The 144,179-nt window shown below is 40.5% G+C and overlaps 1 protein-coding gene across 3 annotated transcripts; it reads right to left on the bottom strand.

The window, feature by feature from the left end:
- Window positions 1-36,921: 36,921 nt before the first annotated feature.
- LOC148020815 (uncharacterized) lies at window positions 36,922-132,954 on the bottom strand. Of its 3 annotated transcripts, XM_087699459.1 has the most exons (10): window positions 132,618-132,952; window positions 132,317-132,434; window positions 131,653-131,756; window positions 109,750-109,879; window positions 43,198-43,307; window positions 43,053-43,103; window positions 38,262-38,336; window positions 38,088-38,177; window positions 37,578-37,712; window positions 36,929-37,488 (listed from the first exon to the last, which is right to left on the bottom strand). In XM_087699459.1, the coding sequence occupies exons 1-10, from the start codon at window positions 132,705-132,707 to the stop codon at window positions 37,405-37,407; spliced, it is 987 nt and encodes a 328-aa protein (XP_087555585.1). In that variant the 5' UTR covers window positions 132,708-132,952; the 3' UTR covers window positions 36,929-37,404. The 3 variants fall into 3 exon arrangements, with proteins under 3 accessions (XP_087555586.1, XP_087555587.1, XP_087555585.1); XM_087699460.1 differs by lacking the exon at window positions 37,578-37,712 and having other exon boundaries at window positions 36,922-37,488; window positions 132,618-132,954; XM_087699461.1 differs by lacking the exons at window positions 43,053-43,103; window positions 43,198-43,307; window positions 109,750-109,879 and having other exon boundaries at window positions 36,924-37,488; window positions 132,618-132,953.
- Between the last annotated feature and the right edge of the window lie 11,225 nt (window positions 132,955-144,179).

Raw genomic sequence — 144,179 nt, 5'->3', positions numbered from 1 at the left:
AGTTGGAATTTCTCATAATCAAAGCCACATTCCACAAAAAGTTCATCCCACAATGGCGGGAACACATCACCATCATGATGCATGCTCTATGTGGTGGACGGTTTCCTCTTCCTATTGAAGCAGCAGAAACTTGCATCTTGGTGGCAAACTGTTTGGGAACAAACTCAAGAGTAGAAACAGAGAGAATGACCATCCATGGAAGATTTGGCATTTATTGAAAAGTTTCCAGACAACATCAAGTGGGAGATTGTGAAGAAGCTTCAGGAGTCTTGGTCTGTAGAGGTTCACAAAGACAAGAATGAAAAGAGTTGGAATTTGTTCGTGGATGCTCAACAGCAAGATACATGGGATGCTTGGTGTACTAATAATCTTCTGTTTGTTCAATTAGCGACCCACTGAAAGCTGGTAGACAGAGTGTTTTTCACAAGATACACTGTTGAAACCATCAGAAGCTGGCATTACTATGATGATGGCACCACCATAATGCTCAGACGTATGCATTTTGACACCTTCAGAACCGAATATCTTCCCCTGTGCAGTGGCATGAAAGCAGAATTCAGGGACGTTGAAAAGAAAGAAGTAGAAGAAATGTTGGCAAGAGAATCCTCCAGAGACTGAAGCCTTCTGTTAACCCTCTGTGGAGCACTAACAATATAGTGGAGCCACACCCCTGATGAATGATGCAATAAAAAGGCAAGCGTTAGAACGAGTCCAGAGGTATGTGAGAAGAGAGAAAGCAAAAATCAAGGTTGAGAACGAGCTAGCAGCAGAAGCCGCCTTTGACGCCCTTGCGGAACTCTTTACAGAAGTCCCAATGGCACATCAAGCCCTTCCTCCTCCTGCTGGAGGTCCACTTCCAAGCCAGATCCGTCCTGGAAATATTGATGACAGGCCAGCGAATGTAGTCCCATTGCCAGTTTTTAAGGGAGAGTACAATGAAGACCCCGATCTTCATGTAGCAGAATTTATGGTAGCATGTGTGGCTAACAATGCCAGAACCCCTGAGCATTGGTTAGCAATATTCCACGCCACTTTCAAGGGCGCGGCGTTTCAGTGGTATGAGAGACAAGCAGCAGGAACTTTTGGCACATGGGACGACCTGAAGTTAGCCTTCCTCACTAAATTCAGGCGTGAAGGTTTTGAAGAGCGGATGCGAGAGGAATTTATGAACCTAAGTCAATCCTCTGGAGAAAGAGTAGAAGCTTATGTCTCACGAATGTAATCCATCCTGAAGAGATTGACTAACCATAATCTAGATGATGGCATTCAAAAGGGGGTGTTTCTCAGAGGATTACAACCAGAAATCCGTAAGTTTGTGGAGCTGCAAAGACCAGCCACACTGCAAGCTGCAACAGAAGGTGCAAGACTGTATGATGAAGTGGAAGCTAGATTAGCGATGAATACAGGAAGAGGAGTCCTACCTCCTCTGATGCCAGGAATGATGTATCCACCAAATGCAGTTCCAGGGACTGTTCCCTATCCCTACCAACAGATGCCCCCGGTATCACAATACAGTGCACCAAATCCATAGTGGCCACAATCCATGCCTCAAATGGTGGTTCAACCTCAACAACAATGGTCCCAACCAATTTCCTCAATGCCAAATCAGCAGCAACAGTGGAATCCTACCAACTAGAGCCAACAGCCAACAGTTCAAACATGAGCTCTGAATCAGAACCAGAACAAAGATCCCTCTGTACCAGCCCAACCCGTTTATGCAGTGATTACAGAGACTCCTCAAAACCCTCCTACCAGTGCCTCAGGAGGAGAAAGCTTGAAGGATTACTTATCTAACTCAGTTGCAAACATCAAAAAGGAGTTGATGGATGTGATTACAGAACAACTACTGATATTGAAAGTGAATATTGCGAGCATATCCAACGTTGCAGGAGCAGGAAGAGATGTGATGCGGTCAAATACTTGGTGTGGTAAGTGTCATCAAGCAGGCCATTTAGCCACCGAATGTACACAAAAACCAACTATTCCTGGGGCCTTCTGTTCCTACTATTTGCGGAAGAACCATACAGAGGACATTTGCTCTCTGAAGGAGATGCATGATAGGAGAAGGAAGGAAGAAGACGCAAGATTCAACTTGTTGGAATCCAAAATGACAACACAGGATATTGGACCCAAGCCTAGAGAGTTTGGTCCTAATTTCGGACCCAGAAGATTTCCCTCCCAAAGTTACAGAGGAAGACAGTCTGGCGGTGGTCAGAGATCAGAAGTGGAATGTTACAGATGCGGAGAAAAGGGACACATCTCACCAAATTGTCCAAATCCTCGAAGGTCAGTGGATTACAAGCCCTTATGCAGTCGATGCAAAGGAGAAGGCCACACTGCAAAAGACTGTCCAAGCCCAGCCCCAGTGAAAAACAGTGCTACTGATAGTCCGTCCAAGGCCCAAGAGCCTACCTCCAATTTAGTGGAATTGGAAGTTGCTGCCATCACTCGTGCAAAGCAAAAGGAACCACCTATCCAGAAAGAAAATAACCCTCCTGCCAGAACAGTGAAGTTCAATCTTCCATCAGAAGAACAGAATAGAACAGAGCCTAACAGTGCCGTACAGAGCACTACAGTGCCACAGAGAGTTACAGAGACAGTTACAGAGACAGGACCAGAGGTCCAGGATACAGAAGAGGAGGAAGTGCCATAGGTGGCAGAAGAAGTTCCTGTAATTCCTCTGTTGGAAGAAAGAGGGAAAATGAAAATGGGTGTTGCCCCATTCCCTAATCGGTTAGAGAAGCCAATTGATCCTATTAAGGAATACGATCTAGTCAAAGATCTAGATACCTTTAGACCAAACCTCACATTCCGACAATTATTGATGTTGTCTCCTAGTTGCCGGAAAAGGTTCAAAAGTATATTGACAAGAAGACGTGGTTTAAGGATTGCTCCTTCAACAGCAACAAAGTCCAACAAGGCTTCAGAGCCCGTACAAGAAGTGGATGTGGCTAATGCTTTCCTAGATCCCGGTACTCCAGAGACTGGCATATGGATAGAAGGTTGCTTCATCGCAAATGCACTGATTGATGGTGGTTCATCAGTAAATATTATGACGGATGTTACAATGAAGGATTTAGGCCTACAAGGTGTGCAACCCACCCAATGGCTCATCAGACTGGCGGATCAGAGTAGAATCAAGTCTTTGGGCATTCTCCCATATGTGAAGACTACAGTGGCTGGAAAAGATTATTGGCTAACCTATTTGGTGGTGAAGCCAAACTCTTATGGTACATCCTATCCTCTGTTATTGGGCAGACCATGGCTTTTTGAAGCCCGAGCAAGGACGAATTGGTTCAAGGGAACCTTGACCTTGGGTAGAGGACCCAACAAAGTGGTGCTGAAACTGTATGGTTCTCAAAAAGGACATGGATCCACCTCCTTGGAATTATCTTCTGACTCCCCTAATGAGGCTACGGATGGAACATCAGCAGACGAAGATGCTGTCAAACAGATCCTTCCCAAGAAAACAGTGGCACATTCCTTAACAGTGGATACTGTAAGCCGACTTCCAAAAGATGCAAAGCCATTATCAATGGGTGAATACTTCCTGCCTGAATCAGGAATGACTTCTGAAATCACTTCTGACAGTGAGATAAAAGCTTGGATGTACTGCTCTCCCTATTATATGGCCATAGCAGAGACAGAGACAGAGACAGGAGAGGAAACAGAGAATCTGTTCTTCTGTTACAGAGCTCCTACAGAAGCAGAAGCAGTAACAGAAGCAGAAGCAGAAGCAGAAGCAGAAACAGAGACAGAGACAGAAGAGGTTGGATATGATATGGACGAAGAAGGTTATGAAAGTGAGTCAGAAGAATCTATCCCACTTGAAGAGGATACATTTGAGGAAGAAGTTCCAGAAGCATCAGAAGCCGACGAGCTCATGCTATGGGACAGCATGGTGATGGTACCATTTGGTCTGATAAATGGATCTTCTCATATGCAAAACCTTTATAAGAAATGGATTAAGAAGAACAAGCCGTCTTTCAGCAGTGGCTCATGCCGTCTTAACCCATCTTTGCCAAGAAAAGATGATGATGATGCACCGTGCCAACAAGCACCAATCCCACAAACCCAACAGGCATCAGAGGGTCCCTGTTATGTGACGTTCTTGGTTGTGTCATCTTCAGAAGAGGAGTCTTCAAGCCAAGAGGTAATTAATCTTGAAACCAAACCCGAAACGGCTCTAATCCCATTCCAACATCTCAAGGAGCAACTAAGTCTCCACCAAAAGAAGAAGTTGGTTCTAGTGGGACATTAGAAGAGGACACCACTCCCTTGAAGGAGTCGGATCTGTATCCAGAAGCAGTTCGTGGGACCTTCATCCGTGAAGTAGAAGGTGAAAGGCAGTTAACCTTTGTGGATGCAGAAGGCACTGAACGCCACTTGAAGGTGGGTAACAGTCTCCCAGAAGAGGAGTTGTCAACCTTGTACAACTTGTTGAAAGAAAATTTGGACGTGTTTGCATGGTCCTATAAAGACCTAAAGGGGATTGATCCCACAATATGTCAACATCATATTGACTTGGAGCCTGATGCCATACCAGTATGGCAACGACAGAGGCGAATGAACCCGAATTATTCCACATTGGTGCAAGCGGAGCTGCTGAAGCTTTTGGAAGCCGAGTTCATCTATCCAGTGGCAAATAGTGAATGGGTTTCACCCATCGTGGTTGTACCCAAGAAGAATGGAAAATTGCGAATATGTGTTGATTTCCGAAAGCTTAATTCTAAAACAAAGAAGGATCATTTTCCTATCCCTTTCACTGACCAACTATTGGACACCGTGGCAGGACATGAACTTTATTCTCTTCTGGATGGATTCAGCGGATACAACCAAGTCCAAATCGCAGAAGAAGACCAATCCAAAACAACCTTCACCACAGAATGGGGGACCTACGCTTACCGAGTGATGCCATTTGGGCTCTGCAATGCCCCTGCTACTTTCCAGCGAGTCATGATGGCCGCATTTCAAAATCATCTGCACGACTTTATTGAGGTATATTTGGATGACTTCTGTGTCTATAGTTTGATCCGTGAACACTGGGAACACCTGGAACAATGCTTTGACCGATGCCGGGAGTATGGGATTTCCCTCAACCCCGAAAAATGCATCTTTGGGGTTTCTTCTGGAGTCCTGTTGGGCCACATTATCTCTGCACAAGGGATATCAACAGACCCTGCAAAGATCGAAAAGATCGCAGCTCTGCAAGCACCCACCAACCTCAAACAGTTGAGGGGATTCCTAGGCCATGTGGGTTACTACATAAGGTTTATAGCCCATTTTGCGACAAAGGCAACCTCCTTGCATAAGCTCCTGAGGAAAGATGTAGAGTTTACTTGGACAGAAGAATGTGACAAAGCCTTCCACACTCTGAAGCAGTGTTTGATAGAGGCACCCATTCTGCAACCTCCTGATTGGATGAAAGAGTTCCATGTACACACTGATGCATCAATTGAAGGCTTAGGTGCTGTCCTCTGCCAAAAGGACTCCTCGAAGTTGGATCAACCGATCTATTATGCAAGCCGAAAAGTCACTGATAGGGAACGGAACTATACAGTGACAGAGCTGGAGTGCTTGGCAATGGTGTTTGCCTTGGAAAAGTTTCGCCATTACCTCCTATCTACCCACTTTAAATTTTATGTGGATCATGAGGCCCTGTCCTTCTTGATGAACAAAGCTGATGTGAAAGGACGAATGATGAGATGGCTCCTTTTATTCCAGGAGTTCGACTTTGAGGTGATTACTAAGCCTGGTCGTTCCCATGTTCTGGCTGATCATCTATCGCGTATCCCACAAACTGCAGACGAGGAGCAAGATGATCCAGACCTCCCTGATGCTTCCCTATTCTTGGTAGAAACTGTAACTCCATGGTATGCAGACATTGCCAATCTGCTGGCAACCCAACAGTATCCTCCTGGTATCTCTAGTCGGGAAAGGAAGAAGCTCATGCTGGAATCAGCCCCCTACACCCTCCTAGGCGGTGCACTGTACAAGAAAGGCAAAGATGAAGTGCTCAGAAGATGTGTTGCAGGAGATGAGATTGGGATTGTTCTGAAGGCTTGCCATGACGAGCCATGTGGAGGTCACTTTGCAGGAGAAGCTACAGCCAGGAAGGCTCTGCTAGCAGGATATTGGTGGCCTACCATTCACAAGGATGCCTATGATTACTGTAAAAGATGTGATGCTTGTCAAAGAATGGGGAAACCCACCAAGACAAGTGCCATGCCACTGCAACCTATCCTTCCGTTGAAGCCATTTGAGAAGTGGGGCATTGACTTCGTAGGTCCGATCGATCCTCCCACCAGAAGGAAACAGAACCGATACATCCTCGTATGTACGGATTATGTCACAAAGTGGTGTGAAGCTAAAGCCTTAAAGCGGGACGATGGTAACAGTGTGGCCCTGTTCATGTACGAGAATATCATCACCCGTTTTGGCAGTCCCTTAGAGCTGGTAAGTGACAGAGGTACTCATTTCCTCAACAAAGTCATGGAAGAGTTGACAGAGTTGTATAAGATCCGCCATCGCAAGTCCACTCCCTATTACCCCAGAGCCAACGGCCAAGTCGAAGTCACCAATCGCATCCTCTGCTCAATTTTGACAAGAACAATTGCTGCACATCGTCGTGATTGGGACGATCGACTTACAGAGGCCCTCTGGGCGTACAGAACCTCCCATAAAGCAGCAACCGGACAGATACCCTTCCAGCTGGTATATGGTACAAAAGCTGTTTTTCCTGTTGAACTGGAATTACCCTCTTTGAGAGTGGCCATCAAAGAGCGTTTGGGGGATGATGATTCACTGCAACGCCGTCTCCTGCACCTGGAATGTTTGGACGAAATTCGTAGGATGGCTCTCCAGTGCATGGAAGCCACGCAAGCTCAACGCAAGGCTTACCATGATAGCTTCATCAACCACAAGGAGTTCAAAGAAGGTGATTTGGTCCTAGCCTATGTTTCACGATTTGGCAAGTTTCCTGGCAAGCTCCAGCAGCGGTGGATGGGCCCCTATAAGGTACTTGCCGTCAACCCTAATGGCTCTGTCCAAGTGCAGACCGTTGATGCCTCTGATGATCCCTTTCTGATCAATGGATATCGCCTGAAGAAGTACTTCCCTCCTTGGGGATCTTGACAATTACAGTCACTTGATCTTTTTCCTCGTTGGCGCGGCACTGTACTTCTTATGATGCTACTTTTGATAGCCGTTCTTCAGTCACTCCTGATGAAGTGGACGCAACCCTCTGTCCCCTCAACTCCACCCTCCAGCCTTGATCTCTTATCCTCTATTTTCCACCAGCGACAGTGGCGAGGTTGGTTCTGACAAATGGTAGTTCTACCATTCCCTTGCTCCATTTGAAAAAAAAGAAGAGAAGAAAAAAAATATATACATATCGGTTATGGGAGAAAAGGACTTAGGTCCCTGTCATGCCGACCTATTCTTCGAGAAAAGGTGGAAACACCCTCGGGAATAGGGGAAAACAAGAAAAAGAAAAGAAAGAAAAAAAAACAAATCTGTTATGAGAGAAAAGGAAGCAATTCCCTATCATAGCAGGCCTCGTTCCAAGAAAAGGTGGTCAACACCCTTGGGCGGGAAGTTGGCTGTGGAAAAGGTGGTAACACCCAGCAGTCCAGAAAGTGGATTCATTAATTGATATCCCCAGGATCCAATTCCGAAGCTGCCTCCCTTGGTACGCTGTGTCCTGGGTCTCTCTGCAGAGCGTCTAACTGTCCTCTAGCAGACGACATGTTCCTGTCCAATACAACGTTCGATTTGATGGCTACCTCCCTGGGTACGCCTCTTCAACACCTGATGACGCGATCTTCATCGACAAACAATCGAGTGATGTGAGCTTTCATCCTAACCGGATGGGGAAGTGAGTATGGGTTGCCCTCTGTAACTATCAACCACGAGTGAGATAGAGGGTGGGGCGAGAGACTAGTCTTTTCCCTTCAAATCAAATGAGAGGTGAGTAGTGTGAATGGAGTGTTGCACGCACGGGATGGGCCTCTCAATGCACAAAGCACAATTTGTTTCTGTGCACTGCACTATAAGGCTCCCTGGCCTTTCTTCTTACACCGTATGTCGGCACAGGGCGGGATGCACAGTTGCACCATCAAATGCGCACAAGGCATACAACCTTTGCACAAGTGGCTGTGAGGACTACATCAATGGGTTTCAAGAAAAGGCTGCCCTCCTGTATCTATCAACAGAGAGTGAGACAGAGGGTGGGTTGAGTGTGACTGGAGTTTCTTCAATCAAATATCGAGAGGTGAGATTGAGGGACGTTACGACACTTGGAGTCAGGTATGTTCCCGTTTCCCTATGCACCCACGGGATGGGTCTTTGCTATCATCACAAGACACATCACCCTGTTCTGTACACTGCACTGTAAGGCTCCCTTGCCTTCCTCCTTGTACTTATGCCAGACGGGTTGGACGCACTAATGCACCATCAACTGTGCACCCTGGCATACTCTTTCTGCACCATTTTTCCCTTGTCGATTCCTCAACCGGGTATGAGATATGGGTTTTAATCATTCTTCCTCGAGTGATATTAGTCATGGGGTGAGTGACTGTTCTTTCATTCCAATTGAGTGACTGCGAGTTGAGTGTAGTATCCCTCATCATCGACGGATTTCCTGCGATTCCTTCCATCAGCTACCTCCCTGGGTACTGCTGCGTGGTCCCTGCCATGACGTACGTGCGCCGAGAAGATGCCTTGGTACCTCCTGCAGTCAACAACAACACTGGACGTGCCATCGACACTCAACCTTGATTCTTGACGAAACGGGCCAAGTTTTTCTAACCCTACACTTTGGTTTCTTTGTGACAGTCATGTTTTAAGTGTGGGGAAGTTAGTGGATGGTCTGTGGCGTGGTCCTAGGTCCCTGTTGCTCGGTTAACCCTATCCGTTAAGGTCTTAAGTGTGGGGACGCGTCCCTGCGCGTCTACATTGCATACCCCTCTGCATATGCCATGACTTGCTTTTACCCTGCTGGGGATCCCTTCCCACCCACCCGGTTATGTTCCACCCACCCTTGGGGCTGTTCCCTTGCAGTTTTCCTTCATTCCCTGCTTTTGTGGTCTTGCCATGTGAATGCACCCTATGTTCACCGAATTCCAAATCCAACCTTATAGCCCTGTTCCTCCCATTGAACTGACCATTTTTCCTTTTTACCTACCCCTATTCCGGTGCACGGTTTCGCGTTATTAATTTTTAAAGCATTTTGCGCAAATTAGCCGGTTTCCCATGTGAACGTGCTTTTCTTGCTTCGAAACCATGTTCTGACGTCATAGCCCTGTCAACCACTTTTCCCCTGACATTTTTCCTTTTTACTCCGAGTCATTTTGCTACACGGTTTGTCCACTATTAATTTTTTGGTTTTTTAAGACTTTTTCGTGCATCTTTTTGACATTTTTCCATGTGAACCTGCCCTTTTTGCATTGGAATTCCAATTTGATTTGACAACCCTATCCCCTGTGCCTTCCCCCACCTTTTTCCTTTTTCTTCCACCCTCTTTTGCCTTTTGGATTTATTATTATTAATTTTTAAATGTGTTTTCGAGCGTATTTTTGGTGTTTTTTGCATGTGAACTCCTCCTACTTCTGCCAAAACTGCATTTTAACATGACAACCCTGTACCACCTCTTCTTGTGGACATTTTTTTTTCTTATTGTATGTCATTCCGGTGAACGGTTTGTCCAATATTAATTTTTGATCCCATTTTTGGGTTTGTTTTTTGGGTTTTTCCCACGTGAACGCGTCTTATCTCAGTCGAAACTATGTTTTGATGTGATAGGATTGTCGGGCACGTCTTTTTGCACATTTTTCCTTTTACCTGCACCTTGTTTTGATGCACAGATCTTTTGATATTAATTTTTAATTATGTTTTTTGATCCGTTTTTCGTGTTTTTTGCACGTGAACACCCTGTCTTTCCCCTGTAACTCCCATTGCACATTTTCTCTGTCTTCCCCCTGTCGTCCTGCCCACTTTTTGTTTTTATGCCATTTCGTTTTGACGTCCGAATTAGGAGATATTAATTTTTCTTTATTTTTACGTGTTTTCACGCGACTCGTCCTGCGCGTGAACACGCCCATCTTTAGTTTCACACGTCTCCACACGCCCCGGTCGCGTCCGCGTGACCCGTCCCGCCATCTCGGTGCTATTTCGATCTCGTCACTACAAATTTTTTTTACCGTGCCCCGCGCATGCGCGCGGGACGGGGGTACGCCTTTCTTTTATGGCCCTATGGGCACCCCCCTCTGCGTATCCCTGCCCATTCCCCCCCCCCCCCCCCCCCCCAACCCCTTGAACACCCCACCCCTTGGGCACCCCCTTATGGGTGCCCTTACCCCCCCACACCCTTCCCTATCCCCCCCACCCTTCTCTCTCTCCGACCCTTCCCCCCCCCCCGAACTGCCTCCCTACCTTTCTCCTTCTCCCCTCCTTGCGTTCTTCCCCTCCCTGCGTTCTTCCCCTTCCTCCATCTCCACCTCCATCTCCTTCTTCTTCACCCTTCTCCTCCTCCTCCTCTCCTTCCCCTCCTTCCCCTCCCTCTCCTCCTTGCCCTCTCCGCCCTCATCGTCATGGGCAACGCCCTCTTCCCCCCTACCTCCGCCTCCTCGTGTGGCTCCTCCACACGTGTGCGCCACACGATTCGTTGTCCGATATCATCTTGTCGCCGAGGGTAATGAAGAAGTACGACGCCGCCCATATTAGTACGGAGACAGATCGTCGTGATGATGAGGGGCTGATCAGCTCGGTGGACGCCCTGTACACGGCGGTGTCGGCGGCGACGCTGACAGGTCTGATGTGTGTGCGCATGGAGACGCTGGCGCTGTCCCAGAAGCTGGTGGTGTTGGCGCTTTCCATTTTGGGAAGCCAGGCGGTGACATCGTTGGGGCCCGTGGCAGTGGCTCGAAGGCTGCTGCGCGATGGATCATCAATCACGATGCATGATATCACGATCATGGCCATGTTGTCGGTCGTGATCAGGATCATGATCACTATGATAAGATCCTGATGACGGCACGCATCGAGTACGAGGCCCTGGGGGTCGTGATGTCGGTCGTGGCGGGATACCTCGCGGCCGGCTACGTATTGGGATATGGGGCGATCGAGGCGGGCCTCACGCTCAACCGGCCGACGCACCACCTTCTCCGTCGCAAGGGAATCCCGTGAGGCTTCTTGGCCGCCTCCGCCTTCCGCAACTCCGGGTTCAGCCTTCTCGACGACAGTCTTGTGCAGTTCCGCCTCTCCCTCCTTCTCCTCCTCTCCTCCCTCTCTCCTCCACGACGTCTCCTGCACGCTGCCGTGACATCCGCCTCTGCCCCCCTCCCTCTTCGCCCCTCTCTTCGTGTGCCTTCCCACCTAGGCGCCTATGCAGCCGTCTCCTGTCTTGCACCCTGCCGCCCTGCTCCCTGCCCGCCCTCCAGCCCCACGCCACCGTGCCGCCTGTGTGCCCGCCTCCCACGCCGCCGTTGACCCTGCCTTCGCCCTCCTCCACGTGCCTTGTCACACAAACCCACCCCCCTTACCCCCATCTTAGCCCCCTTTCCCCCTTCCCACCATCACACTAAACCCACCTACGTCTCCTCTAAGCCCCCCTTCCCCCCAAACACACACACCAACCCTCCCACCCCCATTACCCCACCCAAGCCCCCCATCACACACATCCACTCAACCTCTCTACAGGCCCCCCTTGCCCCCTACCGTTACACCCCGCAGGACACTCCATTCCTAAACCCCTGTTCCCCCCCCACAGTCACACCCACCAAACCCCTCCATAACCCCTGTTCACCCGCTGAACCCCACACCCCCAGCTAACCCACCACACCTTACCCAAGCTTCGGTTCCTCTGCAGAACAGCAGCGGCCCCACCACCGAAACCCTTCCATCAGTCATGTTCCCACCCGTAGCACCCGCAGGTCCTTTTCTCGTCCTTTGACACACGCGAGTGGGTGTGGGTGATTGTTCGTGATTGATCGTGTGATTGCTCGTGTGCGGGTGCGGGCGATTGTTCGTTGGTTGCTGACACGCAGCTGCCACGCAGCCTATTTCTGGGTATTTTCCCAGATTTTTAATTCACAACCCGCAAACCTTAAAATAAATCATTGAACAATTACAAAAAAACAATTATTAACAAACACTTAAAATTCTGAAAAAATATCACAAAATCTAGAAACATTCCTACTATTTATGCAGCAAATTGCCATATTTTTCTAACTTGCAAATTTCAGAGAAAAATTTTTAGACCATTTTAAAATTAAAAAATCTTTTAAAAATACTCAAAAATTGCAAAAATTTCATTAAAAATGCTAAAAATTTTCAAATTAATTTTTGAAAAATTCCTAAAAATTTCGTTAACATTTTTATTTCTTTTTGGCATGTTTTCTAAGCTGAAAAAATACTTCATTACACACCTAAATTCATCAAAATAAAAAATTAAAAAAAACATACACAAACAACAATCTAATACAAAATCCTTTTTCCTCCATATACCCACTAACCCTCCAGCGAAAAAATCCAGATATTTTTGGATTGCGGAGAGCACATTCTTTGCATTTCCATACATCCACTACCAGGTATTTTCCCTTTTATTTGATATTTTTTTTTCAGCTACCCCAAAACCCACGGTTATTCTAAAATTAAAAAACAAACAAGAAAAAAAAACCAAACAAACAAACAAACAAATAATAAAAAAATGAAACCTAAATACCACCATGGCACGCGCATTCGCGCTAAACACACCATTTTTTTAAAAAATAAAAATAAACCCGCCGTTCACTTAGCACGCACTACGTGCGCTACAGAGGCACTTTAATTTTTATTTAAAATGAACCAGCCGTCACATGAGCACGCGCTGGCAAAAAAGTGCTCCACATCACCTTAATTTGTAATCAATGAACTTGCATTTAGAGACCCAGTCGGGTATCGAAGTCGGGATTCGAATAAAAGCACCGCTTCACCTAATAATTGGTAATTTAATTTATAAAAAGAAACCACCGTTTTCTTGCTAAGGTTTATCACCTAATTAAACTTCACCCATTCTTAATCATTTATTAAAATAAACCCTTCCTTAAATTAATTCCCCCTCACTGCACTTAATTCCCATTTTTAATGAACCGTTTCGTGGGATGGGTATGCGCAGTCATTAGCGTTATTTTCCATGGTCCAATCTTGGTTTATCAACGATGTAGTCTTGATATGTGTCAGATGTGGTATTGTTTTGGTTTACTGTCTTTGTTACAGTTACGGGTACGGTATGCAGTTTTTTCTTTTATTGCCTGATACGAGGTTCTGGGTGTTTGTCTGATGCATCGCATGAAGCTTTTGGTCGCATTTGTCTCACGGTCATGTCAAATTTTTTCTAGGATGTGGTTTGCTTGGGGTTAGTTGGTTGTGTCACGTTTTATTGGTTATTCTCTTATCCTTGGTTTTTTGTTTGTTGCTTTGCAGGCATTCTCCTTGATTGTCTGTGTTTGTGGTGTGTGTGTAACTATCTGAATGGCGCCTTCTCATGCTCCTCCCCCTATCCAGTACGTCCCATTAGTTAGTAGGGATTACTCTTCCCTACTTACTTTTGAGCCTCTTACGAAGGCGGGACTCGCTGCTTTTGTGGCCACTCCTTTTCCCCTGCTTCCAGCGGATCCGTCGTTATGTGATGAATTTCTGGCCTCTTACAGCAAGAAGACAGGTGTAGTCCATGGACTTTCTATGACTTTGACACCTCGAGGCCTCGGGAAGGCTCTGTCTCTTCCCTTCAAAGTTTCTCCAGGACAGGTTTATGCCTGCCAAAACGCCATCCCAGCACTTGTCCAAAGAGCTTTTTACAGCTTCCAGGATGGTGTTGAAAGGAGTTGCTATTGATTGGAGCACTTACCTCCTCACTAAAATGGATCAGCATTTTGTTAAAGTCACCAGGGGTAATGTTACCAATGTCACATATGGATCATATTTGTCTGCCTTCTTGACCTATTCAGGTTTACAGAAGACTGTGCCTCCAACTCCTCCATCAGATCCATTAACTCCTCCTCCACCTTCAGATGAGTCAGCACCCATTGACGTAGAGGATGATGATTCTCCGCCTCCCCTGGTCATACAGCGCAAACGCTTGAAGAGGGTAGCGGATAAAGCTCCTTCCGTACTTCCTTCAGTGCCTATTCCTACTACTTTTGGCAGTGAACTCCCTGGGTATCTCACTTGTAATAACCTGTTCAGAGCACATCGCGAAGGATCATTGGACATATCGGTTTCCTCCCTGAACAATCTAGTCTCAGGAGATGCCATTCCTTTCCTCTGTAAGGATATTCAAAGTTCCATTGAGTTGTCAGTGACAGCCTGTGTTCAATAGCTGTACGCGTCTTTTTATGAAGAGCTCATGCAGTCTAAGGACCAGTTGCATAAGGCAACATCTGAGTTAGCTTCTGCTAAGGATACCCTAGCAAATTTATTTAAGCAAATGAAACAGCAAACCCAACTGGTTGCCACCCAAAGCGATGAGATTTCTTCTTTGAAGACCCAGTTACTCGAGGCTCAATCACAGGTTACTAGCCTTTCAGCAGAGAAGGAGAAAATGTCCAGAGAAGCGAAGAAGTTCCAAGCTATCTTAGATGACAAACTTTCAGCTTTACAGACTGCTAATGACACAGTGGCGAACCAAGCCTCCCAAATCCAGCAATTGCAAGATCAACTTGCAAAGTCCCGCTCTGTTCCTCCAAGCCCTAATGTTCCATTGATTCCTTCTCTTTCACAGCAGGACTTGGCTGCTCTTCAGAGACATGCTACTTTGTGCCCTCTATTCCAAGATAAAGTGGAAAGATTGCAGTCCAGAATGGACTTGTTATGGTCTACCTTTGAGCAGTTTCAGGAATATGTTTTACCAGACCATTCTTTCTTTGTCCACTACCACTTACAGAAGCTGGTCTTCTATATGAAGCTTTCCACGATGGATTTACATTTTCCAGAGGATGGCTGGAGTGGGGCTTAGTCTGCTGAGTTGTTGACAGAGGTAGTCAGAATGGTCTTTGAAGATTCTGTCACGCCAGATACCATGTTGATGTCGTACATGTATCTACGAGGAGACTTGTTAATTCCAGATGAGGTGGATATGGCGTGGTATGTAGGGGATGTGGTCTTACAGGCTGTTTTGTATGTCAATCATTTGGAGTTGTGCATAGCTGACATGTTTCAAAGTTATTCCTCCAAAGTAGCTGACTGTCATGATAATTCGTGGCATCCCATGATTGATTCGGTGGTCCTCAATCAAAGACAAAACACAGCTCCTACCTTTGCCCAGAGTACTAATCAACTGAGGATGGATCTCTTAACCTATCTTTCAAAACATAATCCGTTTGATGCTCCCTTCTTTGATGCCTATCATAGACGATCTCTCTTAGGACCTTCTATTCCTACCCTCCTCTATTACCAACAAATGGCTCACCGCTATGCTATATATCTTTCCCTTTGTCAATCTAATTCCACCATTATTTTACCCCTTCTTTTCCAACCTTCATCTTTCCCTCAAATTTCCATTTTCACTTATTGTTCCTTTATTGAGGATAGGATATTTTCCCCTTCTCCACCCTGTCCTTCTCCCTCCATTAATGTACCCTCTACATTTCCTATTTATCAGTTAACACCGTTCCTTAGTGATTCCCTCCAAATTTCTGCCACTCCTTCTTTAACCTTTTCTTCTTTTTATGATTTTTCCTATCCTTCCCTTCATCCACTTTTCCTTATTCCATTACCCTCTCCTAACACTTCCATATCTCAACCACCTCAGTTGGTTAGTGACTGTTACGGGTTTGATAATCAGATTTCCAGAAGAAGGGGATGGAGTTCGGATGATTGCCTTACAGGACCGCAGATCAATTGGCAGTAATTCCAGGAGAATGGACAGCTTCCAGTCAAGCTTATTAGAACTATGTTCATTTTGCCCAGCAGTATTCACAGTCTGCCGATCCCTCATCAGTGAGATTAACTGCTCACTTTGCTTGGTACCTGGCGTATATGCATAGACACTCTCATAATGATTCCAAGCCTATTCCAAAGTTGTGCATGAATGTCAATGTAAGCATTGATTCCCAGCAGCTGGATATATTGTATTTTCATGCCCTTTGTTTACCTAGCAGATACCTGGTCCTGTTGGAAAGGATGTGCTGTCTCCAATTTTTTCAAAATCCTCCTAAAAACTTTGTAGATGAATCCTTATCTATGGATCGTTTCCGACAACATCAATCTTTTAAGAGGCATCATCTTCATTGATATCTTTCCAATGTATGGTGAAAGCTTTTTAATGAAAAACTCTCTTTTTGAAGGAGTCATTCAGATGGTTATGTTGTGTATTAGTGTTTGTGTTGTGAGTTTATTTATGTCATACGAACGTGGTGGTTTTCTATTGGATTTCGTGTACGAGCTACGTTTTGGAGAATTGTGGTGATGGGTTCGTGGTTGGAGAGTTGAAGCAGATGCAGATGAATAAGAAGCAAACTTTTATATCCTTTACAGATTTGTTGTGATTTTTAGTTTGATAAGAGGTGTTAATGTATAAAGGGTTTTCCTTTCTTTGTATTTTTATATTAGAAACAGGTTATAAGTTGGGGTCGTGGTGGATGGATTCTTTTTTAGGAGATATTGAAGATCAAAGTTGAGCTTTTCAATGAACTTGTATTCCCTTTTTCCTGGGTCGCGAGGACGCTTCCTTATTAAGTGTGGGGATATGTTGAGTGTTGAAATGACTTGTTTTTTTGGCTGATTTTTGTTGTTTTTGAGAGCTGAATGATTGATTTTATGAGATGATTGATTGATTTAGAAGTGGTTTGAGAGTGTTTTGGATGATAATGATGGTGTTTTGGAAGATCATGATGTTTATTAATGGTTCTGTGATGTTCTGATAGGTTCTGTATACCTTCTGTTTTGTTCTGTTTTGGTTTGTTTTGTTCTGATTGTCTTCTGCAAAGAGGGATGGAGTATTGATTGATGAAGATTGAGATCTTGTGAAAGTTTATTGAGTGGTTTGTGAGAGTTTGGAATGATTTGAGAATGAGTTATGTGGTTTTGATGACCTTCTGTAACCTTCTGTAGGTCTTCTGTAGAGCTTCTATTTCTGTTTTGTTCTGTTCTGTACTGTAGCTCTTCTGGTACTGTTCTGTAGACTGTTCTGTATGCTTCTGTATATGTTCTGATGGATGAGAGTGTAGCTTGGGAAAGTTTTCTAGCCTTGGAAAGAGGTGAATACAAGTGCAAAAGAGCTGAAATAAGTGGAAGAAGTAGCTGCTAAAGACTCAAGTAAAGACTAGAGTGAAGTGACAGTAGTGAGCTATGAAAGGACACTGTAGTGGCTCTGGTGACTCTTCATATCAGACATACCTCTTGGGAGGGGTATCCACGACCTAAGAGGGATTATTGAGAGTGATTTTAGAGAGATTGTAGTGAGGATATGATGTATTATTGATGGAGAGAGAGAGAGAAAGTTAGAGATAGCCAATTCTACTCAAACAGAGTGATTGTATATGAGAGATTGAGAGAGAAGACTATGAAGATATTGAAGATGAATACTATGTGATGTATTTCCATTCAAAGATGGTGTATTCCTTTGCTTTCTTTGTTCTATTGATGGATTTTGTGAAGATATTGAAGAATATGGTTGATTCTATTAAAAACCGTGGGAGATCTACATGATGCTGTATGAAGATTTGTTGTGCCTGGTGTTCTTTTCTTTATTATGATCATATGAAACATGATAAACAAGCTTGTTGGTGTTACAAGATAGATTTTCTTGCAAGAGAATTCCCTTTTCCTTGGTGTTCCTCTTGGGGCTCCATATAACCCATAGGTATATCAATACATAAACCATGTAGGTGTTTTAACTTTGTCTCATGCAACCTTACTGTCAAAGTACATACATGCTGTCTAAAATCTGTAAATTCTTAGTGAGACCAGCAACTTATTCATAGCTAAAAAATATATGTATGCATTCCATACATGCTCCAAAACTTCATAGACATCTGCTACTACATATAGTAGTCCAAATATGACCATACGGGCACAAATCAGTGCATAACTAATAAGTACAAGTGTCAAAACTCTTGTTCACATATTGCAGTCAACAAATATTCAGCAAAGCAAGGTTTATCTAGCTCCAAAATGTCTTCAAATCAATTCATACATTTGCTTCAGTGTGTCGGGGTCAATACATGACCATACATACAACCATAGACACTCTATCTTCAAGAAGCAATGTCATGGACTGCATTCCCTACTTGTAATCGGCCAAGACACTTTAAATGCATTTTTTTTTATCTCCAGAATTCAATTTTCAGTAGCAATCAATGCTTGTCCTAATGCTTCAAACATTCCTAAACATATCCCAAATCATACATTTGATAGGGACCAATCAATGTCATGTAGTGCTTCAGGCAAAGACCATGTTTGCTATCCACATTTTTATGACAGTTTTCATCCTATAATTTCTAGATATGTAAATGCATTCAAAAACTGAATTTTTAATCTTGTTAATCATGTCCAAGTGTACATGGGTATTGCCCAGGCATTCACCCAGCATTCTAGCTAGTCATAACCATCATTCCAAGGCATGTATGGATCAAACGGTGCCCTGTATTAGTGCTGGAAATTCCAGAACAGATTTCAGCTTGTCATATACTTCCAGATCTGAGTATTTTTGTCAACAAACTTCAGCTCCAAGACTTAAGAGTCAATGAATATTTCCTTCTTGCATATACCTATGCTTCAATGATGCTTTTTGAGCATGACATATAGCTCCAAGATCATGTCAAGGTAGCATACATGATGTGTATTCTTTGTTACTAGTAGTTTAGGACTAAATTTCAAATGTGTACATTCATGTCTCAGCTCTCATATTTGAGCCCTCTCCAGAGTATTTGGATACAACAATCTTCAAGCACCTTCCAAAGGGTATGGCCCAACATTTAACCACTTAGTATCCACTTTATGTGATGCCTTTGCAATCAATGGAATTCAGACTATAGCAACGCAGTTCACGCAACCTGACAGGCTGTGTTTGTAGCAGACTAGTAGCACATGATGCTCATTGACAACTTTTGCATGCTCAATGGAGCCTTGGTGCACTCCCAAACAAGCCACCACAGACAATGCTTTGAGCAATGTCAAACTCAATTTCTCAATACATACCTTTCAAGAAACCATGGTAGCCTTCTTGCCTTCAAAGAATCCTGGATGCTCACTCTCTTTAGACCTTCTTCACTTGTTCAGTTGTAGAGAGCCCATCCAGCATGGCTTTGGTACCATGTTAGAAGAGAGAGAGAGAGAGAGAAGGGTTGGAGCAACTGAGAGGAGTCATATGCTCACTACACATTTTTCTCTTATTCCATAATCCATATATCCAAAAGTGAATACAACACTCTAAGGTCTTTAAGACCATTCACACATAGCCTTAATCCAATAACTTATTTAATGTCCCACACTTGCTGATGCAGCTGGACATAGCTAAGACTCTGTTGATCACACACGCGAGCTTGAAGTCTCAACAAAAAATGCATGGCCATAATGACTACAAAGAAGGCATCGTATGTTGCATCCACTAAGGCTTGCAAGGAGGCCCTCTGGTCATTGCATTCGGATTCTATGATTGATATTCTTGATAAGTATGTTGCATCCACTAAGGCTTATAAGGAGTCCCTCTAGTTAGGCCATCTAGTGGCAAGCCTTGGCATTCTTGATGAGGTCCCTACACTGCAGTCGGATTCTATGAGTGTTACTTAGTTGGCCAAGAATTTGGTCTTCCATGTGAAGACAAAGCACATTGAGATGCATTACCACTTTATTAGAGAGGTCATTGAGGACAAATCAAGATCTCAATTGACCAAATCTTGCAAATTTTCTCACAAAAAGTCTCTCAGCAGAGTGTTTTTCCTTCCTTAGGAAATTGATGGGCATTGGATGAGATGACATCTTTCCTCATCCTATTGTACTTATGTACATTTGTACTTTGTTACCTTTTTTCTTGTTCTCTCCTCACTAGGGACATATTCACCTTTAAGTGGGAGGTTGATGGGGGGTAAAGGTGCCTATGCATAGTCTCCCATATATTAGTTACACTAATATTACCCACACCATGTATTAGTTACCCACACACATGTACATTACAAGTGGTGGGTGTCCATCATTGTCACTTCATAATTTATTCTTTCAATGACATTTGAATAAAGGGAAGGTTGGTCACACATTATGATTGTTAGAGTTTCCACATTCTCTCTCTCTCTCTCTCTCTCTCTCTCTCTCTCTCTCTCTCTCTCTCTCTCTCTCTCTCTCTCTCTCTCTCTCTCCACCATAGCTCTTGCTTCCACTTCAAGGCTCACTCCCTTGACATTGAGGGCTAAAGAATAAGTTCTAGGGGTTTGGTTGAAGTTTTGGCTTATGAGAGGTAAAGCGTTGGTAGGAAGATGAGAGAAAATATGAATGAATTTTCCTAGAAGCATAAGCTCAAAGGAAGTATAAGGTTGGGTTGGGTAGAGAGAAGTTTTTAGCTTATGAGAATCAGCCCATCAAAAACATGAGATGAAATATACAAGACCTTCATGGAGAAGGTGGGTATAAGAGTTAAGTTGATCTTGAAGTAGGTGGATGGAGCAAGATGTGGTAAGGGAGAATGCAAAGATAAGATGTGGTTAAGTTCTTTGAACGATGAAATATACAAGACCTTCATGGAGAAGGTGGGTATAAGAGTTAAGTTGATCTTGAAGTAGGTGGATGGAGCAAGATGTGGTAAGCAACCCTCAATCTCTCATGCTCTCTCCTCTCTATACCTTCTCACTCTCACCATATATTTACTTCCTCGCTATATATATATATATATATATATATATTGTTGAGTATCTTATAATCCATTAGAATTAATAATGTGAAGTCAATGTTTAGGTTTAGGATTTTATGGCCTTTTTCTTATCCCCCTTATTCAGCATACTTAACGTGCTCATACTTTTCTCTTTCTCTAGTAGTCAATCTATTATGTTCGGCTTTTAAGGAATTTCCATTTAGCAAGGCACAGAGCATTGGATGATAACAATGTAGATAATGACATTCATGATTATGATAATGGTGATTATGTGCAATCGATAATAGATAAAACAAAATATTTCAACCTTTCATTTTTATTTTTTTTAATTGTTGAATTATAAAGATCATCACGTCCTCTCCCCGTTAGAGAAATTGAGATATCCTCATCTCAAAAGAAACTGGGGATATTGTTTACGTAGAACTTTCTTATCAATCCAAGTGGCATTCCCTTCAGGATAATCCTTTCACTAGATGAGGTATTGCCTTAAATTTCTACTCCTAAGGACTCTCCTTTACAAGTATTCTCTCAAGCTAGAGTTCAAGGACTCTTTGATTATAATACCCTTGGTTCATCACTATAATCTATTAATCATCTAGTACATGATCAAGATTCAATACATAAGCATTTAATAGGCTAACATGAAAAAATTGTGAATCTTTAAGTATTTGGGAAGTTGCAACTTGCATAGATTGGTCCTTAGGTACTCAAGGAACTTGTAAGGTCCACAACATCTCACGCCTAGTTTCTGGGATTCACCTAATGATAACAATCTCTTCTTTGAATAAACACAAAGAAAACTTATGTCTCCTTCCTTGAAGTTTTGGTTTGTCTTCCAAAATCTACATAAGCTTTTTGGTAATACTTTGCCACTTGGATATCTTAGCTTATAGCTTTACCTTGCTCATCCATCTCCTCTAGCATCTTCTTGAGGATTTTGCCTTTAATGTTGGAATAGAAAAGCTATTAGTGGAAATTTGGACTCACTTTTAGGACTTGTGAGACTTTCCATGTCACCCTCCTACTTTAAAAGGGGGGCCATGGATACTATATCCATTGTACATCAAAACTATATCATGTAACATATCAAGGTCTTGATGAGAGTATTATAACACACCAACCTTTAGCAAATTTGGAGTTTACGTACTGACCTTATGGCCTCCCAACCAAAAAGTAAACTCAAAAGTTCCATAATAGTAATCTCACCCTCATTTGTCCTTATGGAATATTCTTTAGAATCCAAAGAGCTTAAAAGGCCCAAAAGTGAGTCCAAATATCCCCTAATGTGAACGGAGTGAGAATCTCATCCATACAAGGCATGGAATGGAGTCATCTTGCTGCTTTGGTAATAAGAGGCATTGTAAGAAAATTCCACTCAAGAAAGAGAAGAAGATGATGATGAAGTTTTTGTGGATACTAACATTATCCTTATTCTTTATTATCTTCACTTACTTATGACTATACAAAATGTACTTGTACACAAGGGGTGCTCCCACAAACTTTGGCTATTGGCCTTTATCCAAAAGTTATGGAATTGAGAAAGAAATTGATTGAAGACATAGCTTTGATATCACTTATAAGGAATACATATTATGTGAATGAAGAAGAGGAGAGACAATAGAAGAAGAGAAGAGAGTAGACATGGAAGCCATGGAGGAAGGTAGGCGATTGGGAAAAAATTGATGAAGAGACTTGTCAATGTTTTTATGTGCTAAATGAACATAATTATTTGCATGCATTTATATTTATGCCATGGTCGCACCAAAGTATTCACCAAATATATGCAAAAATGCATGTATGTGCTTATTAAGCACTTCATTACAAAATATGTATGCACATGCCCATGAAATATATTTAGATCATGCTATCTAATTAGTCCATTTTTAAAAGAATATATTATATTAACATAAATACAATTTGAATATAGTCCTTTTCAAGTCAGCCCTTTATTGCAAATAATAGGGAGTACATATTATTATTGGCTATCGACCATAGCCATATCTTGCTCAATACACTTAGCATTTACCCTTCCGTCCCTTAACTAATATAGGGATCTTTTAGTATAGCCTCACACTGACCCCTTTAGAGACATTGTGGTAGTATCCCTAGAGTCATATTAGTCACCATGACTCTTAGGAAATTATTTGCATCTACAAAGAGACCTCTCATCCATTAAAGAATTTTAGTGGTAAAAAGGAGGCCCTCTAAGAAAATACAACCTTGAAATTTCTCTCTCTAGAAAAATAGCACATTTCCTAATTTTTGGGCCAAAAAGTGTCCTCATCTGTAGTAAAGGGTCGAGATACTGAATCAACTTCTTCTTTGAGGTGAAATAAAAATCATTAAATGCCTCAAATTTAAACTTTTGAAAAGTGACAGTTTCTTCTAAAGCCTTTCCCGCTTCTATAGCAATGGTGCAAAATCCACCACACATAGGTGTAATGGCAAATAAAAACTCACAGAATCCACCACAAATAGGTGCAATGGCAGACACAAACATGTAGCAACCTCCTCTCAACACCAATTCCAAGTATCACCTCCACATAGATGTAGAGAATGCTTATGCCCCATTACAAAAAAGGAGGGGAGGAAATTACATCTCAGAAATAGTGAAGACGCAACTACATGAGGGAGGAGCAAGGCATGTACACCTTTGGTGTGATAGTTCTCTTTATCCCAAATATCTTCACAGTATTAGCACCCCACCCTTTTCAAACCTGACTACCCTTCTTAGGTTTGTCGAAGATGGCAAGAATGGCCTTCTTGGCTATTGTAAAGCTATCTCTACAACACCTGAAATGGAGAGTGCGATGATACACATCAAGAGGAGAACCATCAATAAGTTGAAGGCAAAATGCAACCTCCAAGAAGAAAATATCAAAGCCCAAAAATAGGAGATAGAAAGGCTAAACAAGCAACTGCAAATTTTGAGACAGAATCAAACATTACTTAGCCCTCGACAAAGGAAACGAGAACTAAAGAACATAGAGGATTTGAAGGTGGGCTCTAGAGGTATGAAGAAACAAATAAGGGCTATCAGGTTAGGAATCTCTTATCTTACTATTCTATGATTTTTTGTCATTATCTCTCCTTGCTTTACATTGTCCCTCTTGTTTAGGGATGTGCTATAGCCAAACAAGGAAAATTGTAACCCCAATGTCAACCTTGCAAAGTGACTTAAGCCACTTGTTAGCTCGAAGATTGTAGAAGAACTCATATAGGAGAAGAAATTTAAGGTAGTGTAGAGGCAACTTGTTGAGCAATTTGTGAGCCAAAACATGGTTTCTATGGAGAGTATACAAAGTGCCATGGATGAGAGTGGTATAAGTTGCAATGGCTATGCTTCCTTACAAAAAGAGGTTACAAGTTCATTTAAATCACAGGGTATTAAGCCAAAACTCCTGCCCACAACTGCAGTAATCTAGAGACTTCAAAAATATCTTAACTTAAAGCAGGAAGAGTATGTTGGAAAGCCCTATCACATCAATGGAGAGTTTCAAGTAAAATAAGGTCTAGTTGTCTATGACGAATACAGCATATCTTCATGGATTTGGAGATACTACATGTCTAAATGGTTGAGTTTTACAACATCTCGCATGCAAAGACAAATGGCATACTGAAAAATACATTAAATATGGATGAGTGTCAAATTCTGAAAGATGTTAAGATGGAGAGAGTAGCCATTACATTGATGGACACAAGGGCAATGGCAAACATGCCAAGGGATGATCCATGTTACTTCAATGTACATTCCGAAATGAATTTATGGTGGCTTGGGACATTTCTAGTAGTGTCAGAGAATTATGAAGCATTGGAATGGGTCTTTCAAAAGACTCCACTACCAGATGTTATTAATGCTCAAATGAAAAGATAGAAGACACTACTGGTTCCAAAGAAGGGCAACTTTCAAGTTACTTGGCAACTTGCATCAGACTTGAAGACTATAAAGTGCTTATATAATTGTAACAAAGGCCTAGTCACCCTTCCTTGCATGTATTGCATGGAGGATGCAAAAGCACTTGATCAAAAGTGGTGGAAGAAGGCACCTAATCATCCCTAGTTTGACAAAGATTTCAAACCAATCTTTGATATACCTCTATCAAATGTACATATATGTACAATGCATGCACTTTTTCGGGTGATTGAGAAGCTTGTCAACCTGTACATTGGATTTTCTTAAAAGATCAGGAACCACATAGAACGAAAGAAGGGGATTGCCACTCTTGAGATGTCATTGGCTGACATGAAGCTTCATGGAGGAGAGATACAAATCGTGCAGGATAAAAAAAAGTCAAACAACGAAATAGACATACCAAGAAAAGTTTCTCTTGGAGGTGTGAAGTCAAGATGATTCCTCTCGAGACCCATCGACAATGAGCGACAAAATCTTACCAAAAGTGGAAAGTACTACAAAAGGACGCATGTAAGTAGGATTGAATTTGAGCAATGGAGAAGGCTGCACAACACAGTAAAGGATCACAAACCTCTTTCAAGGCATGCAAAGGCAGAAGTGTGGCATGCTATGGATATCATATTCCAAATGCTTGATAAGGAGACATGGACAAATACAGACAAGAAGTTGTTTCAGACTACCCTAGATCTATTCAAGAAAGAGTTGCTAAAAGCATGGGAAGACATTAATTTCACACACTACATGGTAAGACAAGTCTTTGGTTTCATACATGTTAGTATAAAATTGTCTGTGTCTACTAAACACTGTTCAAAGACTACCCATTTATCTACAGCACATCATATACAATCATATGCCATATTTCATTGAAAAGTATGGAGATTCAAGTATTTGGAGCACACAAAGCACAGAAAAGTCTCATTACATGGCACACAATGTGTATTTCACGCATACCCAACATGGTGGTGGTAGTAGAAAAGCCAATAGTCTTTGCAAGCTATTCCAATGGTTTTACAAAAGGATATTTTAGATACTACTGACAAAATAGGAATTAAAATCATCAGCCATTGCATAAGCCGTGCGAGATGCTAGGATAAAGAAAGACAAGAAGATTGAAGTATTCAAAAATTCAAATGCACTTGAAGGACTCGCAAAATGGAAGTAAGGTTGACACTATCACAATTGTCATTGGGTTAGAATACAAGAGGAGACCTCTCAAATTGATGATACACTATAAAATTGATACTATGATCACCCCAATGCATAATACATGCTTTTTAATGATAATACATTTGATGTTCTGGAGTCACTATCTACTACTTTTATTATCAATGAGTTGATTCTCTCCCCCTCCCACTCCACCTCCTCCTCTGTTGACTCCCTTGGCACCGTTGAGGGGATCATGTTTGGCACTCCTTTTGGTCAATCTCCAGTGTGCATGTCATCCCATGCTACATGCAGGTGTTCTCTCTACTCTCTCTCGGCTACCCTTCTTGCACGTACAAACTCCTCCACCTCTGCTTAGTCTATTTCAAATTGCCCCATAGCCTCTACATGCCTTATAGCAATGTCATGATTTAGTTCTTCTTGTTATACAAGGCGCTCCAATTTTCTGACACTCATTAACTTCTCGTAGCACTACTTCCTCAACCCATGCCAGTCAGTACACCTTGTTGAGCGACCAGGGTATACCAGGTGACAGCCAAGTCACTATAATAGTGCAATGGAACATCCTAAAAACAAAGCAACACGTGCACCTTACCTATCAATGCACATTGGATACATATAAATAAACATGAATAAGTCACTCTATTTACGTTAGGAATATCAAGAATTTTCTTGCATAAAAGTGAGGCATTCAGAGCAGTTCTCCATCCACAAGAGAACTTGTCTAACTATACGGGCACCAGGACCCACTGCATTTGCATCGCGTCCACCCAGACCCCCTCCAACAGTAGATGCTTATACATCATTACAATTTTTTTTGCACAACTACAAAGACACCTTGATGTTACAACAAGTGCGTTGAACTTGAATAGAATGAAATAATTGAATATAGTATTGAGGTTACTCACTGTCTAACTCAACCATGGAATCCACTAGATCTCCCCAAATTTGCTAAAAATATTGTATTCATCTCGACCGAATATAACAACAAGCTCCAATGCTCACTAAGTTAATAAGGAAAAAACAATTATTGGCAACATGCTCGCATGAGGCCTCTTCAAGATATTCTTTAATAGTCACAACATACCTTTGATTATAGGCCATACAAATGATTTTAGCATCATCCAAAGCCTAACAAGCCTTAACCAATCAAGCTACCAGATGAATGCTTCTGCATCGTCACGCAATGTAATGGAGAATAGAGGGTCAAGATCAAAAACTTGTCTTTGATGTTCCTCTCCTAGAGACACCAAATTGAACCTATACGTAATAACAATTGGGCAAGTAAGACTCAAGCATTTGATCAAATACTTATTAAACAGAAGACAATTGAATAGACTACTTGCAGTATTGCCACATGCACTACTGTGTTCATGGTCATCCATCTTTCAAAATGTCGCATGCACTGCACATCGTGCAGGTCCATCGATAAAACCTCTCTAGCCCCCAAAATGGTAAAGCCAAAATTTATAGAAGAAGAAGAAGTGGAGGTTAGCATATTCTCGTAATCTTGGAGGCCTCTACCTCGGCCATGGGTTGGGGCTGGGGCTCCGGCGTGGCCATGGGCTAAGGCTCTTGAGGCTAGGACTCCTAAGACCAGGCCTGCTCTTGCAAAACTTCCTCAACAAAAATTGGTGATTCATGCCCTCTATGCGACCTTGTATTGAGAGGGTGGGATGCTTGATATGCTTCTATGTTATGGCGCCCTGGATGGACAAGAGGGATCACAAAGATGTCATGCATGCGAGGGTCACGGATGGAGAGGCTAAAGCAGCTGATCATATCTATAGCGAAGCCTCTTGTTAGTGTCAAAGTCTCTTGCCATCACAGTAACCTTGTGTGCATGTGCAGCAAGTGTATAGGAATCCTCCATGAATTCAATCAAGAAATCTTCACAAATCTCTTTGAGGGAAAGGAGGGCAAAAGTGGTCCACCACACCCCTATTCTATGACACTCACAGATCTCTCTAACAACCCTCTAGAAAGGGAGCCTTGGGATTGTAGGTTGCATGTGGCACGAAATATGCCTAAGCTCGTCAAGAACTCCCCTACGTGCATTGTATCTTCATCTCCTGAACTAAACCTCTAACGTAGCATCACCTTGGTCTGACACAAGGCTTTGTTGTGGTTGGCCTTTTTGTCATGGCATCTACAAGCATATGACAGTAAGTCCTTGGGCCTTGCATCAGACCAAGAAGGTCCTAGGGCCTTGCATCACGTTGTGATGGCCCAAGAAGGGGAGGTCATCACCAGGCGAGGGGGGCACGGTCGATGGATTGAGGGGCCCCTCTCACACCATGATGGCCCAGGAGGGGAGGTCATCACGAGGTGAGGGGGGCATGGTTAATGAATTGAGGGGCCTCTCTCTCATTGTGATGGCCTAGGAGGGGAGGTCATCATGGGGCGGGGGGCAGTCGATGGATTGAGGGGCCTCTCTCGCACCGTGATGGCCTAGGAAGGGAGGTCATCACGGGGTGGGGGGCGGAGTCGACGGATTTAGGGGCCTCTCTTGCACCGTGATGACCCAATAAGGGAGATCATCACGAGGCTAGGGGGCGATGTCAATGGATTGAGGGGCCTCTCTCACATTGTGATGGCCCAAGAAGAGAGGAAGTGAGACAGAGAGTAATAGAACCCTACTGCAAAGAAGACAACCATGCTTGAAAGATGAGAGGCTTAATATACCTTGAGATGAGAAGCTTTGCATTCAAACAGTAAGCAACTCGAAGAAGGAACAGGCGGCAATACAAAGAAGTAACTTACCTTGTGCCTACTTTTTTTTAAAATAAAAATAAAAAAATCCAAAACCACATCAAACAACAAGCCCAAAACAAATCTTTCTAAATTTCTTGTACTTGCAATGAAAAAATAATAATAAGGAATGATTTTCTGCCTTCAACGGAAAAAAAAAATCTTCTACAACAATCTTGGGATAGACTTTGCTAGCACTAGAGTTCCTTGATTCTATTTAGAAGGGGAAAGGGAAAGTCTGTCCATCATGGCACATCCTCATCTTCAAGCTGATTAGCAAATTTAGTGTCCATTTCTTGTGTTTTGTCTACAAACTCGTCCTATTATATGCTTGGTTCTGAGCCTATTATGTACATTCCATATTGGGTTTGATTCCTATTATGTGCTTGGTTCTGAGCCTGTGTGCATGGTTAGTATGTGTTGCTACTAAGAGTCGCACCATCATGGACCTTCCTCATGGCACTTTGTAATTTATTTTTTCCTTTTAATCAAATTATATTTCTCTCAAAATAATAATAATAATAAGGAATGAGCTTCCGCCGGGACCATGGGCCGTAACAAACTTGATGCGGGTCACTTCAAGTGTGGCGTTGAATGTAAATAGTACAGACACACTTCCCAGCAAATCAGTCTCGTAAGTTGTGTTCCTCCGTCCTCAGTGCTCACATAAAACCGTCCTTTAATGTATTGGTTGAAAGTGAAGCTCGTCTTGATGAAAACTAGCTATTTTTTTAGCATTTTAGTTATAAAACCAGCTACTTCCCTCCCAAAACCGGTTAGGGTTAAGCCTCCTCCTTTTTTCCATTGGATGGGACCAAAGTTTTTCGTGAGCACTAATCTACGATTGGCTCTAACAAACCTCACATCTTCTTCCTACAGTTGGCTTTGACGAACCTCACATCTTCTCCCTAATTTCTTTCCTCTTGGACCTCCTACTTTCCTTTCCATCTCGTACAAGGTATGCTTAATCTTCCCTTAATGGTCACAACGGTGTACAACAATTTTCCCTCTCGCTACCTCTCATCTTCTCCTATCACAAACCAAAAGCAATCCCTATTGCACCTCTCGTCTTCTCCCTGCTTTCCTCTGCCCGTCTTTAGGTCATTTGGGGAGATCTTTGCCTTTAGTTCAACACATTTACACCGCCGGACCAAGAGAACTCTCCCGTGCAATAAGGGGACCAATTGGTAGTCTTTGGGCCTTGCAATAATTAGTCCTTAGGCCTCACTCGCGCTGTTCTAGCCCATTGGCCTTCAACACATCCAGCGCGATCAACATGGGTCACAACGGTGTGATAGAGATCCCCCATAGGAAGGTCCTTAGGCCTCACTCGCGCCATTCTGGCCCATTGGCCCGAAGTTCCTTTTTTTCTATTTTCTTGATTTTTTTAATTTGGTTCCTATTTTCCTTATTCTTTTACTAATCTTTGGTTCCTATTTTTTTAGCCCCTTTTTAGGAGTTGTGATCAAGTGATGGCCCGAAGTTCGCTGTTCAATGTCCTTCTTGTTGCGGATGACGAGATTACCTAAAGGCTTCTAAAGGACAAGATTTTTTATTTATTTTTAACAAATCAAGTGCTATGCTTAGAGTACACAAGCTCTCTTGTATGTTTACTGCAGATTTTTCATTAGAGTAGGTGTTAGCATTTGATGCCTTTAAGGACTATGAACGTGAGTTCAAAAGTCTGTGCGGCCAAATTTGTTGTGCTAGATGAAGTGACTTATGTCCATCTAGGGCTTTGTTCATCAAATAGAACAAGTGCAAGAAAGCTTATAAGGGATTTGGAGAAGATCCCCTCATGTGGCATAGTGTGCCTAGAGAGTTGTCCCCTACATTCAAGGAAATGTCGACTTGTTCAATACAAGTATGGGTTTTTGTGTTTTTTACACCTTTAGCTTCGAGATGACGTGGAAGCACAAGCTCTTTCCACCTCTAAGGGCACTCAGCTGTGGAAAAGGATGAGGATTATGATGAAGAGATACCCATCAACTTAGAGGAAGAGCGAGCCTTGGCAGGTACTAACCCTATGGTGCCAGGATTCGATGTGGATGCCCTAGGGAAGGGTAAAGAGATGGACGACAAGCCTCAAGGTCTTCCTTTATCATGCCTTCAGAAGCTTCAATATGGGCTCGAAAAATAAAGAGTTTATTCTTTTAGTGGACATTATGCAACAACTAAATATGCATGAGGACTACTGTCTTGCGGCATTAGCTGAATTTAGTGATACTGATATTGGTTTCGTTGCGAATGAAGAAGATAAATATTTCTTGGCCGACTAAGAAGTCAAGGAGGGGGATTACATGACAGGAAAACAACTACTCACAGAGTTTTTGAGGAGGCTTAAGTCACAAGAGAGCCAGTTTCCCCCCCCAGATAGAGTCTACTCAAGCTACAGAGCATTTAGGAGTGTTGGACATGGGCAGGATCCAAGAGAGAGAAGCAATGCCAAACATTGGGGGGACAATCCTGCTATGATAAAAAAGAATGCTAGAAAACAATGAGAATCAACTAGTAGTGTGTGTTCCTTTTGTTCTTAGTGTTAAGTGGTTGCTATTGCTATGGCATTTTTCAATTTTGATATGTTTGATTTCTAGCTTCTTGTTTGCCAAGATGAGTTCATTAAAAGAGCTAGAAGAAGCAGGTCCGTAGGCAGTGCATCCTCATCTTCCTCCAATTTAAAAGAGACTAGAAATGATTCCGAGGTTGGCCCACTATGTGGGACGTTTCAATCATAAAAAGGTAACAAGTCGTATGTACACATGTACATATACACAATTGAGAGACAAATATCTATATACATATTATTTGTCAATGTTTCCTTACAAGCATCTTTTCTTTTCTTGTTTCTTGATAGATCATAATATTTCACAAGGATTTCTCTCCAGACAATGTGGTGCTACCTCTTTTTGCACTAAAGGTAGTTTCGAGGTATTTGGGTGGCCATCGTGTGGCAACCAATGCCGAGAAGGTGATATTGGTAGCAAAGTAATTCACTTTGTGAGTTTCTGGTATAGGATATGGATGCCATGTGCTTCGAATGCCATATTATTTTTCATATGCGGGTCAAGCTATTGCAGTGGGGATGACACAAGTTGAGGACCTGCATCCATATGGGAAGAGAAGATTCATCATGGAAAAGAAAACAAGGCTATGAAGGGGTGCATTGCCACAATCTAATGAAGGCCCCTCCCACAGTGATGCTGATGCCAAAGGTGGAAGATGAGAATGACCGAGAGCGCTCCCCAAAGATGATGAAGCCATCATCAAGTCTACCTTCTCCCGACTCTTGACACCATAGCTATAATATGTATCGGTTTCTAGGATGTACTACTGAATATGTATGGTCGAATGATATAATGTAAAAACACATTATTCTTTGATTGTTAAAGACATTTGGACAATGTATTGTGATGTATCTTCTTTGATATTTTGTGAATTTAAGAAAATGTATGAATTACATCCTCTTTGTATTCCTTAGAGGCAAGCGTTGTTAAACACACCAAAACAATAGCATTACCAACAGTAAAAGAAACATGACACAAAGAACCAATTCATAACACAAGGGTTGTGTGTTATAAAAGACTCATCCCTTAAGAAGGGTTGTGTGTTACAAGGTATAGCTTGTTGTGTCAATTACATCATGTTGATTATACCATCTTTGCACTCAAAAATACACCAAAACAATAATGCAACTAATTGTAGAGAGGAAATTGATAGGAATGATCCATGAATTATCAAAGGCTTTGTGTGTTACAAAAGATCCATTCTATAACAAAATGTGTGCTACAAAATATCCCTTAACAAAAGGGTTGTGTGTTACAAGGTACATCTTGCAAGAGAAGCTTAGGTTACAAGGTTGTGTGTTACAAGAGCAGCTCAGGTTGGTAGCACTAAGCTTTGGCCTAAACTCTGCCTTGAAGGTCCTTGCACATCATCTATGATTCCCTTCTTTTCAGTACACGTTTTCTATTGTGTACGAAGTAGAAGCCTTCTGGTAGCATATTGGGAGCCTCATCGTTGATGTCTTTGTGAAGCTCAACCAAAGCACATTCCTCTCTTATGCTTATAATGGTCAATAGATATGAGGCCTCATCTACCACCTCAATGTCTATAACCTGGTTGGCTTGCAAGCTTGCAACCTCTGGTCCATTGGCACAAGCACTCCATTGATATAGTGCTCCTGACAATACCAAAACGATAGTGTAAAAGTCTGGGTTGTGATCATGTACTTTGCCACAATTGTATCAAGGACAATGCAACAATGTACATGTCCCACCTATTTCATGAACCGTTGGCTCCGCAGTACCTTTGCCAATAATTCGTTGTCCATTCATGTGCAAACTAGCATTTTCTTGGTAACTTTAACAACAAACTCCTGAAATAGTTCCACAAAAATGTTGATAGGCATAGATAGAATGATCTTCACTAATGTCATTGGAATGGTAGCTCGTAATGATCGTTGCACATCTCTGTATATCTTGCTTCATGTGGACTCTACTCCAAAGCAATTAGGCACTGGCCATGCCAATATGTTCTTGTCTGCATCTAAAGGGAGTGCTTGGAGGTAACATTTCGTGTGAGACTGGTCTTGAAGTTGGTAAAAATGATGATAAAAGAAGAGGCCATCATCTGTAAGGCTCCCCCTAGTCCTTCCCTCATATTGTAATTGTTCCAACATGTCTATGAAGCACATGGATGACTCCTACAATGCACTCAATGGGCTGCCACTCCTCATAGGATGAAGGATGAATGTCTGAAGCAGTGACACATGATATTCTCACACAGAATACAATAAATCATTGAAGCAATGACAATAACCATACATAAAAACCAAAAGGATAATCCAAACCTATAGTTTGTCCTATGAGATGGAAGCCTTGTCTCATATCCAAGTGCCATTACAATCTGATGGTGCATGTAGATGTGTTGTACAAGCATCTCCTTCACAATTGTTTTGCCCTGGTGAATTGTAAAGTCCACCACACGTCCCTTCCATGCCCATTTATAGACTCTTCCCTCATGCTTGCGCTTTCCTTGTCATGGCTGCATGAGCACCCAAGGTCCCTTAGAGATGCGAACTTATGTCCATGTATTCCCATCAAGGGTAATGGGAACCAAGATAGAGAAGGCAGAAGTTGAATGTCTGTGAGGCAAGGGAGTAGCATTGTTTGTGACCACTACAGAACATCCAGAACTTAGATGATGAGGGTGGGAAGCTATTAGAGATTGACAACAAAGAAAGAGTGTGGAGAGCTCTAGAAGGAGGAGAAGGTTTTGATAGCTAGGAGAAGGTGGGGAGTTTTTGAAAACCCTCCCTCCCAAAAGCTCCCTCCAGAATCTTTCCAAATCTTCTTCTTGTCCATAGATAGTGACATTTAGAGGGTATTCTCCTTAAACAAAAAAGTTTTTAGTATTTTTCACTATTTTGTGAGTAATTTTTGAGAAAATCCAACGTAATGTTGGCCTCCATCCTATTGGACGTGCTACTCCTTCTCTCTCCTCTTATTTGCCCTCCTTTTTACCATTGAATTTGTTTAATGTATGGTGCTAGTCTTAGCAATACAAGATAAAAAATAGTTTCTCATGGAGAAACTCAATGGTATACTTGGAGTTAGTCGTTATAACTTGACCAATCAATCTTTTCTTACAAAAACCAAATAAATTACATATTGTAGTACTTTTAAAAAATCTATGCTTATGGTAAACAATCATTTGTTACAAACAATGTTTTTTATGTTGCATCTATTTTAGCAATAATTCTAGCAATAAATCCATATTCCATACAACTAATCCATTTGGTCTTGAGGATTCATGATAATAACATTCTACATACCCTTTTTAAGGAATCTATGTTGTGTTTAGACTTTATCTCCATTCATCACTATGCTCTTTATGTATAATTTTAGACTTCTAGGACCTTTTAATGAGTTATCCCTAGCTACTCTTATTTAACAATAGGAATTCCATTACATAGAGTTCACTCAACTATATCAAGCTAGAGCATCTATGACAATGTTATTTTTTCTTCTCTAAGATTCCATGTATTGCTTGGATAATGTGCCTCTCTTAGATGCAACTACTCTAAATATTTTAATTTTGTAGCTTTAAGCCTTTGAGAATATAGTTTCAACTCATAGATATAAGATAATATGACGAGGATGTATTTTAATTTAACCATCATATAGAATCTTCTACCTTTTTTAAAAAAGATCACTGATTGAGAATATACTAATTTCTTGGGTGTAGTTAAATAAAATAGACTTTTAGCTTTTCACTTTGTAAAGTACACTTTGTCACATAATAATCATTGCAATTTAATGGAAATTTATCGTTATATTTTGGGAAATTTTTAAATTCAAAAGAAATTGATATACTTACAAAATAGCAAAATTTACTATTAATTAGGTCCATAATTAAACCTTAATTTTTTAATTATTTAAATTTAATATTTTCATTAATCCTTAATTAATCATATATATTGGAATGAGATTATTTACTATTATTCATTCTACAATTAAAGCCATAGCATCATTGTTGCACTCAATCAATTATATGCTATTACTTTGTGCACCTGTTATACTTGTAGTTGTAATCATTTTCTTTGCTCCAATGGAGGCTATGATAGGCTTTACTATAGTTGCAAAATGCTTGGATTCCATTATTGAATACAAAATCTTACTAATCATGTTTTCATGCATTGTCTAGTTTTCATACAATGCCTTCATGATCTTGTTGATCTGGTGGCTTTGCGTATGGGACACCCATCAATCCACAAATTTTGGAGCATATATTAAAGAAATTTAGTGGATTATGAAAATCATATTCCTTGAAAAATACCTCTAAATCCCCCTTTAAAATAGGTTGGTAAAGTAGTGGATAAGAGTTAGTAGGTGGGAGAGTCTAGTACTTGCCAATAGTAGTATGATAAGGACTATTTTGGGATTATTAGAGAGGTATTTATAGTGATAGTATCTACTATAAACTAAGCCAAATTATAACTTAGAGAATGCCAAATTTGGGGCTAATCACTTCTCTATATCTCTAGGTAGGATAGGTATCAAACTAGATATATCTCCCGATAGGATAGGTATCAAACTAGCTATATCTCCTAGTAAGATAGGTATCAAACTAGCTCAATAGGCTGCGAATTTCAAGTGAAAAGAGCAACATAGAGCTTATTTTCACATCATGTGAGATTTTTCCAAAGCTTGTTAGAAGCCATGGGAGCTTCCATCTTCTTATATAGAGGTGGCTAGCTCGATCTTTAGTCCTTTAAAGTTTAGAGTTAGTAGAATTGATTGAAATTGGTCTCTTTGTGTGGTAGATGGTCATGATGATTGGTTGAATCTCTTGATTTTCTACTCTAATCCTAAGATTTAGCAAGCTTTACACTCTTTTATTGGCAGAAATTAGTCCATAGAGATCCCATGGGTATTTTTATCACTAGATAGCCAAAAGAATGCTTTTATCAATGTAGACATAGTTAGATCACTTAGAGAGAGAGAGAGAGAGAGAGAGAGAGAGAGAGAGAGAATCAAATTGACTGCTACAACGCATTCTCAAGGCCTTAATGTTGTAGGTCATGATGATTCTGGCCTATCTTAGCTCTACTAAGATTTAGTTTTCTTTTTTATGCTTTTTCTCTACTATTTTTTCTAGTTTTTATATATTTCCATTAGAAATTGGCCACTTGAGTGCTTTTTCTACCTTGGCTAAGGTATAAACTATTAAAAAATATTTTCCTATGATCTAGCACTAACACTTAATGTCAAGAATGTTTGCAACCCCATTATTTTAGGTTGGAAACACTAAATTACAAGCATTTTCTATTGGTCACATTATAAAATTATCATAAATGTTAAAATAAACTATTTTAGAAAAGTTGTTTGATTGTTATAATAAAATTTATAGGAAATGTTAAATTTTGAGATGGGCTGAATTATGCAAAAATAATGTATTAATAAAGTTTTTAGTTGGGTACATGACATGCAGATAGCTGGAAAGTGAAAGGCTAGCATTGAAGAGATCTAGGTATATTGATGTGGTTGATTTGTGAGCCTTGGGTGGAGATCTAGGTATATTGATGTGGGTGAAGAAAAAGAAGGCCTTTGAATCACATGAAGAGATGAAGGGACACCCGATGTGTGTGTGTGTGTGTGTGTGTGTGTGTGTGTGTGTGTGTGTGTGTGTGTGTGTGTGCGTGCGTGCGTGCGTGCGTGCGTGCGTGCGTGCGTGCGTGCACGTGCCCGTGCGCGTGTGCGTGTGCGTGTGTAAGAAAAATGTTATTTGAGGTTAGCTTCTCTTGTTATTTGAGGTTAGCTTCTCTTGTAACAACTTTTCAAAGTATCATAACTCACTTCCTTTTAAATTTTTCTAAAGTGGCATATGTCCCTTCTCTTGTAACAACCTATCAATGTGTCATAACTCACTTCTCTTGTAATAACTCGTCAAAGTGTCATAACTTACTTCTCTTGTAACAAGTCGTCAAAGTGTCATAACTCACTTCATTTTAGACTTTTCTATAGTACTTGTGATTTGTAGCCATGTCCTCCTTGACATGATTTGTTAAGCCCCTTTACCATGCTTTTATTCAAAGATACACAAATACACATCCACACATGCACATATGGAAATTTACATAGACATTCTAAAATATATTTTCTTGAAGTTTTGTCACATTTGAGAGATATAGCTTCACATCTTTCCAAATTTGGATGCCTTTAGATATGCCCATGAGTTAACTATCAAAATTATCATTGAGTTTGAGGTCCCTTAAGTCCATTTTGTTTGTAGGCTCGAATGTGATGGGGCATGATTTATTCTGCACAATATGAAAGATGTAAGTTATTTTCCTTACCTATATATGCATCACACTAAAGGAGATGTTGGCATGAGGATATGGAATCTCACTTTTTCAATATGATCATGTATGCATGCATGGCAAAATGTAAATCCACATGGGACACAAAGTGTGGGATCTCTTTTTTTCCCTTTGCACAAAGGACATAGATTGCTCAATCTTTTTCCTTGGGCAAACATACTTACCTGTGAACAACAAACATCATCATGTGTATCGTATGCTTTGGACAAGTAATTCATATGAAGGGAAGTTTATGTATTTAGGAACTAAATTTTGTTTATTATAATAGCTAAAATCATACTTTATAGATAATCAAAATTTGTTAATTGATGTAACATATGCTTTCACTACTAGAACATGCCTTTTTTATAGCATAGAATTATGGATATTAAGTTTGTTTCTAGTATATTGAAGCTTTCTTACCTACTAGCTTCATTAATGATGATGTCTTGTAGTTTGAAAATAAAACAACACACTATCCAAGATACTTAGTTATACTCTTTGTGTCAAGATCATCTAAGATCATTGCCACATTGATGTATTGATGCACTAAAAATCACCTGGGGTGGAGGTGGTGTAAGTAAAGCTTGAGGCCTCTTTTTCCTTAAATCTTTTAGATATCTATATTTTGCATGCCACCAATCCTTTATCTATCAAATAAGAAAACATTTATGTCAATCATTTTTTAATGCAAGTAATAAATAAATATCACTAATTGAATAATTTTAACTTACATTGTCAAAAAGCATCAAGAGCATAAGGCTACTTTGTGTCCAAGATACAAGTCGAAGTAGGACACTTGAGAGGCACTATACACATGGAGACAACATGAAAGCCTTATTGTACCCAACTATTAACAAATTAAAATTTTTCATGTTTTTAAATGCAAAATAGAAGTGCTATAAACAGAATATTTTTCACATTTTGAGAGATATATCATGCATAATCAATAGAATCAAAGCCTATCAAACTCTGGTTAGCTTAATGCTCGCTTTTTGGACTTAAATTTCTTTAAAAGCCCAATTGTTTTCGTCTGAACTTGGTTGGCCAACATAGCCAAGACGTATTCATTGGTTTTTTTCTATGCAACAAGTTATACTAGTAATGAAGCCCTGTTGGGACAAGATAGCCCAAGGTGATGAGAATGATTCAAATAGCAGAACACGCCTTTATCAATGCTTGGTTCTTGGGCGATGAATAAACTTACATATCTATTAGATTACAAATGAAATTTCAAGCCTCATAATATATACATAAATCAAGCATTCAATAGTCTACAAATAGAGAAATATATTAATATTGTCTCTAGCATCATAAAGGAAAAACTTCAAACCTAACTTCATGAGAGTAGGAATAGGCTTGTAAATCCTCAATATCAAATCCATGTAATAATGTCTCAATATACTTTCTTTGGCATAAAGCAATACCTCCATCACACTTGTTGAATTGAATGCACTAGTAATATACTAGGACTAAATCTGATATGTCAAAAGATGATTTCAATTTAGCCCACAATATCTTGGGCTTAGCTTCTTGAATTCCCCCAAGGATAAAGAACTTCTCTTTAGGTGTACATGGATGAAAACCTTGATATTGTGGGGGACTAAGTGTGTGGAATTCTACAAAGAATCAGTGATCATTCTTGTCACATTCTATCATGTTTTTTTCCATTGTTCTTCTATTCTTTGTTATTTATGGTTCAAATTTACGGGTTTGCGGTCCTTGAGTATGTGATGTATTTGTTTTTGAGCAACGATATGTCTTTGTCCAACATTTGTTGTGTGTTAGAGTAAACAATTACACCTAGCAACCCTGTAAGCTTATTGTGGGATAACCATGTGATTAAGAAAGTTCCTCTAATTTTTGGGTGAGAGAAAGGTGATCTTCTCCATGTATGCATAGGAGATATGGTTATTTTCAGCATGAGAAAGCCTCAATATGTTTCAAGAATTCAATGTGTTTTTGAATCTTCAAGCATTTTGTGACTTTCTTTCATGGAGAATGTTAAGGTCCTTGCATTAAAATGCCTATTTTTGGGCATTTTGTGGGGAAAATAGGAATTCTAGAAGTTAAGCATTCGAGCATTTTAGGCATTCAAGTAGTGCAACCGGTTTCAGTTTTAGCTAGTGTACACAATTATAGGCATTCATGCACAATACTAGCAGTTCCAAGTAGTTTCAAACATTCAAAAAGTGTAGGAAATTCTAGATAGTCTCAACATTTTAGGCAATTCAAGATGTTTTCTACAATACATAATGTCACGTAGTTTCCTATAGTATAGAGTTCAAATCATGTATCACATAACTTTCAAGCAATTCATTTATTCATGGAATTTCCAAGCAATTTATGCATAGAGTTTTAATGTTGGATTTTCATGCTTTAATATTTCTTGATGGCTAAGAAGAAGAAGAAAATGTGTGATATATGCTATCAAGATGGATATCATACAAAAAAATATTTATATGTGCATCAATCTTGGGCCAAAGAAAAACCATGCAAGTTCTTGTAATGAGTTTTTGGGTCTCTATAAAAGGTTTATTTCAATATCAAAGCATAGGTCAAGCTCAAAGATAGAAAAATCATAGGACAAGTTAGATTCCTTTGAAAGTTTTCTTGAAGAAGCTTATAAATGGCATGAGGATCAAAAAGGTGAAAAAGGTATGCCTTTGCCGAATTTAAAGTGCATCAAAAGATTGGAAAGAGAGGTTGCAAAGGTTAAAGTGAAGTATGAAGATATTTTAGATTCATATTTTTATTCAAGTTCCAGTGAGGATGATCATGATTGGTGCCTTCCACCCATGGACTTGCTAAAATTTGAGGTAAAGGGAGTGCGAGAGGACAAGAGAAAAAGAAGCCAAGGATTCTTGAGTGCCTCATATCTTTGGGTTTCTAATGATACAAGAAGGAATTATTGTAGATCTTTCCATGTTAAGGATGTACAAGAATGGTTGCCCCCAACATTAGTCAAAGAAGTGCATTGTTCTTAGAATTGATTGGTTGGTACGAAGTCTTTATTATGAACTATGCCTTGATCACCACACCTCTCACTAAATTTTACTGAAGAAGCAAACTTGCATTTTATGGACTCCAATTGAGCAATCTAGCTTTGATCGTCTCAATCAAAGCTTAGTGGCTGCTCACATTCTGAAGCTTTCTAGCCAAAATCAAGAACTTGAGCAAGCTCTCTCGCATTGGGTTATGTCCTTATGTAAGAGGGACATCCATTTATTTATTTCTCAAGGAAGCTGGAGACTAAAAAGTAAATTATGCTACTCATGACTTAGAGTTGTTGGCTGTGATCCACACTCTCAATTTAACATAAGACCAAGGTAGGTTGAAGTCTTACAAGAGGTGGATTGAAGTCCTACACAAGCACAACTTCAAGATTAAATGCATGCAATCTAAGAAGAATGTAATTGGGGATGCTTTAAGATGCAAGGCATTCCTCAATGCTCTCATTATAGAAGAAGCCTCAAGGGAAAAATCAATAGTTGCCACATCAATGCCAAGTAAATCCATCATCCTCCAAATAACAAAAGAAGATGCTATAAAGACCTTAATAGGTAAAACCTTAAGACCATGCATGAATATTTCCAAATAAATCTTCATATAGGCTTTGTCAAAGTGAAACCCACCAAATCACATTATAGACGTTGGTATACTCGTAAAGGAGATAGTGCCAATAATAATCATAGGCACTTCATTGAAGAGGTGGATTCATAGACATCCAAGCTAGAAAGTAGAGTGAGAAACAAGGGACCTCTCATATGAATCTATGAATGGAGATTCTCCTTTGTGTTTCATCATAATGAAAATGCAAAAGGGATTTGCTAAGTGTTGAAAAGACAAAATAGGTTTTATCTTATGAGTTTTGAGAAGGCCATGAACTAAGATTCTTGAATAAAGCTTTGTGTGAGGCATTCTCAAATTGAAAACACACCAAATTAACATTAGACTACTCTGAGACTCAAAACTCCAAAGCCAAGCCTTATGCCAAGGGGTCTCCTTAAGTTTACTTTTTTTTTACTTTTATGTACAAAGAACCTAGTAGAAAAGAGTTGGTAATTTTTTGGAAATTGAAAGAAAATGATAGATTTAGCCTCATAATATATTATGTTAGCTAATCAAAATCTGCTTGTGTCATAATAGCACACCATCAAACATATACCATATATGTATTACACAAATTTTACACTCAATTTGACAAATAGATTTGTATTGCATTATATTTCTTCATCTTTCTCTTTGGCATTTCTAGACTAGTGTATGAATGAGGTATGAATGCAAGAGTTCTATAGTAGTAGCATGATACTTGTGGTCGAAGGGACTATCATTATTACTATACTTCACCAAATGTAAAGAAGCCTCCAAGTTTTTGCTATTTTGGCTATCAACATTGATTAGCATAGCTAATGTTGACATAATTTTATTTGGATTGAGTAAGCGTATACACATCTTCCATGTAATTGTGCATGAAATACTCTCTTGAGGGGAAATGCCTCACAATACATGTACATACATGCAATATACATGCGTGTACAACATTTCTAGTTAAATATGCAATATTCTCTTGAGTGCAAATAACAAAAATAAATAAAGGCTTCATTAAGCTTCCTTGTGTCAAAGTGGTTCTAGACAATCTAAATAAATTAGCACTAATGTGATGAAGAATACTCATGGAAGGCAATGACAAAAAGGCAAAGAGTATGAGAGAAAAAGAGAGAAGTAATAGCACTCAACCACATTCAAGTAGGGGAATTCCTAAGAGAGACCTATGAAGGATGGGCCAAATAAAAAGCCCAAATTTTCTAAGAGAGACCCTAAGACCAATGGACTTTGATATCCCTAAGACTATTGGCTCACGATTAGAGGTGCTTGGGTATCATCCAAGATTGGAATGACTAACTATGATACTTTTTTAGGATGTTAAGAAAGAGGATTGACTATTTATTGTACATAATATCTCCTTTTCCAAGGAATGTTACATCATATTTCATGACTCCTAATAGGTCTTGGTCATTGTAAAGTTCCCAACAACAAGAAGATTATTACTTGCCTATTCTCTCAAGTAGAGTTTCAAATTCCCATCAATAGATCTGTGGGAGTTTTTAATTTTGAATTTGTACTTCATGGTGAGATTTAATAACCATTTTGGATTTTTTCCCAAAAATAATATAGATATTTACAAAAGAGATGCAAATAAAGTAATATATATTATTATAGAAATGATGTTTGCATCCAAACATGTTTGTGTGCATTTGTGTGTTTTATGTGCATATATGCATTTGGGTGTGTTCTTTCCATGAAAAACATTATGATTTCTTAAATATTTGCTTTCTTGATTTGCTTTTGTTCAATTTTGTGTCTTGTTTTTCCTTGGGTTCCACAAGTTAGGGATAGTGGAAAGAAGAAAGAAAAACAAGACACAAAATATAAATGTTCAAAATCAATATCTTAATATTATATAAAACAAACTCTAGAGCCACATATAAATGGAATCTACTAGTGAATTTAGATAGGCAAACCTTTTTTCCATATTGTGATACTAGATAGTATCTTTGAATAGGTAAGCTAATCTGTTATATATCATTGAAAAGTCTTTTTAGTCTCTCACCAAGTGATCAAAGGCATAAATCTTAAAGAAAAGAAAAAATTCATTGGCTAATATACCATCTCATGAGAAGTCCTATGCGACAATTGTACTTGTAAAATGCGATTTTGTGATGGTAGTATTTTAGTTACTTTGAGTTTTTGCAAAAGTTGATCAACAAAAGTTGCACCTGCATAGATATATAGTATTAAGAAAGACCTACAACTTTGTAGCCAATCTCTTTTTAATATTATATTTTGTACAGATGATAGTTATAAGTACAAGAGCTAATATGTATGATTGTATGCTCATTATGCATCATGAACTAGAAACAACTTGAACTAATATTATACCCATTGAAATACTTGAAACTCCTAGAGAAGTAAAACACGCAGCGGAATAATGAAAGATACAAGATCAATGAAAGAGACAATGCACAAGATGTAACCGAGAATAGGAATCCACTATGACAAGAGTACAATGGTTGAGTGTCATCCCACACACAAAACAAGCTCCCTCTCTCCACACTAAGAATCTGCAAGTACATGAATGAATATGTGGCCACACTCCCTCCTTTTATAAACAAAAATAAAGGATCTATCCTACTGGCCAATTACTAAATTAAAAATAAAGAGAGTGCCCATAAATAAGGTCATGGGTGCCTATGATCTTGTGATATGACCATTTCTAATACCCTCTCTCAAAGTACAGGTGAATAAGCAACGAACAAGAACACAAGGATGCACCATGGATATTCCAATAGTGTGCACTCTGTTTGATGTGCTTCACTAAGAAAACACCTTGAAGAAGAAGTCCAAATGTATAATCCCTCTCTAAAAGCAAAGTAGTTGAGCTAGCCACCTTGGACCTCCTATAGTCACACAAGCTCCATTGATAGCTCACCATGACACCAAGATTCCTCCATTAGAGCATCAACATGCCCTTTAAGTCCCCTCATGCTAGATCACATGAACACATCATGTCACTTGTCCCAACATTTGAACTTAGTACTCGACACACCAGTCCAAGTTTTGGATCACCAAAAGATGTAAACTTGACAACACACATCAAATCCACCAACAATGAAAGAGCATCAACTTGCCCTCTCTCCACCCTTGCACTTGCCCCTTTTGGCTAGGATAATGTCAAGGCATATAATATTACTTAAGCCAACAACAATTGTCCACTTGACCCATCGATAGGCCTGGAGTAAACCAAGATCATGCAGACATGTACATGGTCATGTGCTTCACCAAGCACGATCATGATATCCACTACATGAAGTAGCAACATGTCTTTTGTATCTTCCTTCTCTTCAAATGTGACATTATATCACACCATTCCTTCTCTTTGCCTTCATATGCATGATCACCACTCCACTGTATCATGATGAAAGGAGAGATCCTCAAGAGGCTAGAGAAATTGAGCACCCTCTCTAAAAAGCATTGGTTAGTATAGGAACACTCAACTAGAGCTCCATGAGGTGGATTAGAATATTGAATCTTTTGATCACAAAGGGCACTAGGATGATCATAATGAAGTGAAATGAGAATGAAAAATTTACTAGCATGTACCTCAGTAGGGAGAGATTAGCAAAGGGAGTCTGAATAAACAATGCTCAAATGGATAAATGCACTAAGGACTCCATAGATAAACAAATGCATGAAGGTTGAAACAAGGATAAAGGTCCACTATTGGCATGATCAAACTAGTCAATGATACCACATAAGAAATTCATCACATGAAAGATTCTATCAGAATCAAAACAATGATGCAATGCAAGTTAGCCCAACAATAAGGATAGTAGGTCATGACCAATGCTTGTGTCAAGCTTGCCCCTATGTCAAGGCTTCCCATGCCATGTAGCTCATAGACCAACAAAATGTCAATGGCAATGAAATGTAGAGACCAACTTTAATACACATAGATAACTCATAGATGACATATCCAGCAAAGTCAATGCTCATAACTATAGCCAATGCAACTTAACCTTAAGCTACAAGGATTAAAAGTAAATTGAGCACATGTATGTAGGCTGCCACAACATGAGGCACTCTAATCAAACACAAGATTGAAATGTGAAGATAGGGTGATCGATGTAACATCAAAAGTCAAATGCAATCACACCGGCTAGTGGACACATCAAAAGGCATGCTATCAAATCAAATCAACACTAGCGTGGATAGTGCAAATAAGTCGAGCGATAAACATCAATCAACATTGAGTCAAAAGGCACACATTCAAATAATAGCAACCAAACGCACACATAGATTAGTCAATGCAAGAAGATTGGCAAGACCAATAATGTGATTGGATCATGACACCATCGATATACACAAAAGATATCATATGTCCAAATTGCAATGCATGGCAAGCCAAATAGTGAAATGAAGAAAAAAGAACATATCTCAATTGTCAAACCATAATGTCTGATACCATGTTAGGAGAGCAAAGCACTCGGCAAAACAATGAAAGACACAAGATCAACAATGCACAAGATGTAGCTAGGAATAGAAATCCACTGTGACAAGAGTACAATGGTTGAGCATCGACTCACACGCTCCACAAGCTTCTTCTCTCCACACCAAGAATCTACAAGTACATGAATGGGTACACCACAAACTGTGGCTACACTCTTTCCTTTTATAAACAAAAATAAATGAGTTTTCCTACCATAAAATAGACTAGCCCATTACTAAATAAAGAATAAAGAGAGTGCTCATAAATAAGGCCATGGACACCTATGAATCTGTGTGATATGACCACTTCTAAAAAACACATCCACGACCTAAAGGTTTATCATAAATTAGAATAAATCATATAATATCTATACTAAATCAAGCCATGTATTTTTATCTTAACATGCCCACCTTTCTACTTAGAGACTATGTAATGCTGAACACTTATCTTAATAAGATGTATTAATGATTATGCATGTTTTATTACATATGAGCAAGATTCTATAGTAACAACATTTAGGGAGCTTGAAGATCTTGGTTTAATGGATTTTTAAAAAGATCTTGGTTGGAATTCTTAATGGAAAAACCTAAAGATTAAATTTCAAAAACTCAAAATTATTAGAGTACTCAAGATGAAATGATAGAAACATAGAGCTTGTCACCATGATTGCAATGCTTTGGAAGGATTTAACTTCTAGGTTTTGTCTCAAAAGTTATGGCCATTTGAAGTTATCTCCTATGTGTAGGAGTTTTTGTGGTGTGTTGTGCACGAGCGTGGAAGTATTACATTTTCACTTTTTCTTTTTCTAACCACATTTTGGGTAAAAAGGTATCTAATTAGTAATATAAGCTAAATCTCTCAAAAAACCATCCTAAATCCCCGCTCATAAAAATACTACAACTAAGCTCTATACTCAACTTGCGTAGTTGCTCTCCATGTTAGATTGGCAAGTGTTTCTTCCAAGTCTATTGTATCCTTTAGTTTCTTTCATAATCTTAGCCATCAAGACCATATTGTCTATGTGACTAGAAGCCTTTCTTTGCTTCTCTATTCTCCAAGATTTTCTTAGTTCATTTGTCTTTTTCTTACTAGTTGTAGGCATAGGATTATTCTTATCATAGAGCTACTTCACCCATTTCCAAAATGGCTTTTCTAATGGCATGATTACAAGTTGGTAAACTTTCTTCTCATCATCTGAAGATGATGCTTCTTCCTCTTTGAGGATAGGGATAGCTCTTGGAACAATTTCATAGTGGATTGCTTCTTCACTTGATGATAAAGTAGAAGAACTTGCATTCTCTTCTCCATTATATATGGCTACTCCTTAAAAACCACATCATGTCTTCATATGATCTTATTTGTCTCTTGGTCATAAAACTTGTAAGCCTTTTGCTCATCACTATAACCCAAGAAGATACTTTGGTGCTTTTTGGTTTTAACTTGTTACTCTTATTTTTTGTAACATGTACATAACATTTACATCCAAAAGCTCTTAAGTGCGAGACAAATGGTTTCTTACCAGCATAGGCCTCATGAATAGATTTTTTATTAAGATCCTTTGTGTAGCTCTAATTGAGAATATAGAACATGATATTAATAGCTTCGCCCAAAATTGACTAGGCAATCCCTTGCTCTTAAGCATGCACCTTGCCATTTCCACAATGATGCTATTTCAATGTTGCACAATGTCATTCTATTGAGATGTATGAGGTATCATTAATAACACTTAATCCCTTTGGTATTTTCTCTTGCAAAGGACTTCAAACTCCTTTGAGTTGAACTCACCACTACAATCTATTCTAAAATTCAAACTTTGTCATGTTTCATTCTCAACAAGTTTTAGCCATTCTTTAAACTTAACAAAATTTGAGTCTTATTTATAAAGGACATACATCTGTATCTTCCTATTATAGTCATCAACCATCAATATAAAATAAGAAGATCCTACCAAGGCTTGTATATACATTTTATTGCACAAGTTAGCATGCACCAACTCTAGTGGGTCCATCTCTCTATTTCTAGGCTTTCTTATGAAATTGTATTTCTTTATTAATTATCATTTTACAAGATTTATGTGGTTCCTTTGTTTCCATTACTACAGGTAGGTGAGCAACTACACCTTACTTATGCATCTCCTTTAACGCCCATGTGATCATATATTTCATGCCAAATTTTACTTATACCAACCACCACCACACCATTGGTGGTTATACAAATTTTCCAGTACTATCAATAATTTATATAGCTATCTTGGTGAACCTTAGTTTATGAGCAAGTTCACTTATGGAATCAATTGATAATAAATTTCTCTTAATTTGTAGAACATACAATACATTTGAAAGAATTTTTTCACCATTAATAGCAATAAAGAAAATAGTGTGTATATTCTTAGCACAACATTTTGCATCACTCCCAACTATCACAATGATGGATTCTTACAAAGATTGCATAGAATTGTATAGACCTTTCTTGTTAGTTATGTGACAGCATGTGCCACTATCCAATACCCATGAGTGAGTGGTAGATACTTATTGCATCAAGGAACACATTTACTCAATGGTCGCTATGAATAACTCCACTCATATTGATTGTCCCATTTCCTTTAGTTTTCAAGGTGCCATTCTTTTCATCTACTCTCTTGGTATGACAATCTGAATTGCATATCCTTTCTTCTTATAGTAGAAGCACTCCCGTACAGACTTTTTCTTACCTTCCTTGTTCTTTTTGTCAATGTTGTACTACTACTTTCTCGAGCTTTATAAGCTGCAACTCCCCCTCCATTAGTAGTGCAGAAAATTCCTCAAACCTCAAGGCTTGGGGTCTCATCTAAATGTTTAGGATAGTTATCAATCCATCAAACTTTAGTAGACAAATCTGAAGTCACCTCTAATCTAGCTAGTGATTAGTCTTTTGTATATAAATGACATTCATCTAATCACACAAATCCTTGATTCAAGCTATGAATGCTTGAGCTATCACTCCTTCATATTAGTTGATTCTCTAAGTTATGAATCCTTGTTTGATTTCATGTTTCATCCTGGCTTCTCTTAGTAAATTTTAAGCTCTAATGCCTTGGTTGCATGCTAAATCAAGGTCACAACACTATTAAAACAACTTATAAATAGATATACAATATAACTACATTTCTTCATTTTTCAAGCTCGTAGAAAATTTGCATTTAGAGAAATCATAACACTCAAATTTGATGGATCAGGGGTGGGTTGTGGTTCTAGGTTACTCCTCAGCACCATCTCCAAAATCTCATAAGAATCAATTATAGTTGTAATTTTGAACTTTCACATAATTTATTTTGTATCATCTAACTTGCCTTCACTAAAGGTTGGTGGATAAATCATCAGTGTTTGAATTGCCAATACCATTGCGCCACTCCCTAATGTGCCAAACAACATTACACCTCTTTTCTTTTGAAGCCCTTGCCTCTCACATACTCTTCACTCCTTAGAGTCCCTTAGGCTTTGATACCATGTAAAAATTGCATGGCATAGCAAGAAAATTTTGAGAAAGGAGTAGAGAATATATAGAAAATATGAGAAAAACATTAAATTCTTTAATTTCAAACAAACTGCTATAAAGATAGCATTGTTACCTTCTGCTTCCACTATGAAGCTTAGGTAGCAATCCAAATAGATGATAGGTAAAGAGCTTAAGACTAGCTATGAGAACTCTGACTCGGTGAAAGACAGATTAATGTTGACTTGGAAGGGGTATTCATTTTATAGCTTGATAATGTAGTCTAGTCAACCTATACAGGAGAATTTGTTTGGATATATGATGGATTCTAGAGCATGAGGTTTAGCCTTAGTCTACACCCATTTATGTGTTAAAGTACCCAATTTAGGAGGTGTTTCTATGGGAGAGATTGCGTATAACATTGAAAAATGCTCCACATAATGAATAAATGTCAAGTAAGGTTGAAATGCTAAGATTTTTCCATGAAAAAAAATCAATGATTGTGCATTGAAGTGCAACATTTAAGTTGTCATTCGTGAATACCTAAATGAGAGGAGGTACAAGTTAGCTCGATTCTATCTTCTCAACACCACATTGCATTAGGAAAAAGCATGAAAAGAATGACTTCACACAACACATGGTTATAGTTATTTAAAATTTGTTTGAGCATGCTAGGACATTCCACATTGCATGTGCATTAGACACGGTATCAATGATAAATTCCTAGATGCACAGCACATATCTACTGAAGTATTGATCTACGATTGAGAAAAAGAGGTTTTTCTTACTATAGGCTTGATTAGTTATCTTGGGGACAGTTGCCTTACGATAATAAATATATCTCTTGGATCATGTAATATCAAAAGAGTGGACCATGTTTCATTGTTCTTTATGTGTGAGACAACACATCTTGGGGCCAATCCCTGGGGTGTAGGAGAGTCGTAGGGGCCACATCATCTAGTTGGGGTTGGTTGGATATGTGTAAATTGAGGTAAAGTAGTCACCTATGTATGGAAAGCTCCCTATGCTTGGAATCAGGATGGGTAAATTGTTGGACTATAGTTTGTTTGACACCCATGTCCACAAACGTAGTATTAAGATAGATCAATTCTTATTATCCAAACGCTCTTGGTCATGAGGCCATGTAGGTTGTTTGGTGTATGTAGGAGCCCAACTAGAGCCTTAGAGCTAGTGTTGGGACCCCTATTTGTGTGAAGCATTCACCAACAAGTTGCACCTTTTAGTAGTCCATGAGGAGATTTTCCAAAATGACACCGCCCGATGCTCCCTTGGAGTATCACGGGGTTTGTCACTTAGGCCCTACTAAGTCTACATCGTAACGGAAGAGTTACGGCCAAACCCACTAGGATCGACCTAAATTTTTGAGTTCCTAAATTCAAACGCCAACTAGCATCAAAAATTTCGAGTTCCCACTTCCTACAAGATTACTTGAACTGAAGCAGACTTGCCATTGTACGTGGTCTCAAGAGAATGGGAGATGGAGGGGAGTGTGGTACATCAATCATCATGCCCATAAGGCAAAATCCCATTCTCGCCCCCTAAAACAGTGCGAGTCAGTTCTACCTAATGACTAGTTGGTCAATTTATCATCTTCCTATTTCTATCACAGATTTAGAAAAGACCCGTTGGGGGTCATGCCCACCCACTTTCCTTTTATGACGATATCATCTTTAGTTTTTTAATTACCTATAGCACATTTATTGAAACATATACAACCAGCTTCCTTAATTATGAAAGGTAAGAAGGATTGAAGCTTGCACGAGAGAGCTATGGTGGGAGAGTAAGAGTGAGCGAGAGAGAGAGAGAGAGAGAGAGAGAGAGAGAGAGAGAGAGAGAGAGAGAGAGAGAGAGAGAGAGAGAGAGAGAGAGAGAGAGAAAGCGCAAGAGAGAGAGAGACTCACAATGTGGGAACTCCAACAGTCACAAAGTATGACCGGCCTTCCCTTTATTCATCAATCACTAAAATAATAAAGAATAAAGTGACAGTGACAGGCGCCCACTATCCGCAATGTGCAGGTGTGGGTATTGTCAGTGTAGTAATACACGGGCGGCTAGGCGGAGATGCCTTTACCCCCAACAACCTCCCACTTAAAGGTGAATCTGCCCCAATGAGAAGTGAAAAAGAAAAAGAAAAGATAGCATAACATGTACACATGTACAACAGGATAAGGAAAGACGTCATCTCATCCCACGCCCATCAATCTCTTGAGGAAGGCAAAGCACTCCATAGAGAGGCTTTTGATGAGTAGATCTGTAGGATTTTGGTCAGTCGAGATCTTGACAAGGTCAACAAACTTGTCAATGACCCCACATATGAAGTGATACCTCACCTCAATGTATTTCGTCTTCGCATGAAAGATTGGATTCTTGGCTGGATTCTTGGCTAACTGAATAGCACTTATAGAGTTCGAATGCACTGTAGGGATAGCATCAATACCAAGATAATGAACCAAACGGCCTAACTATATGGCCTCCTTGCAAGCCTCAGTGGGGCTGCAACATACTCGGCCTCAATGGTGAAAAGAGATGTACAATTTTGCACCTTTTGAACATCCAAGAGATAGCACCTCTGGTGCATAGGTGAACACATAGCCAGAAGTGAACTTCCTACTATCTGCATGTCCTGCATAATCAGAGTCAATGTACCCCACGACTCCTATATCCTGGCTACCATAGTATATGCACATATCTACAGTGCCCTTCAGGTACCTCATGATACCCTTCATGGCATCCCAATACTTCTTGCCAGGTTTAGCCATATAGCATGCCACAACACCAACTACAAAGGCAATATCTCGATGATTGGCTATCATGGCATACATAAGATTTCCGATTGTGGATGCATAGGAAATCTTAGCCATCTCGGCCCTCTACTCATCTGTCTGTGAACTATTGTATGCATACAATCGGTCTGTGATACCTTCACATAAGAAGGCAATGGACAATCAATAGGTTTCACATCCTGAATTCGGAAGCGCTCAAGGACTTTATGAATGTACTCCCTCTATGACAAGTAGAGGAGTCCCTGATGCATGTCATGTCTTATGCGCATACTAAGTATGTGAGAGGCATGTCCTAAATCCTTGATCTCAAAGCTCTTCTCTTGAGCTGAACCTTAAGAGCATCCAACTCATCATGAGCTTTCCCTGCTAATAGCATGTCATCCACATAGAGAACCAAAATAAGCAAAGATCCATCATGAACTTTCTTTATCTAGTTGACCTGGTGTCAATCCCAAAGAAGAGGAATAAATGCCCTCCTTATAGGGATCTCCTAGTTTTTTATGTGATGTTAGGTGAGAATTTGATGTATTTGAAAGAATACGATCTAACTTACCTTGCGAGTGGGTTTGATTATATGCATTGAATGCTTGTGTTTTTAAGTGCCTTGAAGGGAGAGGCCAAGAAATGGTATTGGAGCCTCCCAAGAGGGTCAATAAGAACCTTTGAGGAACTATGTGATAAATTCCTAGATGAGTATGAGAACCTGGTCTTGGGATAACTTGCATAGATTCAACAAGAGTCATATATCTCTGTCAAAAAGTATGCTAGAGTCTTTGATAATATTCTTAGGCTTTGGCCAAGAAGAGCCATTGTGTTTCCAAATGATGTATTGTGTGAGCTCTTTATGAGTGGCTTCATGATTAATATACAAATCCAAGTGAGGATGCGAGATCCTAAGTCATTAAGTGAGGCTAAGATACATGCAATTCACTATGAGCATTATATTCAAAGATGTTGGAAAAACTTTTGGAGCTTTCCCTACTCATTGCAAGTGTATCCAAGTATCCAATTTTTTTGACAAGGAGATAATTCACTTGCTAATACCAAGACAACTTGTGTGGGAGACCTTGGTAGTTAAAACCTCTAGGCAAGCAATGTGAATTCTATGTGTAGTGATAGTATGCCTCTTGGTGGAAAGATTCCAAGCCAAGCAAGTCCTAGTAAGGCTTTTACAATACTTCCATGAGAGATGGATATGAAGGAAAAATCGATGAAACCATTGGGACTACAAGTGTGGATGACCATCCTATGAGTGGTTCTCGTTTTGCTCTTGGAAAGGCTCTCAAGATACATTTTCCATTTATAAGTGAATCGTGCTTTCGGGTGGATTTTTTTCCTCTTAGTAAGAGTATGATGCATATGAGTGAGAAGTCATAATATGGACAGAGGCAAGTAAAGTGTGGGAGCCTTCGCTCAACCGCCAAGACCCACGGACCGCTTATTGTTTCAAGCGTTCCAAGTCGAGCACTAATGGCTACCTCTCACATAGCCGACGCACCATCCATATCTACGGGTGTAGTGAGCTTAGCTCCATGCCGTTCAAGTTACCTCCTCTCTCGTGCACTCCGGTAGCTCCACGATCCAAGTGCAAGCTTCAAGCACGCTCCATCCTCAAGCTCCACGCTCCAAGCTCCATTCCCACAAGCAAGACAAGAGAAGAGAATGTTGAGATATCAAGCTCCACTCATGATATGCCAGGGTGACCGTTGTGCATTTATGTCACCGACTTGTTAGCTGCAGATGCGGTTGGTACACCGCCCATGAATAATAGCAAGGTGACAGCTATCCTTATCTACTCTAGTTCGTGGCTCGGTTAATATGCCACCTTAGTTAGTTGAGTTTGGTTTGAGACACATATATAGGGTTATTCTATTTCTTTGTACTAGAGTTCTTTTGGCTTACACAACTAAGATGAGGAAAATTGTTTTCAGCCTCCACCTTTGTGTGTATTCCCCCATTGTGTAAGTGAGAAAGCTACAAGTGAGACTCCTTCCTTCTCTCCCACAATCTTGACATGGTATCAGAGTCTGGTTCGTGGTAAGGAGCTCAAGAAAGCAAACCAAGTTCGCGGTGTTCTGGTAAGAGGACCAATGTTGCTTTCATTTTTTGAGTTTGGGAGCAAGTCTCTGCAACAGGTAGCACAGCCGGAAAATGCAAGAGTGCATTGTCTCAGATTGAGAGACCCTTCGCGGTGTTGCCCTGTTTTTTTGATTCAAGGCCATTTTGGTGCCTGTTTTGGAGGCGGAAATTTTTCGCACGCACTCAGGAAAAGGCCCTGTTTTTTGCTGTGCAACCACTGTTCTACAGGTCGGTGAAAAGCTACTGTAGAAATTGCATCGTATGCCTATGCGCAGAGACATTGGGAGTTACAGAATCATCCTTGTTGCCTGTTGATGCAAAATCGTCACTAGAAAGTGACTGTGTGGTCAGATACCACTTTCGTCAATTTTGCAGATTTGCCCTTGTGAGGCTGAAGTTGTGTTTTTTGCAGTGACAGAATTTTTTGTAGTGTTCTGTAATGGCATCTAATTCTCTTTCACAGATTGTCACTGAAAATCTTGACAAGAACAACTTCCAAGCATGGAAGTTTAGAATGACGAATTTCCTTATGGGAAAATGATATTGGGAATTCGTTGCAGGAAATGAAGAAGAATCAGTTCTTCCTGATGTTCCCAATCAACAGCAAATGCAGGCATTTAAAGCATGGCATGAGAGAGCCAGAAAAGTTATGTACTGGTTGTCTATCAGCATTTCAGACTCTATGATTGTGCATATTTAGGATGCAAGTACACCAAAGGAGGCATGGGATACTTTGTCAAAAATGTATAGCACAAATACGCAAGCCAGAAAAATGCAGCTCAAGCAAGAGTTGCACAATGTGCAAAGAGAAAGTATGAGCATCAATGACTACCACATGAAGGTGAAGAAGATTGTAGATACACTTGCTTCCATTGGGTCGCCAGTGGAAGATGATGATTTAGTTTCTGTGACCTTGAATGGTCTAGGAAAGGATTATGCATAGTTCCGAACATCGATTTCCATCCGTGAAAGATTTCCTAATTTTGAGGAGCTGATTGCTCTTCTAATTTCTGAGGAGCAAAGAAATGGTGGTGCATCTTCTTCAGGAGGAACTTCAAAAGAAGCTGTCTTCTACTCAAATGCTGGAAGAGGTAGAGGCAGAGGTAGAGGAGGCCGATCTAGAGGCCGTGGTAGAAATCAGAATATGCAGCAAACTCAAGAAAACCAGTCCTATGGAGGAGGATGTGGTAACTCTAGAGGCAAGGGGAGCCAAAGAGGTCGTGGTGGATGGCAAAGAGGCCAAAATGCAAACAGCAATGTTGAATGCTACTACTATGGTAAAATGGGTCATATGGCTAAAGACTGCTATAAAAAGCAGAATGATATCATGAATGGAAAATTACAACAAGGAAATTATGCATCTTCTAGTAGACAGGGTGATGACAGAAATGAGCATTTGTTTATGGTGCAGCACATGACCAATTCTGTGACAAGTGCAGAAGAAAGCAATGATGTGTGGTATGTTGACTCAGGTGCATCAAACCACATGACAGGTCATGCAGAATGGATGCAGGATGCAAGGAAAATGGAAAAACCAGGATTTGTGGAGACTGGTGATGATACTGCACATCCTATTATGCAGATTGGAAAATTTCATTTGTCTATGCAGGATGGGAAAAAGAAATACCTGTCAGATGTATTTCATGTCCCGAATATCACCAAGAACATGGTTTCTGTTGGTCAAATGGTTGAGCAGGGCTTGCAGGTCAGATTTAATTCTCATGGATGCTTGGTTGAGGATATGAAAAATAAAGGTCGCTTGATAGCAAAAGGAAAGAAGAAGGGCAGAATGTTTACGTTGGATGCAGACATGCCTGAATTGAGTGTAGCAATGTTTGCACATGGGACCGGTGTAGTTACAGATATTGATATCTGGCATAAACGCATTGGTCATGTTAATGTACAGCAACTTAAATCAATGCAAGCCCAAAATATTGTTGCAGGATTGCCTAAATTCAAGGTTGCAGAAATGCATAAGGTATGTGAAGCCTGTCAATTTGGAAAACGGGCAAGGAAACCATTTCCTAGACATGTTCAAGAGAGTAAGAAGCTATTAGAATTAATCCACTCTGATGTGTGGACTACTAAAGCTGCATCTATTGGAGGCTGTCATTATTTTGTCACTTTTATTGATGACTATAGCAAAAAAGGTTGGGTGTACTTTATGAAAAAGAAAAGTGAAGTTTTTGGGCATTTCAAAACTCTTAAAGCTATGGTTGAAAAAGAAAAGGCTTGCAAATAAAATGCCTAAGGTCAGATGGAGGGGGAGAGTACCTCTAAAAATAGGTTTGCAAGGTTCTTGTAGGAGCATGGCATAAAGCAGCAATATTCATGTAGTTATACCCCACAGTAAAATGGAATTGCAGAAAGAAAAAACGGGCATATTTGTGAGGTATCTCGTGCCATGCTCAATGAAAAAGACCTGCCAGATTTTTACTAGACTGAGGCAATTGCTACAGCAGTCTACATAATGAACAGGACTCCCACTGCAGCAATACATGGCATGAGGAGAGGTATACTGGTAGGAAACCCGATATTTCTCATTTGAAAATTTTTGGTTGCATTGCCTATGTTCATGTGTCAGATGAGTTGAGATCCAAGCTGGATCCAAAAGCTGAGAAGTGCATCTTTATTGGTTACTCTGTGCAACAAAAAAAGTATAGATGCTATAACCCTTCTACTCGTAAGTTTACAGTGAGCAGAGATGTTGTTTTTGATGAGATGAGTAGCTGGTATAAACTAGTAAATGTGATTGATAATGTAGATACACAAAATGGTAATGCTGCATAGAATTCACAGCAGCAGTCACAAGATATTAGTGGACCTAGAGCGTCCTCTAGCAGTGGTTCACATTCTTCGCCATGGACAGGCAGATTGAGATCAGGAGAATCTTCTCAAAGCAATGTAGATAGTGATATGCAGGTATTACGAAAAGGAAAAGAGAAGGTAGATCAGCCCATGTTTGATGTGAATGCAGGTCACTCTTATGTGGATGGTGAATCTAGTGGCTCAGAACAGAGCATTGATGATGAGTTGGGTATTCCTTCTATTGTTACACCTAGAGTAAGGAAGACCAGGGATGTTTTAAGAGCACCTAGGAGTGAACCTACTTTGCGCAGGTCTACCAGAGCTAGGTATCTTGTGGATAGGTTGAAATATGATAGATTTACAGCCATTCACTATACCTATATGGTCAAAGTAATACAGGAACCAAAACCCACTTCTTTTGAGCAAGCCATGGGAAAAGAAAAATGGGAGAAAGCCATGGATGAAGAAATGGATGCCTTGGAAGCAAATGCTACATGGGAATTGGTACCTTTGCCTAAAGATAAGAATGCAATTAGTTGTAAGTGGTTTTATAAGGTGAAACACAATGCAAATGGTTCTGTGAATAGATACAAGGCAAGATTAGTAGTCAAGAGGTATGCACAAATTTATGGCATTGATTATGAAGAAACATTCAGTTTGGTTGCAAGGATGGCAATCGTAAGAGCAATCATTGCTATGGCTGCATCAAAGGGATGGTCTTTACATCAGATGGATGTAAAGAATGCCTTCTTGCATGGTGATTTGCAAGAAGAGGTCTATATGGAGTAGCCAACAGGTTATGTGCATGCTGTTCATCCTGAGTTTGTTTGCAGGTTGAAGAAAGACTTGTATGGCTTGAAGCAAGCACCTAGAGCATGGTCTGACAAGATAGGACAGTATCTTGTCACTATTGGCTTTCAGATTTCCAAGGCAGATTTCTCACTTTATGTGAGAAAAACAGAGAAAGGTATTATGCTACTTGTCATTTATGTTGATGATTTGATTATGTTAGGTGACAGTGATGAAGATATCCTTCATGTGAAAATGCTATTGAAGCAGAAGTTTGAGATGAAGGATTTGGGAGAGCTGCGTTATTTCTTGGGCATTAAGGTGATTAGATCACCAAGTGGGATATGGCTCTTGCAAAGGCAGTATGGATTGGACATGCTGTTCAAATATGGGATGATAGGCTATAAGCCTATTTCAGTTCCTTTGGAGCAGAATGTGAAGTTGAGCGCAAATGCAGATGAGCTTCTGGAAGACCCTACTATGTCCAGACGCATAGTAGGAAGTTTGATTTATGACTATTACCAGGCCAGATTTGAGCTATGCCGTTGGATTGGTAAGTCAGTTTATGCAGGCTCCAAGGAAACTGCATTTGGATGCGGCTAGACGCATACTCAGGTATGTGAAGTCCACATTGCAGTATGGACTACTTTATGAGACTGGGGTTCGGATACAGTTGCATGGATACACTGATGCTGATTGGGTTGGTAGTATTTCTAATAGACGATCTACCAGTGGATATGTGTTCTCTTTTGGGAGTGCTGTAGTCACTTGGAGCAACAAGAAACAGCCTACAGTTGCCTTGTCGAGTACAGAGGCTGAGTACAGGAGCACAGCAATGGCTGCATGTGAGGTAGCTTGGTTGCATAAGCTACTTTATGATATGCATCAGCCTACAGATGGGCCAGTTGTCATTTATTGTGACAACATGAGTAGTATACACTTGGCAAATAACCCAGTCTATCATGCTAGAACAAAACACATTGAGGTGCATTATCACTATGTGCGAGAGAGGGTTTTACTAGGTCTTATTGATCTAGTTTATGTCAGCACAGAGGATCAGGTAGCTGACATATTTACGAAGGCATTGGGCACAGAGAAGCTACGCAAGTTCAAAGACCTGCTTGGTGTGCAGGAATTGGGATTGAGCTCGAGGGGGAGTGTTAAGATATCGAGCTCCACTCATGATATCCCAGGGTGACCATTGTGCATTTATGTCACCGACTTGTTAGCTGTAGATGTGGTTGGTACACCGCCCATGAATAATAGCTAGATGAGAGCTATCCTTATCTACTCTAGTTCGTGGCTCAGTTAGTATACCACCTTAGTTAGTTGAGTTTGGTTTGAGACCCATATATAGGGTTCTTCTATTTCTTTGTACTAGAGTTCTTTTGGCTTACACAACTAAGAAGAGAAAAACTGTTTTCAGCCTCCACCTTTGTGTGTATTTCCCCATTGTGTAAGTGAGAAAGCTACAAGTGAGACTCCTTCCTTCTCTCCCACAATCTTGACAGAGAAGAGAAGAGAAGAAGAGAGGAAAAGATGGGGAGCTTCTCCTCCCCGGGTCCCTCACCCTCACACACTCACTCCCTCACACTCTCACACTCCCTCTCTCAAGCACAAGCTCAAGCAAGCAAGAAGAAGAAGAAGAAGAAGAAGAAGAAGAAGAAGAAGAAGAAGAAGAAGAAGAAGAGGAGAGCCAATGTTGGCCACACACAAGAATGAGCTTCTCATTCACTTTTCAACTTTATATACAAAACCCTAAATCCCTTTTGGGTGGTCATCCCCTCTTCCCTTTTTTACATGGCCGGCCCTTTTTCCCATTGTCCTTCTATCTTCATAGCTTCCTTTCCGCCGCCCATCTATATTTACAAATTGCACGGGTGAGAGCCCCGGCGCTCCTTGAATTAAACCGCGGTGCGCTTGCGCTCTTTTACACAAGTTTTGTCTTGCGCTTTTCCTAGTGCGCCTTTGCCTTCCATTTCTCTTGCCTTGGCCTTTGTCTTTGTCTTTGTCTTTTATTTTAGCTTTCCGGATTTTCCACTGCCTGGCACTCTTTTACAAGATTTCAGGGTGTGCCTTTGTATTTTAAAATGCACCTTTCCCCTTTTGCAGCTGCCTTGGACTTTTAAGGTTGTCCTTGCGTTTTTGGCCTTTTCTCCTCTTCTTTCTTCAGTCGAGCTACCTTTTCTCCGCCTTTGCCCTGCATCTTTTTTATTTCATTTTGCTTTCTTTGCGTTGGGGTTAACATTACCCCCCGCCTAGATGAGTGCCAATCCCATGGCACTCACCATCGTAGGTAGCAGGCGGTAGCATGCACCGAAGACGTGGGTGGCAAGGACGGTTGTGGTTTGCCTTGGGGGAGTTCTGAGGTTGGTGCAGATGAAGGTTGTTGGGGGCACTGGCTATTCCTATTGGCTTGGTGATATGATTGTTGTAGGTGGCGATAGGGTGACTCTTTGTTGGAAATGGCTCTCATAGATAGCTGGCATGGGGGTTGATGTGTGTGGGATGCTTCTGGTGGAGTTTGCGCATAATGATTGTCTGGTGATTGTGATGATGGAGTGAAGGACAAGAGTTTAGAGTTGAGCGTTGATGGAGAGTTGACGGCGCTGCCGTTGGAGTCTTGAATACCTGCAAGTCGACAACCTCTCAGGTGATCTCTCCCTAAGGGGTAGTGCTAGTCGTCTTAGCGTGCACAATACATATTTTGATGAGTTTGGGAGACAGGTCGAACTCTAAGCAAGCTTGGAGTATTGTCCTGCACTTGAGGACCCAAATTGTGTATAGGCTTTCGTGCAGATATTATGTGAGTGCCCGTGCATACTTAGATATTATGTAGGTAGAAGACCGCGGCCTGGTGGCTCATAACGTCATGTGGATGAAGCAGAGTGGTCCATGATGGAAAGAAGTACATGTGAATGTGGGTGCAACATCCTATGCATTGTGATTGTAGACGTAGCAGGATAGGGCACAGGGATAGTGTATGAGTCGTAGGTGGGAGACATTGGGCCTATGGATGGGGACGGTGTATTGTTCATGGCCATTCATGCAGGGCGTGCCCCAAGTGATTGCCATGGGTTTAAGGCAGAGTGGAAGCGGGAATTGTGTGAATGGTTCAGGGTAACAGGTCTAACCATAGGAGAGACAAGCTCCCTAGGGCTATTTTGCCCTTGATGTGCCCTGAACTATTGTGGGTGATGCTAGGGGCTAGGGGACTAGGGACGGAGCCAGCTGACCAATATCACTGGACGCACCTAATTCGAGGACCTGTAGGTGTAGTTGCTTTTTTTTTGTTACAGTACAACTATTGCAATACACGAGCCTTTTAATGGGTCGAAACATGTCAAGCCTCGGAGGCTCAGGAAATGGATATGACAGTGATGATTTGGCCCTAGTCTCATTGTTAGGGGAGCCGTTGTTGTGATATCGGTACGATTGCAGTGTTCCCCGTCGTGAGTGTAGAGCTTGACCCAAGAGAGTGTAGCCCATGACTACACGTTGGTTCGTGCGATGTGGACACTCGCAAGGGTGATTTTTCACATTCAGTAGTGTGACTTTGTTGCGATTAGTGCACGGTCGTGGTTTTGCGGTGACCCAGGCATTGAACATGTTTGCACGAAGACCTGTGTTATCCTGCATCCACTTGTCACATCGTGAGAGCACATGCTTGATTTCGTTAAGTAATTCAACAGATGTGGTTATGTTAAAACATGACTTTTTGAAATGTTATGATGTTAATTGCAATGCCCATGCAATCGCTTGTCAAAGATGTGGCATACATTAGCGATACACAGAAGAAGTTGTACAAGTGGGGGGTTGCCCTTTCGCAAAAGAATTTGCCATCATCTGTGAAGAGCGTCTCTGCATGCCAGCTGCTCGTGGTTCTCCATGTTTTCCTTCTAGGGGCCTGCAAGATGCCATCCAAGGGTTAGGCCTTATATGGAATAAGATTGTTTGCATAGGAGGGATTTCAGTGTGGGTTGTCAAACGCATATGACTAGAAGAGAAGGTGCGGAACATGTTGTACTCCTTGTAGGGGGATGGCCCCCGTAATGGTGTCCATTTAGCCTCTAGCTACTAGCAGATCTTGACTCACGCCAAGTTACATCGGTTGGTGGTCCTGCATTTGGGAGGGCTCATTCTCGGAAGGATAGGCCGGAAAGGGAAAGGTGTATAGAGAGGGACTGTGCCCTGCTTTCATCATCAAAGATGTTGGTCAGGGCCTTCCATGGTGGCAATGCGGGGTGCATGCCCCTTTCCCAGAGGCGGACATGATCATGTGAAAGGGGGACCGGACTAGCCTAGTCTGTTGGCCCCAATTCTTCTGTCTGCGCTTGACTTTGTATTGCTTTTGTGTGATGATAATGTCTATACAGGGTGACACAAAAATCATTGTTTATATATATATATTTTTTCGAATCCCTGTCACTTCACGAGGATAGAAACCAATTGTAGAACTCGGGATTGTACTAAAGCGTGGCACACGCATCTAGTACATGTGGCAGCTTACTCAATATTGATAGATATTTTGCCACATCGAGTAGCATGGAACCTTGTCTGAGTCTATTGGCGACATGTAACTCCTCCTCAGTGAGAACCTTATCAAGCAGAGGGTTTTCTTGGCTTGGTTCAGCCAAGTCCGTGCCTCGAATGGCAATCAGCACTCGAAGAGAAGTTGGTGCCACATAGGTTGGGTCTCTTTGGGATCGCCATTTGGCCAATCGCTCCTCAGAGACTGTCATGATCTGAGCTCCTAGTTCGGCCATTGCAACGCGGTTTTCACACCAACACTGTTCAAATTGACTTCGGCCTTCTGACAGTCGCTTTAGTTGCTCTATCTCTAAGAGATTTGGTTGGCAGAGTGCCTCATTGAATGTGACAGTTAAGCGCAGTTCATCGGCTTCCTTGCCCGAGATGAGTAGCAAGCGTTCGTGCAGGAGCCTGCTATAGTGCTCGTCAAGATGTTCTTGCTCTTCCCAAGATAAAGGAAAGGGCAAGTATTCTCCAAGTTGCTCTTTAGGGAATGCGCGCATGTCTGCCAGGACATAGACACGTGCGAACACCTTGAGCTTGGCATCCAACTCAGCTAGGCATTCTATGACAGTTCTATGTTCAACGAGGGCTTGCTCGGTTGCCATGTCACGCACGGTTCTAGAAGTTTTCCTGGGCTTTAACGTAGTTGGGGGTTCAGGCCTAGAAGAGCTAGATTGGTCAATGCTAGGAGTGCTCATGCACTTGGGGTAAGGCTTCGTCATTGCATCATGGTTCTCCTTGGACGTGACTAGTATGAATTTGTCACCCTTTTGTGACAGTGTTATCTCCACTCTTGATTGGTCGATGAGAGTTCTATTGTCAGTGGATTGAGTGTTGAAAGCAACTGTTGATGGCAATGGCTGCTTTAACTTTTCAGAGCATACGGATGTGTCTAAGGTTTCACCGCTATTAGGAGAGACATCAATGGGTTCATTGGTGGATGGACTTGATGCTTTATTCCCCAGCTCTCCAGCGCTCTTGGTTTCAATGCTCTTGGGGTCCACGACCACCTGTAGCTGTTGTTGTTTGCGTTGTTTTCTCCTCTTTCTCTTGGTCAGTGAAGGCATATCTCTCAATGGTTCAGGACCTTGAACTAGGTCAACTGTTGTTGTGCCTAGTTGGGCTTTAGCATTTCCTTTCTCTAGTGTGTCCTCATGGAACATGGCCGCGGCCCGCTAAATAGCCTTGCTAGGTTGAGTGGTTTGATGCGTCATCTCCTTGGCCACATCTTCGAGGGGTTTCTCCTTGAGGCTAGGCTTTAGGTGCTTGGGACGGATTGGAGTTGTCAAGGATACTGGTGTCAAGATTGTGGGAGAGAAGGAAGGAGTCTCACTTGTAGCTTTCTTGCTTGCACAATGGGGGAATACACACAGAGGTGGAGGCTGAAAACAGTTTTCCTCTTCTTAGTTGTGTAAGCCAAAAGAACTCAAGTACAAAGAAATAGAAGAACCCTATATATGGGTCTCAAAGCAAACTCAACTAACTAAGGTGGCATACTAACTGAGCCACGAACTAGAGTAGATAAGGATAGCTATCATGTAGCTATTATTCATGGGCGGTGTACCAACCGCGTCTGCAACTGACAAGTCGGTGACATAAATACACAACGGTCACCCTGGCGTATCACGAGTGGAGCTCGATATCTCAACAACTGGTTGCGGCACCTCCTCCGCAGATGAATTGTGAGGGACACGTTCTGCAAGGGGTGTAGTCATGGCTGAGGGCTGTGACTACTGCGATCCCTGATTGGAAGCAGTGGCGTTTAGTCCACTGGGCTGGTTACTCTTGGTGGATCGTAGTGTCGAGTCCCTGGTGCGATCAAACGTGGTTGTGTCTTTTGTTGTCCTCTGAGCATTCACCTGTGTAGATCGATCCTGAGTTGATCCAGTCACATTGGGTCGCATGGGCATATCCTTGGGCCGAGAGCTACGGCTAGTGTCATGTTTCCCCCACTTGGGTGTTTGGAAGCTTTGATGGAGACAGAGATTGGGAGTGAGCCCCTGCCATTGACAACTGTCGTTGTGCTTCCTGGGTCCATTTGGGAAGAGAGGACGTAGGAGACCTAGGACTCTTAGGCAGACCTGACACTGGCTGAATGATTTGCTCGCGATTGTTGGAGGATTCCATCATTAGCTTTGTTGAGCAATCAGCCCTATCATGAGTGACGTTGTGCCTGTGGTACTCATTATCCTCTTGGGACGTCAAAGGCTCCTTGGGCACTAGTGAACCTCGTGCACACTCGACGGATCCCTCTGATATCTGCTTGCTAAGCACGCTAGGCTGAGGATCTAGTTTTTGATGGGTCATGTTCGGTTTCTTGATTTCAATCGTGAGGGGTGCAATCACTCCAATATTTTTGGTCCAAGACTCGAATTTTTGTTTAGGGTTCCTCCCATGCCTCATTTCTTTTGACCTAATTTGGGCTCCTGACCGAGGTGGTTTAGCAGGGTGTTTCGGTACCCAAATCCATCGGTTGCCTGCATAATATCCTTGAGCACGAAGCAACACCTTGGATATCCATCGTGGCGTCGTGCTAGCTCTCCATGGATGCCTTCGTCTATAAGGCTTGGGCTTCTTTTGTGATCTTCTACGATATTTGTAAGTCCAAGCCCCATCCTTGGGCTTGTCTCCTAACCTCTTTGTTTCAAGTATGGCCTCACTCACTGGTTCTCTCCGTTCAACCTGTACTTGTATCAACTATTTTAACAACTCCTTGCTCTCATTACTAGGCTTGCTTGGTATGTCAGAATGCTCCTTGCCCTTCCCTCGAGGTTTGGTGAGGTCACCCTTGCTAAAAGTCGTGATTATCCTCACACCTAGTAGTGCTAGGTGTATCCTCTGTGCTATATAGTCAGCTTCACACTTCGTTGCCTTTTTGAAGGGCCTTCCTAGGAGGATTTCCTTTCCACAATTCTCGCTATTTGGAGGAACATAGAACAGGACTGGCAAGCTTTCTGTTTCAATAGTTACAAGAATTTTGCACTTCCCTAGAAGTGCTTGTGGGTGTTCCGTGTAAGGATTAAGAGTTGCATCAGTCGGTTTGAGCTCTGGTTGACCTAGTAGAGTCCGTGCTTTGTAAGTCAAGATATTGAAATATACTCTTTCATCAATGAAAGCATCAACGCTATGCTCTCTTTTTGCTGTGAATTTGACCCTAAGATAAGCAGGTGGTGCTATGTCTTCATCGTCCGAGTCTTGGTTTACAGCTTCAAGCCTTCTGATACATGCCCTTGAGTCCCTAGCTGCATAGTCGGACATGGATTCTCTACGGAGATCTTGGGTTGTCTATGCAGCGCTGCTCAGGGTACATCTATCGTCAGGACTATCATGTCTAGTCATCCCCGCATTGGTAGCTTGATGATGTTGCACTCTGTTTTAACTAGACGCAGTCCGAACACAATGTACATGTGTCCTCGTAGTGTGACATTTTTGCCCTTGATGGCTAGATTGGCCCGTTGAGGTTCTAGGGTCTCTGTTTTCCTCTATTCGGGTGCGAGCTTCTGGTTGCTCCTTTTCAAGTGAGAATCCATGCTCATGTAGAGCCAATGCTGCCCGAGGGTCTAAGTTGGAGGGCCTGTCACGGCGCGTGTTTTCTCTCCAACCTACTTGGGGAAGCTGCAAAGGGGGCAGAGTCCCCCTCTGCGGCGAGGGTCTGGGGGGCAGTCCCCTCCCCAACCCACAGGGCCGTTACGGTAAACACCATGCGCAATTTGGAGGATCGTTCAGCCAAATCTTGAACCACTTGCTCGCTCTATGTAGCCTGTGGGGTCAATTTCACGGTTCAGAGTTTTTCTAAATTTGTGGCCTCGTTCGTTTATGGGTCCAATCAGGCTTTTTCACTCAGCAGTTTGCGTCTAAGTCCCTTGTCTCGCAACTGCCTACTCCTAGCAACTGCGCCCTACAATCTTGCCTATTCCGTGTGCCAGAATCAAGTTCTGAGCTTCCTAAGGACTTCTGATAGTTCGCAGTGCTAGGTTCTAGCGGGGTCAGGTCAAGGTCTCTGAAAATTTGGTGAAACTGTTTACTCGGCCCAACTGGTCCGAATTGCAGGGTCCGAGTGCCCGGTTCGGCACGTTCGAGGGCCGAGTGGGAAGGGCCGTATGTAACTGTCCAAATGCCAAATATGGCCGCGGTCCGAACCCGGATGTCCAAGGGCCGAGTGGACCGAGGCTGGGTCAGATGGCCGAGTGGGTCGACGATGAACTCTAAGGTAGTCCGCATGCTCGATTTGGATGGGCCGAGTGGGCCGAGTGTGGGCGTCCGAGTGGTAGTGGCCGAGTGGGTTGAGTCGAGCAGTCTAAGGGCCGATTCTGGGCCTCAGACCAGAGTAGTCGTCACTCGGACGCACCAGGCGTCGCGCGTCTTTTCGCCGAACCTCACAAAATTCGTCGTGCCGAGTGCTGGAAGCCTTCCCCCTTGTCGAGCAGCTCCAGATCCATCCTACTCATGTAGGGGAAGGTGTAGAATTACCTGGGCTGGCCAAATATCTCTCTGATGCCAAGATTGAAGCGGATCCCCTCACCAAGATTTCCTCTTCTCTCCTGCTCTCTGAAACCTTGCAGTGCACAATGTGGCCTTTCTTGCCACTTTTGGCCCTTATACCCCTTTCCGGGTATGGTATTGATGCCCCCAATAGCTCACTTGCCGATCTTAGGCATCATAAGCGAGTTTTTTACCACTTTTGCACGATTCTTGCCATGTTTTTGCCCTGTTTTGCAACAGTAAACCCTAGTGTTTATTTTCTTTGTTTTTCTTTGTTTTCTCCTACTCTAATGCATCCAAATCACAAAGTAAATACCTACACTACTCCATCTCACAACATCAATCTCAAAAAGCAAAAATCCTATTTCCCAAGGAGATCGAATACCATCTTCAACCCCCTCACTTCCTACCTATCTCAAGCACCGGTTTGGGGGAAAACCCTTACTTCGATGCTTGATTCGAAGCAGGCAAGCACTAAATGCTTGAATTCTTTGGTCCCAGCAACGGAACCAAAATGTGGGAGCCTTCGCTCAACTTTGCTAAGACCCACGGACCGCTTATTGTTTCAAGCGTTCCAAGTCGAACACTAATGGCTACCTCTCACATAGCTGACGCGCCATCCATATCTATGGGTATAGTGAGCTTACCTCCATGCCATTCGAGTTATCTCCTCTCTCACGCACTCTGGTAGCTCCACGCTCCAAGCTCCATTGCCACAAGCAAGATAAGAGAAGAGAAAAGAAGAGAAGAAGAGAGGAGAAGATGGGGAGGTTCTCCTCCCCGGGTCCCTCACCCTCACACACTCACTCCCTCACACTCTCACACTCCCTCTCTCAAGCACAAGCTCAAGCAAGCAAGAAGAAGAAGAAGAAGAGGAGAACCACTTTTGGCCACACACAAGAATGAGCTTCTCATTCACTTTTCAACTTTATATACAAAACCCTAAATCCCTTTTGGGCGGTCATCCCCTCTTCCCTTTTTTACATGGCCGGCCCTTTTTCCCATTGTCCTTCTATCTTCCTAGCTTCCTTTCCACCGCCCATCTATATTTACAAATTGCACAGGTGAGAGCCCGGCGCTCCTTGAATTAAATCGTGGTGCGCTTGCGCTCTTTTACACAAGTTTTGTCTTGCGCTTTTCCTGGTGCGCCTTTGCCTTCCATTTCTCTTGCCTTGGCCTTTGTCTCTGTCTTTGTCTTTTATTTTAGCTTTCCGGATTTTCCACTGCCTGGCACTCTTTTACAAGATTTCTGGGTGCGCCTTTGCATTTTAAAATGCACCTTTCCCCTTTTGCAGCTGCCTTGGACTTTTAAGGTTGCCCTTGCGCTTTTGGCCTTTTCTCCTCTTCTTTCTTCAGTCGAGCTACCTTTTTTTCGCCTTTGCCATGCATCTTTTTTATTTCCTTTTGCTTTCTTTGCGTTGGGTTAACATAAAGGCATCCCATGTGAAGAAGATGTAGAATGTTAAAGGTCCACCTATGCTGGATAGAAGTCATCACAGTGTGTGAGGTTATTTGGCCATAGTAGTAAGTCCACATTTAGTCCATTAGAATAATGTGGCGAATTGTGATAGTATAAGCATATAAAGAGGAATGTCAGATGGGTTTAGACATCCAAAATCTTTAAAAGTGTGGTTGTTTTGTTACATAAAATGCCAAGAATTCTAAGTGGACATACCATGGTCAATTCCCAAGTGGATGAGACCAAAGGCCACAATGATACATCTAACAATATGCATCACTCTAGGATGCATCTATATGATGAGCCTAGGATTGAAACTCTACCTAGTTTGGGTTGTAACATGAACCTATGCAATAATCCAAATAGGGAAGGTCTAAATGAGCACAAATCTGTGACTCTCTCTGTAGGAGGGGCCACTGGGAAGCTCAGACGACCAATCTATTTAAGTGAAAATCAAGGCGAGACACATGAGTCCAATGAGGTCATTCAAAAAAATCAAAAGAGCATGTGTTCATTGCCTTGCGAAGGCCTAGTAGGTTCCTAGGGACAAGTCACCCGGGGCTGATGCCTTGCCCTTCTTAGGGGTAACCTCTAGCTAAAAGAAAATACATATGGTTTGAGTGAAAATAAAAGTGAGTGAAAAAAAGGATTTAGTGTCACCTTATGAGAGCTTGGTAGGTTCTTGGGTGCTGAGACTAGACATGAGGTCGATACCATATTCTCCTTGGGTTTGAATATGCTCAGCTCCCTCCTTTTTACATATTCGAGTAGTAAGTACTAGAAGAATAAAAAATATGGAAACAAGAAAAATACATGAATTCAAGTAGACCAAGCTATAGGAGTCATGAGTCATTTCCTAGTAGGAGTTCCTGGTTCAATTGTCCTAGGTCAGGTAGGCAGGTCAAGCCACCACTTTGAATTACTTCTTTGATAGTTCTTTTAGCTGATCTATGTTGGAGCAGTTGGTTTGCATGTAGCTCTTGATCTCTTTGTTAGATTGTGCTTAGTCTATCCCTCATGGAATTCATGCCTTGATTTTGTCAAGGGGTAGAATGAGGGGGGCTATGTTTTGTGTTGTATTTTATTTGAGGCACGTCGATGCTCTCTATGTTTTCTTTCTATGTAGATACATTCATGGGTTTGACGGGCAGCATCACTTATCCCTTGGTTGCCAATGAGAGATGTAATTAGGAGCTAGAAATGAAGTAGAAAATAGAGCATTTGCGAGTAAAATGAAATGGCACCAGAGTTTTCAAAGCAAAAGAAGGTGGTCTAGAATGCATTGGAAGCATCCATTTTCCAATTAGAGTTCATTAAATGGCCCATTTAAAGAGGTGCAACTTTTGCATTAAAAAGCAATTATTTGATCCAAAAGCAAAAAATAGCATCCAAGAGGCCAAGGCAATAGAAAATGATGCCAAGAACATGGTCATGTTTTCATATCTTGAATCCGAGTTTATTAGGGCCTTCAATTTTAGCCCAAGCACTTGTTGTTGACAATGCAAACGCAAAAGGGCTGAACTAGTTATTTGACCTATTAATCTTAAGAAGTTAAATAACTCAAACTCTCACAATTAGAAGGGAGAGAGGGGTGCATTTTTTGACACATCCCCTCATTTCTTCAAAAAATGCCATTTTGGAACTAGCAAAGATGCAAGAAGTAGCCTTGCGCATGAGTTGCTAACTTTTTTCGCTCAAAATTGTCGCAGAAATCATGCAAAATCATGCAAAACAATGCATTCTATTGAAAGTTCAATTTTCAGTCTTTCTCTTTCCTCTTTCTCTCTCACCATAATTGTTGTTCATGTGGGCTAAGAGGATGAGGAGAATGGGTGTCGAATCATGACAAGATGCAACAAATGGAGCAATGGAGCATGAAGGTGGTTGGTAGAGATTGTGTGGAGCCTCAGTGGGGGTAGTCTACGTGTCTCCGGAATCATGAAAAATTAAGCAGTTTTCTTCTAGTAAGTCTCGACTTTAAAGAAAAATCGATTCTAGCATTGCTTTTGTTATGAAATTGAGATGCATATGGGCTGAAATTCAGTATGGAAGTGATATGTGCTATGTTTAAGGGCTACAAGCTCGGAATTTTAGAACATCTAGCTCTCATAATGCATAAAGTAATATCTAGTAACACGCAAAACATGTAAAATTGAGAAACATGATGGTGATTGATAGAATTAGTGAAAATAGTGGTGCAGGTGGAAAAAAAAATGATGCATGCTAGTTGTCATGGCTATGTTTTTTTTAAATGATAAAATTGTGCATAATTATTAGTGTTTATGCCAAATAAAAAATTAGACAAATAGATTTTAAATCTTTAAAAATAGAGAATTTTATGAGATCGTATTCGAATGTATGGTGGACTATAGGGTATGAGGTTTAGCCTCAAGCTACACCCATTTATATATTAAAATACTCAATTTAGGGGGTGTTTATCTCGGGGGATTGTATATAACATAAAGAATACTCCACATAATGAATAAATGTCAAATAAAGTTGAAATACCAAGTTTTTTTCATGAAAAAAAAAATCAATGATCGTGCATTGAAGTGTAGCATTTAAGTTTTGGTGTGAATGCCTAAAGGAGCAGAGGTACGGGTTAGCCTAGTTTTTGTCTTCTCAATGCTGCATTGCGTTAAGGAAAAGCATGAAAAAAATTTCTTCACATAGCACATGGTTGGTTGTTATTTGAAAATTGTTTGAGCATGCTAGGGCATGACACACTGCATGTGCATTAAACATGTTATCAATGATCAACTCCTGGAAGAATAGCACTTGTCTTTCGAAATATTGACCTACAATTGAGTGAAAGAGGTTTCCCTTGTTGTAAGCTATATCAGTTATCTTGGGGAACACTTATGTGAAAATAATGAATCTCCTAGATCAAAAAAACAAAGAGAGAGGACTATGTTTTGTTGTTCTTTATGTGTTAAGAGACAGTGCATCTCAGGGCCAATTCCTGGGGTGTAGGAGAGCCATAGGGGCCACATCATTCAACTGGGGGGTGCCCTCTTTATGTGTAAATTGAGGTTAGGTATTCACCTATGTATAGGAAGCTCCTTGTGCTTGAAGTCGGGATAGGCAAAACGTTGGACTATAGTTTGAAACTCATGTCTGTAAACACATTAGTTAGATAAACCATTTCATATTATGTAGATGCTGCTAGCCACGAGACCATGAGGGTTGTTTGGTATGTATAGGAGCCTGACTAGAGGCTTACAGCCAGTATCGGCCCTGTTTTTAGTCCCGACACAGACTTTTAAGTGCATGTGCTCTGAGGAGGCCATGTGACACTTCCTCTTTTAAAGTCAATTGTACATCCTCTAGTATGATACATTCATTCTTGCTGGGTCTATTTGTATAAGTAGCAATAGTATTGAGTATTGTGCCTAAAAAGGGTTTGTACTTACACATTGTCAAAATGTTATAAAAATATGAACATATAAAATTTTTAATAGTTTTATATTTAATCATAAAATATTGACTTTAAGGACTTAAACTCTTAGCTAATATTATAAATGACCAATATCTCTTCTTATAAAAAAATTAATTGCAAAATTAGGCATCGGTTGATTTATACCTACTTTGAATAAATTATCTTATTGCCATAAGCTATAATGCATTGCTCTTCAAAATTTGCAAGAGCATATATCAAAAAGCAATACAAAAACAAACATGCATAGACTCAAAAAGTGAAAAGACATCTAATAGAAAACACAAATATAATTTTAAGTTTTCCTTAAGGGCATATTTTGCCCAATATAGGGACCCTATCCAAAAGTGAACTTAACAAAACACAAATACACGTAAGACAAATTGGATCCATTAGGTTAACTTTGCCCAACAAACTATAGAAAGACAACTAACCCAAGATTTATCCACTGATCACAAATCCCTTCCAACCAAATGTAGGGACTACTCTAAGACTAATATCTAAGTCCATGCTACACAAAAATCACATAATACTAATTACATGTAACGTGTGTATCTAGATATTGGGACTCAAACTAGGGCACTAAACATAGATTTCACACCATATCGAGTGTTGAAGTTCAATAAAATATTATGTATAAGTACTACTTTTGCCTAATATTGAAGGACAAATATACCAATCCACATAATAGGGATAGTGAAAAACTAGGTGCTAGCAAGGATATGCTACCCAAAGAAAAGCTCCACTAAAGTACCACTAGATTTGAAAGGGCACCTATTATTTGATAAAAAGTAACTACATCAAGTAGTGGTAGGTATACCACAACCTAAGTTTTAGATCCGAATGCATTATAGTGTTTTTATATATTTTGTAGTTTGTATCAATCAATACTATGTTGTTATTGAGAAATCTCCCATACCAATCCTATAGACCATGAAATATTTCCATTCCAAGACTCTCAAAACATTCACAAATTTTTAATACTTATTACAATTTGTAATTAATGTGGCTAATTTTGAGCTACTTTTTATGTCATATGTAGGAAATTGATGGTTGATGCACACCAACAATACCCCACTGTAGTATTGTTGATGCACACCAACAATACCCCACTGTAGTATTTCATAACACATCGACCCCAACAAGATATGAAAATAGCCTCATAAGCAATGTTAACATCAATGGTACCCCATTCTACTCTTTTATAACACATCGAGCGCCCCAACACGATATGGAAAGAGCCTCATAAGTAATGTTAACATCAAGGGTCAATAAGTTAATTTTTTACATTTAAGATTAATATTGACTAAACTCGATGCTATTAATTTGAATCCCCAAAGTAACAGCATTATTGGCATGCCACTAGTTACATGTTTTTATTAACATAAATTTCTATTCTACCACTCAATCCCAATAATGTTTATCAAGAAAGGGATATAAATCAATGCTGAACATAAGAGCTTTAATACCAATGGTCATATACTAAAATAGCATAGAGGAGGGTCCAAAATTGTGAAAATGCATGTAGTGGTGGTTATAATGGTCATTTCATTCCAAAAGACATAGAGGGACATACTAGAAAACTCACCCTCCAATACAAGGGGAGGGGATGGTAGCCTTATAGAAATCCACCCTAAAGTAGGTTGTAAAGTTTTATGTAGTCCACTTCTATAATAGGGATGATAAGTGGACAAGCCCTCTAGGGGTAAGTTGGGCTTTTGAAAATATCTATCTTAAGTAGAAAGAAGGAAGTTGCCAATAGAACTCCCTACAAATGGCATCCAACAAGTAGAGACACACTCTAAGCTCAAGGAAGTCACAATTGTCGAAAAATCATGAATGCCTATGGAAGACTTAAGAATTCCCATAATGGGGGAATTATCAAAAGTATCCATTCCATCAAAAACAGTTTTAATACCAAATATTGCAAACAAGTTAGTGAATAGCAATACTAAAAAGGGAAGTGAATCCAATGTAATGGTAGAAAGGAAGGACTACTGAAGTTACATAAATGAAATTACTATTAGAGATAGACCCATGAAAAAAGAAATCTCATCCTTTGAAGGGTAGAAAGGAAGGTCAACAAAGTAAATTAGTATTATCAATTATCTTAAACTACATTGAAGCATAGACGTCCTAGGGATATATTGAATAAAATGAGTATGTCAAGTACTAGAAAAGAATAAAAGGAAGGTGTGTCACTTAGCTCTAATGAAGATGTGAAAAATGAGGCCAAGCTAACCCATCAATACCATGAAAGTGAGAGGTTGTGTAGTTGCAAAGACAAGAGTATTTGGTTTGAAGACGAGTCTCAAGAAGGCATAAGGGAACAGAAAATTGGTGCAACGCATGCAAAAGTTAAGAAATGCTAATTAAAACCTTTGAAGACCACAAGAGAACTAGTTCTCTTAGAGGTGGAGCTTTGGTTTTAATGGCTTCTATTGAAGCCTAATGCGAGATGACTTCTAGAGTAAACATCTAAAAATGACTTTGGTACACTTGCTAAATTGTTCCTAAATGGAAAGGAAAATTAGTATGGCTATTACAATGAGGGGAAGCTATTGCTCCTAACCACAAATGAGCACGGAACAATTGGAAAGGAAAATTAGTATGGCTATTACAATGAGGGGAAGCTATTGCTCCTAACCACAAATGAGCACACTTTAGGAAATCCTCTATAATTGGTCATGAACAGTCGTAGCAAATTGGTAGGTCCATTACTTAGAGGGTAAATTGCGTATAACGACCTTAGGGTAGAGGGGTTGATAGGATGCCATTAGACTTATGCCCTCTCAGAAAATGTCCTTGCTTGATCTTCTTGCTTTCTACTACTACAACAATGATGAGAGAGACAAAGGCAAGGTGTAAAATTGTTCTTGCCTAAATCTATCAAGGGAAGCACAAACATGCCTAGTAAAAGAAAGGAGTGACGATGTGAAGTTCCTTGCAACCAATCACAAGCTTGCTTTCAAATTTTCCTACAATCCATTGCCAAGAAAACGGTCCATCTATCGGGGGTGACACAGCCGCTACTCATTTGGCCCCGGTCGGCGGTGACTAATAAATTAACAGCTTTTGGTTTTTTCGAAAAAATAAATAAGCGGTCGTCATCTCCCGCGTCGACGTCATCAGCTAACCGTCGTCGTTGTCGTCAGCATGATCATCCGTCGTGCCAATATCGCCGTCGCCGTCGCCGTCGCCGTCGTGCCGATATCGCCGTCGTCCGCGCTCCTCCGAAAAGCACCCCAAAAGCATTGCTATTCACAATCATCGACGCGATCACGATCAGCTGATCACACGTCGAAAAGCCAGATTAACGGCGCGGCCGAGCAAAGTTGGCAATCATCACTGAATTGCAGATCAGTCCGGCAACGAAAAAGCATGTGGAACATGGACGTCGTCCCTCAAAGCAGCGCTCGATGATCCTTAAAAGGCCGTCGCGTTCTCACAAAGAAAAGATGCGACTCAGTAAACAACGCTGAGTGACGAGTTGAGGTAAAGGCTATATAAGCCTTAGCCTTACGCTGGCCCCAGAGAGAGAGAAAGAGAGAGAGGGGGGGGGGGGGGAGCGGCGGCGGGGGGCAGGAGAAGATGATGATGATGATAGGGAGAGAGTGAGAATGATGATGATAGGGAGAGAGTGAGAAGGACTGGAGAGATATATGTAGGGAGGGTGACAGTTAGAAAATATAAAGAGGAAGAGAGTAATATAGAGAGACTCTGTGTGTGTGACGTATATATAAAGGGAGAGAGTGTGAAAGAGATAGAGGGAGAGCGTGAAATAAAATACGGAGGGAGAGAGTGAGAAATAGAGAGAGACATATAGAGGGAGATATTCAACGAAAGAGTGAGAAAAGAGATTGTAAGGGGAAGAGGAAAGGAGAGAGAGGGTTGTGCTCATGAAGCCTCCGTTGCATTTCTCCTTTGACAAGATCCCCTTGCCATATCTTGCTTTACCCACTCCAAGATTAAACTCCACTCTTATACCCTCTCTTTTCCATAACTAGATTGATATATTCAGCTAAGTAAAGGAGTATGAAGTTTCATATGAAGTTCCATATGCAATTCTTGCATATTTGTTATGTAGCAATTTTACTAATGGTGTTTAGACATGTGATATGTTTTAAAGTGAAGTACGTTTGTAGATAAGATTTAGCATGGTTTAAATACATGGAGAATCTCAAAGTAGAATATGTATATTTATATAATTCGAGTCAATGATTGTGAGTTTCAAGGTCTATTGTTGGTTTTGAATCATCACGTGAGGCATACGGAAATCCATACTTGCATTTACCACGACCATTACTTTTGCCTATGTATAGCAGGCATGACAACACTTACGAATTTTCTTTGCCATGACAAGGGCTCTTAGTTTTCTTGTCAAACTGTACCGATCATCATTGGATGGAATGTATACACATATATCATTTGTCATATTTGCAATGTCTGCCTCATGTAACCATAGAATCACATGTGCATGTAAGGAGCCCCTATGTTGGATCTCATACCCAATGATATGGTGTTCGACACATCCAACACAAGTAGCTCTACCAAGAATGTATTAGTTAAAGAAAAGGTGAAACCTGATGTGGAAAAGGATGGTGCACTTGAGGGGGTAGTCTTTTCATGAGAATTCAAGATTGAACTCCTTTGCAATGCATTCCCACTTGTTGATCTCAACCCACCTTGTAGTACAGGTGACCTTATTTGCAGTGATGAACATAAGGAAGAAATGAGGCATGCCCCATATGTCAACCATTGTGATAAGGTTCTTCAAGTTACGTCGGTGCCAAGATGGGGATCCTGGTATTGAAGTGAGAACACTATAGCAGAGGATGTGCCTAACGACCTCCTCATTGGAACTGTTCTTGTTTGCACGCATGTAGTTGTCGATGTTCCTTTTTGTAGGCAAGTTGTGCTTGTGTTATTCGTGATCAAGAGAGCATGTTTTAGATGGTATAGAATTAGGATGTAAGGCTTATGTAAGGTGTACACGGAGAACAGGGTAGTTGCCCACATCTTGATGTATTCACTAAAATAGATATTGCCATTGTAGGTGCCATAGCCAAGTGGAAATAGGAATGGAAACATTGCATTTTTCAAGGTGATATCAAGGCAAGCAGGGTGAGCTTCTTGTAGACATCCCATTTTTCCTAAACGTTGTTGTTCTTTGTATGAGATGGTTATTATTCCATAGTATGATGCATGTAAACTCGTGTTGATCGACTCTTTGAATACCTATCGTTGGCTTGCCTCGACTATATTATTGAGGAAACTTTAACCTCTTTTATTCTTGTGTTTTGCTTCTTGAAGGATTGGGTCAAATGGAAAGCTTTCATGATGGAGCTCTACAATCCTTTCGATGGATTCTCAATGGATTGTCTGATGAGGATATAAAGCCCTATCCTTGAATGTGGATGTTCTACTATAGCCATGTACTTTTGGATCAGTATAGCATGTAACTTGTTGAAAGTAAGTACATCCGCAATATCAGATGTAGTCAAGTCAATTCTAGTAGATGCTTGCAAAAGCGATGCATCATTTCAAGAGACTAGAGGGTTATCGAGAATTGATTGACGATCCAAGGTTTCATTCGTAATCAATATTGTCATTTTGGAGACCGCGATGGATGTATCAATGATACTCAAGTGTTGAAGTTGTATCGGCTTTACATTGAGAATTCGTTTTGTGTAGTCTGGTAATAGTAATAAGATGATTCTACAAGGTAGAGTGATTGGTAAACTCATTAGACAAAGCATGTATTAATTATGTTTAAAGCTAGCCAAACTATATATTTATTTATGTCTTTATTTGCAAGAGATGGTTGGCATTTCATTATATCATCATCTTGACTCTGTAGTATTGTTGGCATGCAAGGATGAGAATAGTGCTTGACTAAGTCGTTATTAATTGTATTTCTTCTCTAGATGCATCATTTTTTTGCTAAATGAGAGCATGATGTTGCATTGTGAATATACCACAGGATGCACACATTGTCAGTTTTCTAATGATGCTTTCACATTCTATTGCCCAAGATGGTTTGAATTTGTCTATGTTATACCGAGTTGCTAGCAAAGGGTTTTAATGATATTGTTTTTCTAGAAGCCATAGTTTTCATTTTTCTAGAAGTCCTAAAAGATACCTTGTGACTTTGTTTTTGCGTAATGTCCATAATGATGCTAATGTGAGAACAATACATCTTTATTTTTCAACTACACTACACTTGTTCATGAAAACAGTATGTTATACTTCGTAATTATATATTTTTTAAAAAATAAAAAAGCTAGTTTATCTCTTTTATGTGTAAAAATAATGATTTTTAATTCTTTTCCGTAATAGTAATTCAAATAAATAAATAAAATAAAAATAAAAACTAATAATAATTCAAAATAAATAAAATAAAAAAATAAAAATTACTATATGGTATGTCGAAAAGTTGGCACAAGTCTCTTCATATTTAAATAATTATGGAAAAATGTGTCATTTTTCTATCCATTGAAAATATATTGTTTGTTCAAAAGAAATGCGGTTTCATTTTTTTCAATACGTTTGAAAGATTGTTATGCTTTCTTTTTTTTTTCAATATGTTTAAAATTTTATTTTCTCTTTTGTTTCACTACTATTTAACTATTAACTACTACAAATTCTATTGATACTACATAAGTATAAGTAATTAACTAATAATACTACAACTACTAATATTACTAATAAGTCTAACTACTAATACTACTACTAATACTACATTAGTCTCACTACAAGGATATAGGGGAATAGCGACGGCCATTTCTGACGCAAATTAGTGGCGCTGCTATTTGCATCATAAATGCAATGCAAATAGTGACGGTACTCAGACAAAAAAAAGTGGGCCAAAACCCGAGCACGTCATTTTGTGCAAAAAAGCGAAAGAGTGAGCAAAAGAGAGAGTGAACTACATCGTGTATTTGGGAGGAAAAGGAAGAGAAAGAGAGAAAGAGGGAGAAGGTGAGCTTCTCACCGCCGCCGCCACCATTTGTGAAGAAGAGGAGGAAGTGCATGAAGGGCGAAGAGGAGCCACCAAATCTATCCTCGGGCCTTTACGGTGAGTGCATTGCTCCCTCTTGGTTTGTTTTTTTTTCTCTCCTTTTCTTTTGTTTGTTTTTGTTAAAAATGATGTGTACTAAGGAAGAAAGAGAGGAAATGAGAGAGGGAAAGGAAGAGAGAAAGAAAGAATGAGAGAGAGAGAGAGAGAGGGAATAAGCATGAAATATAATAAAGAAAGAGAGAAAGAGAGAGAGAGGAAGGGAGAGAGGAGAAGGAATGGATAAAAAACAAAGAAAGAGATGTTTTGTTAAATGTGCACCTTGGGTGTATTCGATGCTTCGGGAAGGCGAGTAGTAGTAGTAGTGGTGGTGGTGGTGGTGGTGGTGGTAGAGAGAGAGAGAGAGAGAGAGAGAGAGAGAGAGGTTTTGTTAACTAAGGTGCACCTTTGGTGTGTTCGACGCTTCAGGAAGGCGAATACTAGTAGTAGTAGTATATGTTCAATGCTTCGAGAAGGTGAGTACTAGTAGTAGTAGTGGTAGTAGTAGTAGTAGTAGTAGAGAGAGAGAGAGAGAGAGAGAGAGAGAGAGAGAATGGTTTTGTTAAAGGTGCACCTTGGGTGTGTTTGACGCTTCGGAAAGGCAAGTAGTAGTAGTAGTAGTAATAGTAGTAGTAGTGGTGGTGGTGGTGGTGGTGGTGGTGGTGGTGGTGGTGGTGTTGGTGGTGGTGGTGGTGGTAGTAGTAATAGTAATAGTAGTAGAGAGAGAGAGAGACGTGGTGGTTGTAATAGTAGTAGATATATATATATATATATATCACCTTCGGTGTGTTTGACGCTTCGGGAAGGCGTGGAAGGCATGTGTCTCTAGACCCGGTAAAGCGAAAGAGAGATTGGACTTGGAGGTGAACGGATGTTTTATTGACATGCTTTGCGCTACCTCCTCCTACACTCTGCATATTGAGTCACACACAAAGAAAAGAAGGTGGCGAGGTCCGGTGTAATACCACAAGATGGGAAACACTCTGACATAGGGTAGCTAGTCCCTTGCCCCCATGCATAGCATATTAGACTTTACATATTGTAGGCACATTCGTAGGTAGGTGGAGACTTTACATACGTTAATTTTGTTGAGTTACAAGAGAAGAAATCCCTTCTCAAACAATTTAAGAAAGAAAAAAAGAATGATAACAAAAACAAATTGTTTGTCGTAACGTAGACTAAATGGAAAAGGATGAAGGTCGTGATGTGCAAGATTGCGAGGCATATCTTAATCAGTGTGTCCCATGTGTTGGGGTAAAAGGCCTCTGGGCCTACCCGTGTACACTACGACCACCCATTCTTTATTCATATATAATGTGATAGTGCAATAAGGTTGTCAGTCCAGTTGAACAGCACCTACATTGTGTGTGCTCTTCTCTCCCGCATCTTCCTCTTCTCCTTCTCCACTACCATTGCATCCCCTTCAACTGGTATCAGAGCTTTGGATCACAGCTTGATCATGGAGCTTGGCTTGGCATTACTTCAGCCCGAATTGAAGACCCTGAGCTTGGAGCTTCAATGCTAGCCATGGCTTCTTTCCTGCGATGTAAGATTTCATCTCCCGCCTCTCCCCGGCCCTCATAGGCTCTTTGCAGGTGTTCCTTGGCTTCATTGGGCACCTTGTATGCCCCCATTTTCCCCCTTATCCTCAACATAATCAATAGGCCCCACAATAGCAGCTCATGTTTTTTTTGCACATGTTTTAAAATCTGGCTCAAAATTCTCATTTTTTCTCATATATTAGGCATACGGAACCCAATTTAGGCAAGGTAAGAGTCTAACTTGAAGTTTTGGCATGCTCCGGATGCAATGGTGATGTCAGATCTACCAAATTTTGATCACAAAATTTTCTGTAACAAATCTGAGTTAATTTACAGCAAGAAAATCTCATGCTCTTAGCTTATGTGATGCTCCCGAGGCTTGGTATTTGATGCCCAAATGCTTTGGGGATGTTTGCCCAATGTTTTGAAATACTTTGGGACTTGGTTTGAGCTTCCATAGCTCGATTTATGCAGGGATTTACTACTGTATATTGTTTAGGGAGCAAGGTTTTATCAGGGATGGCTTATGATTAATGTTATTTATTGACATTCGGGTGTCCTATTGGATGTATTGATGCTTGGTCATCATGGTTTATGCTTGGATATGCTATTTGAGAGCTATTGAGCCTTGATTTGGATGCGGACACTTCATTGTTGATTGGGATTTATGCTACCTTCATTGACATGTTATTTTACCTCCAGTTGGTTATGCTTATGGTCTACGGGTGCTTCTGACTACTCGGGATGATATGTTGATGTATTTAGATGATGTCACTTTGATGTTTATACTCTCGGATGCTTCTTGAGCAAATAGTAGAGCTCAATTCTTGGTTCATTGTCACTTTTTTTGCAGTTGGCATTTCACTTGACAAGGTTTATGCCCTGTGCTATCCATTATGGGACTGATGTCTGATGTGGATGCTTTTGGGTTCTGGGCTGCAGTATGGCAATTGTTTGGGCTTGAATTGACTTGCATTTGAGAATTTTTTGGAGCAGTTTGCATTTAGTTGGCTTATCACTTATGCAGCTTGGATGCTATTTGGCCCTTAATGCCCCGATTATGAATCTTGGATTTACTTGGATGCAGATACATGTTTTGAGCAATGCTTGCTCCATTGTCTTGGTAGTTGGTTATTGAGATTTCATTGTTCATTGATGCTTGGTTCTTTGCGGATTACTCTTTGATCACTAGACTTCTTGACAGTGCTTGGGTTTAGCAGTTATGGCTTTGTTGCTTCTGGTGTTGCCTAGCTTCTATGCTAGTTCGGTTGCTTTTGCCCATACAAGTCAGAGAGCAGTTGCTCCAGCTATGCACTTTGTCTACTATCATGTACTTTACAGAGCCACTTATTTGGGTGTTTTTGTACAGATACTTAGGGTTCTCCTGGAGCTTGACCATTGCAGGATCTTATGCCACTTACCGATCTTGCATTGACTTAGATACTACTATGTGGTTTGATGTACTACAGAGTCATGTTTGCCATTATGGTTATGGATTGATTTCATGGCTGAGTACCGTATTCTCTTTTGATAGATGTCATGGCCTTTACACTATTGTGGTTGGTTATGTCATGCACTTAGCTATGGGTCTTTTTCATGTGGGATCTTTTGCATCCCTAGTTGATGCTTCTGTGCTTCCCTCTCTAGTGAGGATGGAAGAGTACTTGCAACAGCATGCTTTTACCACTTGTGCTTCTACTAATAGTTGTCTTGATGAGTAGGTTCCCTATGTTGGGATAGTCCTCGACTCCTTAAGCTCCGTGTATGCTATGGATAGCCCTATTCATGATGACTTGGATTCCTTGTCATCTTATATAGGTTCTTCTACTTCATATGTTGTTTGCTTCCATTGTGGGAAGCTTGGGCATGTTCAAAGAAAATGCTTTAGACAGATTAGAGAGTAGCAGAGACAGAGACGAACTCGATATGAGTAGAGAGTCAGAGATACAGCAAATGCAGCAGGTGTTACCACTCTTACTAGTGGTGAGGTACATGCAGTTGAGCATGTACTCTTGTCATCTTGTTTCCCTACAGCTTACTTGCTTAGTGATCAAGCCTATGCATTTGATTGGCTTTTGGAATCGATGGAATCTTGTCATGTTACCCCTTATAGAGCATGGTTCTCTTCTTATATGAAGGTGGATAGATGTATTGATTTGGGTCTTGAGTAGTCTTATGCTATTGTTGGTACAGGAGATATACATCTAGCTTTGCCTAATGGGACTTCTCTTATACTTAGGGATGTTTTACATGTTCCCATGCTCAGTAAGAGCTTGATTTCTGTCAAACATTTGCATAATGCAGGATATACTATTTCTCTTTAGGATAGGTCATGGAAGATCTGTCATGATTGCTTGGTTTTGGCCAGAGGTTCTAGAGTTGGTTCTCATTACCCAGTGCATGTCTCTCATGTGGGAGATTCTATGGTTGCAGTTATCTGGATACCACATGCATTGTTATGGCATTATCGCCTAGACCATATGCACCACAGAGAGAGGGAAATCTTGTCTTGTTTAGACTCATTGTTGCCTCCTATGTCACTTACAGATCTTGATGCTTGCCTTGATTGTACTCTTGGTCCTTGTGTAGAGCCCCCTTGGCTTGTGGCAATCGTATGAGGCATGCTCCTCTAGATCTTGTCCATTGTGCAGTATATGGATCTATGCCTTCCCAGTCACTTGGTGGAGCATCTACTTTGTGACATTTGTTGATCATGCTACCCACCATGTTTGGGCTTTTCCGTTAGTGCAGATTGAGGATGTTGCAGTTATGCTTGATGTGTTTATGGATTCTGTTGGTAGCAAGCCTAGGTGCTTGTAGATGGATTATGAGAGTCATGCTCTCTCCCAGCTTTTGCACCTCTTGTCAGTAGTATGGTATTGATTTCTTATACCCACGATATTATGGGATTGCTCATGGCATGTGCCTAACCTTACATGCAAAGGTTGCTTCTATGCTGACCATAGGTGGGTTGTCTTATGGCTTTTGGGCTAAGGCCCTTATGACAGCAGCCTATTTGGTTAATAGGATGTTGTGCTTAACCTTGGATGGTATTATACCCCATGAGGCATGGAGTGGCATGCAGCTCTCCTATGATTACTTGAGGATGTTTGGCTACCAAGCATCTGTACATATGCCACATGAGCCTATGTCACGTAGATGTATCCTCCTTGGTTATGGAGATGGTGACTTTAAGGCCCACATATTATGGGATTTGGATGGCCAGCAAGTCATACGCAGCTCTCATGCTGTCTTCTATGAGACGTAGACACCTCTCAGGCCTCTTAATGAGCGTTTAGTATGCTTTATGGCTGATTTTACAACAACTATAGTGCCATTACAGCAAGTTGTTTATGTTGAAAATGAGGTACTTATTGGCCCAAATGACATAGCTATGCATAGCAGCCAGGGTCAGATGTTGGTCATTAGTTGCTAGACCCCTTGTAGGCTCATGAGAGTCATTTTCTTATAGTTTTGCAGGCTGGATAGCCAGCCATATATCAGTCTTCCGCTTTGCTAAGGCCACATGTAGTCTTGAGACCCCATTGGGACGAGTGTTCGGGATGTTGGCTCTCTTTCAGTGATTGACTCTGGAGAGTTTGACTGCTCTCCATTGTCTTGTATGCGCCATGGTGATACTATGCATGACTCTAATGCTTTACAGCCATGCACTGATGAGTTGTGCTTGCTTCATGAGAAGCATTCTTGGATTGCTCCATTGTATGGAGCTGCGGGATCGCTTATCTCGTGGATGTCATGGACTCAGGGATGCTTGACTCTTCTTCTCTGCAAAGGTTCTCGACACTTCTTACACACCTCACTTTCCGATTGGGTGTTGGGTGAGATATCATGATTCCTCACCTTGTCTTTTCTTTGTTTTCACTCCCCAGCCACATTGGCCTTTTAGTGAGAGGTTGTTGGGGTAAAAGGCCTCTGGGCTTGCTCCTATACACTGTGACCGCCCATTCTTTATTCATATATAATATGATAGTACAATAACGCTGTCAATTCTGTTGGACAGCACCTACATTGTGTGTGCTCTTCTTTCCCGTATCTTCCTCTTCCTTCTCCACTGCCATTGCATCCCCTTCACCATGTCCTTGCTCTCAATGTAAGCTGGCAATTAGACAAAAACATGGATTGTCTATAAAACACATACGACGCTTTGGCGAGTTTCAATCTGAGATCATTGATTAGGTAATCTCAGATTTTGAGCAAACAGTAAGAAAAGTATATATCAATTATGCATTGTATTTTCAAGCTAATTGAATATCATATACAAAAACATTGGATGTGACCGTAAAATTTATTACAAGGAGGTGACGTCTCATCCCAAGGAGTGCATCCTTTGCGGCCAGTCAAAAGAGTTCATGGGTGTGCGATGGATGGAGTGCCTGAGCCAATCCACCACTTGTAAGGCACTACCCAATCTATACTATCAATACCAGAGGAGATAGGCAACCTTCTAGACTTTCCTACAATCTTGGAGCCTGAGATGGAGGTAATGATCGATGCATTGATATCCATCGATGTCGAGACATATGATCCGCTTAGAGAGGAAGCATCCATATCATTATATGATGGGTGCCGAGTATCTTGCCTGAAGACACTGCTTGCACTCCTAAGTGTGCAAGCAAAATACGGGTAGAGCGATGCAAGTGTGACCGAGTTATTTAGGTACCTTCTATGGATGCTTCATTGATTTCTTTTCAGCACCATTATAAAAAACAATTGTTCTTTTTCAATGTGTTTTATTATTTCTTTTCAGGTTACTAAAGTATCATATATTACTACTTACAAATATCATGTTTGAGTCTCTGATGATGTGCAACATGTCTTACGAAAGCTTAGCATGGACTACAATAGCATCCATGCATGTATCAACAATTGCGTATTGTTTCAAGGAGAATATGAGACTATGAAGACATGTCCAAAGTGTGGTGCTCGCAGGTATCGATAGGACTTGCAAGGGCAAACCATCCCTCAAAAAGTTCTTAGACACTTTTTGCTTATTCCCCGTATACATCACATGTTTTGTACATCCGGCATGGCGAGCTTGACAATGTGGCATGCGCAGAATAGGTCCACAGATGGAGTCCAATGAATATCAGTGGATTCATGCACATGGAGCCACATTGACTCTACCTTTACAGGCTTTTCCCGAGAGCCAATGAATTTTTGGCTCGGTCTTGCTTTGGATGGCATGAACCCATTCGGCATGTGCTCAACTTCTTACAGTGTGTGGCATATAGTCCTTGTTAACTACAATATCCCTCCATGACTTTCTACGAAGAAAGAACACCTCATCCTTAGCTTGCTCATTCCTGGTCGCTACAAAGTCAAGAATATGGACATGTATCTTCTTCCATTAGTCGATGAGCTTAAGATTTTGTGGGAGGAGGGAGTTATGTGGAAGATATGAGCACGAGCCATTCTCATATGGACCATGCATGACTTTCTGGGATTCGGGGAGTGCTCATGTAAGTAAGCTTCTGTTCTCATTGGTAATATCTATTGGGGGTAAAGGCGCCTCTGCCTAGCCGCCCGTGTATTACTACACTGACAGTCACCACCACAACACACTGCAGGTGGCGGGCGCCCGTCACCGTTACTTTATTCTTTATTCTTTTAGTGACAGTTTGAATAAAAGAAGGCCCGATCACACATTGTGACTGTTGGAGTTCCCACTTCTAGTATCTCCCTTTCTTGCTCTTGCTCTCCCGCCATAGCTCTCGAGTCCAACCTTCAATGCATCACTCCCTTTCAACTGGTATCAGAGCTTTGCTTTCCCACTCTTGATCTTGGTTCATGGCATTCTCAGTATCCCATCGACTCCCTACTTGCATTGGGTCTCCTTCCCGGCAGCCATATCCGACTCCTTCGAGCTCCCATCACTCCTCAGCTTCCCAAGCACCTTCCTGGCATTGTTGGGCCCCTTTAGGGCATTACATTAGAGGTATTTAATCATTTTCTTCAAGTTTTACTTCAGTTCTCAGGTCTCACACTTGAGACTTTAGGACTTCTTACCTTTTGGGATGATACATCATATGTCTTGGTTCACTGTATGCTTATGAGATAAGTCTCAATTTTGGATCCGTATCTTTGTGAACTGACACCTACTTGTATCAAGTTTTGGAAGTGGCAGGAACACTTTGCCCCGTTGCTTGGGAGATGTGCCTACTCACTGGCAAATGTTTGTATGACATACTTGGGTGTTAGATTCATGCTTATCGATTGTCATATGCTTATGCTATGCCCGCATGATGCCGGATTTGGTCTTGGCAGTATCTGATTGCCTTGGGATCCGATTTTGGCATTGTTAGCTCTCTTTTACTGAAATTTGAAATTTATTACAGCAAGCATATATGTATGGACTGACATGGATTTTTCATGCTGAAACACTCTAAAATGATGTACTTTCACTAGTACTTGGTGGGCAGTAGCTTTGGTTCCACTTTCTTTGCCATTTTTCCTTGATTTTGGTGATTTTTTTGTCATTTTCTGCAGTAAACAGCAAGCAGTTTTGAACTGTCTACAGTCTTCCAGCCTGCATTATGGTGAGTTCGTCCACTGATCATGCTATTTTCAACATTACTAAGCTTGATGGTACGAATTACTCTTATTGGAAGAGCCAAATTTGGTAGGTGTTGGTGCAGAAATCGCAGATCAAACCTTTGAGGTTAAGCGAGCATTCATCTGCAACTATGCCAGATGAGGAATGGCTTGAGCTTGATGAGTTATGCATGTCCACTATTGTATTGTCTCTCACAGATTAAGTTCACTATAATGTCTTTGAGGAAGAACAGAGTGCATGGAAGTTGTGGAAAAAGATTAAAAATCTCTATGACAAGAAAAGTCTAGCGAGTCAGATGTATTGGCTGAAGCAGCTAATGGATCTGCTTATGAAGGAGAATGTGACTATGTCTGCTCACTTAAGCCAGTTCCATGCTATACTCAAGAACTTGACTTCACAGGATATCACTTTTGCAGAGGATGTCACTCCTCTTTTCTTGCTTGGTACTCTTAATGAGTCATGGGATGTATTTCGCACTGCATTATGTGCCTCTACTGCTACCTTGAAATTATCTGATGTTGACAGTGCTCTTTTGCACAGGAAGAGGTTAACCGTAAGAATTTGGATGCCTCTCGTGTGTCTCATGCTATGACAGTTAGAGGCAAGAATGATGGATATGGAAAGCATGGCAGTGGTAGTGGCCGTGGACGGGATTCTCAGAAATCTCGGTCCAAGTCCCGTGGGAAGTCACGTAGCAAATCCCGTGGTGGCAGGAATGCAGATGTTGCTTGTCACCATTATGGGACAAAGAGCCATATTAGGCCACAATGCCATGAATTGTGCAATGAAAGACGCAAAGATAAGGGGAAAGACAAAGTGCAAGATAAGTCTTCTGATCGCAGTATAATACCTGCAAAATCTAGTGTTTAAATTGAAGAGATCAATGTTATGCAGCCTGAGAATGTTGATGATGATGATTATATCCTAGCAGCTTCTTCTAGTGCTTCACAAATGATAGAGATACACTCTATGTATGCACAGTGTTGGCTCTTGGACTCAAGTGCGTCCTTTCATGTGACACCTTGCCGAGAGTGGTTTCATTCATACCGTACTGTTTCGGGTTCTTTGTGCTTGGGTGATGACAGCTATCTTGATATTGTGGGCATTGGTGATGTTAGGCTGCAGTTTCCTTCTGCTAGCAATTTTGTTATGCAGGATGTACGTCATGTACCTACTTTGACACGCAATCTCATGTCAGCTAGACAGCTTCATGACGCTGGATATCATGTATGTTTTGGAGACTCTGCATGAAAGATCACTCATGGCAGACTTGTGATTGCGAGAGGTGCCAAGGCTGGCAATCTCTACCCCTTGATTGTATCAGCTTCTTCCCTTGATCATGTTTTGTCTGTGGGTTCTATCCCACATGTATCTCTTTGGCATGCCTGTTTGGGCCATATGTCTTTTAAGGGAATGAAAATGCTTTCTGGTTTGCAATACTTACCGCCCCTTGATTATGCATGTTTTGATTCATGTGAGCATTGTCTTTATGGCAGGCAGACTAGGTCTATGCATAAGAAGTCTGGTAGGCCACGCATGAGTGAGCCCTTGGCATTGGTACATTCGGATGTGTGTGGGCCCATGCCTTGTCAGTCTATGGGAGGTGCAAAGTATTTTGTTACGTTCATAGATGATTTTTCACAGAACATTTGGGCTTATCCCATTAAGCTGAAATCCGATGTCTTGGCTGTGTTTCAGAGATGGCTTGCATTGGTTGAGAACCAATCTGGGTATAGGCTAAAATGCCTAAGGACAGATAATGGAGGAGAGTATGTCTCAGGTGCTTTTGAGCAGTTATGTGATGAGAGGGGTATTAAGCATCAATTGACCACCCCCTACACCACCCCAAAATGGTTTGGCTGAGTGGATGAATAGAACCATCTAGGAGCGTGTACACAGTATGCTTAGCCATGCATGCCTACCATAGAGCTTTTGGGCTGAGGCAGTTAGTACAGCTGTGCATGTCATAAACAGATCACCCTCTAGTGGTTTGGATTTCCAGGTTGCAGAGGAGGTATGGACTAGAAAACCTCCCTCTTATGCTCATCTCCGTGTCTTTGGATGTGATGAATTTTGCCATGTGCCCAGGAACAAGAGAAGTAAGCTAGATCCCAAGAGTGTCAAATGCATTTTCCTTGGTTATGGGGATGCAGGCGAGATGGGTTATAGTCTCTGGGATCCTCAGGCGCGCGAAAAGTCATCCGCAGTCATGATGTAGTCTTCCATGTAGACAAAATGCATAGGCATCCTGAGAGAGTTGTTGAGATCTGCAAGATCATATTTCAAGAGGAGCCGAGAGCTCCCGCACAGCCAGTTGGACAGCCTACAGTTGTAGCAGATGCTCATGGTCAGGGTGTTGGATAGGCAGTTGGGCAGGCAGCAGAGCCTGGGTCTACTAGAGACAGACATCCACCTGATAGATTTCAGCCCTCTATGCATTATGTCTTGGTCACAGATGCAGGAAAGCCTTTCACCTATGATGAGGCTATGCGCAGGGGTGACAGTCACTCCTGGGAGAGGGCTATGCAGTCTGAGATAGACTCCCTACATAAGAATGACACTTGGGATTTGGTTTCCTTGCCTATGGGCAAGAAGGCTTTACAAGGCTAGATTGGTAGCAAAGGGTTTTAAGCAGCAGCATGGTGTGGACTTTGACGAGGTCTTTTCTCTTGTGGTTGACCACCCTGCGCTTAGTCTTGGCTTTGGTTTCTCAGCTTGACTTGGATTTATACCAGATGGATATCAAGACGGCTTTCTTACGTGGGGACTTGCATGATGAGATTTATATGGAGCACCCTAAGGGCTTTGCAGAACCTAGCACGCAGCACCTAGTGTGCAAATTGAAGAAAAGTCTTTATGGCTTGAAACACGCATCTAGGGAGTGGTATCATAAGTTTGATGCCTTTATGCAGTCACAGGGCTACAGCCGGAGTGCTATGGATCTGTGCCTTTACACGAAGAAAGCCCGTGATGGTTCTTTATTGATTTTGGTACTCTATGTGGATGATATGCTAATAGCAGGGAAAGCTCATGATAAGCTAGATACTCTTAAGACTCATCTCAAGAAGAGCTTTGAGATGAAAGATCTGGGACAGGCCGCTCACATACTTGGTATGCGCATTAGATGCAACAGGCATCAGGGACTCCTCTACTTGTCATAGAGGGAGTGCATTCATAAAGTCCTTGAGTGCTTCCGCATGCAGAACGTAAAGCCTATTGGCTGTCCATTGCCTTCTTATGTGAAGGTATCACAAGATGATTGTCTGCAGACAGATGAGCAGAGGGCCGAGATGGCCAAGATTCCCTATGCATCTGCAATGGATAGTCTTATGTATGCCATGATAGCCACTCATCCAGATATTGCCTTGGCAGTTGGTGTTGTGGCATGCTATATGGCTACACTTGGCAAGAAGCATTGGGATGCCGTAAAGGGTATCATGAGGTACCTGAAGGGCACTGCAGATATGTGCATATGCTATGGCAGCCAGGATACACGAATTGTGGGGTACAGTGACTCTGATTATGCAAGACATGCAAATAGTAGGAAGTCCACTTTCGACTATGTATTCACCTATGCTGGAGGTACTGTTTCTTGGATGTCCAGGGTACAAAAATGCATGGCCCTTTCTACTACAGAGACCGTGTATGTTGCAGCCAACTGAGGCTTTCAAGGAGGCCATTTGGTTGGGTCGTTTAGTTGCTGACCTTGGTATTGATGCTATCCCTACACTGCATTCAAATTCTATGAGTGCTATTCAGTTAGCCAAGAATCCGGTCTTCCATGCAAAGACAAAACACATTGAGGTGAGGTATCACTTCATACGTGGGGTCATTGAGGACAAGTCTATTGATCTTGTCAAGATCTTGACTGATCAGAATCTTGCAAATCTGCTCACGAAAAGCCTCTCTACAGAGCGTTTTGCCATCCTCAGGAGGTTGATGGGCGTGGGATGAGATGACGTCTTTCCTCATCCTATTGTACATGTATACGTATTGTACAGTCTTTTTTTTTCTTTTTCTTTTCACTCCTCACTTGGGCAGATTCACCTTTAATTGGGAGGTTGTTGGGGATAAAGGCGCCTCTGCCTAGCCGCTCGTGTATTACTACAGTGACAGTCACCGCCACTGCACACTGCAGGTGGCGGGCGCCCATCACTATCACTTTATTCTTTATTCTTTTAGTGACAGTTTGAATAAAGGAAGGCCCAGTCACACATTGTGACTGTTAGAGTTCCCATTTCTAGTCTCTCCCTTTCTTGCTCTTGCTCTCCCGCTATAGCTCTCGAGTCCAACCTTCGATCCATTGCTCCCTTTCAATATCTATCATAGCTCGTTCAAGTTTGTATTCACTGGATAGAGGTATTGGGATGGGTCTGGTTACCTCATGTTATCATGCATATCCATTGTATAGACCACAGTTAAACTCTCGAAGGTCATGAACCATGAAGAAGATAGTATATCAAGGACACGCAACTTTCTTGCCGGAGGTTCATGAACTGAGGGAAGGTTTTCTTGGATGACCTCCAACATGAATGAACACCCAAAGCTTGTACGATCTGAAAATGGTCCACACGGAGTCACGTTTAATAGAATGCAGAGATTCTCAGTTTTCTATGAGTTGTCATATTGGACCCACTTACAGATCAACCACTTGTTGGATCCCATGCATATTTTCAAGAATGTGGGCAGCTTACTATGGGACATCACAGGAAAGAGAGACACTACAGGAGCACGAATGGATTTGAAGGAGGTAGACAAGATGGAGGCACTTTGGCCACAGTCGAGGTACTGATGGTCGCTTGCAACTACTTCGCGCTCCTTGGGTTTTGTCCACTAAAGAAAAGTGCATTGTGAAGCCAATTATCAAGTCTATCTGCACTCCGACAGGTATGATGCATTCTCTGAGGTCCGCATTTTCTAAAGACGACCAATTATCAGGGCTAAAATCCCATGATTGGCATAAGATATATCAATTTTGTACTACAAATGGATTGTAAGTGGCTTGCGTATTTTGCTATTTGGAGTCTAGTCATTGTTCATAATGCTTCTTCATTTGTGGCAGTTTATACTACCAATTGTGATTGCAGGATGCCTTACTCCAAAAATACGTGGAGTGATTTACAGGTTTTCAAATTTAGTGCAATGGATCTCACAAAAGGAGATAAAGACATCCTCTATTGAATCCACAAGGTGGGGAGCAGTGGAGACTATCTATCTCTTTGAGAAGTACTTGCCCATCAGCATACTCACAATACAAAACCACCTCTTGGTGCATCTTCTACAAGAAGTGGAGATTGTGGGACCTGTCTATATGCAATGGATGTTCTTCTTGGAGCACTTCATGAAAACCCTGAAAGGCCTTGTGCGACAATAAGCTTGGCCAGAAGGTAGCATGGTTGAATGTTGGTTGAATGTTGGTTGGTGTCTGAGGCATTAGTGTATATTTCACAGTGGCTACCAACAGTGGATTCAAACAATAGTATGCTATCGTCGATGAAAGATGATGATAGATTGACCGGAGATGTGGTGGTTGGAAATGGGGTAGGAAAAATGATGGATGCCGCAATGGAGGAGAAAGTGAATCGTTTTTGTATGTTGCACCATTCCTCCATGGAGACGTGGCTCGCTAGGTATGAGCAAGTCAGGAAAGATCGGGAAGGAGCGCGAATTGCACAAGACATAAGTTCTATTAATCACTTACATTGATTGATAACCTTCCGACAAGTACAAAAGCATCTGTCTTTCCTTTGCCTCAGGTTTTCCTAACCCCTTGAGCTCTCTACTTGCCTTTGAGGCCTAGAGTTGTTTGTATCTATTCCAAATTATCCTCGAATAGGATTGATAAACATAGTAGCTAGCGGACAGATCTCAAGGTATCTCAGTTTTTAATCCTTATGATCATTGTTTGTGTTAATTACACACACATCAAGATCCCAATGAACTAACAGTTTGTGATATCATCAAGACTTTAATGCAAGATCAATTTGTGTATCATCGATGTGTGTTTCATATAACCTCTCCCATGCATGTATCGTCTATGTGCATAACCCTTAAGTAACCTTATATGCTCTTTATGCTATCATTTCGACATGTAGTACACACCATCGATCGGTTTGATATCTCGAGGGCATGCAAGAGATGTTGCAGTTTACATCAACATGATGGTTGCATGGAGCTTTGGCCGCAGTGTCTTGTGAAGAGAGGGAGGTCTAAACTGAGAATTGGTGTTAACCCTCAAATGAACAAGGTGGAAAAGCTGAAAAATCTAAAGTAGAAGATAAGGCCAAGGAAAAAGTGAAATAGAAGACGAAGGCGCGCCAAGAAGAATCTAGAAACACAAGAAGTACAGAAAATTCCTAAATCAAGGAAAAGGGCATATGAGAAAAAGCGTGAATCTATACTGTTGTAAAAAAGCGCAAGGCGCACCATAATTTATTTTAAGAGTGCCAAATTCTCACCCATGCAATTTGTAAATGTAGACAGTGGTGGAAAGGAAGCTAGGAAGATATAAGGACAATGGGAAAAATGGCCTAGGCCATGATCGGCCATGTTAAAAAGAGGATAAGGGGATGATCGTCCAAAAGGGATTTAGGGTTTTGTATATAAAGTTGAAAAGTGAATGAGAAGCTCATTCTTGTGTGTGGCCAAAAGTGGCTCTCCTCTTCTTCTTCTTCTTCTTCTTCTTCTTCTTCTTGCTAGCTTGTGCTTGTGCTTGAGAGAGGGAGTGCGAGAGTGTGAGGGAGTGAGTGTGTGAGGGCGAGGGACTGGGGAGGAGAAGCTTTCCATCTTCTCCTCTCTTCTTCTCTTCTCTTTTCTTCTCTTCTCTTCTCTTCTCTTCTCTTCTCTTCTCTTCTCTTCTCTTCTCTTCTCTTCTCTTCTCTTCTCTTCTCTTACTCACGGCAATGAAGCGTGGAGCTTGAGGATAGAGCTTGCTTGAAGCTTGCACTTGGATCATGGAGCTACTGGTGTGTGTGAGAGATAAGGTAACTCGATTAGCATAGAGGTAAGCTCACTACACCCATAGATATGGATGGCGTGTTGGCTATGTGAGAGGTAGCCATTAGTGCTCGGCTTGGAATGCTTGAAGCAATAAGCAGTCCATGGGTCTTTCCGGTTGAGCAAAAGCTCCCACATTTTGGTTCCGTTGCCAGGACCAACAGATTCAAACCTTGAGTGCTTGCGCACTTCGAATCAAGCATCGAAGTAGAGTTTTCCCCGAACTGGTGCTTGAGGTAGATAGGTAGGAAGAGAAGGAGTTTGAAGAGATATTCGATCTCCTTAGCAAGTAGGTTTTTGGTGTTTTGGATTTGGAAAAGTATGTTGGAATAGCGTAGGTATTCTCTTTGTGATTTGGATGCATTAGGGTAGGAAAAAACAAAGAAAAAGAACAAAAAGAAGCATCAGGGTTTGTACTGTCATAACAGGATAAGAGGGTTTGATTCATTTGCCAATTTTCATTTTGGAGTTTATTGGCTATTCCATTATATACAACTCTTCCCCTCCATCCATAGATTTGATTTGGAGGTGTGTGCGATAGGTCGTGACTTAAATCGTGTGATTCGAGTGATTTATCGTTACGCCGGCAAAAATTGTGCTACATTCGGCTCGTCCGAGTGATGGCAATTCGGGGTCAAGTCCCAGAATCGGCCCTCGGCCCACCTGACTCAGACCACTTGACTTGGACACTCATCGCTCGGCCCGTCCAAGTCAACCATTCGGACCAACTTGATTCGACCCTTGGCCCTTCCGACTCGACCCAATCCCACTCGGACAAGTTGACATTCGGCCCGGCCGAATTCACCATTCAACCCTCGGCCCTTGGCCCACTTGGCCCTTGGACAAATGCACTCAGACTGGCTGAATTCAACATTCGGCCCAGTTACATTCAGCCCTTTCTCATTTGGCCCTTGGCCATTCGGATGGGCCGAATCAGGCATTTGACCCCTGCAATTCGAACCTGTTGGGTTGAATTTGGATTTTTCCAAATTTTAACCTGTAGACCCTGAAACTGACCGAGAGACCATATAGAGCCAAAACCATATCATAGATCGATCACTGGGCTACAATTTAGAGCAAGTAGTTCAAAGTTTGGCTACAAACAGTCCTTCAAATCACGCATGGCATTTATCGTAATGGCCCTATGGGCTGGGGGGGACTGCCTCCCCCCTCCCAGACCCCCGCAAAGGAGGCTCTGCCCCCTCCGCAGCTCCCCCAAGTAGATTGGAGAGAAAATGCACACCGTGATAGGTCCTCCAAACTAGATTCTAGTGTAGTCATGGCTCTACACAAGCATGGATTCTCACTTGCAAAGGAGCAACCAAAAGCCCATACCCAAACAAAGACAAACAGAGACCCTAGAACCTCAATGTGCCAATCTAGCCAACAAGGGAAAAAAGGCCACACCACAAAAACATGTATGTATTGCATTCAGACTGCATCTAGTCAAAGCGAAAATCAACAACATCAAGCTACAACTGTGAGGATGACTAGATATGACAATCCTGATGATAGATGCACCTTGAATAGCACTGCACAAACGATCCAAGACATCAAGGGAGAACCCACATCTGGTCATGCATTTGGGGACTCAAGGGCATTCGTCAGAAGGCTTAAATTTATAAGCCAAGACCTAGAAGATGAAGACATAGTACCGCTTGCTTATCTTAGGGTCAAACTCACTGCGAAAAAAGAGCACACTGTCGATGCTCTGATTGATGAAGGAGCAGATTTTAATATCTTGACCTATGAAGCATGGACCCTACTAGACCAACCAGAGCTCACACCGACTAATGCAACTCTTAGTCCTTATGGGGGACACTCCCAAACACTTATGGGGAAGTGAAAAATACTTGTAACCATTGAAATGGAAATCTTGCCTATCCTATTCCATATTCCTCCAAATAGTGCTAATTGTGGGAAGGAAACCCTCCTCGGACGACCTTTCAAAAGGGCGACCAAGTGTGAGGCTGACTATGTAGCACAGAGGATACACTTGACACTATCCGGTGTGAGGATAGTCACAGCCTTTAGCAAGGGTGACCTTATCAAACCTCGAGGGAAAGGCAAGGAAGGTGCTGACATAACAGGCAAGCCCAGTAATGAGAGCAAGGACCTATTGAAAGAGTTGATACAAGCACAAGTTGAACAACGAGAACCAGTGTGAGTGAGGCCATGCTTGAAATAAGAAGGTCAGGAGACAATGCCAAGGATGGGCTTTGGACTTACAAATATCGTAGAAGACCCCAAAAGAAGCCCAAGCCTTATAGACAAAGGCATCGATGGAAAGCTAGCACAACACCGAGATGGGTATCCAAAGCATTGCTATGTGCTCAAGGATATTACGCAGGTAATCGATGGAATTGGGTACCAAAACCCCCTACTAAACCACCTCTATCAGCTAAAGGCCCGATTGCATCAAAAAAAAAGAAGCACAAGAGGAAATCTAAGAGAAAATCCAGGTCTCAAGGAAAGAAACCAAACATGAGTATTAGAAAGGAAGAGCCTCAGCCTAGCATGCTTAATAAGCAGATGTCAGAGGTAATCATTGAGCGTGCACAAAGACCACCAGTGCTCAAGGAGCTTTTGACTTCCCACCAAGAGGATCATGAGTGTCACATGCACAACGCTGCTCATAAGAAGGTGGATTGCTCAACAAAGCAAATGGCACAATCGTCTAACACTCACAAGAAAATCTTTCAACCAGTGTCAAGTCCACCTAAGAGTCCCAGATCTCCTAAACCTTCTTTCCCCAAATAGACACAGGAAGCACAACAACAGTCGTCATGTGCAACTGCTCAATCCCAATCTCTATCTCCATCTAAGCTTCCAAATGTCCAAGAGGTGGGACACGACACCCCCCGTAGCTCTCAACTTAAGGATATGCATGTGAAATCTATTATGACTAGCTCAATTTGCACAAGTGAAAGCACAAAGGGCAACAAAAGACACAGCCACTTCCAATCCGCCTAAGGACTCAACATCACAATTGACTAATACTAATGCTCAATCTGCACAAGTGAATGCACAAAGGGCAACAAAAGACATGGCCACTTCCAATCCGCCTAAGGACTCGACATCACAGTTGACTAATAGTAGCATGGCCACTAAACGAACCACTACTACTTCCAATCACGAATCACGACAGTCACAGCCTTGAGCCATGATGATACCTCTGGTGGAAGGCATCCTTGGCCATTCACATGTGAAAGAGGTGTTGCAACCAACATCTTTGATACCGCTACTACTTCCAATCATGACAGTCACAGCCTTGAGCCGTGATGATACCTCTGGTGGAAGGCATCCTTGGCCATTCACATGTGAAAGAGGTGTTGCAACCAACATCTTTGATACCCTTGGCACTGCCAAAGCACCTGAAGCCTAGGTTTGAGGAGAGATCTTTTGAAGAGGTGGCCAAGGAGAGGGTGCATCTGACCAATCAACCTAGCAAGGCTATTCAGTAGGGTGTAGCCATGTCCCACAAGGATACACTAGAGAAAGAGAATGCTAAGGCCCAACTAAACACATGAACAATTGACCTGGTTCAGGGTATTGGGTCCTTAAGGGAGGCACCGCAATTGCCCAAGAAAAATAGGATAAAACAACGGAAACAAGGACAGTTGCAAGTGGTGGTAGACGCCGATAAGATCGAGACCAAGAGCACTGAAGAGCTGAGGAATAAAACATCAAGCCCATCCACCAATGAACCCATTTATGTCTCTCCTAATAGCAGTGAAACCTCAGACATATCCGTGTGCTCTGAGAAATCAAAGCAACCATTACCATCAATGGTTGCTTGCAACACTCAATCCAATGACAACATAACTCGCATTGACCAATCAAGAGTGGATACAACACTATCACAATAGGGTGACAAGACTATACCAATCACATCTGAGGGAAACCATGACACAATAGCAGCAAAACCTCAAGAAAAATGCACAAACCCCGAGAGCATAAGCAATCCTAGCGTTGAACAATATTGCTCATCTAAGCCTGAGCCCCCCAGCTATGCTAAAGCCTAGGGAAACTCCTAGAACCTTGCATGAGATAGCAATCGAGCAAGCCCACATTGAACATAGAAGTGTCGTAGAATTCTTAACTAAGTTGGATGCTAAACTCAAAGTGTTTGCACATGTCTATGTCCTTGTAGACATGGGCGCATTCCCTAAGGAGCAGCTTGAAGAATACTTGCCATTTTTCCTATCTTGGGAAGAGCAAGAACATATTGACGAGCACTATGACAGGCTCCTACATGAACGCATGTGACTCACCTCTGACGAGGAAGCCGATGAACTATGCTTAACTGTAACATTCAATGATGTGCTTTGCCAACCAAATCTCTTAGAGATAGAGCAACTCAAGCAACAAAATCAGAGGATCGAAGTCAATTTGAAAAACGTTGGTTTGAAAACCGTGTTGCAATGGCCGAACTAGGAGCCCAAATTATGACAGTCTCAAAGGAGCGATTGGCCAAATGGCAGCTCAAAGAGACCCAACCTGTGTGGCACCAACTTCCTTTCGAGTGGTGATTGCCATTCAGGATACAGACTTAGCTGGAACTAGCCAAGAGAACTCTTTGGCTGATAAGGTTCTCACTGAGGAGGAGTTACATGTTGTCAGTAGACTCGGACAATGTACCATGCTACTTGATGTTGCAAAATATCTATCGTTATTGAGTAAGCTGCCACGAGTACTAGATGCGTGTGCCACACTCCAGTACAATCCAAAGTTCTACAATTGGTTTTCATCCTCATGAAGTGGCATGGATTTGTAAATATGTATATAAATAAACAATGAATTTTGTAACCCTTTATAGATAATATCAACACACACAAGTAATGATAGTCAAGCGCAGGGAGAAGAGTTGGGTTTGACAGGCTAAGCTCCTTAGGTCCTCCTCTCACCACACATTTAGAAGTCATGTGACCATTCCCGTCTCCAGATGGAGGGCATGCAATCGTCATTATCGCCATAGGAAGCCCTGACCAACATCTCTGATGGTGTAGACAAAGCACCGTCCCTTTCTATACACCTTTCCCCTTTTCGGTCTATCCTTCCAGGGATGAGCCCTACTCCACTCCATGATAACCAGTCCACGCAACTTAGCATAAGCCAAGATTTGCTAATGGCTCGAGGCAAAACGAACATCATCACGGGGGTCGTCCCTCTACAACAAACATTGCATGCCTCACCTTACCCCTCCTCGTCATATGCGCTTGATAACCCACTGTGTAATCCCTTCCATGTGAGTAGTTTTATCTTGCCTCACGACCTAACCCTTGGTTCGCATTTTGCAGGTTCCCCTATGGTAGCAGTCATGGACCACTAGACGCTCATGCACCAAGTGCTCGAAAGAGAAGAGGGCAGCTCGAGATAAGGGGAAATTTGATGAATTTTTTAAAAGCATTCTTGAAACAGATGTTGCCCAGGGACTACACTATTCGGGTCCCGGTCGATATCTTCCCCGCGCAGCCTCATAGGAGCCCCTCACCGGCACAGCCCCAGTCGCACGACCACCCAAACTCACCCCGCCTTGTATAAATAGAGTAGCCCCTATGTCGTATAAGCTGCTTAACAAAGGCCATCCTGCCATAACTTTTTGTATTTAAATGGTTAAAGGGGCAGGCTCCCCACCTATATAAACTTCCCTTACCTACTACTAATATATGCCACATATTTAACAAGCACTAGAATATACATCATAGCCAACACCATAGGATTTTGATAAAGTAATATCTTGTTGTGTTGCATCTGTTTGTTATACTTGATGCATGCAACTTGCATATACTCTCATGAAGTGTCAAATGGATGTAGGATGACACAGGACTTTGTACCAAAGTGTTCAACGCCCAAGTCACCGCAAGACCACCAACCTCACAAGAGCCATGACGGAAGCCTCACCGCCTCCGGAATCAAAAATTGCCCTTGCGATCATCCACATCACGTGGCACACAGTGTGATCAGTGTGGCAACTCTCTCCTTCTGGGTCAAACTCTACACCTGGCACTCACGGTAGTTGTCACCTCAATTGTACCAACATCGCACGTTCCGAAGAGGGTTGCAAAATCTCAAGTGTATCTCCCCATCTCAACAACTATTTCTCTAACAACGAGGCTAGGGCACAATCATTGCTGTAATATCCATTTCTTGAGCATTCAAATCTCAACATTTCCCAACCCATTGAAAGGCTGATAGCCTCAACATATTGCAATGGTTGTACTCAAGCAAGTCCCAAAAAAAAATGAGAAAAAGAAAAAGAAAAAGAAAAGAAAAAAAGGAAAGAAAAGACAAGAAACAAAAAGCTAAGAAACACCCACCATCACAACACAGCACCTAGGGATTCTCAAATTAGGTACGTCCAGTGACCTTGGTCGGCTGGCTCCGTCCCTAGTCCCCTAGCCCTCTAGCATCACCCACAAATGTTTAGGGCACATCAAGGGTAGGACATACCTAGGGAGCTTGTCTCGCCTATGGTTAGACCTATCACCTTAACCCATTTGCATGATTCCTTTTGTGCACTTTGCCTTAATACCATTGCAATCAATTGTGGTAAGTAACACACGAACAGCCATGGAAAGTACACCCTGCTCGTCAAGCAATACAAGTAGCTAGCAGCCATGGAAAGTACACCGCTCTACCTTAATACCATTGCAATCAATTGTGGTAAGGAATGCACGAACAGCCATGGAAAGTACACCGTACTCGTCAAGCAATACAAGTAGCTATCAGCTACTACCGAAATTTTGGTGTCAATGTGTTTAATTATGCTATATCGTGTTGTCACAACGCAAAGGATGTCTCATACACCTTCATGTAAACTTATCCTCAACATGGACAACTTTGCTTCATCACATTGTTATGAGGAATTAGACTTGCGATCTTCTAACTACGTAATATCTAAGTATGCACAAGCACTCACATAATATCTGCACCAAAATATATCCACAGTTTGGGTCCTCAAGTGCAAGACATTACTCTTAGCTTGCTTGGAGTTTGACATGTCTCCCAAACTAATTGAACTACGTCTTGTGTACGATAAAGAAGACTAGCACTACCCCGAGGGAGAGACCACATATGAGAGGTTTTCAATTGTAGGTATTGAAGACTCCAACAAAAGTGTCATTCTCTCTTCATTGGCACTCAAATCTGAAGTCTTATCCTTTATCATCTTGCAAGTCTGCCAAAAATCATCATGTGCAGAATCTCCAAAAACCAATACACATGCTAGCCCAGTGCAATTCCCAACAACGAAAGTCCTACCCCCAACTCCAACCACCCTACCACCAGCCACCCACACTAACAATGTGGCCCCAAAAACCTTCATCTGCCCACAATTAGAAATCCTCCAAGGCAACCACGCACGTCCTTGCCACCCATGTCTTTGGTGCACGCTAAAGCATGCTACCTACTACTGTGAGTGCCATGGGACTAGCACTCGTCTAGGAGGGGGTAATGTTAACCCTCAAATGAACAAGGTAGAAAAGCTAGAAAATCTAAAGCAGAGGATAAGGCCAAGGTAAAAGTGAAACAGAAGACGAAGGCGCACCAAGAATAATCTGGAAACACAAGAAGTGCAAAAAAGTCCTAAATCAAGGAAAAAGGCGAATGACAAAAAGTGCGAGTCTATATCTTGTTGTAAAAAAGCGCAAGGCGCACCATGATTTATTTTAAGAGTGCCGGGCTCTCACCCGTGCAATTTGTAAATGTAGATGAATGGTGGAAAGGAAGCTAGGAAGATAGGAGGACAATGGGAAAAAGCACCTAGGCCACAGCCGTCCATGTAAAAAAGGGGATAAGGGGATGACCACCCAAAAGGGATTTAGGGTTTTGTATATAAAGTTGAAAAGTGAATGAGAAGCTCATTCTTGTGTGTGGCCAAAAGTGGCTCTCCTCTTCTTCTTCTTCTTCTTCTTCTTCTTCTTCTTCTTCTTCTTCTTACTAGCTTGAGCTTGTGCTTGAGAGAGTGTGTGTGAGTGTGAGGGAGTGAGTGTGTGAGGGTGAGGGACTGGGAAGGAGAAGCTCTCCATCTTCTCCTCTCTTCTTCTCTTCTCTTCTCTTGCTCGCGGCAATGGAGCTTGGAGCATGGAGCTTGAGGATGGAGCTTGCTTGAAGCTTGCACTTGGATCGTGGAGCTACCGGAGTGTGCGAGAGAGGAGGTAACTCGATCGGCATGGAGGTAAGATCACTACACCTGTAGATATGGATGGCGCATCGACTATGTGAGAGGTGGCCCTTAGTGCTCGGCTTGGAACACTTGACGCAATAAGTGGTCCATGGGTCTTCGCAGTTGAGGAAAAGCTCCCACAAGTGGGAATCTTGAGGGGATGTAGTCCAAAGGTGATGACGTGTTTAGGCTTTATCATATCTAGTTTTTATATGTGACAACTAATTAACTTTTTCTATGTACAGTACAAAATATACAGTGTGGCATGGTCACACAGACGGCATTTCCACGTGGAGCTTATCAACAAAATGCGCTTCACAATAGATTGTTGTATCATGGCAAAGTTTGAGCAAGAGAGCCGACGATGAGCAATGGATCCAAATACCATTATAGATGAGATTGAGTATTTTGGGAACTTGCAAAGTATTATCAAAGTGGATTACCGTAGCTTTTCCATGATCCTATTAGATGTGCAGTGGTTCAAAGTGGTACTTGAAGGAGCTGGGGCAATAGTTTGACGAGGTCCATCTCGATTTCTTGAAATAGATTCTAAAAAAAGATAGATGGATTTGTGCGACACGTTTGTATTGTCGGCCCATTGTAAACAAGTGTATGAACTCATATTTTTCCTAATTTTATTACAACATGTTACATGTCACAAAAGTTAAATCTCTCTTTTACATGATTTTGAACATGTAATTTTCTATCCAAACCCCTGACAACCTCGATGGTGGTATGTTGTACATTCAACTCCCCGAAGTGTGAGAGTATATGATGAAAGCAATGTTCCCATCATAGATGAGGACAGTATGCAAATAGAGGGATCGATATTGCAAGGGGTAGAGGCCGCCGAAAGCTTGGAGCATATAGAGGAGCCAGAATCGAGTAACAATTATGGAAATATATGAGTCCAAGAATTCTCTGAGAACAAGGTGAACTCATCCTTTTGTGGTGACTTATCTATCGACCTTCTAGTGTATGCAAAGTTGTGTCAGGAGATTAACATGGGACTATAGGGTACTTCATCCTTGGAGCATACACCTACTTAATTCATTGATGAATCGCTTATAAGGATACATAAGATATATGTTTTAAGTAAGATCATTTTTTTAAGATTTATATTATCGTACTTTGCTTGATTTATATTGATTATTCTAACATCAATTTTTGTCTGTACAGGTAACCTTTGTGGATATTTGGATCTGCACGATGAGTTGAGGGATGAGTAACGAGGAGCTATAAGAGATCTTCACATGTATGTCTCCAGATCAGATGGTTGGATTCAAAGATATGGCAGACCAAGAGCTATCTTGGACACCATAAGGCCATTCTATTAGATCTACTTCAATGTGCTCTGATACTTCGATTTCCAGTAGACAAGGTTGACGCTGGCTGGACGGAGGGAGTAGTTCTGGGGGATGCTGCAGAGACGTGGATGTAGTGAGCCCACAGTCGACTCGGGATACAAGTACTACTTCTCGCTCTCATGCAGGTTCGAGAGAGCGTGGCTCAAGTGGTTGTTATGGAGGTACCGATGCAGTGTCTCTGTCTTGTCGTTCTGCTGGAGTTGCATCACCTATGGGATTTGTCACACCTGTGGGGACGTCTACTCTAGTCACTCCAACTTTTGCTCAGTCGTCCGCAAGTGGCACCTCTATGGGTGCTACTTCGAGAGATACTACCCCCGTAGGTATACCAAATGTACAGGGGTCTCTTGGATATGCCTAGGAGAGTGGTTGCAGGTGGGAGAGGACACATCTTAGGCATAGCCTAGAGGGGTATGGATACCTTGTAGATAATAGGACAGGAGCTGTCATCATGAATGATGAGGGGAGGAGGGTGATGGCTCGTATGAGAGAGTTGTGCTAACAATTTTTTCGGCACAACATCTTGGATCACTGGAAGAACATACCAGAGGGGACCAAGGACTACATAGTAGCATCCTTGCATGAGGAATTTCTGGTACCCGCCGTAGCATATAGGTTTTCCACTGGCTGGATGATGGAGTGCAAGCATGTGTATATGTCACACAGACAATCGGACGCATGCAAGGCACTTAAGAGTGGGGCCTCAAAGCCCAAGTGGCTATGCGTAGATGACTAGTGCCAACTCAGGGAGGAGGCTACAGATTCTCCAAGACGTTGGAGACAGCAGCACGAAGGCAGCGAGGGCACGAATGGAGGCAAGAGTGGTCTATCATCTTGGAAGTGGTGGCCACAAGACTTATCTAGAGGACTTTGTAAGTTTCTCTTTTGTTATGCTTGCTTATTTTTTTGCAATATCCCTTGTAGTGACAATCATGTTTCTAACACTTGTATTTTGTTTTCTTTGAAGCACTCCATTACAAACTACGATCCCACCGGCCTGGAGACTCGATATACAGAGAGAGATGGTCTCACTGCATTAATCAACCGATTGTATGGACTTGGCGGCCCAATAAGTCACTCATCTTTCTTGTCCATAGTTACTAATTTTAATTAAATGCATTATTGTATGGTGGATTGATGTGTAGTTGTTTCTTTTTTGCAAAGTCATTTGATGCTCCTTTATGATGGGATGAGCTTTTGGATGGCGAGGGTCTATAGGTCGGCCTAGGATCCGTGGAGCACACATCCTCTTATTTTTTGGTCATGTGATTTATGTAAGCATTTTCTATGCGCTATGTTGTTATCATCATTTATATCTTGCCATGATTCTACTATCGCTTTCGTTACGCGATCTTGTATTTATTTTACATATCAATCTTATGGATTCAAGTACACTTTGCCTTCATTTTGACGAGCATTGTACACTTTACTGTAACTCTTTTGTATGGCCTACCAGCAAAAAAAAAAATTCCCTGTAATCGTCGCTATTAGAGTCACAAATTTACTACACGTGTCGCTATAGACATAGCTATCAGTGTCATAAATGCGATGCAAATAGCGACGCCTATAGCAATGATTATAGCGACGATTCTATGGCATTGCTAATACCGACATTTTTTACAATGACAAGGGACAAATTTTTTGATGAACATTTTCGTCGCTTTGAATGTCGGTATGAGGCATGTATCTTATAGCGTCTACCTAATTAACTTATAATACTACAACTACTAATATTACTAATAAGTCTAACTAATACTACTAATAAGTCCTAACCAATTAATTACTACTAATAAGTCTAACTAACATAAGTTTAACCACTAAAATAAAAAGGATAGAAACGATATCTTTTGCTAGGTAACATTACTAATTAACACAATATTAGTGAGTTGGGGAATCTCCCAATTCCCATTTTTTGAATACTAAAAAGGTGGCACCCGGATAATATGCCCTTAAGTTTCTCAAAACCATATGATGTGGCCTATCATTGAAAAGCGCTTGAAAAATAGAATCTATTGAGCTATAGAGTGCTCAATTTGGAGTTATAGTGTTCAAGTTATAACAAATCCAAAGATTTGACCATGTGTCCCAAACTTATGGAAATTTCCCATATTCCCCAATATGGTGTTAATTACTATCTTTATTAGTTTACCTAACCTAATATTTATTAATTAATAACTAAGTAATGTTACTAATTTCTATGTTTATTAATTGACATGAATTGACGTAATGTTAAATAATTAGTATGCTTATTACATTGATGTTGGTACATTTATTACATTGAGGTGATCAATTTGTTGAATATTGATGAGACACTATGAAATGACAAGACAAGAAACGACGACATCAACGTAATGTACATCGACAAGACATGTTCACTAGCATGGATGGAGAGTTGATGTGTGATGGATAGTAGCACATGGATCAAAGTGCCATAGAGCGAGCAAAAGTACACGGAACAACAACTTGTGAGATCCTAAAGGATATTATGTAAGCAAGAAAGAAGCTTCTCAATAAACGAAGGAGCAATACATATTTGACAAGTCATGAAGAAGGCAGCCATTTGTGTCTAGAACACGGAAAGAAGCAGGATGGCCAAAGAACGAGCTAGAGGACACCGTCAGACATTGGCCCTTGTCATAGGGGACGAGTAGTATTGAGGTTGTGGACTAATAGCCCACAAAAGAACAAAAGAACAGTAAACGAAGTGAAAGCAAAATTGAAAAATGAGAATGAAAAAGTGTGAAGTTAAAGCAAAAATGAAAAATGAGAATGAAAAAGTAGGTTGAAGGAAAAAATGAGAAAAAACGAGAATGAAAAAGTGCTCCTTATTTGCTCTCCTTGCTCAAGAGTCAAGAGAGTTTTGGTAGCATCCCCTTTAATGTCTTTAGCCACTCTAAGATAGTTTTGAAGCTTATTTGCTAGTCTCCTCTAACTTCTATAATGCATAACCTTCAAGCTCCTCAGTGCTCCTACACTCAAGGTCCTAAATTTGAAATTGACTATCATCATATTTGGTCTGAGCATTGGAGGTCTTCATGGCGCTATCACTCTACTGAGCAGTTCATCACGTCCTTGAAGCCATGCCTTTTTCTCTATTAGATCCCCACTAACACCACTTGACTTTAAATTGTGATTCCCATTACTATGACCCATTGGTCCTGAATGTGTTGTGATTACTTTCCTTGATCTACTAAGCTTGGTCCATACCACCTTCGATCACTTTAGATGCTTGGTTCACTCCTGCATCTTTGATTTTCCATGCAATCTACAATGCCACATCTCCTATTGTAGAAACACGTTCCTTGTAAAGCTAATATTTGCCACTCACAAGACTTATCTTCCCCAAGTAGCTTGAGACGAAAGAAGGTTGTGCAGCCTCCTGATAGAACATGTTAAGCTATAAGCTACACTCTTTGATGTAGTCAATTGGCTAGACTACTTGTACATCTATGTGAGAGTGCCTAAGCTCATAGTACTAATGGTGTATGTGCTGCCTAATGGAGATGCCACGATGGAGAGAAGGCCTTCGATTCAATTGCATCTTATGCAAGGAAGAGCGGAGGCAAGGTGGCCATGGTGAGACACACTGTTAGGGAATACTCTATAGCCATGGTAAGACACTGACCATTAGGAAATACTTGACGTTGATCCTCAAGTGGGAGAAGGACCTACTTTGCTCCAACAACCTTGGCCTAGTACTTTTAGCACGTGCACCATGCTCTTCTCCTCTCTCACCTTTCCTTGAGGCTCCATGTCTAGGATTTCTAATAGAAAACTTGAAGTTAGTTATCATCCTCATCAAATGGCTTTTTGGCATCGAGCACATGTCTAGGATTTCCTTGAGGCTCCATGTCTAGGATTTCTAATGGAAAACTTGAAGTTAGTTATCATCCTCATCACCATCAAATCAAATGGCTTTTTGGCATCGAGCACAGGTGTCTCCTTGCACTGAGAAGAGGCCAGAGTTCTAAGAAGAGGCCAGAGTTCTATGATCATCCTGCTAGCGTCTTGTCAATGTGGTGGCCGAACCAATGGCTTCAACGGCATCATCATCAAAAGGATTGCTATAGGCATGAGGCGCACTCTTGACAGGGCTGCTTCGAGCATTGTGGTCAGAATCAAAGGGTTTGGTTAAGGCTCGCAGAAGAGCACCTGCTAGGCATGGTAGCCGAAGACAAGTAAAGGCAAAAGATTTACCGATTGAATATGGTTGTGTCTTAGGATCGACATGGGAGGGAGAATGAGGATAGAGAGTCACATGCAAAGACGGGTAGTTTGTGGCTGCGGCCTTGCTTTTTTCTTTTCTTTTGGTTCATTCCATTTTAGGTTTTTTCTCAATTTTAAAAAACCAAGCAAAAAAGCCAAGACAAAAATAAAAGAAAAATGGCTTATACTTGAATGTGTAAAAACCCCTCTCAACTTGTTACTTAGCCTACTCTCTTGAGCTCAACTTCTCTCTACTCAACCTAGCCTATGCTTATTTGGAGTCTATCTATACACCTCAACGACTAGATACACTTCAAGGGGACCCAAGTCTAATGAAGAACGAATGAAGATGAGGAACATATCAACAACACTAGAGCTAGATATGAGAGGTAGCATATGTGAATAATATCTTCATCATGCCAACTCAAGTCCAAGTTGCTTCCTTCATATTTTGAACTCGATATTTCGAAGTAATCTTGATGAAATAACAAAAGAAAAATTGGATGAGTAAAGTTAATAATCTAGATAGGAACTACTAGGGCATTTCAAGTTCCTTGTCAGTACTTGAGATTTCAAGTAGATTGATGAGAAATGCATGCGCTTAAGAGGAAATTTTAATAAAAATACCACTCCTGTGATGGCACATAATTTGTGAATTACAATTTCCAAATTATTGGATGTTTAAACTTGTGGCAACAAAATGATCAATTTGTCAAATATCATAATTAACTTCCATTTCAAAAGGAAATATTTAGGGAATTAATGATAATTAGAAACCCCAGTTGGGAAACCATACACAAGTGTATCTAACGGTATTGCTTGTTGCATTAAAAGGAATCTTTTCATTATTTATGGATGCTGAGAATTAGTTTATCCAAAACAAGTTCTATGATTCGATGTGTATACTAGACCTCCCCCAAGGTTAGATTCACTAGCTCTTTACACCAAGGGAACTAGATTACTGCTTCCGATTGCAAGGACTAGCACTAGATATAAGAGATCTCTCCATAAGGACTTGTTGTATGTTAGGAGGCATCAAGGAGCCAGAGGGACTCTCGTTATAATTCATCGGGTGTGCTAGGACTAGCTTGCTCCCTCCAAGCTCAAGTGGATCTCTTGAAAGGCCCCAATGCTAATTTAGCATGGGCTTGGTGGGTTTGTTTTGGCCTTTGGATAGAGTCCAGATATGGACTTGAGTAATTATTATAATTAAAATAAAGTTAATTAAAGTTAAATAAATATTTTATTTTTCAAAATGATTACTTTTCTTAATATTCATGTCTTAATTACATAGGAATATTATTTAATAGATTAATTAACAAAGCTGTTTTTCTAGATTTCAAACTAAATCATGCTAGAATAATTAGAAAATTAATAATACTCCTAGAGGGAAACAAGTGATCAGATCCCTAGCAAATCTTTCCTATGGCAGGGTGGTCTTGGTTAGCCAAAAGGCTTCCACAAAAACTCAAACATTACTAGTGTGTTGTCCTAGATCCCAAGTATCATTTTAAGGGGCTAGAGTCAAGATTATATCTTATAGATAAAAGGATCAATGCATATCACTCCCTCTCATTTCTCATTCTCTTTTAATCAAGTGAGGCTGCAGTGGTTCACTTTAGTTTGAGGGATGATAGCAATGCAATCACCTCAAACATTGACGCTATAAATACTGATAAGAGACTATAATGTTAAATTAGGCTGCATTTTAAGTCAATCCTTGTGGGGTTAAGGCAAAGCTTTCTTTACAAGGTAGACTCAAGTAGTTCAAGGTCACAAATGTTTAGCAAACATCTTGGGTAAGTTACTCGTGAATATATGTGTGCATCACGTGGGTTCAAAATAAGGTATTTTTAAAATACAATTTTCATACATTTTTTACATATAGAAAGGTGTAATATAAAGGGGTTATTTACATATTGAATAGAAAAGGGTTGTGTTTTATTCATTAAAAAATCACAAATAAGGATATTTGTAAATATGCCTTGAACGCACGTGATGTAGAGGATATACATATAGTAACTTCCCCGAGGCAAACATCCAAATGGTAGCTACCTTGATTAGTTCTTGATGGACTACTCAAAGTACGTGCCATCGAGATTCATTAAATAGGCATATTATAGTACTATTTATAAAATAATGTCTTGTATCACATTTCATTAGCATTGATATGGTTAGTGATAATCTAAATAAAGAGCTAATCTTATGAAAATTAAGAGGTTACGATTATTTTTCTTAGATATGGTTTAAGAAGTATTTGAGTAAACTAAAATTAGTTTCACATGTGATCAATATAGTTTTCAAATTCATGGATAATTGAAGCTAGGAAAATAAACATTCTCTCTAGTCAACATAACTTTCTTTATCTAGTGAGACTAAATAAGAAAATATAAATTCTCTTACCTGCAAAAATTGTGCGAATCCATTGGTGCAAATTCTCTTTTTCTTGGTTTGGTGGACTGGTTCCTTGTATGATTTTCTTATAAGCTTCATAATAAATTGGACCTTTTGACATCATGTATGGAAGTCCTACCTACATATAACACATCAATATAATTTGAATATTTATTTCAAGATGTTAAGCATGTTGTTCGCTCATTCATTTTTTCCATATCTTGATAGACCATTTTTCCCAGGAGACTTATAACTCGTCAAGCCAAGCTATAAAGGCTTGTTTTATTGAAATTTAAAAATTTATGAAACTTGGAGGCCTTTTGTAAACTAAATTTTCATTTTACCTATTTTCTAACTTCATCAAGAAATACAATTTTCCAAGACAAAATGTTTTTTAAATCACTTATTAGGACATCTCCAATGACATGTTATATTATAGATTTTTTTTAATATGCTTCTAAAAAACTCAAACTGGTTCGCTTATAAAAGTTTAGAAAATGAAAAGAAAAATGATGCCAAATTGTGAAAATTTGTCTTTATACTTCCAATCATGCCTATATAAGTTCATATTTTCCACACATTTTGATTTTTATATTTTGGACATTTGATAAAAGGAAGATAATGAAACTTCAGTTTTGTCTCCTTATCATGGATACCTAGGGTTCAATCAATCTAATCAAATGCAATCTAATAATCTCGTTTCAAACCAATCTCGAAACATCATTTCAAGGTATGCTGATAATTCTTCAACAGATTCACCAAGTTGAAGGGTAGGTTGAAAAAAGCTTGGTTCTTGTTGAGAAGATTCCCCTTTCATGACAGACACCAAGGAATGATAGTAGATTTGCTATAACTCTTTGAAAATACTATCTGGATCATCAGAATCATTAAGATTAGGGAGCTCATAAGACTCAGATGTACCTTATGTGCAAAGTTGTTTGCCTTTGTCATTGGTATTTAGTGCTTCAAAAGACACATGATGCATATTAAGTGAACCAGGAGAAGGAGAGGAGAAATAGGAACTCCAGCATTTCTGTAGCCTACTAGTAGAGAAAGTATTTCAATCTGTCACATTAAAAGAAGGAGAGACAGAAAGAAGAGAAGACGAAGATGGTGTAGTAGATGAAGAAGCAAACCCTGAAGAGGTGGGAACCTGAGATTTCACTAGTTGTTGATAGAGAATAAGCACATTGTCACATACTATTAAAAGATTATCCATCATCTCAATGAGATCTGTCAAAGCCAAGTGTGTCCAAATTTGATGCTTGTAATTATGAAGTCCAAGAAGCAGAATCTTGGGGCCGCAGATATGGAGCAACCTTATACTTGTTGTTTTCATATTCAAATTCTTGAATAACATTGACAATAGAAGAGGAAGAAGCTTGCTCAATCAATTTCTTACAGTGTTGATAGATGACATGTATCAGAGTGGAGTGGTCACAACATTGAGTATAAAATTTCAAAACATTAGCTCATTGTGACGAAGATATTTTGAGTTGTGGTTGTGCTGGAACAAAGACCTTCAGATATACTTTCTCTTCTTTCTGGAACTATCCTTTGGAGTAGATGCAGTGTTTTTCCTTTGATATTCTGAACCTTAATTACTATGAGAGGTAATAATTCTTCTTTCTTAAGAGAAGAGATATCAAGTTGCCACACATGGGGTAAGTCTATTTCAGACCAATTCACACAGTTTGGTAAAAACCTCTATGTGCTTTTACTAGACTTCATAATGATAGTCTGACCTCTATACCATGTGATATTGGATTGCAAGGTGGGTTGAGGAAGCTTTCATTTGAAGACCCATAATACGGATATGTAACATAAGTAATTCTACAAGATAAGGATCATCCATGGCAATTACATAATTTGGTCTAAGCTCAAAAAAGATAGGTTTGTTGGACAATGGAGAGACAATAGCACTGACAATCATGTCCATTAATTCAACATGCCTAGTATCTACTATAGCAGCCATGCAGGATACATTAAGACCTCTTCTAAAGAGTGGAATTATACCAATTGCTATGTAGCCTAAATGAAGATAAGGATAGTCTTTCTTTGTTTGATGTTTTTGGATTTTTGGAAGAATTAAAGAAAGAAGATTAATATGTTGATCTTCAGCCAAAGTGTCTCCTACAATCAAAATGCCTTGACCTTCTATGTATACGGTGGATGCTTTAAATTTAAACAATTGGTTTTCACCATAGATGTGAGCTACACCTATGTCAGGAAGAATCTATTTGGAACTTGGATGTGCCTCATCGACAATAATCATTGAGTTGCCCAAAGACTTGTAGTATTTTGATAAAGTCTTGAAAGCAGAGCTGAAAACATTAGCATCGATCTTGGAGGAAGTCATGAAGGATTTATGGGATGATGAGGATAAACGCTCAAATGGCATACAACAATGGCAACATAGCCTGAAAGCCTCGAACGAGTAGAACCTCACACTGTCACTAACAACCTTACTTCACTCAGACTGAAATGTTTAAACTACTCTGATACCAAACACAAAGTGCGGCTGCGGAAACGGGCACAAATAGCACAAGACACAGAAATACTCAGAGATCCTGATCAAGTGCGAGCAATAAAACCATATATTAGCAAACTTGCTTGAAACAAAGCTTGATACAAGGCTATTGAGAGAGTATAGATGTCTTGAGATGTGCTGGATAAGTGTTCTCAATTGAGATACAAGGGGAGTTTATATAGGCTTGTAGATAGTGGAAATAATCATTGCTCTTGAGTGGAGTGTTAGTGTTGCGTATCTTTTAGTGCATGCCATCTGGCGCATGTGGGAAAAGTAGTTTGTGCACATGGAATATTGGTACAAAAAGTATTCAAGGTGGTTGGCATGACAAAAGATGTGCTACAGTGCTTTGTACACTAGGAATATATCGAAAAGTAATGTCAAGAGCATCAAAAATAAGGGACCATCAAAGAAGTCTTTTATTGCTAATTTCATTTGGATTCTTTTTTGTTAGGTATCTTGCCACATGTTGCAAATCTGTCCGAAAGGTAAAAGGGACAAACTCCACAAAGATGTGAAAAGCTTTAATAGCTTTAATCATGGCCAAGATCTCCTGTGTATGACGAGTAATTTTGTTGTGTGTGATTGAAAATACCCGAGGCATAGTAGCAAATATGCAATGCGAGTGGTGAGATAGAATTGTCTTCCATCATCCGAAATTTGAAGCATCCATATAAAGGATAAGAGGAATACCAATAGGTAGTTGAAGGGGTGGAAGATGGAGATAAGATTCTTGATATTTTGGACAGCTAGGGTGTGTATAGGTTTCCATTGGAACTGTCCTTTTCTAAGCAAGGGATACAAATCTTTGGAGTAGACCACCAAATTAGGGGTTGCAGAGTTTAGTCAATTAAGGCACCCAAGAAGCCGTTGTAACTGCTCATTAGGAATTTCAAGGACTTTTGTAAAGACATATTCTTGTAACTTGATAGTCCCATACTGAATTTCTAAACCTAAAATTTCCAGAGAATAAGTAAACATAATAGATTTTTTTGGTGAGAGCACCATTCTTCCATCTTCAACAACCTTAGGAAATTGATAAAGATCCTCAATATGGGCTTTAATGGTTTCTGAAAAAACCACAATGTCATCTATGTAGACCAAACAAAAAGCGAACTTGGAGAAGATTGAATCTGCCCACGCTTGGAAATAAGTTGGAGTTGTCTTGATTCTAAATGGCAAGACAGTCCATTGGTAGTGGCCTTGAGAGTCACAAAACACAGTTTTGTATCTATCTTCTTTTTTTAGAGGCAATTGCCAAAATCCTGATTTAAGATCAAATTTACTAAAAGTATTAGCTTTATCAATTTTTTAATCAGGATGTCTTTCAATGGAATGGGGTGACCATGACCAATTAAATAAGCATTCAAAGGCTTATAATTGATCACCATTCTTCTCAATCAAGCCTTTATCTAATAGAGTCTGAATTTCCTATTTGCGGAGGATTAAGACTTCTCCTTTCATACCAAAATGACCAGCTTTAGTTGGCATGGCATTAGGTTTGAGAGGTAGTAAAATGGCAAAAGGAACTCTTTTTTCCTTGTACATCAACGGATCTTCATGCATGAATGTCTTTAGATGATTTATGACTTTTAGAATCTCTTCAGCATATTTTTGGTTCTCATTTTGGATCCATTGTTCTTTGGAGGCTCTCTTTTGTGTAGAAGGAAGTTCAACAATATAATATATACTACGACCAATTTTTGGGAGGAGAGGAATGTCTGCCTTTTTCCCCAAATGAAATGTTCTAACCAAAAAGTATATGATACTAGATGTTGGAGAATATCTGTACCAATCAGCAAGGCATAGCACATGTGCTTCATCAGTTGAATTTCTATATGCACTTTGATTAGACCAAGATGAAGATATGCTTGAGTTACATGAATTAGGGTCACCTTTTTATTATTAGACAATTCTACAATAACAAGACTAGTGACTTTTATACAATTAGGAGGGAATAATTCATATGGAGCTATGGTTAGACTTGAACCTGTATCTAATAAGGCATCTACATAGAGGGAAAATTGTGGCATATTTTTTACTTGTATACAGATCATTGGGATATGGTCTCCTATAGTTAAAGCATTAACTGTATGTACCTGTTTGGAGGATGAAAGCCTTATCTAGTGTTAGCAGGGTTTGGCAAACAAATATGTAGCTTGGACTTGTAACTCTGTCAAAACTTCTGTAGTGTGTTGTGCAATGTCTTTCTGTCCTTTGAGCATTCTTTTGAAGACTTTGCAGAGAGAATGCAGTTCTTGGCATTTGCTAAAATGCTTGCAACATTTCCATGCCTTCCTATTGGGTTGAGGAGTGGTATGATGTAAATATTGTAATAATTGAGTTGCAGTTCTTGGCTGATGTAGTTGTTCCAAATTCTGCAATACAAACATATTGGCCTTTAATTTAGTGTCAGAACTCAGAGTACCTGGTTTTGGAAGGTCATATGGATTATTGAAAAACTCTTGGCGAAGCTTTTCTTTGGCTTTTTTATGTGAAGAACCTGCTTTAGTTTCTAAAGTAGCATAACTGTCTTCAGATTCTAAGTGTTTTTGTTTTCATTTATGTCTTCGGGAAGAACCATACCCATGCTGGGAAGGGGAGTTAGTAGAGGTGAGCTGGCAAGAACTGCCATGCTCCTATAGAAACTCAAAAAACTCATGGTACCTACATGATGTCGAGTTTGGTTATGAATGAGCAGCACCCAAGCACTAAAGTAGGTGAAATCATCAATTTGGTTATGAATGAGCAGCACACTTAAGCACTGAAGTAGGTGAAAGCATCAGTCTAGTTATGAACGAGCACCACCCAAGCATTGAAGCAGGTGAAAGCATCAGTCCGGTTACGAATGTGCAACGCCCAAGCATTGAAGCAAGTGAAAGCATTAGACTTGTGCTTGAGAAAGTACACCCACATGTATCGAGAGAAATCATCCACTGTCAAAAAGAAGTAAAGCGCACCATTTAAGGTAGTAATGGGTGTTAGGCCACAAAAATCAATGCAAATCAATCTCAATGGAGCCTTAGCTCTATGAGTCGACTGTTATGGGAATGGGATACAATGCTACTTACCTAGGTGACATGCTTTGCAGACCTCTCTATAGCTTCAAGAGGGGAATGCCATCAACCATCTGGTGACATGATAACTCATAAAGAGAGTCCTATCCAGGATGTCCTAAGCAGTAAGGCCAGAGACACTCAGTGCTCAAAGGCTCCCATACAATGGCTAAAGCCTAGAAGTGATGGAACTATGGTAAAAAAGTGTGTCATGTGACAAAGGCCATTAGGTTGTGCCATGACGCGAGCAACAACTAAACCAATCTTGTCATCAATGACTTAGGCTGCTGCAGATGATGCAAAGAATAGTGATCATCCCAAATTGACAAAGCTGCTAAACAGACAATAAGTTCATCCCAAGCTAGGGGGATATGATAAACGTCATCCCAAACTGACAAAGCTGCTAAACTGACAATAAGTTCACCCCAAGCTGAGGGATATGATAAACGTCATCTAGCGTAGCACGATCTTGACCCTTATCAATGGCAAAGCTGATGCGACCACAAGCATGAATCTTGACCGAGGAGTTGTTTCCTACTTTGACTCTCCCAGGTGCAAGATATCTAGTGAGAAAAATATCATCAATAGGGGTCATGTGATGAGTAGCTCCACTATCCACTATCCAAGTAGAAGCAGAAGTGCTTGTTTGTGACAAGTGGACCTTTGCGATCATCTTCTCAGAAGATAGCTCATAGATATAGACAAGACTGGCATCTGATGCCTCTAGAGAGACAATGTGGGCCTCTGTAGACCAATCAAACAAGCCCTCTAGCATTAAGAACATTGTCAACTATGATGGGTGACTAGTGGCAGCATGAGACTGAGCTTTCCACTACCCCTAAGATTGGTTGCAACCACCTTGCTTCCCTTTTGCTAGGGGTTACCCTATTGGGGTGTTTGGGTCTAAGACTTAGATTTTGGTTGTGTGCCTCTTGCCTTTGATCGACACTCATTGTTAAAATGGCCAGCCTTTTGACAATGTTGACAAGACTTATTCCTCTTAGGTACATTCTGTCACCTTGGTTTAAGATAAGACTGATTGCTCCCTTGGGTCTCACTAGGTGAGGTTTGAATGGAATTTTGAGGTTTCCTACCCTTCCCTTTGGTGCCCCTTCTGAGAAGTGGTAACAACAGCCTCCACTACAGGAGATGCCTCATGAAATTGATCGAATAGCCTAGCATAATGGAAGAGTTGACACTCAAATTCATAGAATGTGGACATACTAGCTTGTGAGACAACTTGTTGCATGACCTACTACACAAGGTTAAAGTATTTCCTTGGCAGCTTGTTTTAGGAGTAGCATGACCTAGTCATCAGGGGACTTAGGAGCCCCCATCATAGAGAACTCAGTAAAGGAGTCATCGATACTCAGACAACTTGACCTTAAGGTCATCCTTATCATTGATGGTGAAAATCTAAAGCTCATGGTTAATATTAATTCAATGGGTCCTATGTCAAGCCACATAGCAGTCAATCAAGTGTGCCCAATGCTCTGACACTAAGTCGAAATGCTAAAGCTGAGAATGAAACTCAGGTAGTAAGCCCAGTAAGCCCTACATCAGCTCAACTATAGCGAAGGTATTACGATCCTTCCATGAGTAGACGACCTTGTATGGAACAAGTGTGGAATCGGGTTGAGATTCCAACCCCTACACAAGATCCCATAGGTTCTAGGAGTCTAAGACATGCCTCATCAAATTAGACCAAGAGGATGGGTTGCTCAGGCCCTACACTAAATGCATCAAATTATTAGCTAACCCCCATGTATAAATAGCAAGGAGTGTCCTACAAGTATGCCATTGAACGATCCAATGTGTCTATGATAGAATAGGAAGATGGTCAATTGCTACATGGCTCATAACCCATACTAACCATTGGCAGCATGGATACCATTCTACACCCTGTGATCCAAATCTCTATGTACGCTACATGCACGAGCATCAGCTTTATCTTGTTTTACATCAATGACTTACTTATCATCACTGACTTAGTTTTTTCTACCATAGTAAAAATTAAGGCCAAGCTTTATGCTACCTTTGCAAGGACTGACCTCATTTTGTCATCTTATTCTTGGAAATGGAGGTAGTTCGTTATGGGGGAAGTATTTTTTCTCATAGCAGAAGTACGCCCTTCAGCTGTTCTACTAGTCAAACAATATTGCATAGATCAGGCACGACCTGTGGCCATGCCTCTTGATCCCATTGTCCCTCTATCAAAGGATACCCTAGGTCGGCCATTTGATGCACACACCTATCGACCTTTTTTAGGGAAGCTTCATTGGTTGATTCATACTAGGCCAAATTATGTCTGTAGTCTTAGTAGGCCACTGGGTAGCCAATGAGTACCCTTTGTCCAATGCCCTAGGCCACTTTTTGGGGTGGAATGCCTCGGGGCAAACAAAACTTTAGGTTGGCCCACTTTCTAGCCCAATTTTGGGGTGGGACGCCTTGGGGCAATCAAAACTTTAGGCTGGCCCACTTTTCTAGCTCAATTTTGGGCTTGAGACATGGTATTGAGCTAAGAAATATCATTAGCCATTGGCCACCTAAACAATCCCAAAACAACTTATTTTTTGTCTATTTTAGGCTTATTTTACTTAAAATCCTAAAATGGGACATAGTTCGAGAGAGTTAAGTGGGGGCTCCCAAAGTTTCTATAAATAGGAAATCTTCCCTCTAATCTTCTCATCTTGTTTTTGCATATTTTAGGCCTTTCAACTTGTTGTCCACACCTCCGACGTGGAGGACATCGCAGTCCAAGTTGGCCATTGATGTTTACAACAATATTTGTCCTCAACTATCACCGCACGCTACAAGCTATCACCAGGCTCTATTGACTGCATTCGATAGTTTTCTCTCTCCTATAGTTGTCGCCCAATCCTAATTGGCTATGTTTTGCTATTTTCTCTCTTCTCAATTTGTGTTTATTTCATATTCTCTCTCCTCTCTATTGTTTGCACATCAGATCTAGCACTTACACTACTATGTTTGCTGGTATTCAACATCTAGAGGTTGCCTTACTGCAATTTGGGATCCATTCAGAGTACGACACACTCTCTAGCTCATTATCCCTACCCTAATCCTCAAGATACATGAGTTTTGCAGTACAATATTCACTCATTGATTAGTATGTTTGCTGCATGAGCATTGTATATTCAGCAATCATTCACTTCAATTATTTTTGTGTTCATTGTCTCTTAGTTACCTTGACCTTAACTATATTCTATATTATTAGTTTGTGCTTTGTCGTATGATTGGTATTGTGTTTTTGTGTTTATAAGAGCATCTCATCACAAGGGTATGCACATACATCATGGAGGTATATGGTAAATAATGGTCATAGATTTCCAAGTTAGATTGCTTTTAAGTCTATTATTTTTTAAGATTTTATTTGTCTAATGGAGAAGGTGAAATTAGAATATAAGTGATTGGCCTACAAAAATGGTGTTGCACCATAAGAGACTACTAGGCGCTTGGTGCCTAGATTCTCTTGGTGTTTCACACCGATATTCTTTTAATGCTTCACATCGAGGTTCAAAATTAGGTTACATGTAGTAAGAGAGTTCATGGGAGGTTGATATAAGGAACATAATTTGAGCTCTGCACCTAGATTCCACCAAATCTTTGTACCAATATTAAGCTAGTTTCCACTAGTGCTTTGTACCGGTGTTAAGCCAGTACTTGGCACTAGTACAGTAATAGTTAAGGCACTTTGTATACTAATGTACACTTCATTTGGTAGGAGGTTCACACAAAGGTATCATATTTTGGTTCTATAGCTCACATATGAAATCATACCATATGTCCTCCTTGCCATTGAAAACTATTCAATATTGCTTAGCAAGAATCTATGACAAAATTGGATAATTGAGGCACAAAGAAACAAATCTTGAGTCCCCAAAGCTTTGCTCCAATCATTATTTATTAAATAACTTCACATCAGTGTTACTAATAGTTGGGATACTTCGCAATGTAAGACAGATATTATGGATTTGAGGTCATACATGGAAGACACCTATTGAGCCCAAGCATAAGTTATTGCTATTACAAAAGCATGTGTATACCTCTACATCTCTTCATGTGTGGCTTGGACAAAGTGTACTCTTGGAGAATCTTGGAAATTATATAGCTCATCATAAGATGACTCGCATAATGTGTGTCAAAAGAGCATATAAGTTATGGCTCATAAAAAGAGCTCGCATAGATTGTCATTATGAAAAAATATGTTGCTTGATCAAATGTTATGATTAAGGAGCTAGCTCTATGATCTCCATAGCTAGTTATTTCTTTTTATGCAACCAACTCCATCCTAAAATTTTTTATCATGGACTCTTTTCTCAACCCTTCTTTATCTAGAACTACACTTATTTAGCATGAAGAAATTTTACATAGAGCCATAGTCTTTCTTTAATGCAAAATACAAAAAGTAGGAGTAATAAAAAAAAACCATTGGGCACTTCAGCCACCATCAAGTACTAACTTAGCATTCATTGGACACTCCAACCATTATAATGCCCTTTTAGGCAATGCTAATGATTTAAGATGTGGAGAAGATTTGAAGCTATATAAAGGGAAATATAGTCCAAAAATTGTGTTTACTTGGTATATTTGCTTACTTATTAGTACTCTCAAATCTCCTAAAGAAACACTCATTGACCAATTATCCAAGCTTGAATCGCTCTAGGTAAATACATTATGGATTTTGCAGCTTTATCACATTTAAGTATGCCACTTATTATTAAGCGAGCACCCTAGCATTATACCTTCAATAGAATGAAAATACAAATAAGAGAAGATTTAGCACCTCAATGTTGGCTCTTCATTACCTGGGATAGTAGCATATCCCAAGGGTTAGGCCCAACCACACACATGCATATACAGAAAATGACTACAAAATAACAAACCTTGAATTACAACCAATATTGATCTATTGGTTTGAATCTCATGACTAGATAGCATAGTTGAAGGATCCCAACATAACAAAGTGTGAAACAACATTGATGTTATTAGAGAAGATTGGTAACTTCCACAACTTTATATATTTGTCTCAACTTGTAAAAATGCAAGCTAAGGCCATGTTTGCTTATCTTGCATGCTAATTTCAACTACGTTGTTATAATAGTTTCAGAGAAGGCAACATCTTGGAAGACGATATAAAATATACTTTGCTAGTTGCTCTTCATCGTCCTTCTTTCATGGAAGACAAGGTTGCATTATAGCATAGAGGCTCAAGCCATGACTCTCATGTTCACACAAGAAGCCATGACTATTGTGCTGTCTTGGAGTATTCTTGCTCTTCCTCTAAGACATGCAGCTATGACCAATAAGATAATCGCATGATTCATGTGATCACATGACCACATTAATCGCGGCAATGACAGTCACTCTGCCAATATCGCATGATACACTACCAATGTCACATGACACACACAATGCCAATGCCACCTATAGTGCGTACACAACCATCAACACAAATGGTAGCAGCCCTGTTAGGTCCATACGAGCTTCAATATTCAACATGATACGTGAAACATTGTTGCCACCTTTGCACAAACTAGCGCACCTCCAACACATGCCATGAGGATTACATAGATGCTTAAGGATGGCCACACTTTGCTTCTTTAATTATGAATGAGAGAGGGAGAGAGAGAGGGGGAACACACACACACACACACACACACACACACACACACACACACACACACACACACACACACACACACACACACACACACACACACACACACACACACACACACACACACACACACACACACACACACACACACACACACACACACACACACACACACACACACACACACACACACACACACACACACACACACACACACACACACACACACACACACACACACACACACACACACACACACACACACACACACACACACACACACACACACACACACACACACACACACACACACACACACACACACACACACACACACACACACACACACACACACACACACACACATAAAGAGAGGGAGTGAGGGAGGGAGCGAGAGGGGAAGGCCTCATGACTACTCCTAGAGAGGAGAGTGTTTTTCTTGAAGGACAAGAAAGCATCCTCAAAGAATGCTCTTCCTTTTCTTGATAACTTTTTTTCTATATGAAGGAAAATAGATACTTATAAAAAACTGTAAACATCCTTCTAGGGTTCGAGCTCAAAATTGGAGCTTCAATCATTTGGTTAGGGCCACCAACCAAAGCTTCAAACAATATATAGAAAATATTCTAATCTTTTTCCAAGATTTGTCCATATATATTGAGGGGATTTCCAACTCATCCACTCTCATTGGATGTAGGAGCTATACAAATAGCCATTATATATTATACCATTTTAGGTTGAAAAGTATCCATGTCCCTCTTATAGTTTCATCTATATCTCTCAATGGATTGAATGGTAACAAGAAATTACTTCAAGAAATAGATATCTACCTATCCTACTATTTTTGCCTCAAAAGAAGACACTAATTCCTTGATACACTTGTAAGTGAGTTCTTTGGTTAGATTATTATTAATTAAGGTTGAATGTGTAGTTGAGGGAACACTAGTGTGGATAGAGGTTATTGCTATTATTGTTCTCTAATATAGTGATGGATATAATTTTCAAAGTTGGAGCTATGCTTTGCATTAGTAAGAAGCAACATATAGTTGCTCTTTCTTCAACCAAAGCTAAATACACAAAGGAACATGTTATGCTACATGTGAGACCTTATGGTTGAGAAGAGTTCTTGGTAGATATGAGAATAGTGTAGAAGGGGACTAGAAAATCACTATATGGCAAACGAAGTTACATTGCAATTGCAAGAAAGTAAATGTTTCACACTTGCACAAAACATATTGATGTTTAATATTATATAGTGCAAGAAACTTAATGTTTTACACTTGCACAAAAAATATTGAAGTTTAATATTATTTTTTGAAAAATAGTAATAGCAAGATATTCATGAAGTTTCTTTAATTTCATCAAATACCTCCTTTCCAACCTTCCTCTTTATTTCAACACCAAATCAAGCCTTAATTCTTTGCTTTCATGCCTCCAATTTCAAATGACATGGATGTTTAATAAAAATCAACCAAAATAGCTTAAATGAATATGTTGGTTTGATTTGGACACCTTCTCTCCAACTAACGTAAATCATTCTTTAACCCAAATAGAAATGCTTGCACTAAAGAATGCATAGATAAATTCTCATCTTTGTTGAAAATGTTCTTTTCATAACCAAGACAAATATAAAGAGCTTAAAGGGCTTCCTTCCTGTTGAGATTCAGCAATCACACTCACTAGCAGCCTCTTTGTATGGAGCTTCAGGGCCAAGGACATGCAGGCTTACCTATCCCATATGCACAGTGGTGCCTACTGCAGTTTCCTACTTTCCTATAAAGTATTGTACTTGCTTCCTTTTCTTAATGCAATGATAGTACTATTTTCTTTTCAGTAAAGTGTTAGTGTCATTGTCCACATACACAAGATTGTGTTTATGAGTCCAAGTCTCAATCTTGGAACCTAATTCACTTGTGTAACAAACAGTGTCTTTGTCTTCTCCATCATGAGTCCACTCTTCTCCTTCCATCCACCATAACTCACTGCCATGTCCTGGATCCCGCTCATTTTGACATGGTATCAGAGCACAGATGGGCATGGCACTACTCCTTCAGCTCCATTTCACTTTCATCTAGCTCAGCTTGAGCTCAGTCCAGCTCAAGACTTCAACTTCTACTCTTTTTTCTCACTGCCTTGTTTGGCAGCCATAGCCAAACCTGCACCTACCTGCCTTTGAGCTCAGGCAATATCTCCCCAAGCTCTCTTCTGGAGGATTGTTCCTAAACTCCGTGAGCTTCTCTATGTTGCATAACAGTCCAACATTGGGCTCCTATAACTCCAGCATTGTCATTCTTCTGTGCTTCTATCCTGTGGCCACCATAGTCAGCCTGGACATACCTCTGATAAAGGGCTAAGATCTCCCTCTACAAGTCAAATTAGCTTATGACCTCTTCTTGGAAGATGTTCCCCAACATTAGACGCAACTCCCTATCACATTAATTGATGACATTGTTGCTCTCTGGCCCTGGCATTACAAAAATTGACTGTGCCTGTCCTAATATGTGCCGTTTCTGATCGAGCTCTCTGCGCGCACCGTACTCCCCGCGATCTGATCGATTGTTATAGGGTTTTGATAGCCCTTGAAGTAAGCTTCCTATACATGTAAAAAGTTTGGGAAATGATCAACTACAACTCCTGCAATCTGCAAAAAACCAGGCCCCTGTCTCAAAAACCCTAATTCCACCATAGCCAAAATCTCCCAAGCTCATTTTTTCTCTCATTTTCTCACTCTGCCACTAAACCAAGCTAAAGCCCACTCTGACCCACTGTCCCAGCACCAAATCAAGGAGGGGAAGGACCTGACAAGATTGAAGAAGGACCGAACAACCCCGAACAAGAAGATTCAAGCTCAACATCAACACAAACATAGTGTATTTTCACACTGTCATTACCTGTGTCTCTTGACACATTGTAATTTGCTCTTCCACTGATAAAATCTCAGAATTCTAGAGTTGATTTGCTGCTTCAGCCATCCAACATGGGAAAAGACTCTCCAAATGCTCGGTTCAAGGGAGTCGGGTTTCACACCTAACAAACCCGCATCAAGCTCATTCTGATGAAGAAGGGTCTTTGGGCCATTACCAATGGCAAAGAGAAGAAACCTCGGGATGCGAACCTTGCAGTTACTTGGCAGAAGAATGATGACAAGGCACAAGCCATCATTAAACTGGAATTGGATGACAGCTACATCCATCATGTGGATGCCTGTGACATGTCCCATGGCACTTGGGATAAATTGGATACCTTATTTGGTGCACAGTCAAAGTCGTATAAGTATGGTCTATTGATTGAATTTTTTCAACTTGATATGAAGCCTCATACATCCCTGGCATCCCATCTGAACTACATGGAAAGCCTGCTTACTCAACTTGCAGGGATAAAGCTAAAAATGGATGAAGATGTTTGTATTGGTGTCTTGTTAAAAAGTTTGCCTCTTGCTTATGATAATGTATCAACCACTCTAACCAATATGCCTGATCCTCAACTTATTGACATTAAAGCCTCTCTGCTAGAGGAAGAAAAGAAACTTAAAAGCAAAGAAGAGCCTAGCACTTCAAAGGATGAACAAATGTTATATGTAAACAACAGATACAAAGGTAAAAAGGAACCACTCTTCTGTGACTTCTGCAAAAGGACCGGACACACTGAGAAGTTCTGTCATGCTAGAAAGAGGTCCCAAAAGGCCTATCTTGCAGCTATGAAAGAAGAAGAAGACCATGGACCAAAAGATGAAGATGAAGACCACTAGGATCGGAAGGACAAGACTCATCAGTCCTTCTACTCTCATTGCTCTGATAGACTGTTTTAAAAGCCTTGTATTTCCTAGCCCTAATGCTTCTTGCCATAAGCTTTGTAAACTCCTCATGTAACTTGGCATTACAGTCCCTGTACACTTTGTGAGGCCCCTGTTACAGCCTCTGGATGTCCATCATGTTTTGGTGACCACACTTAGCCTTTTCTGCGACAGCCTCTGGTGTCTACCATGTTTGTGGTGTGCCCACACTTTGCAGGTGGTTCTCATTATAGCCTCTACACACTTTGTGCCTTTCTAGTTGTGATTGAGGAGGGGTGTTGAGATTCAGCAATCACAATCACTAACAGCCTCTTTGTATGGAGCTTCAGGGCCAAGGACATGCAGGCTTACCTATCCCATATGCACAGTGGTGCCTACTGCAGTTTCCTACTTTCCTATAAAGCATTGTACTTGCTTCCTTTTCTTAATGCAATGATAGTACTCTTTTCTTTTCAGTAAAGTGTTAGTGTCATTGTCCACATACACAAGATTGTGTTTATGAGTCCAAGTCTCAATCTTGGAACCTAATTCACTTGTGTAACAAACAGTGTCTTTGTCTTCTCCATCATGAGTCCACTCTTCTCCTTCCATCCACCATAACTCACTGCCATGTCCTAGATCCCGCTCATTTTGACACTTCCTTGCAAAGCTTTGTAAGAGATTGCAAAATAAAAGGCTACTTTGGTGTCCCTTTAAAAATTTTATATGATTTTAGTACTAAAAGGCTACATTGATAGTCTTTATGGTTCAGCAACCTAGCAATAAATTTTGAACATATCTACTACGAGCATATGAATGAGATATTTTTCCATTGGAACCATCAGAAAAAGGTGATTGCCCAACCCCTCGGTGTGTTATACCTATTACATCCTCTCAAGGGGGTCACTCATGAATATATGCGTGTATCATGTGGATTCAAAATAAGGGATTTTTTAATTGTTGATTTTATACATTTTTTACATATAGAAGGGTGTCATATAAGGGGTTTACTTACAAATTGAATGGAAAAGGGTTGTATTTTATTCAAGAAAAATTCACATATGAGGATATTTACTAATAGGCCTTGAACTCACGTGATATAGAGGATATTGGTATAGTGAACCCCCTTATAATGCCCTCCACTAACTTTACTTTATGCCATCCTCTATAGAGAAATTTATTCCTTGTGCAATTAGTCTCTTTAGTGAAAGAAAACCCACTTTATGGCTAGCCTAAATGCATTTTCCCTCATCTAACAAGTTATCTTTACATCTAGATAGAAACGTATTTTTTTATTCTAGGGATACAAAGTTCTTTGGAGTTTCTATGAGTACTCAAGCCTTTGAGCTCCCTTAGACTTTTGTGCTTTGTATTAGCTTTTGTTGGTTTGTAGCATAGTTTGGTGTACTTTAGTTATTGTCTCTATAAAATGTTTTGTTCAATTTTTCTTTCAATATTTTGATGTCTCAATAACATGCTTTGGCCTCCTTGCTTCAATATTCATTGTTTAGTTTTTATAAATCCTTCCTACATGCTACATGCTATGGTATAGCAAGAGTTTAGGGCCATAACATTTTCCTAGGTTGAAAATCTATGAATTCATTCAATTAAATTATTTTTCTTTCTTGTTTTGTTAAATAGCTCTTGTGACTATTAATGCATTTTATTAGATATGTTGCTTTGCTACTTAAGACTACGAAGGGATGCACAACCCAATCTGAGGAGGAACTTTACATGCCCCTCAATGATCTAGAGCCCGTTTAGAGAGCCTTATCCACCATTTTATCCTTACACAAGTGCCTGTGTATGGAGGATTGAAGACAAGATCTTGCTAAAGAAACAAGCTATTTTTTGGCTCTTATAGGAAACTCACATATCATTACAATTAGTAGACAAGAAGTTACATGTGTTACAAGGATTTACAAGCATTTGCAAGATGTACGTAGGTATTTTAGGGTATTTTTAAGTTCCTATAGGTGAAATACATGCCCCATAGGGTGGTACTAAGTACCTATAAGTTTGAAAAAAAATCCTATAGTGTTTTTAATGTAAAACAAGGGTTTCATAAGGTGTAAAACTACTTTGGACAATCATGGAGATTCATTTTTAGAATTTTACATCCTTCCTCTAACAAAAAAATTGATATCTCATTTTGAAGAGGGCATCATCACCTTCGATTTGAACCCAAAAGTTCAGGATTTGGACAATGTAGTCAAAAGTTAAAGCCATTTTAGTGACTGTGAGTCTAGTGTGGACAATACCTGAAAATGGTAGGTAACAGGGGAAAGCAGGACAAATGAGAACCTACAATAATAACTTAGGGACTCTATGACAAAGAATACTCAAGGGATCATCATGAGGATTTGCAAGAGCGTAGACCATATAATACTCCCAATGCAACCCTTTATAACCATGAAACCTATCATGTTGTTAAACATCATGAGCTAGTGTCTAAGATTGATTAGGTGGTTGAGCAAATGGCCCACTCTAGTTCTCAAATGGACAAAGCTACTGATCATATGGCCCAATCAACCAAGGAGTCATTAGATAAAATTTTAGCCCAAATTTCTCAATTGTTGGCATTACAATGGACTAATAGATAGTAGAGATAAGTCTAAAGCAAGGTAGCCTTTTCAGCCCTTGAATATGAGTTCACAACAAGGTATATTTAGAAGAAAATAGCTATTCCTAGAAATAGCTATGAAGTGGGTGAGCTTTCTCAAAGAAATGAAGAATCTATTACAAGCACTCACGTTACAAATTCTCAAGGATTAAGAGGTCAACCAAGTGCAAGAGTAGATTTCAACCTACACTTATAAGGGATAACTTCGGTCCTAGTGGAAGTTATTTGGATTAGCATTATAATTCACAACAAGCTTCTCATGGATAGCAAGCCTTTAATGAGAGGGAACTCTGAGATGAGATTATTTTAACCAAACTCAATGGGCATTCTTCATTCCCATTAGACCTAGAAGAATGGATTTCAAAATTAAAGTCTTATTTTGACATCTATTCACAATCAAATGATCAAAAAATCCACTTCGCTAACCTCCATTTAGAAGGTTTTGTGCATACACTATCAAGGTACATAAAGAGGAAAATTTGGTGAATCAATAGATGGGAAGACTTCAAAGCTGAAATGGCCCAAGTATTTGTCTCACTTGTAGAAAAAGAGAACTTGGCTAGGAGATTGTATTAGCTTGACCAATGAAAGTTGTCAGTGAGAGAGTACACCAACTAGAATTTGACCATATATGTAGAGAGTGTTAGTGAGATGATGCAAAACTACAGAAGTACATTTATGGGCTAGAACCTAGTTTATCACTTTATGCAATGCAAAAATGTCCTCCACGCTCTTTCAAGCAATTGAGTTGGCTAAGAGCTATGCCTGCAAGTACAAGAGGAATGCAAATATTCAGTGAAATTTTTTACAGACCAAAGCTATCATAAAATAAGAACAATTTGGAGGAGGTTTTGGAGGCAACATTGTGTTTTATAGCAACCCTAAAGTTCCAACTTATCCACCTTTTAATACCATAAGGCAGCAAGGAAATTTTAAGATAGTAGTTAGTCCCAAAGTAGAGAGTAAACAAGTTGAAAATAGGCCAAGAAATACTTTAGTCCAAGCTAGATAGAAGTTTTTTCCTATGGATCTTTTCAAAGATTGCAAGGAGAAGGGCCTTTGTTTCAAATGTGGGGAAAAGTATACTACCAAAATCATGCCAATAGTGTGTTCAAGAAAGCTAAAGTGAATAGCATGTTTATCATTGAAGAGTCAAGAGATGAAGATGAGATTCCACTTGTGCTAGATAATGCTAAAAATGAAGATTATGATGATGATAGTGGACAAGACCAATTTGATGATCCTCAAGGAGGATTTCCTTTTGATTCAAGTGGCCACATAACTTTTGATTCACATGGATAAGAGGATATAACCCATTGCATACTACCACTTTAGCCTATTAGATATCTACCTCAACAAGATTGTTGTCAAGAATAAGTATCCCATCCCTAGAGTTGATAACTCACTTGATGAGCTTAAGGGGGCAAAGCACTTTACAAAGATAGATTTGAGATCATGGTACCATTAGATTCACATAAGAGAGGTTGATGAAACTAAGTCAACATTCAAGTCTGATCAAAATTTCAATCATTTCCTAGTTATGCCATTTGGATTGAAAACACTCTAGCCACCTTTTAGAGCCTCACAAAAAAAATATTGCAACCCTTCCTTTTCAAGTTTGTTTTAGTATTCTTCAATGACATCATCATCTACAACAATTCATTGGAGAATCATTTGACACATATAAGAAAAGTGTTTGATGGTTTGATGTAGCACATCTTCTTTGTTAAGGAGACTAAGTATTCATTTATACAAATCGAGGTGGAGTATTTGGGATACATTGCTTGTGAGAAAGGAATAAAGGTTAATCCTAAGAAAGTGCAATGTGTTAAAGAATAGCCAACACCTATAGATACCACTTCTCTTCTTGGTTTTCTTAGTCTACCTTCATTCTATCGAAGGCTTGTTAAACACTATGCAACTATTACAACATCTTAATAGATAGGCTCAAGAAAGAAGCATTCTTCTAGGATGCCACAGTTGATTAGAGATTTAATGTATTAAAGCAATTTCTTACTTAAGCTTCTATTTTTGTTTTCCCTAACTTTTCAAATGAGTTATGTATCTAGTTAGATGCAAGTGGACAAGGCATAGTTGCACTTTTACTTCAAGAGCATGTAATCATTTCCTTTGAAAGTCGCAAACTCACAAAAAAGGATATGAAAATAAATGTTTATGACCAAAAAATTCTAGTTGTTTCTCATGCAATCAAGAAATAGCACCACTATCTATATCGCGATAAGTTTTGAGTGAAAAGTGATTGTCAATTTCTTAAATACTTCCTCTCACAGCCTAACCTCGCTCTAAGAAATGTAGATGGGGTGGCTACCTTACAAATTTATACTTTTGTTATCACTCATGACAAGGGCAATGATAATATTGTGGTTGATTCTCTTTCTAGAATGTTAGCATGCACGGTTTCAACTATAACTGAGCTTGCTCAAAGCTAATAAGACTCAAATAAGTTGAAGGTCATAAATTTCATATACTTGTTCACTATGTTTTGGTATCATAAAGCTATCGTGTAGGTTAGTCTGTAATTTCACAAAGTCCACCTTCACAAATGTTGAACATCCCCTTTGAATAATCACACTTGGATCATCCCTCACCACATGAGATCTCATACTCCATTGGATTGAGCCCTTATGCTATCAAATCTAGCTTCATGATAATACACATATCCCCAAACTCAAGGTATTGAAGCTACAAATCATGCATCAACCGTAGTCCTAAATCAAGACAAAGACTCAAGAAATATATTCATGACTCAAAGGAGAACCCTACTAGCCATGGGAGAAAACCCTTGGAAAGTCCAACTTGGGTTTTCTCCCATGGGAGAGAACCCTTGGAAAGTCAAAGGAGAACCCTGCTAGCCATGGGAGAAAACCCTTGGAAAGTCCAAGGAAACTAATATCCAAATCCTTCCTATTGAGACGTATAAAACCATCTTTATCATCAATCACTATAGCCAATCCATGTGACACCAATCCATTAGCTCTATTTATGATTTCAAGAGAAAACCTCACACCATCGAGGGAAGGAGCATAAGATACCAAAATTATATCTTAACAAGTTTACTATGAAGATTTATTATCCCATACTAAGAATCAATAACTTGCTTTGATAAGCTTAAGGGAGAAAAGAACTTTGCAACAATTGACTTGAGGTCATGTTACCATCAAATAGGGATGAGTGAGGGTGATAAAGTGAAATGGCCTTTACAACTAATCATGGGCACCTTTATTATTTCTTGGCTATGCCTTTTTGGATAACCATTTCCCTCACCACACTTCAAAATCTCATAAACAAGGTCTTACAAGGTTTCTCTTCAAGTTTGTATTCATAAGGAGGAACATCTTACACATATGAGGATGGTATTTGACATCCTTGAAAAGCACCAACTCTTGGCTAAGTAAAGCAAGTGTCATTTACAAAACAAAAGTAGAGTACTTAGGACACATTGTGAGTGAAGAAGAAATCAAGGCTGATCCAAACTAGGTGAAATGCATTTAAAAATGCCATTCCACAATCACATGAACTTAAAATAAATTCATGCATTTCTCCCGACAAGTAAATTAACTTATTCTACTCCATCAGTGAAGAACCATTACACTTTTGGACCATGCATCTCTACTTAGAGGAGAGTTGCAAAGATAAATTCCTACCTATTCTCAAATCACTTTGATCCCATCCTTTATTTGCAACTAACAAAATTAGAGAGCTCAAACATCTATGACTTATATTCAACCCTTCTCAACTTGAAGCACAAATTATGTCTATTATTTTTCCCAAACCTATTTGTGAAGACTTTTTAGTTTCCAATCTAAAGGTATAGTACTAGCTCAGGACTAGAGAGTTTGTATTCCTGGGTTTCTAGATCAATCAAGGTCATAGGAAAGTATTGGTCCCATGTCCTTGGATTTACAATTGTCTAGATGAAAAAGTCAATTGTGCTTTCTCATATCTTCATATCAAGATATTTCCAATTGCACACAAAAATTAGTAAGTTATTGAATTTTGCATGTATCAAAATAGCTAACTTCCTCATTTACAATAGACGCTCCCTATGTACTATGTTTTGACAAAGTTGAAATAGTGTTAAATTTTAATATCATGAATTACTTTCACAATTCCTAAATCAATATTGTGAATCATATTACTACAAACTCTATCTTTGGTACTCATAGAAGAGCTATGGAATAGTAATTTGTATTCATACCTCAAATGCAATCAAACAATGGGTCCTACGATGAGGCTATTTCTTATGAAAACTCTCAAGAAATTAGGACATACCAGAAAGATAAGTGATAGCATTTTTTGCACTTGAGTCAATTTGCATTGTTCTTTTGATGTGGGTGTTCTCTTAAGGCCATGAAGTGTTTCAGCAAAAGAAGCATCTACAAGACCAGTTGGGCGAATGTTAAAAGTCACAGAAAATCAATTTTTAGATGCTCAATGATTTGTACCTGGGAAAGTGAAACCCAAGGTTTGAATTCACATACGAAGGATACTCAGCCCACGCACAAACCACTAGACTAAGACCCCATTGGCCGAAAAATCTATTTTTGTTAGCTACTACTACATGAATTATAATAAATGTCTTTTTTTTTTTTTAATGTGATACTGTTTATGGCAAGTTATTAGATACACTCATAGCACCCTATATAAGTAGAGCTATAAACAAGTTATTAGATACACTCATAGCACCCTATATAAGTAGAGCTACAAATCCACCAATCCATCCTTCGGAATCGAAACTGGCTTCTTATGCTATGCATGCAGATGCCTTAATTGCTGCTCTAAACGCAGCTGGGTAGTACAATGGAGTACGCATGTAGATGCCTTAATGGCTGCTCTAAACGCTCCTGGGTAGTGAATGTCCATTGTAGATGAATCAATGGAGTCTTTTGTTAATGCACAAAGGGGAGAGAGAGAGAGAGAGAGAGAGAGAGAGAACCGTGTGCCAGAAGGCTGTGTCCTTCTATCAAGAGCATGAGGAAAGCCACGATTTTATCTTTGTACTTCATCAGTACCCTCTCCTGCTGCTGCGTCGTCAAGCTTTTCTTTGCAATCGCCTAAACATCAACAGCATCAGACATTAAATCTCCGGGCCAAGCTCATCACTGAATCTTCCCATTGCAAATTGCCCACCGATTTGGTTTGCCATCATGAATTGGTGCTACACCAGCTTGCGATCAAATATTTTGCCATGAATTTGCAGTTATAATTTGGATTAAGAGGAGTGTTTTTGCTTATACCTCCACATAAAATTGCAGGTGCTTTTCGACTCTGCTGGAGGTTTTCTGCACGAACTTCAAATCTCCGTCGCTTGCCGCAGCTGGCGCCATAGCCGCACCTTCAACTCTCTCTCTCTCTCTCTCTCTCTCTCTCTCTCTCTCTCTCTCAAATGATCTATCTCTGAGAGGATAGTGAATGAGGAGGATATTGGGTCATCCTCCTAAGTGCAAATCCCTCGCTCAAATGGTAGCTTTCATGTGCAGTGATCTCTGTCACAGATGATGCTAACTGACCACCCTTCCTTAGTGCAAAAGCTTGATCCCTCTCGGGTGATGGTGGATGGTGAATTGATGTGCAAATCTCTTCATACTGAAGACTGATATATGCCTTGAATTGCAGACTTAAGAAGCAAAGGAGGCTACTCTATTTGGTATCGCCACATGCTTTACTTTTCTTTATGCTTATCCATGCATTTTTACTTGTTGAACAAGCATGCCCACACAACCAAATATATTGCCCTTGGATAATCATTTACATGAAGGTAGCACTTCCCTTATCTTAAGGACACTATTTTCCAAGGTAAGCCCCAAGAACATTCCTTATAAACGGGAACTTCCTCTATTCCTTGTGTTCTTTAAACATTTAACTATAACGGTTGGGACATGCCTATCTACATGCCCATAATGCTTGCTCTTAGGGCTTCCAATCTTTTTGCAAATACAACCTTTTTTAGTTGGAAATTACAATAATAATATATTTTGGCTTTTTTTCTTTCTCTTTCTCGACTTCATTTTCCCTCTTTATTTCTAGTTCTAGTTCTTTTTCTTTTTCGACTTCTTCACTTTCCACCCACAATTTTCACCCACAAAAAGGCTTATGCTTGGACTATTCTACAAAGGCCCTTAATTAAAATACATGGTATAATCTAGGAGATTAATATACCAGCCAATTGCAAATGGTTAACAAAGAAAACTTTGTCAACATGAGACAAATCTATAATTGGCACTCTCATGAGGCTCATAAAAGATTAGAGCTTCTTACCTCTTTTACTTCACATGAAAGGTAACCATTTCAATAATTATGGAATTGCAATGGAGCAAATGCATAATCCATTACATGGTGCAAGGTTATATTATACATATTAGGAAACATTAAATTTTGACAATAAAATAATTGAGGAACTTATTAGAGTATATATTAGATACACACTAAAAACTAACAAATACAATGCCCTAGATTTTGTCATTTGTATAAATAGCAAGCTTTTATACATCATTATCTGATTGTAAACCACATTATTCATGAAGTTGAATTATAAAGACTATTTACCTATTTGAATAGTATACTTTTTAATGCATAAATGTATTTGTGGCTTATCTCTTTTATGGAAAAGAACACTAATCCTTTCTAACTACTATGCAAAACATTCCTCCTCTATGCTAACATATAAAGTTTCCCAATTGCAAAAGCTTATGTATACTATGCAATAGAAAAAATTTATTGTTTTACATTGATGATGGGACTTGGTGAAGAAACACCCAAGGGTCACATGTCTATTGGGGGTAAAGGCGCCTCTGCCTAGCCGCCTGTGTATTACTACACTGGCAGTACCCGCCACTGCACACTGCAAGTGGTGGGCGCATGTCACCGTCACTTTATTCTTTATTCTTTTAGTGACAGTTTGAATAAAGGAAGGCCCAGTCACACATTGTGACTGTTGGAGTTTCCATTTTCTCTCTCTCTCTCTTTCTTGCACTTGCTCTCCCGCCATAGCTCTTTCGGCTCCATCTCACCTTTGAACTGTTATCAAAGCATGGTTGCTCGAGCATTCCGACTTGTTTCGTGACTCCTTCAGCTTCCTATCAATTACCTACACTCGTTGGGTCTCCTTCCCGGCAACCATAGTGGACTCTCCCAAGCTCCCATCGCTCTTAGCTTCCCAAGCACCTACCCGGCCCATTTGGGCACCCTCAGGGCATTCCTTCAAAGGTATTGGAGCTCTCTTTTGTTATTTTACTTCAATCCACTGGTTTTGTGAACCAGGCAGCCATGTCCTCTTGCTTCTCGTGATGCCTATTCTCTACCAGTGACTTTGCCTTCAAGAGAGAGCTCTTGGGGGTCCTTGACTAGTCCCCCAACCTTGCCTTGACCTTGCCTAGCCCTTCCACATGCCCCAAATCAGTTTGGGCCAGCTTGAAGATTTGAAAAAAGATTTCATTTTTTACTTCAGCCCTCCCTTACCACTTCATTTGGCACTTGGGAACACCCCCTTGATGCTCGACATTGGTGGTTATCATTGGCATTGATTCGTGGACTGATTTACTTCAGTCTAGGACTGTTTTCCAGAGTCCACAGGCAGCCACAAACAGTGTTACATCATAGCACTTTATGTTTATGCTTGGTTGGCATTGACATTGGTTGCTCGGTTGGTCTGCTCCCCGAATGCTAGGGGAATGTATGCCTATGACATGAGATGCTTTTGGGGCTGAATTTGCTCAGTCATTGACTATTTTACACAGTCCATAGGCAACCCAAAATAGGGTAGTCCCCCTATCATTACACTTTATGCTCATGCTACATAGTCATTTGATGCCCGATTATGTCGGTTGGTGCCTATACATATGGGAAAGCATGCCTATGGTTTGTCTATGGTTTTGAGCTTGGATTGAGCCACTGTTTGCTCAGTTTTGGACGTTTATTTGATGCTGGAATATTCAGGGCTGAAGCTTATTTGCTTATGTTTGGATATGCATGTTGGGTTCAAGCTATGTCTTGGATGTATACATTGATGTAGTGACTCTCGGGGATCGACATAGAGCTTGGATTTGTTCTTGAATCATTGGTTGAGCTTGAGCTCACTTCGCATAGCATTGGGATCTTCATCTCTAATGTACTTATGGCATGTACTTTGCGTATGTCTAATCGATCATGGCATGCTTGCCCTATGCCACTACTACATGCCCGTTACATTGTTTGGAGTTGGATGCTACTAAGCCTTGCTTTAGCTTGACATTTGATTGCCCAAAGCTTACTTTGGCTATTTCTCAACTTGCCAGAGTTACAATTTGGATGTACTTGATGTTTATGGATGCTATGTACGGATGCTACACGGCCTATATGCTCATGAGGTCTTATTGATGCTTGATCTTGGATCTTTTGGCACTGGTGCTATCATATGCCCATGTTGAGCTTCTTTGCTTGATATTTACGGCTTTTGTGCCAGTGGGAGCATCTTGACATGCTTGACAAACATTGAGCAAGCAATTTATGCTACTTGAGCATTCAGATACTTGAGACTGGGATCTTCGCTTGGATGTTGCATGGTTGATATGCAGTGGTCCTCACAAATGTAATTGGGCTGATTTGGGCTATGCACTCCCTGAGCATACATCTCTTTGTGTCAAGTCTTGCCAGTGTTGTGTACACTTTGCCCTATTACACAAGGGGTGTGTCGACTTACTGATGAATTCATTTGATATGCATGGGTGTTTGCTCGATGTCCGTATGACTGTCACTTACTGATTTATGCCCGCTTGATGCCGCTTATGCTTTGATAGTTGGTGGTTGACTTGGTGCACTCATTTTGCCTACAGTTTGCTATCATTGTACCTGGCTATAATTTATTATAGCAAGCAGTTATGCATGGACTGACGTGGAATTTTCATGCAGAATCCTCCTGATTTTATGTACTTTTGATGATACTTGGTGGGCAGCATCATTAGCTATCAATTCGTGGTCATTTTGTCTTGGTTTTGGTGGTATTTTGTGTTGATAAACACAAATCTAGAGTTATGCTAGCTATGGTGGATAGAGGTTATACACATAAAACGTGACTGAGATAAAGGATTGTAACTCAAGTGAATTAGGTTCCAAGATAGATTAACTTGGACTCATAAACACAATCTTGAGTGTCACAAAATGATGGTACCTTTTCTCTACTTTGAAAATGGAGCCAAATACATGCTTATATAGCTTTTGGATGGTTCCACTCTCCCTCACTGTGCTTATGGGATTTTAGACATCTCTTCCTAGAGCATACATCATTGTCTCTCTCTCATACAAAGCCACTTATCGGCAAGCCTCTATGGGCCACCATCATTTGCTATTCTCAACACCCCCCTCAAATGATGAGTCTCTACCCTTACTAGATTTTGCTCCCCCTACATGTGAGCATGGACCAAGAGACTAGCTCTTTGGCAACCTAGTCAAGTTAAGGCTTGAAACTTTACATCTTGGTAGGGTTTTTACATCCACTATGGGAAACAAGATCCACTAAAAGGGAAACACAATCCCTTATGGGAATTTCTTTGTCATCAGCAACGAAAGCGATTTCTTCATCTTCTTTTTGGTTGTTGTCTTTTTCTTGGTCTTTTGCTCCAATCTTCGATCTTCTTGCATTCTTTGTTGGTCTTCTTTGTCTTCTTGGACTTCTTTTTCTTCATGCCCTTGTTCTTCACTCTTCTGGTTTGATGCTTAGTGATTTTTCTTGTGCTCCAGTCTTCTTGATGTAATCCTTTTATTTAGTGAGTTTGGGATGGATACAAATGGGTACATTGCATTGGCTTGTCAAACCCTTCTTAACATTTATGAGTTGAAATGTTACATAGATCTTGGGATATGTAGAATTGGCTTTTGGCTTATCATGAGCATTGTAGTGCTTTAGATATACAAAATGAATACATTTTTCTATGGATAGCTCTTGGGCTTGTTGGAATACATGACTTGGCATTACATTGGACATTTTAGGATGATGTAACCAAATCACTTCAAATGCGGAAAGGTCTTACCGATTGGCTTTTTGCACAATGGCAATGTTTAATGCGCAATACTAGTTTCAATAGACACTCAATGACCTATATGCTTATTGAAAGGAGTTTGATTGAGCAGAGTGTGGGAGAGGTGTGAATGGACTTTAAGGGTTAAGTCTTTAACCTTAGCCTTTAGAGGTAAAAATAATATCGACCTTCCAGGTCTCCTCGCTACCCTCAAAGCCTCTATCTTCCCTTTTGGAAACCCCAACATATCAGAAACCTTGAAGAGATTTCATGAGAGCATAGGCGCTTGTAAACTTCTTTAGAGAGAAAATGAAACATCACCAAAAATACTTTTGATTCAACCGACCAAGGCTCGTTTCTGAGAGTGATTGTTAATAATAAGTGCACATCGCTACTTCCTTGATCTGCCAAGAAATCTTGGCTGCCCAACTGTCAAGAACACAGGCGCTTCGTACTAACCTGTCAATCGAAACTAGAAAACGATCCCTTGGTTGCTAGCATGAGTTTCCTGTTTGGAAGCAAGACGACCCCTATAGAGCTTTTGCGAGAGAATAAGTGCATGCTCAATCAGTATATTCATGAAATAGAATGAAAGAGGCAAGGCTTGCAAGCGCAGGAAAAGAAATTGATTGTTGAGATAAAAACAATGGCAAAGGATTTACTTCTTACTCTCAATCTACAGAAGCATTTGAGTGGAAGGCAGATGAGAGATGGTTCCGTTCAGGACGTGATCGTGACCTTTTGCGGGAACCTCCACCTCCTAGTTTTCTTCAACTCCTTTCTTACTTTCTTACTTCTCATCTGCTATTGCTCGAGATCCAGATTGTCAACACCAGTGATGACTTGGCTATGAGCAACCAAGGTGCTCTGGAAGACTTTGATGATGAGGCTCACACAAGAAGAAGAGGCATATTATGATTAATAAGAACAAGAATTTCAAGTGCAGTATTGAAGCTAATCAAGACCTCCCCTTTTCTGACTCTAATGCAGAACTAATTCTTCTTCCTTCACACCTCTTTGATATAGAGGTAGACTCCTTTCTTTTAAGCCAAAGCAGACCTTGGGCTTTAGGCCAAAACAACCCTCACTTGCACTTGAAAATAGGCTCCAAACTTGGCCTTCAATTTCTCTCAATAGAAAGCCTTTCTCTCTCTCTCCTACACCACCAAGCTGATTCTGCTCCTTCTAAGCTAAACCACTATCATTACTGTGAGGACCAAAAATCAAGGCAGTAGAAGTAGAAGAGAGAATGGGTGTGGCTAGACATAGCTCATCATGGCTCTGATACCATGTTGATAAACACAGATCTAGAGCTATGCTAGCTATGGCAGACAGAGGTTATACACATAAAACATGACTGAGATAAAGGATTGTAACTCAAGTGAATTTGGTTCCAAGATAGATTAACTTGGACTCATAAACACAATCTTGAGTGTCACAAAATGATGGTACCTTTTCTCTACTCTAAAAATGGAGCCAAGTACATGCTTATATAGCTTTTGGATGGTTCCACTCTTCCTCACTGTGCTTATGGGATTTTAGACATCTCTTCCTATAGCATGCATCATTGTCTCTCTCTCATACAAAGCCACTTATGGGCAAGTCTCTATGGGCAGCATCATTTGCTATTCTCAACATTTTGGATGTTTATAGTAGAAAACAGCAAGCAATTTTGAATTGTCTACACCATTTTGGACTACAGTATGGCATCTTCTTCCACTGACAATGATGTCTTCAATATCACTAAGCTTGATGGTATGAATTATGCCTATTGGAAGAGCCAATTTTGGCAGGTATTGGTGCAGAAATCTCAAATCTAGTCACTAAGGATGAATGGCGAGCAGCCTAAAACTATTATTGATGATGAATGGGATGAGCTCAATGAGTTATGCAAGTCCACCCTCATCTTGTCTCTCACTAAACAGGTGCATTACAATGCAGTTGAGGAAGCACAGAGTGCTTGGCAGCTTTGGGATAAAATTAAGAACCTCTATGACAAGAAAAGTCTAGCAAGTCATATGTATTGGTTGAAGCAACTTATGGACCTGCGCATGAAGGAGAATATGATGATGTCTGCTCATTTAAGCCAGTTCCATGCTATTCTCAAGAACTTGACTTCGCAGGGTATTACCTTTAATGATGAGGTTACTCCATTGTTTTTGCTTAGAACTTTGAGTGAGTCATGGGATGTATTATGCACTACCTTATGTGCTCCTGCTACTATTTTGAACTTGCCTGATGTAGAGAGTGGTAGGAAGAGATCAACCCTAAGAACTTGGATGCCTCTCATGTGTCGCATGCTTTGACTATTAGAGGCAGAGATAGTAATGGAAAGAATGATCGTGGGTTTGGACGTGGCAAAGACTCTCAAAAGTCTAGGTCTAAGCCGCATGGTAAGTCACACAGTCAGTCTCGTGGGACAAATGCTAATGTGACATGTCATCATTGTGGCAAAAAGGGTCATATATGCCCAAAGTGTCATGAGTTGCACAATGAGAAGGGCAAAGAGAAGGGGAAAGACAAAGTACAGGAAAAGTCATCGATCATAGCATTATGCTTGCGAAATCCAGTGCGAAAATTGAGGAGATAAATGTCATGTGTCACTAAATTGATTGCTTATTATGCATTCTCTATTTAATAAATTTATGTCAATAAATGAATGACTCACTTTTCTTTAAGTATTGATGATGATCTATCATGGCCATGAGACCATTTAGAGACTAGTATTCCTAGTGCATCACTTAATGGAGTGATCAGAGCACTGTGACGGGGATATCTAGTACATGCAGTGCAAGTTATGAAGGGGGAAAGAAGTGTCTACCAAGTGTAAGAGTGTACACAAGAACCAAAGAGTTACACATAAATCAAGATGGATTGAGCTCTAAGAAGAGGAAGTGCATTAGCATTGTGTATATGTATTTATGTGCGCATCTGGGCATGCCTGGGAATGTTTACTTGTGTGTAATGAGCATTGCATTCATTTGGGGTCATCCTCTCCCTTACAAGAAGTCAAGGTTTAAGGTATTTTCTTTCATTAAGAAAGATGAGTGAGGCAATTCTCTCACTAAGAAAGACAAGAGACATTATCCTCTGGAAGTGAGGAGAGAAGTGATTTTCTCTTTCTAAGGTCTAAAATGACACAAGCTTTTGTGTGGAATTCAATCTTAATGTTGAGGCCCAATGCAATTTTAATAAACTCTCCTTATCTATGGCTCAAGGTGGTCACATGGATGACAAGTTAAGAGTACAATTTAAAAAGTTTTTTTTTCTAAATAGACATGGTGAATTCATTTTTAAAATATCTCACGATAGAAAGATGATCTCTAAAAACGGCCCGCCAAGGTTATAAAAAACAATGAGATCTACAACTTTCATGTTGGACATTTTTTCATCCAAGCAACGGACATAGAGATATCTTAAAATTAGTGCTGCAGAGTAGGTCAGGGAATAGCCACATATTGCATGAAGAGATCAACCTTTCCAATCTTGGTACTCAAGTCTCTCTCCAAGAAGAGAAGCTCTTGAAAGCCTAGGCTCTCCTTGGGTGTGGGGGAGGTGAAGGAAGCATCACTTTGCATGCATCCAAGAGGAGAAGAGAAGGAGCAAGTGCTGCAAAAGCCCTGCTGAAATCAAGTTTCAAGGGGAGGAGAGAAGGTGAGTGCTATGGAAGCTCTGCTGAAATCAAGTTCCAAGCGGAGATCCCTATACATATTGTGTAGGAGAGAAGGTGCAAGTGCTGCAAAAGCTCTGCTGAAATCAAGCTCCAAGAGGAGACCCCTACACATATTGTGTAGGAGAGAAGGAGAGACTCAAGAAGGATCAAAAGGTGCAAACTTCCAAGTTATGCAAGTGTTAGCCGGTTGTATACCATGCAAGGAACCATGATCTTTTTCCCAAGATCTACAAGTAAGAATTGGCTTATGTATAATGGAGGAGCTTGCTCCTTGTCAATAATATAACTCCACAAGGGGGGATTGGCCCATCTTCTAGTCCCTAGTGTGTTGTCAATCTCTCTATCTCTCTCTCTATATATATATCTTTATTTTCTCTCATATGTTCTCTCTCTGTGCCAACATAATATTTACCATATATCTTTTAAGTATATAAGAAAGTCGAGTGTGTATCTCAGATCTTATAACAGTGGTATCAGAGTGGGTCTCTTTGCTTTTCTCAAAGTAAAGGCGATCCTTGCAACAAGAAGGTTAAGATGGAAATTGATGAAGTGCCCACACAAGGGAGCAATTACAGGCTCAATTGATAGAGTATCGTAGCTTGTTGGAGATTCCCAAAGTATGTCAATTGATTGATAGCTTAAGGGCAAGGAAAGAAGCTACTTATGAAGGACCAAATCCTCCAAAAGATGGTGATACTGGAGGAAACACCATTGCACCAATTGATGGTGAAGGTGCAAAACATTCAATTGGTGAGAAGCTTCCTAGAAGGAAGAAGGACTTTCAGGTCAAGAAGAGTAAAAAGACCTCACCTCGAGTGAGGCAGATAAGGAGGGAGTCATCTCCCTCAGCAACAACCAGCTACTCCCCTGATTACTCAAGTTCCTCCTCCTCCTTATCGTCTTCTAGTTTCTACTCTATTGGTTCTAAGTCTCATGCAATCTCAATCCGGTAAGAGAGATCATGCTAAGGCATTAGCCTTTGTCGGGTGATATAAAGTATCTTTTTCTAATGGTAATTTCTCAAAAAAGTCCAAGCTCAGGCATGTAGGCATGCACTTGAAAGACACTACTAGCAATTGGTGGTTGACTCTCATTTTGGAGGAAAGGAAACCCACGACTTGGAAAATTTTCAAGAAGAAGTTTTATGCTCAATTCTTGCCTCCTAATTTTGAGAATGATATCAAGAAGGAGTGGGATTGGCTAGGCCAGAAAGAGCATGAAAAGGTCACTAATTATGTGGACAAGTTTTGGTCTACTCTTCTCAGTTACTCCTTTCATGGAGATCAGCGATGAAGAGAAAAAAATGAAGTTTGAAGCTGGTCTACTCCCTCATTTACACATAACCATGAAGGTGTATCCACATGAAACCTTATCTCACATGATGGAGTCTGCCATCATAGCTGAAAGTTTGCATTCACCTAGGACATCTCGAAAGTTGGAGATGAGTTCTTATAGAGCTAGACAAGAGCAGCTCTATGATCAACCAAGAGATAGGACTAATTGAAGAAGACCTACCTTTTCCCATGACCAATATTCAAAGTCAGAGGTAACAAGAAGAAGCACAAGTATCTCTCACCCTCTGAGATACAAAAGTACAAAGAGGAAGGTGCTTTCTTTGTGGTGAGTCAGGGCATATGAAGCCTGATTGTCCTCACAAAAGGAAGGAAGCAAATGTGGTTAAAGATCCTCCTCTGCCATCCTCAAATTCTATTCTGGATGTGCAAGCTAACACTCATTCAAATGAGAAGAAAAGACAACTCCTAAAGGGTTGGGGGACACTCAACAATCAACAAGTTTTGACACTCTTTGATCCACGATCCACATATAATTTTGTGTCAGCAGATACTGTTGAAAGGCTACAAATTCCACCGGATCGATTGGGAACACCAATTGGATTAGGTTCGATCAAGTTCTGAAGGACTTATAACCAATTCTACTCCTATCCAAGGGAAGTTGAATCTTAGAATTGGGGATTACCGCGACTAAGAATATTTTCTACTTGCACACATTGGTAACTATGATGTTATCTTAGGCATGCCTTGGCATGACAAGATTAGACCTCTTCCCGGTTTTTTTAAGAAGACCCTTGCATTTCAATTCAAGGGCTAGAACATAGTAAGCATTGTTGATGCTGGAGATTGGCCTATGCCAATGGTTAGTCATGTTAGCATTTCTAAAGAAACGAAGAAAGCTATTTCTACGTACATGATTTTTGTGACTGAGTCAAAAGAAGCTAATGATTCAAGGGCACTTGATGCCTCTAATGAACACACAATACCAACTAATGCTTCTAAGTCTCGGACTTTAAAAGAGCCCCTCTCTTTAATTGATCAAGTTAGACATGGTTTTGTTAAACAATATGGAGATTATTTTGGTGATTCACTCCCAGGAGAGTTACTTCCTAAGCGCCCGGAAGATCACACAATTGATCTTATCCCAGGCAGTTCACCACCTAACCAACCGCCTTACCGAGTGAGTGCAAGTCAGCAAGAGAAGATCCTAAAACAAGTAAAGGAACTATTGGAAAAAGGGTTAGTTCAACCTAGTGCTTCTCCATACTGCTCTCCAGTCTTACTTGTTCAAAAGAAAGACGGTTCTTTCCGTATGTGCATAGACTACAGATCTTTGAACAAGATCACAATCAAGAATCATTTTCCTATCCCAAGGATAGATTATATCTTGGATAAGTTGCAAGGGGCTAGTATCTTTAGTCGCATTGATCTCAAGAGCAGCTATCACCAAATATGGATAGCACCTAAAGATGTTCATAAGATAGCTTTTCGTACAACTTTTGGACTATACGAGTTCTTAGTCATGCCATTTGGTTTGACTAATGCACCCGTTACAATCAATCAAATGATGGAGAGAATTTTCAGACCTCACTCAAAGTTCACACATGTCTTCTTTGATGACATTCTAATATTTTCATGGTCTAAAGAAGAGCTTAGAAAACATCTATCTATTGTTTTTCAAGAGCTTCGAAAGTATAGACTACATGTCAATGCTAAGAAGAGTGAATTTTTCCTTTCGCAAATTCATTACTTGGGCCATATTGTTTCTCATAATCAGGTGAGAATGGATCCTGAGAAGATTCAAGCCATTGTTGAATGGCCTACACCTACTTATGTACATGA

The sequence above is a fragment of the Lygodium microphyllum genome, chromosome 18 (genome assembly GCF_053477565.2).
Source record: "Lygodium microphyllum isolate KBCC chromosome 18, Lygodium_microphyllum_v1.1.10, whole genome shotgun sequence".
NCBI classification, from domain to species: Eukaryota; Viridiplantae; Streptophyta; class Polypodiopsida; order Schizaeales; family Lygodiaceae; genus Lygodium; species Lygodium microphyllum.
The sequence above is the reverse complement of the archived record's forward strand: the minus strand, read 5'-3'. Positions and strand labels throughout refer to the sequence as shown.

Coding starts and splice junctions, on each gene's coding strand:
- LOC148020815 (XM_087699459.1), bottom strand. CDS start 132,707: ATGGCGCCAGCTGCGGCAAGCGACGGAGATTTGAAGTTCGTGCAGAAA. Junction 43,104..43,197: donor ATAGGACTTCTCATGAGATG/GTATATTAGCCA, acceptor GATATATAACAG/ATTAGCTTACCTATTCAAAG. Junction 37,713..38,087: donor TTACACCACCTCCACCCCAG/GTGATTTTTAGT, acceptor TGTTGTTCACAG/GTAAGTATGTTTGCCCAAGG.